Source organism: Oreochromis niloticus, linkage group LG9 (assembly GCF_001858045.2).
Source record: "Oreochromis niloticus isolate F11D_XX linkage group LG9, O_niloticus_UMD_NMBU, whole genome shotgun sequence".
Lineage (NCBI taxonomy): Eukaryota > Metazoa > Chordata > Actinopteri > Cichliformes > Cichlidae > Oreochromis > Oreochromis niloticus.
The window spans coordinates 5504170-5639650 of NC_031974.2; the positions used below are offsets into that span (position 1 = coordinate 5504170).

At 41.0% G+C, this 135481-nt stretch overlaps 6 protein-coding genes and 3 long non-coding RNA genes across 16 annotated transcripts; 3 read left to right on the top strand and 6 right to left on the bottom strand.

The window, feature by feature from the left end:
- Positions 1 to 23443: 23443 nt before the first annotated feature.
- On the bottom strand, positions 23444 to 26022 carry LOC100711962 (zinc finger protein OZF-like). 2 transcript variants are annotated; one of them, XM_025910294.1, is made up of 2 exons: positions 24746 to 26022; positions 23444 to 24382 (listed from the first exon to the last, which is right to left on the bottom strand). In XM_025910294.1, the coding sequence occupies exons 1-2, from the start codon at positions 25667 to 25669 to the stop codon at positions 23720 to 23722; spliced, it is 1587 nt and encodes a 528-aa protein (XP_025766079.1). In that variant the 5' UTR covers positions 25670 to 26022; the 3' UTR covers positions 23444 to 23719. The 2 variants fall into 2 exon arrangements, with proteins under 2 accessions (XP_025766079.1, XP_025766078.1); XM_025910293.1 differs by having other exon boundaries at positions 23444 to 24385; positions 24746 to 26021.
- A 10037-nt stretch (positions 26023 to 36059) lies between these two features.
- LOC112847824 (uncharacterized) lies at positions 36060 to 37686 on the bottom strand. The gene is made up of 2 exons (XR_003221624.1): positions 37373 to 37686; positions 36060 to 37019 (listed from the first exon to the last, which is right to left on the bottom strand). It is a non-coding gene; the product is annotated as an uncharacterized LOC112847824 (long non-coding RNA).
- Positions 37687 to 37902: 216 nt separating this feature from the next.
- Positions 37903 to 39457, bottom strand: LOC112847828 (uncharacterized). Its single transcript, XR_003221629.1, has 2 exons — positions 39415 to 39457; positions 37903 to 38055 (listed from the first exon to the last, which is right to left on the bottom strand). It is a non-coding gene; the product is annotated as an uncharacterized LOC112847828 (long non-coding RNA).
- Positions 39458 to 57362: 17905 nt separating this feature from the next.
- LOC106096615 (HERV-H LTR-associating protein 2) lies at positions 57363 to 67199 on the top strand. The gene is made up of 6 exons (XM_013264735.3): positions 57363 to 57451; positions 62140 to 62454; positions 62551 to 62817; positions 64891 to 65187; positions 66085 to 66178; positions 66586 to 67199. Exons 1-6 carry the CDS (start codon positions 57391 to 57393, stop codon positions 66608 to 66610), a joined length of 1059 nt encoding a protein of 352 aa, XP_013120189.1. The 5' UTR covers positions 57363 to 57390; the 3' UTR covers positions 66611 to 67199.
- Positions 67200 to 70515: 3316 nt separating this feature from the next.
- On the bottom strand, positions 70516 to 81136 carry chrnd (cholinergic receptor, nicotinic, delta (muscle)). Of its 2 annotated transcripts, none has more exons than XM_005460949.4 (12): positions 80778 to 81136; positions 78975 to 79120; positions 78805 to 78849; positions 78530 to 78639; positions 77597 to 77752; positions 77316 to 77428; positions 76772 to 76972; positions 76248 to 76359; positions 75148 to 75187; positions 74339 to 74549; positions 73968 to 74086; positions 70516 to 72476 (listed from the first exon to the last, which is right to left on the bottom strand). In XM_005460949.4, the coding sequence occupies exons 1-12, from the start codon at positions 80833 to 80835 to the stop codon at positions 72294 to 72296; spliced, it is 1494 nt and encodes a 497-aa protein (XP_005461006.1). In that variant the 5' UTR covers positions 80836 to 81136; the 3' UTR covers positions 70516 to 72293. The 2 variants fall into 2 exon arrangements, with proteins under 2 accessions (XP_005461006.1, XP_003456298.1); XM_003456250.5 differs by having other exon boundaries at positions 75148 to 75262; positions 80778 to 81131.
- A 185-nt stretch (positions 81137 to 81321) lies between these two features.
- On the bottom strand, positions 81322 to 103888 carry cip2a (cellular inhibitor of PP2A). Of its 2 annotated transcripts, none has more exons than XM_005460950.3 (22): positions 103774 to 103888; positions 103406 to 103527; positions 103040 to 103187; positions 99177 to 99289; positions 98345 to 98439; positions 98138 to 98234; positions 97781 to 97903; positions 97158 to 97303; positions 97006 to 97081; positions 88452 to 88673; positions 88138 to 88300; positions 87908 to 88055; positions 86178 to 86277; positions 85959 to 86077; positions 85684 to 85864; positions 84639 to 84713; positions 84311 to 84421; positions 83649 to 83845; positions 83069 to 83182; positions 82897 to 82979; positions 82435 to 82574; positions 81322 to 81798 (listed from the first exon to the last, which is right to left on the bottom strand). In XM_005460950.3, exons 2-22 carry the CDS (start codon positions 103505 to 103507, stop codon positions 81652 to 81654), a joined length of 2700 nt encoding a protein of 899 aa, XP_005461007.1. In that variant the 5' UTR covers positions 103508 to 103527; positions 103774 to 103888; the 3' UTR covers positions 81322 to 81651. The 2 variants fall into 2 exon arrangements, with proteins under 2 accessions (XP_005461007.1, XP_013120166.1); XM_013264712.1 differs by having other exon boundaries at positions 103406 to 103538; positions 103774 to 103878.
- A 7361-nt stretch (positions 103889 to 111249) lies between these two features.
- On the bottom strand, positions 111250 to 122472 carry si:ch73-264p11.1 (SH2 domain-containing protein 1B). 3 transcript variants are annotated; one of them, XM_003456251.5, is made up of 5 exons: positions 122337 to 122472; positions 120395 to 120703; positions 119187 to 119250; positions 112331 to 112580; positions 111250 to 112227 (listed from the first exon to the last, which is right to left on the bottom strand). In XM_003456251.5, exons 2-5 carry the CDS (start codon positions 120535 to 120537, stop codon positions 112187 to 112189), a joined length of 498 nt encoding a protein of 165 aa, XP_003456299.1. In that variant the 5' UTR covers positions 120538 to 120703; positions 122337 to 122472; the 3' UTR covers positions 111250 to 112186. The 3 variants fall into 3 exon arrangements, with proteins under 3 accessions (XP_003456299.1, XP_025766106.1, XP_019208487.1); XM_025910321.1 differs by having other exon boundaries at positions 120395 to 120768; XM_019352942.2 differs by lacking the exon at positions 122337 to 122472 and having other exon boundaries at positions 120395 to 120775.
- On the top strand, positions 120770 to 121631 carry LOC109197595 (uncharacterized). Its single transcript, XR_002058658.2, has 3 exons — positions 120770 to 120904; positions 121107 to 121161; positions 121502 to 121631. It is a non-coding gene; the product is annotated as an uncharacterized LOC109197595 (long non-coding RNA).
- On the top strand, positions 121943 to 134302 carry LOC100690142 (erythrocyte band 7 integral membrane protein). 3 transcript variants are annotated; one of them, XM_003456252.3, is made up of 8 exons: positions 121943 to 122385; positions 122475 to 122580; positions 122683 to 122798; positions 127244 to 127316; positions 127770 to 127852; positions 128043 to 128246; positions 128956 to 129090; positions 133748 to 134302. In XM_003456252.3, the coding sequence occupies exons 2-8, from the start codon at positions 122490 to 122492 to the stop codon at positions 133940 to 133942; spliced, it is 897 nt and encodes a 298-aa protein (XP_003456300.2). In that variant the 5' UTR covers positions 121943 to 122385; positions 122475 to 122489; the 3' UTR covers positions 133943 to 134302. The 3 variants fall into 3 exon arrangements, with proteins under 3 accessions (XP_003456300.2, XP_025766101.1, XP_025766100.1); XM_025910316.1 differs by lacking the exon at positions 121943 to 122385 and having other exon boundaries at positions 122439 to 122580; positions 133758 to 133930; XM_025910315.1 differs by lacking the exons at positions 121943 to 122385; positions 128956 to 129090 and having other exon boundaries at positions 122439 to 122580.
- The last annotated feature ends 1179 nt before the right edge of the window (positions 134303 to 135481 follow it).

A 135481-nucleotide genomic window follows, 5' to 3' on the forward strand; every position in this document is an offset into this window, starting at 1 on the left:
CTGCTGTCAGACCTGCAGGTATCAGGCTGTGATGTTCTCCTTTGTAGTGGACAGAAATTATGTTTTGGAGTGGCACAAATAATTTGTGTGGCATCTTATTGAAGAACAGCTGATTTTTCTGTAAATAGTTTGAAATGGTTATTTAAAAAAAGGGTAAAAGGTAAATGGATGCAAATAACTTTGTTTGCAAAACTTGTGCATATGATTTTAAAATTGACAATTAATATTTGCATTTGAAGTTATGAAATATGATTCATTAAGCATGTTTGTGGTTGTTACAGTTAAAAATATAACTTTTTCTACTCTGATTTTATGTTTTTTGTTTGATTTTAGATCAATTCTGGTTATACAGTATGACAAAATGAGAACATAACTGTAAATTCAGGCACGTGAGGTTGCGCTAAAAAGAATGATACCAAACAAGGCAAAGTAAATAGTTTTTAAAGGTAAAATGTGGAGGGAAAATCAAGAGTAGTAAAAAAATGGCCAATTATACTCTGGACGCCAGAGGGTTAAACGTTCTTTGTTTTTTTTTAAAGTAACGCAATAGTTACTTTTCCAAGTAATTAATTACTTTTAGAATATTGTAACTGAGTTACTAACTCAGTTACTTTTTGAATAAGTAACTAGTAACTATAATTGAATTACTATTTCAAAGTAACTTGCCCAACACTGACTCTGATTGGCCAACATTTCTACAGGTTAGGAATATATGGCCACCTGTTGCTTTGGCATGTTCCTAGCAGCGTTTTCCTTTAATTTTGCGTTTAAGTGTGGACAGGATTTTATTTTTTTTAACGAAAACGGAAAATCTCCGTTTTCAAAATACCCGTGTACGTGTGGACGTAGCCACAGCTTTATCGCGTAGTTTCTCTCGGTTTGTGGGCTCATCTAAAGGTAAGCACCGAGCTAACTTTACTGTGAGTTCAGTTCATGTTGAGTTTAGTTCCTGAATGAGGTCTTCTGCTGCTCTCCTCGGTGTCTGTTCACAGTTTATTGTCAACACGTTGAGAGAAGAGTGAGAGAGTGTTTGGAGAAAAACACCAACTAATCATTAGCTCAGCATGCTGGGAGAAGTTGGAGCAGAAAAGTCTTTTCATTGTCCCTGCAGCTGTTTTTCTACACGCACCTTATCTCTACACTGTAGAGGTGTCAAACTCAAATACACAGTGGGGCAAAATTCCAAAATGGAACAAAGCCGCGGCCTAACTTTAATATTTATTGAAAAAAAAAACGTCCTCAATTATATACAGTGGGATGCAAAAGTTTGGGCAACCTTGTTAATAGTCATAATTTTCCTGTATAAATCGTTGGTTGTTACAATAACAAATGTCAGTTAAATATATCATATAGGAGACACACACAGTGATATTTGAGAAGTGAAATGAAGTTTATTGGATTTACAGAAAGTGTGCAATAATTGTTTAACTCTCAAATGACCTGGGGTCCGTTCTTCGTACCTCGCTTACTACATCCAAGATCAAATGACACATCCAAGATCAAATCATCGCGCTAACTTTGAGCTCGCTAATCCGGTTCTCCGAACACACCTGTTGTTGACGATTAGTATAGCTGGATGAAGTAATCTGAGATCACTGGGTGGCTTAAAAGGGGCTACGCATCGATAGTAGAAACATTGATCGGCAACCCTGTGATTGGTCGGCGAAGATGTCGAAGGAGCGCGCTCAGTATTTTTCGGCAGCAGAGCAAGAACTCTTGATTGAGGGATATCAGGAGTTTCAGAGTTTAAGTAAAACGCAGGGGAACACTGCAAAGGCTGCAAAAGCAAGGAGAGAGGGCTGGCAGAAAGTTGCTGACAAATTAAACTCGTAAGTAATTTATTATATTATATTACATTATATCCTCTTTCACATTAGAGCCACAACAGGACCCACTAGAACATGGGAACAAGTAAAAGTGAAATATAAGAATATTCTACAGAATAGTAATATTTATCACTTATATTGCTTTTAGTCTCCTGAAAAGAGACCCTGAAATAATCTGTTTGTTTGTTTATAACAGCAACCAAGAAAAGGGCAGAGCAAATAAAGACAGGTGGTGGTCCTGCACCCCCTCGTCACACCCCTTTTTGTACTGTGACATTTATTGACATTGTGGGTTTTTTTGTGTGTAGTTTTACATAACACTCCATCACTTTTACCTGTTCCCATGCAAGGGGTGACTGAAGCATGCACAGTAAGTTGGGATATATATATATATATATATATATATATATATATATATATAGTGAGAGAGAGTGTGTTAAGTAAATAATACCCTCACGGGAGAATCGATATCTCTCTATGAGCACACTGTCGCGCTGAGCTAAAGGATCCTGTCTATCCCGCAATATCCGCTAAATTCTGTAAACTCTCCTTATCAATCTTGCACCTTCCTTGCTCGCGTACAAACGGACAGGACATGGCTGCGACAGACTTCCCAAATCCACCTTCGCTTTTATAGCCGTGGTCTCTCATCTTGATTACACGAAGTGTTTTACTATTACTACTCTAAAATATGAATTACATCTGAAATAATCAAATACATGAAATAGAATGATTAATAGTACATTTCCCTTTTTTTAGGAAATGACCTGTATGTATCTGTATGAAATCAATAAAAGAATCAAATACTGCATTATCTTTAGTTACATTGATAATATTTATTTATGGAGAAACAGTGGAGAAATATCGCTGTTGCTTTCGTATAAATGAAGCGGACATACCTGAGTGGCCGCGATCTAATCCTCTTTACATAAAGTAAGCCTGCTCCCAAGCAGGTTTACGCTTACGGATCTGTTGCTATGACAGCAAGTCCCGGATGAGCTTCGGAGAACCGAACGATCCAAGATCACGCGAAATCGTCAACAATCAAATCCGGCTAACTTACTTAGCGAGGTACGAAGAACGGACCCCTGAAGACAAAGATTGTTAACCATCATGGTTTATGGGAAGGATACAGAAAGCTGTCTCAGAGATTTAAGCTGTCTGTTTCCACAGTTAGGAACATATTGAGAAAATGGAAGACCACAGGCTCAGTTCAAGTTAAGGCTCGAAGTGGCAGACCAAGAAAAATCTCGGCTAGACAGAAGCGAGCAAGAAGCGACCAAATTTATGCACCTGCCTGATTTTGTTTAAACACAGTATGGCACACTTTCTGGAAATCCAGTAAACTTCATTTCACTTCTCAAATATACCCTAACCCTATTGCAGCAACCAACGATTATACAGGAAAATAATGACTATTAACAAGGTCGCCCAAACTTTTGCATCCCACTGTAAGAATCAATCTTTTCTTATGGGCTTAAACAAGTTTAGCTGAAAAACTGAATATAGAACAAGCAAAGCTTAATACTAAATGATATACAACTTAGTTAAACATACATATGAAACTTAATATTGCACAGATGCAAAACTGAAATTCCAATTAAATAACACATCATTGGAATTCATTTCTTAAATAAAAATTGTAAAATGTAAAAAATAGTAGTAAGAAAGTAGTAAAGTAGTAAGAAAGAGTGCACAAACAAAAAACGTTAATTATAGCTCAGTTTGCTACACACTGATACCGTCTATGTTGATACGCCCCCGTCCCTGAAGCTGCAGGTTCAGCACATCGAGAAGGCTCGTGATGTCACACATAAAGGCCAGCTCACACAGAAACTCTTGCTTCCTGAGCTCAGCCTTGTCTTGCCCTTTGCTTTCCAGAAACTGAAATATTTCCTCACGTAGCTCAAAACACCTGTTCAGTATTTTTTCTCGGCGTAACCATCTCACCTCTGTGTGATACGGCAAGTCTGCGTATTCCGAACCACACTCCTCAAGAAAAGATTTGAACTGGCAGTGATTCAGACCTTTGGCTCTTATAAAGTTAACCACACAGTGATTCTTGATGTATGATGCAGTGATAAACAGTCAGCTCACCTGCACAGTTCTCCGCTCACATCTTCTCCCATACCTGCCCACCAGTCCACTCCTTTGACTGCACATCGCTGGTGCATCATCTGTCCTTAACCCCACAAGTTTTTCCCATGGCAACTTCATTTCAGTAGGACATTTGGAAACCTCTTCAAATATTTCCTTCCCTGTGGTTGTGCCATGCATTGATTTAATCCTAGAAGTTCCTCCGTAACACAGAGATTTGAGTCCGCCACACAGATGAAGACTGAAAGCTGGGCAGTATCAGAGGCGTCGCTGCTCTCATCCACAGCGAGGGAAAATGCAACGAAATTATTTCCCTTCTCCAGCAGCTGGTTATATAGATTGGTTCACGTGTGCAATCAGCTACTGTGTTTCTACTCAGGCTCACATTTGAAAATGCTTGCTTTTTCTCTGGTCATACAACGTTGCAAACTTTCATCATACGCCTTCTCACAAACTCTCCCTCACTGAAGGGCCGGGCTGATTTTACGATCTCTACTGCCACAACAAAACTAGCCTTTACAGCAGCCTCACTTTGGCTACGTTCACACTGCAGGTCTTAATGCTCAATTCCGATTTTTTTGATCAAATCCGATTTTTTTGTCTGCTTGTTCACACTACACATAAAATGCGACAGCAAACGCGCTCTAGTGTGAACGCTCAAAGCGGGCCCGCATGCGCAAAAGAAGATGTCACACACAACTCGCTCTGTTTAGACCCAGAGCAAACAATATTGTTTGACTGATGGCCCTTAATATAAAGACTTCGGACTTTATGTTTCCAGATTTTTGCTTTAAGTTATTTTGTTATTTACATAATAATGTAGATAACCTAATAATTATCCTTATTGCTGTTTTAGAGGAGCAGTGCTTCAAGGGATAGTTGCAGATTTCTGTCAGAATCTGCAGAAAATACAGTAAAAATAAAATGTTCACATTTCTCCAACGTTGTCTTCCCAACAGTTTCACCGGATGGTAGGAAATCGTTCGCGATGTCCTATCGGGCGCTTCTCTGACGCTGATAATTGGCGTCTGTCTTGTGTCAGTGACGTAAAAGACGGATTTAATGCGACATGACCGTTCAAACAGCAGTCGCTTTCTAAAACATCGGATATGTATCGGATTCAGGACCACATACGAAAGTGACCCAGATCGGATTTGAAAATATCGGATTTGTGCCGTTCACACTGTCATACCAAGATCGGATATGGGTCGCATAGGGGCGAAAAAATCGGATTTGATGCGCTTTCGCCTGCAGTGTGAACGTAGCCTTTGTGATATGGCTTTTTAGAACATAGTCTGTTGTGAAACAAAACTTCTTCTTTTCATCTCTTCTGCTTTCCGACACCTTTGAATCATGTCCTTGTACTTGTCTTGGTGTTTCGTTTCATAGTATCGTCTAATATTGTACTTCTTGGTTATAGCCACATTAGCTCCACATACAAGACAAATACGTCTGTCTTTTACATAAGTAAACAGATATTCTGTCTCCCATGCATGATTTAAAAAAAAAGGGGGGGGGGGGACAGTACATAAAATCAGTAGTTAAAATGTAGGTTTTTAAATTTAAGCTTAAAAGTAAAACAGTGCAGATTTGGTGCGTTATTCAAATACAGCTGAGAACAGGTGAGTCTGCAACCTGGATTTAAATAAACTGAGTGTTTCAGCTGGTCTGAGGCTTTCTGGGAGTTTGTTCCAGATATATGGAGCATAAAAGCTGAATGCAGCTTCTCCATGTCTAGTTCTGACACTGGGAATTGATAAAAGACCAAATCCAGATGACCTGAGAGATCTGGAAGGTTCATACTGGGTCAGGAGGTCACTGATGTATTTTGGTCCTAAACCATTCAGAGCTTTATAGACCAGCAAAAGGACTTTAAAGTCTCTCCTCTGACAGTCTTAAAATGAGCTGTAGTTGTCTGATTATTTATTATTATTATTATTATTATTATTATAATATTTTTTTTCTTTTTCTTTTAGGTAGACCTGTAAAAATGCTGTTATAGTAATCAAGCCTACTGAAGATGAATGCATGGACAGATTTCTACAACCAATCAGAGTGAAATTTGTACTTTGTGTTGTCAGATGAACATATGAGACACTTTGACTCTTCAGTGCAGTGTGGAGCCTAACAAAGATCTGTTTTGTGTCCCAGCTGATCAGCAGGAGGAGAAGAGTCTGACGGAGCAGCAGAGGAACATTTTCAGCCATCTGGACTCAGCTGAGTCACTACAGAGGAAACAATGAGCTCAACACAGAAGGTGAGGAAAATATCACAGTTTCACCAAATAATCAGTCACGTCTAAAACTCTCATACTCCCAACCTGTTATATGACTGTGTTGTATTTTATTATATACTATGTTTTTATTTTATTTTATATCTATGATGTTTACAAACATCAGGAAGTCACAAGCAAAGAGAAACCACACCACAGCACATGTTTAAATAAGGATATTCATCAAAATTATTTATTAATGAAATTTCAAAACCTTTTTAATCACACAAAAAATACATGTGCAAAGCAACACAACAGTAACCTGATATCAGACAGAACTGTCACATGATACTAAACATAATGAAGCGCTTCATAATAATTTGTAGATTCAAGCTGCTCTTCATATTTTGACCAGCAGATGTCACCAAAGAGGACTGTGTTGAAAAGCTTCAAGTAATGAAAGTTTGTTCCACGACTGCATTTCACTGGGGGACGGTTTCGATTATCAATTAAAATTGATTCTAACTTGGATAACAGGATATCAATTCATTAAAAACCTGAATTGATTTTTAAATATAAATTTATTTTGCCCAAAACGCCAGAATCTCAGGTTAAACCTCAGAAAATTTCAACAACCACCAAACAGCTACAACAGTAAATGAGAGCAGGTGCACAGATTCTGCACAAAGACGTAAACAAAGACGTCCGTGCCATCGGGACTGAAAGCCGGCAGCTCACTGATTCTGATACGTTCGCTGGTCCGCTCTTTGTGTTTACGTCTTTTTTGGCGCTAGATTCTGAAGCTGCAGGTTTTGTCTCTCTCCAAAATAAAATTAATTAAATCAGCAGAATTCTCTCTCTCCATTGTTTACAGCTCTGTCGGGTAGGGCTGTGCGATATGACCAAAATCTCATATCCCGATATAAGAATTCTATCATCCCGATAACGATATAAATCACAAAAATTTTACATTTTCTGTAAATTCTGTGAATCTCGGGCAGCTCGACTTGCGTGAAGTGTTTCCAGCTGCGCATCCTTTACCCGGAGTCGAGTGTTTTAACCGATGCATGAAACTATACATTTTTAGACATAAGTTGTAACGGCCGCCGTTTTCTTTGTGTTTATTACACGGCATGCTGCTGGTTGCCTGTTCTAACGTTTGAGTCTAAGGTTTATTTTTTAGCACCTGACGGCTCTTTTTTACTTCTCATCCGTAAATAATCTGCTCTTTCACGTGATTCAGTTTATTTTGAAAAGTCTCAACAGGATCTTGAGCTTTATTGTGAAAGGTGTGTGTGGAACATAAACAAGCGGACACGCGAAGGTGTTACCATTGCTGTTGCTAACGACAACGCATAAAAACAAGTGCTTGTCCGTCTGTAGTGTGGTTATATTAAATATAAGAGAAAGAGAGAACTTTAAGAAATTAATATAGCCGCTACAGTGACCATCAGAACGATGAAAAAATATTGCTGTAAACAGTTTATTTTGTGACACCATGAAACAAACGATAGCGTAAAATGAAACATTAGATGTTTTTATATCGTCATCCGATATATATCTTTATATCGAACAGCCCTACTGTCGGGTGCTGTTTTTTGTTTTTTCACTCCCAGCAACAAAGCCTAATTTCTGCTGTTCAATACAGAACAAATGTAAACTTTTTAAAATTATGCAAAACGTTTAGCTGTGTCTCTAATAAAACCTCTGTAACTTTGCTCTGCTTCACTTCAGCAGCATCAGTTAATGTTCATATGTTGATTAATGGTTTTGTTTCCTGTTTGATCCAATGCAGAATATTTTTAAACCCAGGCCAGAAAATTCTCCTTCATGTTTTTCTGTTTTATCCTCAGTTACTTTGACACAAAGGCATCTGCTGTGATGCTTACACCTCTGAAGTCTCACACATGTCAGCTTTCATTTTAGAAATATAAAATATGGATATGTACTGATAAGTAATGATCAGAATTCTAATATTTCTGACTGTCTGAGGCAAAATTTCCCTGAATCGAAATCAGTGATGATGCCCAGCCCTACATTTCACTCACTGCCTCTGTTTGTATCTCTGTCACTGCAGGACCAACATGGAGCGAGAAGTCAGCGCTCTCAGGAGGCCGACAAACCTCACAGAAGAAAGAGAGAGAAAAAATACAGCTGTGACGAGTGTGGGAAGGATTTTACTAGGAAGAATTCACTAAAAACCCACCAACTCATCCACACTGGAGAGAGGCCGTTCAGCTGTGATGACTGTGGAAAGTCTTTTACCCAGTCTGGAAGCTTAAAAGCACACCAGCTCATCCATAGTGGAGTTAAAGCGTACAGCTGTGATCAATGTGGGAAGTGTTTTTCCTGTAAGGGTTCCCTAAAAAAGCACAAATTCATCCATAGTGGAGTCAAAGCGTACAGCTGTGATCAATGTGGGAAGTGTTTTTCCTGGAAGGGTTCCCTAAAAAAGCACAAATTCATCCATAGTGGAGTTAAAGCGTACAGCTGTGACGAGTGTGGGAGGGATTTTCTTAGAAAGGCTTCACTACAAATCCATCAGGTCATCCACACTGGAGAGAGACCATTCAGCTGTGACGAGTGTGGACAGTCTTTTTCTCGGAAGGGTAATCTAAAAATACACCAACTCATCCACGGTGGAGTTAAAGCTTACAGCTGTGATCAGTGTGGCAGAGCTTTTACTCAGCGTAGCAACTTACAGAGTCATCTAGTTACCCACTCTGGAATTAAAGCATACAGCTGTGACATTTGTGGAAAATCTTTCAGCCAGATAGAGAGCCGAAATACACACCTACGCATTCACACCAGACATGATGTGTACAGCTGTGGTCAGTGTGGCAAAGAGTTTGCTAGAGACGCAGATCTACAACGTCACATGTTTACCCACACTGAGGAACGACCTTATAAATGTGACCTGTGTGAGAAGACTTTTAAATCTCCACATGACCTGAGACGACACCAACAGATCCACTCCAGAAAGAGACTCTACAAGTGCAGTTACTGTGAGGTATGTATTTATATTTTTATCTTGTCATTTTAGCCTGACTGTTTGGAACAACTCTGCTCGTTAAACCGTGTTAGCATGTTGCTAACACAATTTAATAAGTAGAATTCTACAGAATGGAGAGACGGTGTTGTGTGATTATTCAGATTTTCATTTCAGTTATCATTTTTGTTTAAATGATCCTAAAAAACTAAACTGAAAGTGCTGAAAACTGATATGATGGTGTTATTTAAAATTCACGTAGTTTCGTGGTATTCAATTCAGTTTTATTTATATAGCGCCAAATCACAACAGTAGTTGCCTGAAGGTGCTTTATATTGTAAGGTAGACCCTACAACAGGGGTAGGCAACCTTTCTGATGGCGAGTGCCATTTAAAATTTCTTCAGAAGTCAGTGTGCCTTATCATTGCATTATCAATAAATTTAATAACGCTCTATATTAACAGTTACACACTATATAAAACCACTTTATAGAATTATATTTGTTCGCAGATGTTGGCAGCTATCAGCGAATAGTTATCCATAACAAGAACTCCATAACAGCAAATACAGAAAATACAAATGCTATTTATGGCCTCTCACAACAATGATAAGAAAAATAAACTGGGCCAATATGGCATGTTTGTTAATATAGAGATACCAATGTTAATGTGATCTCTGGTCTCCCACTCAGAGACACAGGTCTCCCAGTGTCCAGCATTCAGACGGCTACCTGAGGACACTCATGTCATAGAAAATCTGCTCACACAGATATGTCGAGCCAAATACTGTCAACAAGGCCTCTGCTATGTTCTGAAGACAGTTAAACTTGTCAGGTAGTGATGTCCAGCAGGTGACAATGCAAGCTCCCTGAACACGCGCATCTATGGATTCCAGCTGCTTCGATGTTATATGTATGATTTCTATACATTTCATGTCAGATAAAAACTTTGGTTGTAAGCTTCAGATAATTATTTAATAACAGTCAGACATTTTAAATGAGAATAAGAAAGTATTTCTTTGTGTCCCCCTTTCCCTGTTAATGCCCTAACTCGCCCCCTGGCAACACTTTGCTAGACCCGCCCCTGCACAGTTACCAGCTGTCAGCTACTTAGAAAAGGATCCTGGTGTTATTTGTCTCTCAGAAACAGCTCATAACTTCCCTTCAACTCATTCATGTCACCTAAAAGGTAAACCTGTTTCTCCATCACCTGTTCAGCTCTGATGATTCAGTAAGAACATCTCCTGGTTTCATCTTCATGTTTCCCTCTCACCAGATATACAAACCATCATGACCAGCAGCTTTACAGCTGTGGCTCCAGCAAACATCAGCTGATACTAGAAAGTAATATTAAATAAATTCTAACAACAGCTGATCAAGCTTAAACGTGCTGCTGTTGTTTAGCGCGACATCCGCTGGTTTCTTCTTTCTGGCCCAAAGTGGAGATAAACAAACAAGAGAGAAAAGCCGATCAGCTGATCATTGATCAGTTTCATGATTGAAGTAGCAACAGGAGAGGGAGGGAGAGAGAATGAGAGAAGAGGAATCAGCTGTGCAGCGTAACGACAGAATAACTCCAGCTTTGTCTTTTTTTCATTATAGCTGAAGCCCGGGACAAACTGTGTTCCTTTTCACCTTAATACGAAGCGCGTAATATTTTCTCTGAATGAGGGACCATTCCATTTTTTAAGGAGCCGTTGGCAACTCTACTAACTAACCTTATGAATAAAATAAAGTTCACCATCAGTAACATCACAGCACCCACCCAGCTGAATAGAAACTCCGTCATGCTAGCTACTACGCAGTACGAGTTGTTGTAACTGACTGTAAAAAGTCAGCATAACGAAAATAAACTCCACCTAAACTTGGTTTATATCTGACTGATAGACTGCAGGTCATAACTTCTTACCTGAAGTTCAGTTCACCTGACACTCAGACTGGCGGCTGCCTCGGGTCTCTCCTCCTCCTGCCTCCCCTTTCTCTCATCCACCTGCTGGCCTCCACCACTTGCTAATTTTACTGAATCTGAGGAAGCTCCGCCACAGCCACCACCAAACAACTGAGTTATTTTTACAGCATCTGGCCAATCCACCACCTTTCATTGTTTATACCGTTACAAAGGAAAAAAAAGTCACCGGGCCGCCGAGCAAATGCCCGATGGCCAGTCCAGCATTGGTCATGCCATCAGTTAACCCTTCGCGTGCCAACTGTGGCACACGTGCCTAGGGTTGCCGACCCCTGCCCTACAATAATACATACAGAGAAAAGCCCAACAATCATATGACCCTCTATGTGCAAGCACTTTGGCGACTGTGGGAAGGAAAAACTCCCTTTTAACCAGTGATGGGAATAACGGCGTTACAAGTAACAGAAAGCTACAGCTTTAAGCAGCTGCGCGTGCTCCCGTGGACGGTAATCACAATCGTTTTCCAGCACAACACCTGGAACTAAGGGGGCAAAACAATCGCATGAGTGCTGCTGTTTGACTGAGGAAGAATAAAGTAGTCGTGGTAAGCCAATCACATGACCACTTAAAGACAAAGCAACAAGGTGATATATACCAGTTTTTAAATTGTGTTGATAGGCCAGAGTCACGATAAACAATATATACACGGCTTTTTTACCTCAATAGTTTCGTCACATTTACTGTCTAAGGACAGCGCAGCAAGCACTCTCTGCTTATGTGCAAAAAAAAAAAAACAGGTGAAGTTTTAGGAGTGTGTAGTTAATGTGTTGTCTTGTGTAGTTAGTGTGTAGTGTTGTGGATAGTTTTGTGTTGTCTATCAGAACAATGAGGCGACTGCTGTCTCCAGGTAGAAGCAGGAGTGATACACCTGCTGCTGTCAGACCTGCAGGTATCAGGCTGTGATGTTCTCCTTTATAGTGGACAGAAATTATTTCTTTGGAGTGACACAAATAATTTGTGTGGCATCTTATTGAATGCAGAACAGCTGATTGTTCTGTAAATTGTTTGAAAAGTTATTTAAAAAATCAAGATAAAAGATAAATGGATGCAAATAACTTTGTTGTTTGCAAAACTTGTACATATGATTTTAAAATTGACAATTTATATTTGCATTTAAAGTTATGAAATATGATTCATTAAACATGTTTGTGGTTGTTACAGTAAAATTATAACTTTTTCTACTCTGATCTTATGTTTTTTGTCTCACCTTTAGATCAGTTGTTTAGATAGAAATTTTGGGTTTTCATAAGCTGTATGCCAAAATCATCAATATTAAAAACGATGAAAGGCTTGAACTACTTCAGTTGTGTGTAATGAATCTAAAATATATGACAGTCTAATGTTTATCAGTACATTACAGGAAATAATGAACTTTATCACAATATGCTAATTTTTTGAGAAGGACCTGTATAGGAGAAATCTGCTCTCTCTTTCTAGTCCCTGTCAGGACTCTTGCTGCAGCATTTCGGATTATCTGAAGGCTTTTCAGCGAGTTTTTAGAACTTCCTGATAATGAGTTGTTTAATGTGCATTGAAGGACATATCCTGGTCAAAATGACTCCAAGGTTCCTCACAGCGTTACTGGAGGTTACTGAAGTGTTTCCTTATAATTGCCCACTCTATAAAACTCAGTCGACGGGACTGAGCTCTGTAGCGTGGGTAATTACAAGGAAGCACTTCATAATTTGTAGATTCAAGCTGCTCTACATATTTTGAAAAGCAGATGTCACCAAAGAGGCGACAGAATTTGTCCTGGTCCAAAATGAGTCCAAAGTTCCCCACAGTGTTACTGGAGGCCAAGGTAATGCCACCGAGAGTAAGAATCTGGTTAGATACTATACGGTTCAACTGATGTTTACAAGGGTGTGGTTACCACAGTGTGTGTTTGTATAGCCCAGTAAACTGTTAACTGAAGGAGTAAAATGTAATGGGACGTCTGCAGAGATACTCTTTATTTCAGGCGACGTTCAGGATAAAAATGTTGAAGGACTGACTTACACTGTGTTTGTGTCTTTGTTTAGAAGCAGAGCGACACAGATGGATCCAGTTCTCAACCCTGTCATCACTGTGGTGGTGGGAAAAACCTTCGTTGTGACCTTTGTGGAAAAACTTTCAGTCATCCAAAGACCCTAAAACTACATCAACGTAGACACACTGGAGACAAAATGAACTACTGCAAAGAATGTGGGAAAGGCTTCCCCACATTAAGTGGATTAAAACGACATGAACTCTTTCACAATGGGGTCAAAAAGCATCTCTGTGATCAGTGTGAGTCATCCTTCACCACTGCAGGTCAGCTTAAAAGACATAAACGTGTCCACACAGGAGAGAAACCATACAAGTGCAGACACTGTGACAAAGGTTTCTCATGTTCAGGTAGTCGTAACAAGCATGAACGTACACACATGGAAGGAAACTACAGCTGTGACCAGTGTGACAAGAGCTTCAGGAATTTCAGTTCATACTCCAAACACAAACGATCCCACGTTACTAATAAACTCTTTCACTGTTACAAATGTGTCAAAATATTCACCTCATTGTCTGCTCTGTGCAAACATCAGCGTGATCACTCCCATCTCTGTGAATCTGCAGAGACAGAAAGATCTTCTTCTGGTTTCAGGGTCAGACTCAAAACCCTTGAGATCAGGCTCCACAGAGTTCAGCTGGAATCTCCTGTAAAGATGTGATGAGGCAGCTATGAATGAAAATGTGCCTCTCGTTACATTTTAAGCTTTCTAAACTGTTCTACTGTAGAGTTCGTGTTGAGTGGTTAGCTTTGTTCCAGCAGTTGAATCAAAAAATCTGTTTCCTCTTATGTTTTTATTGAATGTATTTTGATTCATGTGTTCTGCAGATGTTTTTTTGGGTTTTTTTGTTTTGTTTTGTTTTGTTTGTTTGTTTGTTTTTTGTTCAGGTTGTTTGTGTTATGAAATCCTTCAACAGTTAAACCAAAATTTGAAATGTTAAATAAAGAAATCGTTTAATGACAAAGAGTTTGATCCATGATGTCATTTCCTGTATATTGAACCAAAAACTGACGTGACAAATGTTCTCAGTGACACAGATGGAGGTTTATCAGAGGAGACTTGGCTGTTCTTACACTGAACAGGGTTCCTGCAGCTTACTGAAAATTATGACCTGAAATTTATGAAAAAATAAGATCTTTAAAATCTTTTATATTTTAACAAAGTTGCTGTAGGTACTAAAAATTCTGTTTTTGTTTGAGATATAAAAATATTAATTTTGGAAAATGATCTTTTAAAGTTGTGGTTTGATTTGCTCAGTTTCAGTTTCCTTTGTTGGCACTGCCTCTCTTCAGAAGTTGTTGGTCTATATTGACATGACAGCAGATTTTTCGTCTGGACGTCCATGATGTGAATCTTATTTCACCACATCCCAAAGGTGCTCTATTGCAGCGGTCCCCAACCTTTTTTGCGCCACGGACCGGTTTATGCCCGACAATATTTTCACGGACCGCCCTTTAAGGTGTCGCGGATAAATACAACAAAATAAAACTAGTACCGGTACCGAAAACAAAAAAAAGATTTATTCATAACGCACTTGAAAAGACCCAGGAAAACCGAGTTAATGATAAAAACAATAACAAAATAATGCTGAAAACCATACATTTCACACCTGAGCCTCAACTCTCGCGGCCCGGTACCAAACGACTCACGTACCGGTACCAGTCTGAGGCCCGGGGACCGCTGCTCTATTGGACTGAGACTCCGGTAGGCTGTGGTCTGTAAATGATGTCAGTTGGTACTAAGGGACCCAAATTGTGCCAACCAAATATCTCCACGCTATTACACCAGCAGCAGGATGGATCCATGCTTTATGTTGTTTAAGACAAATTCTGCCCCTAAAATCTGAATGTTGCAGAGATTGAAAAATGTTGTCTGGACTGATGGGTCTCAATCTTTTTTTTTGTCCACTTTTGTTGATCTCGAATGTAAAGTAACCCACCCATCACGTTAATCACACTCTAGAACTTGTTTTAACACATGGCATAGAAACTGAACATTTAACAGTGTTTCCTGTAAACCCTCTCTTGTCTGATCATTTGATAATAACATTTAAATTTACAATAATGGAATGAAGCCAGATAACACACATATAAAGATCTGGGTGACCTCTAACTTTCTGCTGCTGATTATACTTGGCCTACAATACCTAGAAATATGGTATCTAACCAGATACTTGCTCTGGTTGGCATTACCTTAGCCTCCAGTAACACCTTGAAGTAATATTTGACCAGGATAGTAAACAAATATTTAGGGCTGTGTAATGGACCGATTTGAAAAAGAAGGAGGAGTCACAAGAATTATTAGAAAAACAGGGTTTTCATTCATTTAACCCATAAATTATATTTTCAAAAGTAATTAATGTTGAGCTCATAAAAAATGTCAAAGAAACAAAACTGAACTCAGGCAAAGAACTGCAAACTTAACAAACATAACTGACCTAAACATGAAATGGCACAGAAGTAAATATAATGTCTGATCAGACCACTATGACACACAAGGAGTAACTAAACAAAACACAATTGTAAACAACAAACAATGCAATATAGTCTGGTTTGTTAATAAACTAAACACCAAAAAAGGAATTCAAAACTACTAAACCCTAAACTCAAACATTAAGTACAAATAGTTCGTTTTAAATTAAAGAAAACACCCTTCACCAGGAAGTGGTGGTACAGTCCAATTATCGCTCTTTGTATTTAAGGGCTTTAAACCCATATGGGCTCAAAATGTGGTCATAAATATTTTGTACTTGTAAATCAGGATTTGTGTGTGTAAAAAAGATTTGTGTGTGGACTTAGCCCAAAAAAACCCTGCAAGTTACAAGTACAAATTTTGACCCTATTTTTCTTCCTTTCATCTGATTGGTCAATGTCATGTCAATCACAAATGTAACAATCCAATCAGAGAACAGATGGGTTTCATACAGCTTTGTGTGACAGAAATGAAGGAGAAAAAATGTTTTGTTGATTATTCATTTTTGTCATGACATCACTTTGATTAGTTGAGTATCTGAGGCTGAGACCACAGGACTGTAAAACATGATTGTTGGGCTTCATATCTGTACTGAACAGTCATTTCAAAATTAGTTAGTAAATAACAATTAGCTAATGTTGTTCATGAGACTGAAATCATCTCACTGTTGTAATGTAAACTTAATATGGACAATATTATATATATTGTCAGATCATTATGTAATATCTATATATATCAATATCAATCTATATATATATACATATAGATAGATAGATAGATAGATAGATAGATAGATAGATAGATAGATGATGTGCAGCAGTGGGTCCCTCAGTCTGTCCTCACTCTGGACACTTGCAGTTGTCACACATGGAAATCAGATGACTTTAATTATCCACAAAATCATCACATTCTCTGTAAGATTAAGGTCGACTATTAAACGGCGTATATTTTAAAGAAAAGGCTTTAAAACCAAGTAAATACTGAAAGTACAAACAACACTAATTTCACATAACTTTGCCGACATGTGGCCAACAGTAATGTTTTAATGCTGTTCGTTATTAAACATTTGAACATAAATAAGTGACATATTATTCAGTACTTACTTTTATCAGTTTACTCTTCGACCGCTCTGCTTCTGCCGTCTGCGGCAAAATTATCCACACCGACTGCCGTGCTATGAATTGTGGGATATGTTGGGCCACGAAGTCTACACCACCACATCCTTAAATTTCAGGGAAATGAAGGACGCATTTGAGGGCCGCATTTCGAGCAGCCTTTGAATTGGGACAGCCTTCGTCGCGTCGCTGTGATGTAATCGGTCTTAAAATGCGGCCTCTAAGGCTGCAGACCCTGATTTGGGATACAACCTCAGTGAGAGAGAAAGGTGACTGAGGAAGAAATACTCAATACACCTTCCATCTCTCCCCCCATCCCTCCCCACTCAACAACCACCATCACCCTCCCCATTTCAGACTCAACGACCACCATCACCCTCTCCAATCCAGACTCAAGGACCTCCATCACACCTCTCACCCCCTTTCCTCCTCCCTGAAACTCAGAATACACACTGAGGATGTGAGCCGACTGTTTTAGAAACAGAAGCCCAGGAAAGCCCCCGGACCAGACAGCGTCTCACCCTCCTGCCTCAAGACCTGTGCTGAACAGCTGGCTCCCATCTTTACGCGCATCTTCAACAGATCCCTGGAGCTGTGTGAAGTTCCCTCCTGCTTCAAAGGACTGAATGACTACAGACCTGTCGCCTTGACGTCTGTGGTCATGAAATCCTTCGAACGACTGGTGTTAGCCCATCTGAAAGACATTACAGGCCACCAGCTGGACCCTCTGCAGTTTGCCTACCGGGCAAAGAGGTCAGTGGATGATGCAGTGAACATGGGGCTGCATTACATCCTGCAACACCTCGACCGCCCGGGAACTTATGCCAGGGTCCTGTTTGTGGACTTTAGTTCGGCTTTTAACACTATCGTGCCTGAACTTCTCTCTTCCAAACTCTCCCAGCTCAGCGTGTCACCAGCTACCTGTCAGTGGATCACCAGCTTCCTGACAGACAGAAAGCAACAAGTGAGGCTGGGGGAGATCACCTCTGAAACTCGGTCCCTCAGTACTGGTGCCCCTCAAGGATGTGTCCTCTTACCACTACTGTTCTCCCTCTACACCAGGGGTGGGCAATTCCAGGCCCTGAGGGCCGGTGTCCCTGCAGGTTTTAGATCTCACCTTGGGTTAACACACCTGAATCACATGATTAGTTCGTTACCAGGCCTCTGGAAAACATCAGGACATGTTGAGGAGATAATTTAGCCATTTAAATCAGCTGTGTTGGTTCAAGGACACATGTAAAACCTGCAGGGACACCGGCCCTCGGTGCCCACCCCTGCTCTACACTAATGACTGCACCTCCAAGAACTCAGCTGCTAAACTCCTAAAGTTTGCAGATGACACCACCGTCATTGGCCTCATTCAGGATGGTGATGAGTCTGCATACTGGCAGGAAGTTGAGCGGCTGGTACTCTGGTGCAGTCAGCACAATCTGGAGCTGAACACTCTTAAAACTGTAGAGATGATGATGATGCTCTTGACTCTTGACGAAGGTGGTCGCACTTTTTCTTCTCTCCTCCTCTCCTCTCCCTTAGCTTCCCTGCTTAGCCTCTTGTGTCCTTGTCTAGTCTCGTGTTTTTTTGTATTACTTTTCCCTGGAACACTCTCTCACAGTCTGTTCTCTAAAACCTAAAAGAGGAATTATGGATTTGATCAACTGGTCCCTGAATGCAATTGACACCCCTTTCTCAACGAGAAGTTTGGGCTTGGGTGAGCCTGACTGCTGAAGATATCTACCTATTCGGAACCATGATAACAGGGTTCTGGTTGATCGGAGCTGGCTTGGCCCTGGCTTATCGAAGATTAAAGGAAGTGGAACCAGCTGTTCAAACCTCCACAAGGCTGCCCGCTGGGATTGAAACGATGGGAAGAGATGTGAGTTTCTCAAAATGGGCTCATTGAGTGCAGCACGGATAAGATCTTGGAGAAGCTTACGGCTGCCGTGAATACTCAGAATAAGATCTCTGAGTGCAAACTGGATTACATCTCGGAAGGGCTAGCTCGGAATAACATCTCTGAGCGCAAATTGGAAGACATCTCGGGGAGGCACACTGTTGTGAGTTCTCAGAATCGGCTCCTTGAGCACAAGAATGACAACATCACAGAACGCAAGTATGGCGAAGCTCGCGGCTCTCCAACGAGAGACCAGTGTTGGACTGTAGAACAGCTTTGAAAATCATATGAGTTGTTCGCACTAAAGTAAAAAGCACCATTACTTCATGCGGATACCCTCTTGGCGCCAGCTGCAGTCGCAAGACTGGAGCTGAACAAAAATACCCTGATAACGACTGTGTTGTGACTGTTCTTCCCATTCCATGCAAGGCCACCTGGGTTGGCTGGAAGACTGTTTACTTAGCCTAGCAGGGCGAAGGACACTGTCTCAGCTGAACTCTGGACACGCACACACATACATATACACTGATATGCACACAATCATCCCCCCTCCCTTTCCAAACACCTTCGACGCTTATTCCCTTCCGATGCTGACGGTGGATCATGGAGACCAGCGCATAGGCTGCGGGCCCGGATGTACTGTCTAAATCGGCTGTCTCGCACCCTTTACCCGCCCCTGTTGCTTGTCATGTGTTTCTTTGGTGTATTAAGAGTTTTTTCATGTGCCATGTGCAGAGGTGTTTTTTTCTGTTCTCAAACTGATCTCCCTGTTGGAGCTCAGTCTGGGGGGAGTTATTTTTTCTCCTTATCTTTCCTCATGTTGTGCTTTTCAATGTTATACCCCTCTGACCTGTCTTCCCCATGTGATGTTTGTGTAATGTATGTATGGTCGGATGGGTAAGACGGCGCTGGCAAAGGTCGGCAGCCTTAACCCAATTTCCCTAGGGGTCAACCTTCAGGATCAATAAAGTTTTATTGAATTGAATTGAATTGAATTGAATTGAATTGAACTGAACTGAATGACAGTGGACTTCAGGAAACATCCCTCAACTCTCCCACCCCTTACTATATTAGACAGCCCTGTGTCGACTGTGAAGATCTTCAAGTTGCTGGGTACCACCATCTCCCAGGACCTGAAGTGGGAGACCAACATCAACTCCATCCTCAAAAAGACCCAGCAGAGGATGTACTTCCTGAGACAACTGGGGAAGCACAGTCTTCCACGGGAGCTGCTAATCCAGTTCTACAGTGCGGTCATTGAGTCTGTCCTGTGCTCCTCCATCACAGTCTGGTATGGTGCAGCCACTAAACAGGACAGGAGCAGACTGCAGCGGACTGTATGGGCAGCAGAAAGGATAATTGGCGCCCCCGTGCCCTCCATCCAGGATCTGTACCTCTCAAGAACCAGGAAACAGGCAGGGAAAATCATCACAGACCCCTCACACCCTGGACACAGACTTTTTGACCTGCTGCCCTCTGGCAGATGGTACAGAAGCCTGCAGACCAGGACCACCTGACATAGGAACAGTTTCTTTCACCACAAAAGATGGCCTCAGCCATCTTTTATGGTGTGGTCTGCTGGGGCGGCAGCATCTCTGCTGGGGACAGGAAGAGAGTGAACAGGCTGATCCGAAGGGCCAACTCTGTTCTAGGATGCCCTCTGGACCCAGTGGAGGTGGTGAGTGACAGGAGAATGGTGGCTAAGCTGTCATCCCTGTTGGACAACATCTCCCACCCCATGCAGAAGACTGTGACAGCACTGAGCAGCTCCTTCAGTGGGAGACTGCGGCACCCACGGTGTGGGACGGAGAGATTTCGCAGGTCTTTCCTCCCCACTGCTGTCAGACTCCACAACAAAGACTTTAACTGATCAAACACACACATCCACACATGTGCAATAACACTAATGTGCAATAATCTTTTCTGGCATCGTTGTATTTTTACTCAGTTGTATATAGCATTTGTATTCTATTTTTATCTTATTGTATATTTTATTCTATTTTATTCTACTGTATATAGTATTTTATTTTATTCTGTTCTGTACAGTTGTGTACTGTATTTATTCTTATTTTATTTTATTCTAATTTTTGCTCCATAACTTTTGCACTGTCCACTTCCTGCTGTGACAAAACTAATTTCCCACGTGTGGGACTAATAAAGGTTATCTTATCTTTCCCCTCGCCATCTCCCTTCCAAACAGTTGACCTGTCACACTGCTCTCACTGCCAGACTGCAACTGCACCTTATGTACATTCTGTAGTTCCACCTCATTTCACTTCTGTATTTTTATGTATATAAGTTTAGATTAGTTATTTATAGTTGGTTTACACAGCTTTGTGTATGTATGTGTATGCATGTGTAATGTATATATAGACACGTGTGTGTGTGTATGTCTGTGTGTGTGTGTTTTACATTGCTGTGCTTGAGAGCCACCATCTACCGGAACCAAATTCCTTGTATTTGTCTGCATACTTGGCCAATAAAACACAATTCTGATATTTTGAAGTTATTCATTTGTAAAAAATGTTTGGAATCATGTATGAATGTTCCACTTCTCACGTGTACACCACTTTGTGTTGGTCTTTCACCTGGAATTCCAATGAAATTGATTCATGTTTGCGGCTGTAATGTGACAAAATGTGGAAAAGTTCAAGGGGGCCGAATACTTTTGCAAGACACTGTATTAGCAAAAGATCAGACCAGAGAGGGTTTACAGGAAACAGTGTTAAATGTTCAGTTTCTATGCCATGTGTTAAAACAAGTTCTAGAGTGTGATTAACGTGATGGGTGGGCTCTATTACATTCGAGATCAACGAAAGTGGACAAGAAAAGATTGAGACCCATCAGTCAAGGCAACATTTTTCAATCTCTGCAACATTCAGATTTTAGGGGCAGAATTTGTCTTAAACAACATAAAGCATGGATCCATCCTGCTGCTGGTGTAATAGCGTGGAGATATTTGGTTGGCACAATTTGGGTCCCTTAGTACCAACTGACATCATTTACAGACCACAGCCTACCTGAGTCTCAGTCCAATAGAGCAGCGGTCCCCGGGCCTCAGACTGGTACCGGGCCGCGAGAGTTGAGGCTCAGGTGTGAAATGTATGGTTTTCAGCATTATTTTGTTATTGTTTTTATCATTAACTCGGTTTTCCTGCGTCTTTTCAAGTGCGTTATGAATAAATCTTTTTTTTTTTTTCGGTACCGGTACTCGTTTTATTTTGTTGTATTTATCCGCGACACCTTAAAGGGCAGTCCGTGAAAATATTGTCGGGCATAAACCGGTCCGTGGCGCAAAAAAGGTTGGGGACCGCTGCAATAGAGCACCTTTGGGATGTGGTGAAATAAGATTCACATCATGGATGTCCAGCCGAAAAATCTGCTGTCATGTCAACATAGACCAACAACTTCTGAAGAGAGGCAGTGCCAACAAAGGAAACTGAGCAAATCAAACCACAACTTTAAAAGATCATTTTCCAAAATTTATCTTTTTATATCTCAAACAAAAACAGAATTTTTAGTAGGGCTGCACGATTAATCGTTAGAAAATCGCGATCTCGATTCATACTTATGTGCGATCTCATTTCCAAATGAAAACGATTTTTAAAAAAAAGAAAAATAAAAAAGACGACGACGATTGTACCGCATTTTGATCCGGGACGTAATCTGCATGAAAACAAGCGCTCACTCTTCCTGCTCAACAAATGACAAGGGCGGAGCCTTGTACCACGTGATACAGAAGCTGTGCCGTGTGATGCTCAAATTGGCAGGGAAAAAACAACGGAGAACACGTCAGGGATGACGCGAAAGTGACAGGAGAAAATCTGTCCCGGTCAACCACCCAAACATCAATAACGGGAACCTTATACAGTGCTTCCCTATACACGTCGAACTCCCGCAGGCACAAAGAAATTACGGAGGCTATTACTTATCACCTGACCAAAGATAAGGCTCCCATCAACACTGTGCAAAACGAGGGATTTAGGAAAATGATCAACACCCTAGACAAACGCTACACAGTGCCGTCCCGCAACTATTTTTCTATTGTTGCACTACCTGCTCTATACACGCAGTGTCGAGCAACGGTGGAGACGGAATTTCAAGCAGTACAACATTTTGCGGCAACCACAAAATGTGAGGCATTTATTGTTTTTATGTTTATTTATTGTTTTTATGTTCAGTTTCAACTGTTACGAAGTTGATGTGCAGTTAATAAGTGCAATAAATATTTATATTGGAAAAGAAAATCGTGAGAGAATCGTGATCTCAATTCTAAGCAAAAAAATCGTGATTCTCATTTTATGCAAAATCGTGCAGCCCTAATTTTTAGTACCTACAGCAACTTTGTTAAAATATAAAAGATTTTAAAGATCTTATTTTTTCATAAATTTCAGGTCATAATTTTCAGTAAGCTGCAGGAACCCTGTTCAGTGTAAGAATAATAATAATAATAATGCATTGGATTTATATAGCGCTTTTCAAGGCACCAAAAGCGCTTTACAATGACATTATTCTTTCACTCTCACATTCACACACTGGTGGAGGCAGCTACGGTTGTAGCCACAGCTGCCCTGGGGCAGACTGACAGAAGCGAGGCTGCCATATCGCGCCATCGGCCCCTCTGGCCAACACCAGTAGGCGGTAGGGTAAAGTGTCTTGCCCAAGGACACAACGACCAGGACAGAGAGGCCGGGGATCGAACCGGCGACCTTCCGGTTACAGGTGCCCTTCCCAACCCCCTGAGCCACGGTCGCCAAGTCTCCTCTGATAAACCTCCATCTGTGTCACTGAGAACATTTCTCACATCAGTTTTTGGTTTGATATACAGGAAATGATATCATGGATCAAACTCTTTGTCATTAAACGATTTCTTTATTTAACATTTCAAATTTTGGTTTAACTGTCAAGGATTTCATAACACAAACAACCTGAACAAAAAAAACACCCAACAAAAAACATCTGCAGAACACATGGATCAAAATACATTCAATAAAAACATAAGAGGAAACAGATTTTTTGATTCAACTGCTGGAACAAACCTAACCACTCAACACCAACACTACAGTAGAACAGTTTAGAAAGCTTAAAATGTAACGAGAGGCACATTTTCATTCATAGCTGCCTCATCAGATCTTTACAGGAGATTCCACCTGAACTCTGTGGAGCCTGATCTCAAGGGTTTTGAGTCTGACCCTGAAACAAGAAGAAGATCTTTCTGTCTCTGCAGATTCACAGAGATGGGAGTGATCACGCTGATGTTTGCACAGAGCAGACAATGAGGTGAATATTTTGACACATTGGTAACAGTGAAAGAGTTTATTAGTAACGTGGGATCGTTTGTGTTCGGAGTATGAAGTGAATTTCCCGAAGCTCTTGTCACACTGGTCACAGCTGTAGTTTCCTTCCATGTGTGTAAGTTCATGAGAGTTACGATGACCTGATTGTGAGAAGCTTTTGTCACAGTGTCTGCACTTGTATGGTTTCTCTCCTGTGTGGCCTCGTTTATGTGTTTTAAGCTGGCCTGCAGTGGTGAAGGATGACTCACACTGATCACAGAGATGCTTTTTGGTCCCACTGTGAATGAGTTCATGTTGTTTTAACTCACTTGTTGTGGGGAAGCCTTTCCCACATTCTTTGCAGTAGTTCATTTTGTCTCCAGTGTGTCTACGTTGATGTAGTTTTAGGGTCTTTGGATTACTGAAACTTTTCCCACAGAGGTCACAACGAAAGTCTTTCCCACCATCACAGTGATGACAGGGTTGAGAACCGGATCCATCTGTGTCGCTCTGCTTCTAAACAAAGACACAAACACAGTGTAAGTCAGTCCTTCAACATTTTTTATCCTGAACGTCGCCTGAAATAAAGAGCATCTCTGCAGACGTCCAATTACATTTTACTGTTTACATGATAACACTCAGGTCAGTTTAATATGCTACAAAAATGATAATAGTAAAAATCTTAAATTAATACTAATTTAATACTACAATAACAGTAATATAATTCTCAAACACTATCACTAAAAACTGTGATTAGAGTCTGAATAATCACTCAGAGCTGTCTTTGCATACAATAGAACTGCGAACACAACTTGATGAGCAGAGTTGTTCCAAACAGTCAGGCTAAAATGACAAGATAAAAATATAAATACATACCTCACAGTAACTGCACTTGTAGAGTCTCTTTCTGGTGTGGATCTGTTGGTGTCGTCTCAGGTCATGTGGAGCTTTAAAAGTCTTCTCACACAGGTCACATTTATAAGGTCTCTCCTCAGTGTGGGTAAACATGTGACGTTGTAAGTGTGCGTCTGTTAAACATAGTTTACCACACTGATCACAGCAGTACACATCATGTCTGGTGTGAATGCGTAGGTGTTTATTTCGGCTGTCTAGCCGGCTGAAAGTTTTTCCACAAATGTCACAGCTGTATGCTTTAATTCCAGAGTGGGTAACTAGATGATTCTTTAAGCTGCTACTGTGAGTAAAAGCTCTGCCACAGTGATCACAGGTGTATGCTTTAACTCCACTGTGGATGAGTTGGTGTGATTTTAAGCTTGAGGACCGCGTAAAATACATTCCACACTTATCACAGCTGAATGGTCTCTCTCCACTGTGAATGAGTTGGTGTATTTTTAAACTTGAGGACTGCATAAAAGACATTCCACACTTATCACAGCTGAATGGTCTCTCTCCACTGTGAATGAGTTGGTGTGTTTTTAAGCTTGAGGACTGCGTAAAAGACTTTCCACAGTTGTCACAGCTGAATGGTCTCTCTCCACTGTGAATGAGTTGGTGTGATTTTAAGTTTGAGGACTGCGTAAAAGACATTCCACACTTATCACAGCTGAATGGTCTCTCTCCACTGTGAATGAGTTGGTGTGTTTTTAAACTTGAAGACTGCGTAAAAGACTTTCCACACTCGTCACACCTGAATGGTCTCTCTCCACTGTGAATGAGTTGGTGTGTTTTTAAACTTGAAGACAGCGTAAAAGACTTTCCACAGTTGTCACAGCTGAATGGTCTCTCTCCACTGTGGATGAGTTGATGTGTTTTTAATCTTGAAGACAGCGTAAAAGACATTCCACACTTGCCACAGCTGAATGGTCTCTCTCCAGTGTGGATGAGTTGGTGGGTTTTTAAGCCTGCAGAGCTGGTAAAAGACCCGCTTCAACATCTTCAGCCCCCTAAGTCCCACCACTTCCACCACTCAAAATAGCCTGGACCTGATCACCACTTCATAAGTGTCTCCACGACCCATGATGCCTCTCTCCATACTGGAGAGTAGAGATGCAAAAAGACTCTTTAACATACAGATCTCAACAAAGCAGCTGAACCAGACTCAGTGTCTCCATCATAAACCATACAGTGGATCACAATATGAAGCAGTTTAAGACGACTGTTGCTGTGAACTATAGAAAGAAAACTGAACAGAACATATGTCAATGGAAAATTGTACTTAGTAGTGAGTATAAGCTTTTAATGATATAAGTTTACATGAATACTACATGATGACCTTTTTCTGACTTAGACTGTTGTCCACTATAAGATTTGTTTCTGTTTTATAAATTCTTTCCCACAGCGATAATAGCTGAGCAAGCAGTTTATCTCCTACCAGGAAGAGGAGAGCTGGACACTTTTGTCTGCGCTCCCTAACAAGAAGAGGGGCCGCATCCTTCAGAATCACACACACACACACACACACACACACACACACATTCCTCTGTCTATTCACTATTGTATTACTTTTGTATATAAATAAAAACCAGGGCAGTGGCAGAGCGCTGATCGCCCCCACTCTCTGATGTGAGCGCTCTGTGACCGCTCTTGCAAGTAAAAACTGCAGCGTGTGTGTCTCCACTCTCTGCTGAAGAAGTGTCTTTTAGAATAAATCTCTTGACAACATCTGAATTCACTCGATGCTAAACATTCATTTCATAGAAGGAAGAATTGTAATTACAGTCAGATCTACCTGTGCTTTAATGATGGGGCCTTTAAACTTACACATTCAACAGTTTTAACCAGCTTTCCTTCCTCCTTTGACTGCAGCTGTGTTTGACTCAGGAAGACATTATTACATTCTTCACGATTATACTTTATTCTTTATTCAACCCAACAAATCAATCTGAACGATCACAGGTGGGAAAAACTTCTGTAGACAAATCAAAACAAAACCCAACATTCAATCCACAACATGATTAAAAACATAATTCTCCCAAATCACCAAGAGCTGCACATTAACCAGCACAATATATTTTTATTCTCTGTGCTTTCAAATATGAACACTGTTTACTTTCATCTCTGTTTCATTAGTTTTTGTTAACATCTTCCTGTGCATCACTTTACAGCAGACAGACTCATTAAAATGAGACTTTGTAGGAGTTCACTTCCTCTCATGTGTTCATCCACAGCAGCTGGACAATAAAGTTTATTGTGACCCTGATACTGCAGCAGATCGCTCTCATCCATTTCCTGTTATCACTTAAATAGAAATGAGGCTGTAGAGGTTTGGTGCAGGCAGAAAAACAGCTGCAGGGACAATGAAAAGACTTTTCTGCTCCAACTTCTCCCAGCATGCTGAGCTAATGATTAGTTGGTGTTTTTCTCCAAACACTCTCTCACTCTTCTCTCAACGTGTTGACAATAAACTGTGAACAGACACCGAGGAGAGCAGCAGAAGACCTCATTCAGGAGCTAAACTCAACATGAACTGAACTCACAGTAAAGTTAGCTCGGTGCTTACCTTTAGATGAGCCCACAAACCGAGAGAAACTCCGTGATGAAGCTGGAACTCTTTCCAAACACAGGAAACAGATCAGGGAGCAGAGACCCACGTGGTTCACGCTGATCTCAGCTACGATCCAGGAGACAAGGGTGGGCAGATCGATGCAGATATCGATCCAAACGTTGGTAGTGGTTTATGATCGATACTTTACGTTTGTTTCTCTTCTGTAGGTTCACTTCTTTACTGGCTGTGGATAAAAAAGCAGCTCTGTCTGTGCAAACACCTCGTCGTATGCGGCAGACTCACTTTGCTCCGCCCCCTTCTTCCTGCCCCGCTGGGATTTGTTACTGTGAGGTCACGTGACTCAGCTACGCACAGAAAACGCATTTGGGCTGCAGAGAGAGAGAAAGAGCAGCATCATGTGGAGATATTTTATGGCTGTAAATGAAAATGCTGGAGAACAGCTGGAAGGCTTGTCAGCACCTAAAGCCACAGGGGACCACAACAAGCTGTAGAGTTCAGCTTTCAGCTCGTTTGTTTGCAGTGTTGAAAAATAGGCAGCATAGTGGCTCAGGCCTGACAGGAGGACTGGAGGAGCTTGTGCAACCTCAGTCTCTTCCTGTGGGCAGTTTGCATGTTCCCGTATTTCCAGGTTCTCCAAAAGTTGATTCTGTTCGTATGGAACGGTACGTCCAGATAAACAGAATCAACTTTTTGAGTTTTACTCACCTGGATGATTGAGCATGCATCAAGATTTTTCCGGGTTGTTCTCCGGGTATTTTTCCAGCTGTCCAAAAACTTGCGCCATGTAGTGCTTGTATAACGTCCACAGAAATATCAGCTCTTACACTCCTTCTTTAATTAGCATTTCATCCACATGTAGTGACTGTATTACTCATCTTACATGCAGCTGCAATTCACAGATGTTTCCTGAACACCTCATATGGAAGTGAATGAGAGATGTGAGATGAACAAAATACAAGAAAAACTCATCCAAATGACTTCATGCTCAGTTAACGGCCTGTGAAGAACAAACACATACAGTGGTTCCTTTCCTTCTTACTAGGAAATATGCAGAATTATATTGTACAGATGCCACGACCTCAATGTTAAATACTGTTATTTTAGATTTTTTCACATCCCAGTTAAAGGCTTTGGTTGAATTTTCTCTTCACACATTTTAATATCAAACTTAGTGTTTGTGTACACCTTGGACATTATAACCTGACTCTGACGATCACACTCACATCCATGTAATCATTTAACTGGGATGATCTGGGTTTACTGCACAATGCTGAATGTGTCCTTACAGTACAGGGAATAACTCTCTGTGTGTTCCTGTAGAGAAACTCTGGGTTTGTGTGCTGACGAGCATCACTCACGGTAAGATACAAAGGCTCACTCTTAACTTTCCACACATGTGACAAATTCAAAAAGCTGCTGAAACGTTTATAAAATGATAAACTACACAGTGTTGTAATCCTTTAGGATTGAACAGCTTTCAGATTTAATTACTCTTAAAATGTAAAAGTTGTTTTTAAGAGTTTTGCATTTTGGAGAATGTTTAAATAAGTCATACACATGGGAATTACACAGTCTGTGGCACACCATTAGCCTCAAATTTCACTAAACCTAACACTGAAACAATCTTCTGTATGTTGATGTGTGATTGCCAAACTTTGGCTCTGTTTTAAAACTCCTCACGCTGAGTGTTCAGAGGCGAGCCCTCTCGTTGTTCCTCAGTAACACTTTTTTCATCAAACAGCAGAAATGAACAGACACCAGCGTCTTTTTTCTCGGCTCTGTGTGCACAGCGAGCGACTCCTCTCTGCTAAATCTGTGACAAATAAAAGTGTTAGTGTGTTCTTTTTCAATTGGATTTTACTTTAATCATAACAACAGTCTCCTCAAAGTACTTTACATGGTAAGGTAGACCCTACAACAGGGATCCCCAATCCCATGACTCCGGTCCAAATCCAGACCCCAAGAGGGTTTTGTCTGGACAGCCAAACATTTTTTCATTTAGTATGTAGTTGGAGATTTTATTCCTGCCATCTGCTGTGGGCAACTCTTGAACAGGCGTGACGCAGCCTGTAAAATAAATAAATAAATAAATAAACATTTTAAAAAGCAGATTGAAATCTACATGAATGCAGGTGATGATCAGTGCAAAAATGGGACAGATGCAGAGAACACAGGATAGGTCATGTTTTTGTGTTTGGAACAGTCTTATGTTTATTGCTCATGAGTCCAACAGCAGAGGGGTAGAAACTGTTCTTATGGCGAGAGGTTCTGGTCCGAATGGACTGGAGCCTCCTGCCTGAGGGGAGCAGGTCAAACAGACTGTGTCCAGGGTGAGAAGGGTCAGCTGTGATCCGAGCTGCACGCCCCAGTGTCCTGCAGGTGTACAGGTCGTGCAGAAATGGGAGTCTGCAGCCAATCACCTTCTCAGCAGAGCACACAACACATTGCAGTCTCTCTGTGTAAGTGGTGGCGACTCCAGCGTACCACACGGTGATGGAGGTGGTGAGGATGGACTCGATTGCAGTGTAGAATTGCATCATCGTCCATGTTGGCCTTCTTTATAATTATGGCGGGCTCCCACTTTAGGTCCTGGGTGAGGCCAGGAAGCGGAATGAGTCCACAGTGGTGATGAGGATGTCAGTCAGGATGATGGGGGGAGTGGGGCTGTGTGCTTCCTGAAGTCCACAATAATTTCCACTGTCTTCTGGTTGTTCAGGACCAGGTTGTTGCGGCTGCAACAGGACACCAGACATTCAACCTCCATCCTGTAGGCAGACTCATCCCTGTCCGAGATGAGTCGATAACGGTGGTGTCATCTGCAAACTTAATTAACTTGACAGACTGGTGGTTGGAGGTGCAGCAGTTGGTGTACAGCAGGGGTGGGCAACTCCAGGCCTCGAGGGCCGGTGTCCTGCAGATTTTAGATGTGTCCTGGATCCAACACAGCTGATTCAAATGGCTAAATTACCTCCTCAACATGTTTTGTAGCTCTCCAGAGGCCTGGTACTAAACTAATACTTTGATTCAGGTGTGTTGACCCAGGGTGATATGTAAAACCTGGAGGACACCTGCCCTCGAGGCCTGGAGTTGCCCACCCTGGAGTACAGGGAGAAGAGCAGAGGGCATTTGGTGGATGACTAGGGTGGAGGACTTGAAGCAGGCAGGAGGAATTGAAAATGCCAGAAAACACTGGGGCACGCTCATTTGCACAGTTTGGCAGGAGACACACCGTCTGGGCCAGGAGCTTTCTGAGCTTTCAGGCTCTTAAACTGCTTCCTCATATCTGCTTCATGAATATGAAGGGTTGTAGTGGGAGAAGGTGGTGTGAAATCCTCATAGGTGTGGAGTGAGGAGGGAGCTCCTGTGGGTGAAGTCTTTGATGGTGGTGATGGCTCTGTGCTGGTGGGAGTGGGGAGGTGGGGGGATGATGGACCAAAGTGTCTCTAGTGTTGGGGAAGGTGGAGGTGTCAAGGCTGCTTGATGGCTCATCAACCAGCTGTAAAAGTCGTTGTGGGTGTTGGCCAACAGCAAGTCGTCAGTGGAGTGGGGCTGTGTGCTTCCTGAAGTGAAAATCTGCAATTTAAAGATGAATGGGGAAAAAAATCACTCACAGCTGACTAATGAACATTTGCATGCATGCTTAAGAGTTGCACTGACCCCATTTCACCCAAAGTTTAAAATTCTAGCTGCAAATGTCCATGAAACTGTCTCCCACTGAAATGAGAGCCAGCTCTGTCTTGCAGTATGATTTAAGTTACATTGTGTTAAGTTTGTCAAACATGTTTACTGCACAGTTCAAAGAACCTCTCAATTTTCCTGGATATTTAGTCTTTTTGTGGTGAATTGTTTGTACCTAAATGTTCTCCAAAAAAAGTTGATTCTGTTCGTCTGGACGTGGCGTTTTCAGTGTTCCGCGTGACTTCTTCAGTCTCTGACTGCAGGTTCCTCCAACCTTGTAAACAGTACATTTGCACAATGACTGAAACCAGCTCACTGAATGAACAATGGGCTATGAGGTCAGTTTCTTCATCAACAATATGCAAATTGCCATGACAATTGATCAACAACCACTGATGAAAGTCCATGAGTACCATTCACAGAGAGTTGGGGAATGGCTGCAATCACAGCATTGTAAGATGGTGAATGAGGTACCCTTAGGCCCCCTCCCCGATTCAGAGATGGTTCTTCTATTTTCACGTACTTCTTCAGAAGTCACTTGGATGAGTGACGAAATGTTTCTCCCACAAAAAATTATGTCCAGATGAACAGAATCAACATTTTGGGATGTACTTACCTGGATGACTGAGCATGCATCAAGACACCTTAATGTTGCATGTGCAACAGTTGTCGTAAAAAGTATTACATAATTTCATTGTTAAATTGTATTCTGCTTATAATTAGCACTTGAAGTGGATTGTCATTGTCTGTTCAGCAGATGATTTAATGGGCAAATTAATAAGTGATCAATAGTTTCCAGACAAAAATATATATTGCTAAATAAATGTCATATAAAAATGAAAGAAAATATTTCTGTTGATTCATTTAAACTGTTGAGACCCCAGATTTATTGGATCATGGAGGTAGTGGACCCCTGCCCTACAATAATACATACAAAAACCCAACAATTCCTTTGGTGACAACGGGAAGGAAAATCTCTCGTTTAACAGGAAAGCAGAACTCTCGCAGAACCAGGTTCTGGGAGGGGCGGCCATCTGCACAACCAGTAGGGGTGAGAGAAGAAAACAGGATAAAAGACCTGCTGTGGAAGAGCCAGAGATTAATAACAAGTATGATTCAATGCAGAGAGGTCTATAAACCAGTGTTGGTCAAGTTACTTGAAAAAAGTAATCAGTAACTAATTACTGATTACTTCACCAAAAAAGTAATCCCGTTACTTATTTTCTAAAGTAATTAATTACTTAGTTACTTTTTAAAAACACCATTTACAACCTGAATAGGTGATAAAGCAATAGATCTTAGATAGATATAATTAAATTATATGCAATATTCTCTGACTGGAAGAAATTTGTTTAACATTTAAAGCTATTTTCTGCACATTCCAGCACATAAAATACAATAAAATAAAATATTTTTTTGTGTTTACACTCACTCTTTCAAATAGATGAAAGTAAAACACAGCAGAAAATAAATAGAATCAAAGACTAGCAGTCCTGTTGCTCTATTTCCACCTGTAAAGCAGGAGTGGGGTAGGCGGAGGTTTGCCCTGGTGCAGGTGTGCCGCAGCGGTCAGTGGAAGAATCCGCGAGTTTCTCTGTGAATTTCCCATGACGTGGTAGCGCACTCGGTGCTTGCTTGGAAGTTTAGGGGGTTTTTTCGCTGTAAAAAGAAGTTTTCTTCCCATGCACAATGGACGCAAATGTTTTTGTCACTTTTCATGGAATCAAACTCAAAGTAAGGTCAGTACTTCCACGCTTTAAACGCTGCACGCTCATACTCTCTCCCACACTGATATATTATCCATTGTTGATCTGCACACAGCTGTTGGCATGACTGTCGCACTCGCTTACATCATTGTCATGAGACATTCTCGCAAAAAACTCACGGTTTTAGTAACGCAGTAACGCAGTGTGCTTACGGGAAAGTAACAGTAATCTAATTGCCTTTTTTGCAATAGCAATCCCTTACTTTACTGGTTACTTGACAAAAGTAATCGGATTACAGTAACGCGTGCGTTACTGCCCATCTCTGCTATTAACACATAGTGAGAGATAAAGGTGACTGAGGAAGAAATACTCAATGCATCATGGGAAACCCCCAGCAGCCTCCACCTATTGCAGCATACCTAAGGGAAGATTCAGGGTAACCTGTCTAGCCATAACTATATGTTTTAGTAAAAGGGAAAGTTTTAAGCCTAAACTTAAAAGTAGAAACAGTGTCTGCCTCACCAATCCCAACTGGGAGACAGAGGGGCCGAAAAACTGACGTCTCTGCCTCCCATTCTACTTTTAAATACTAAAGGAACAAGAAGTAAGCCCTGTCAGTATTCTTGCTGCAGCAATTTTAGATTAACTGAAGGCGTCTCAGCGAGTTTTTCGGACATCCTGATAATAGCAAATTAGAGTAGTCCAGTCTAGAAATAATAAATGCATGAACTAGATTTTCAGCGTCACTCTGAGACAGGATATTTTGAGATGTTTAGGCAAAGGTAACTATCCAGAGCTGGTTAGATACCATATTTCTAGGAATTTTAGAGCAAACTACAATCAGCGGCAGAAAGTTAGAGATCACCCAGGTCTTTATATCTTTAAGACATTTCAGCAATTTAATTAATTGGCGTGTGTTACCTGGCTTCATTGCATTATTGTAAATTTAAATGTTACAGTGACTTGCAAAAGTATTCGGCCCCCTTGAACTTTCCCACATTTTGTCACATTACAGCCACAAACATGAATCAATTTTACTGGAATTCCACGTGAAAGACCAATACAAAGTGGTGTACACGTGAGAAGTGGAACGAAACTCATACATGATTCCAAACATTTTTTACAAATAAATAACTGCAAAGTGGGGCGTGCGTAATTATTCGGCCCCCTTTGGTCTGAGTGCAGTCAGTTGCCCATAGACATTGCCTGATGAGAGCTAATGACTAAATAGAGTGCACCTGTGTGTAATCTAATCTCAGTACAAATACAGCTGCTCTGTGACGGCCTCAGAGGTTGTCTAAGAGAATACTGGGAGCAACAACACCATGAAGTCCAAAGAACACACCAGACAGGTCAGGGATAAAGTTATTGAGAAATTTAAAACAGGCTTAGGCTACAAAAAGATTTCCCAAGCCTTGAACATCCCACGGAGCACTGTTCAAGCCATCATTCAGAAATGGAAGGAGTATGGCACAACTGTAAACCTATCAAGACAAGGCCATCCACCTAAACTCACAGGCCGAACAAGGAGAGTGCTGATCAGAAATGCAGCCAAGAGGCCCATGGTGACTCTGGACGAGCTGCAGAGATCTACAGCTCAGGTGGGGGAATCTGTCCATAGGACAACTATTAGTCGTGCACTGCACAAAGTTGGCCTTTATGGAAGAATGGCAAGAAGAAAGCCATTGTTAACAGAAAACCATAAGAAGTCCAGTTTGCAGTTTGGCTCAAGCCATGTGGGGGACACAGCAAACATGTGGAAGAAGGTGCTCTGGTCAGATGAGACCAAAATGGAACTTTTTGGCCAAAATGCAAAACGCTATGTGTGGCGGAAAACTAACACTGCACATCACTCTGAACACACCATCCCCACTGTCACATATGGCGGTGGCAGCATCATGCTCTGGGGCTGCTTCTCTTCAGCAGGGACAGGGAAGCTGGTCAGAGCTGATGGGAAGATGGATGGAGCCAAATACAGGGCGATCTTGGAAGAAAACCTCTTGGAGTCTGCAAAAGACTTGAGACTGGGGCGGAGGTTCACCTTCCAGCAGGACAACGACCCTAAACATAAAGCCAGGGCAACAATGGAATGGTTTAAAACAAAACATATCCATGTGTTAGAATGGCCCAGTCAAAGTCCAGATCTAAATCCAATCGAGAATCTGTGGCAAGATCTGAAAACTGCTGTTCACAAACGCTGTCCATCTAATCTGACTGAGCTGAAGCTGTTTTGCAAAGAAGAATGGGCAAGAATTTCAGTCTCTAGATGTGCAAAGCTGGTAGAGACATACCCTAAAAGACTGGCAGCTGTAACTGCAGCAAAAGGTGGTTCTACAAAGTATTGACTCAGGGGGCTGAATAATTATGCACACCCCACTTTGCAGTTATTTATTCATAAAAAATGTTTGGAATCATGTATGATTTTCGTTCCACTTCTCACGTGTACACCACTTTGTGTTGGTCTTTCACGTGGAATTCCAATGAAATTGATTCATGTTTGCGGCTGTAATGTGACAAAATGTGGAAAAATTCAAGGGGGCCGAATACTTTTGCGAGACACTGGATTAGCAAAAGATCAGACCAGAGAGGGTTTACAGGAAACACTGTTAAATGTTCAGTTTCTATGCCATATGTTAAAACAAGTTCTAGAGTGTGATTAACGTGATGGGTGGGCTCTATTACATTCGAGATCAACGAAAGTGGACAAGAAAAGATTGAGACCCATCAGTCAAGGCAACATTTTTCAATCTCTGCAACATTCAGATTTTAGGGGCAGAATTTGTCTTAAACAACATAAAGCATGGATCCATCCTGCTGCTGGTGTAATAGCGTGGAGATATTTGGTTGGCACAATTTGGGTCCCTTAGTACCAACTGACATCATTTACAGACCACAGCCTACCTGAGTCTCAGTCCAATAGAGCACCTTTGGGATGTGGTGAAATAAGATTCACATCATGGATGTCCAGCCGAAAAATCTGCTGTCATGTCAACATAGACCAACAACTTCTGAAGAGAGGCAGTGCCAACAAAGGAAACTCTGATAAACTGAGCAAATCAAACCACAACTTTAAAAGATGATTTTCCAAAATTAATCTTTTTATATCTCAAACACAAATCAGCATTTTTAATACCTACAGCAACTTTGTTAAAATATAAAAGATTTTAAAGATCTTATTTTTTTCATAAATTTCAGGTCATAATTTTCAGTAAGCTGCAGGAACCCTGTTCAGTGTAAGAACAGCCAAGTCTCCTCTGATAAACCTCCATCTGTGTCACTGAGAACATTTCTCACATCAGTTTTTGGTTTGATATACAGGAAATGACATCATGGATCAAACTCTTTGTCATTAAACGATTTCTTTATTTAACATTTCAAATTTTGGTTTAACTGTTGAAGGATTTCATAACACAAACAACCTGAACAAAAAAACAAAACCAAAAAACATCTGCAGAACACATGGATCAAAATACATTCAATAAAAACATAATAAGAGGAAACAGATTTTTTGATTCAACTGCTGGAACAAAGCTAACCACTCAACACCAACACTACAGTACAACAGTTTAGAAAGCTTAAAATGTAACGAGAGGCACATTTTCATTCATAGCTGCCTCATCACATCTTTACAGGAGATTCCAGCTGAACTCTGTGGAGCCTGATCTCAAGGGCGTTGAGTCTGACCCTGAAACCAGAAGAAGATCTTTCTGTCTCTGCAGATTCACAGAGATGGGAGTGATTTCAGTCCTGCATGATCACGCTGATGTTTGCACAGAGCAGATAATGAGGTGAATATTTTGGTACATTGGTAACAGTGAAAGAGTTTATTAGTAACGTGGGATCGTTTGTGTCTGGAGTATGAAGTGAAATTCCTGAAGCTCTTGTCACACTGGTCACAGCTGTAGTTTCCTTCCATGTGTGTACGTTCATGAAGGTTACGACTACCTGAATGTGAGAAGCTTTTGTCACAGTGTCTGCACTTGTATGGTTTCTCTCCTGTGTGGACTCGTTTGTGTGTTTTAAGGTGACTTGCAGTAATGAAAGATGACCCACACTGATCACAGAGGTGGTTTTTAACCCCACTGTGAATGAGTTCATGTTGTTTTAACTCACGTGTTGTGGGGAAGCTTCTCCCACATTCTTTGCAGTAGTTCATTTTGTCTCCAGTGTGTCTACGTTTATGTCTTTTTAGGGTGATTTGATGACTGAAACTTTTCCCACAAAGGTCACAACGAAAGTGTTTCCCACCACCACAGTGATGACAGGGTTGAGAACTGGATCCATCTGTGTCGCTCTGCTTCTAAACAAAGACACAAACACAGTGTAAGTCAGTGCTTCAACATTTTTATCCTGAACGTCGCCTGAAATAAATCTGCAGACGTCCGATTACATTTTACTGTTTACATTATAACACTCAAGTCAGTTTAATATGCTGCAAAAAAGAATAAAAGTAAAAACCTTAAATTAATACTAATTTAATACTACAATAACAGTAATATAATTCTCAAACACTATCACTAAAAACTGTGATTAGAGTCTGAATAATCACTCAGAGCTGTCTTTGCATGCAATAGAATTGCTAGCACAACTTGATGAGCAGAGTTGTTTCACCCAGTCAGGCTACAATCACAAGATAAAAATATAAATACTTACCTCACAGTAACTGCACTTGTAGGGACTCTTTCTGGTGTGGATCTGTTGGTGATCTTTCAGGTAATATGTAGTTTTAAAAGTCTTCTCACACAGGTCACATTTATAAGGTCGTTCCTCAGAGTGGGTAAGCATGTGGCGTTGTAACTGTGCGTCTGTTGAACATAGTTTACCACACTGACAACAGATGAACACATCATGTCTGGTGTGAATGCGTAGGTGTGTATTTCGGTTCCCTATCTGACTGAAAGTTTTTCCACAAATGTCACAGCTGTAGGGTTTAATTCCAGAGTGGGTAACTAGATGCTTCTGTAAGTAACTACTGTGAGTAAAAGCTCTGCCACACTGATCACAGCTGTACGCTTTAACTCCACTGTGGATGAGTTGGTGTTTTTTTAGGGAACGCTTCCAGGAAAAAGACTTTCCACACAAGTCACAGCTGAACGGTTTCTCTCCAGTGTGGATGAGTTGGTGTTTTTTTAGGGAACTCTTCCAGGAAAAAGACTTTCCGCACTCGTCACAGCTGAATGGGCTCTCTCCAGTGTGGATGACCTGATGCATTTTTAGTAAAGCTTTCACAGTAAAATCTTTCCCACACTCGTCACAGCTGTATTTTTTCCTCCCTTTCTATCTTCAACAAATTTGTGGGCCTCCTGAGAGCGCTGACTTCTCGCTCCACGTTAGTCCTGCAGTGACAAAGATACAAACAGAGGCAGGGAGTGAAATGCAGTCGTGGAACAAACTGAACCTTCAAACTCCCTCCATTAACACTAGTTTTAAACCCGAGGCTGGAAGTGATGTGAAGTTCATGAACGAGTTTGCTCTAAGAGTCGATTCTTTGTAGTGAACGAGACAAACTGGCTTCTGTCACAAGGAGATAAATAATCTCCCCGACCCCACCCGCTTCAACATCTTCAGCCTCCTAAGACCCACCACCTCCACCATTCAAAATAGCCTGGACCTGATCACCACTTCATAAGTGTCTCCACGACCCATTATGCCTCTCTCCATACTGGAGAGTAGAGATGCAAAAAGACTCTTTAACATACAGAACCCAACAAAGCAGCTGAACCAGACTCAGTGTCTCCATCATAAACCATACAGTGGATCACAATATGAAGCAGTTTAAGACGACTGTTGCTGAGAACTTTCACTATAGAAAGAAAACTGGACAGAACATCTGAATTCACTCGATGCTGAACATTCATTTCATAGAATGAAAAATTGTAATTATACTCAGATCTACCTGTGCTTTAATGATGGGGCCTTTAAACTCACACACTCAACAGTTTTAACCAGCTTTCCTTCCTGCTTTGACTGCAGCTGTGTTTGACACAGGAAGACATTATTACATTCTTCAATATTATACTTTATTCTTTTGGGGGGGAAGTGCAGCTTTAAACCTTCACATTATTCAAGTCAACCCAACAAATCAATCTGAACAATCACAGGTGGGAAAAACGTCTGTAGACAAAACAAAACCCAACATTCAATCCACAACATGATTAAAAACATGATTCTCCCAAATCACCAAGAGCTGCACTTTAACCACCACAATATATTTTTATTCTCTGTGCTTTCAAATATGAACACTGTTTACTTTCATCTGTTTCATTAGTTTTTGTTAACATCTTCCTGTGCATCACTTTACAGCAGCCAGACTCATTAAAATGAGACTTTGTAGGAGTTCACTTCCTCTCATGTGTTCATCCACAGCAGCTGCACAATAAAGTTTGTGACCCTGATACTGCAGCAGATCGCTCTCATCCATTTCCTGTTATCACTTAAATAGAAATGAGGCTGTAGAGGTTTGGTGCAGGCAGAAAAACAGCTGCAGGGACAATGAAAAGACTTTTCTGCTCCAACTTCTCCCAGCATGCTGAGCTAATGATTAGTTGGTGTTTTTCTCCAAACACTCTCTCACTCTTCTCTCAACGTGTTGACAATAAACTGTGAACAGACACCGAGGAGAGCAGCAGAAGACCTCATTCAGGAGCTAAACTCAACATGAACTGAACTCACAGTAAAGTTAGCTCGGTGCTTACCTTTAGATGAGCCCACAAACCGAGAGAAACTCCGTGATGAAGCCAGTGGCGTGTCTAGAAAATTTTTGTTGGGGGGGCCAGGTAGGGGCACAGATTTGGAGAAGGGTGGCAGATGTAATTGGCAGATAATGTTAAAAAAAATTCTACCAACAGTTAACCATCATTCAATAACCCTGTAAACCTAATAACTGAATTTGCTTTTGACTCTTATTAGAATGAGGTTTTAACCACTACGGTGCAAAGTTTTTAGATACTGCGTTGATGAAGTACAAGAGATACAATCAGTGCTTTGTCAGTGTTTACTCAGCATTCAAGGACAGCAATATTTGCATAGTATTTTTACTGACATATAGTGCACATATGTTTTGGGCAAAAACATTTTTGAATATTAAAATACAAACATTTTTAACATACAATTGCCAAATTAGCCAATGCAAAACTTTATCTGCCAATTAAAAAAAGAAGATAATCTTCTTACAAACTGGTGTTTGATTTTGAAATAGGAAAAAAGTGGGGAAACAAATGAAAAGACTAACATTTGAATGAAACCTGAAAGCAAGTAAATACTTTCTATGCTGCCTTATGGTAAACTTTGGTAATATTGATGTATAAAGAACAACACTGGCTGATGATGAAATACAGTCAGCTGGCATGGTGACACTGCCAGTATTAACCTGCAGGGCTGGACTGGGACAAAAAATTGGGCATTTTGACCAGAGACCGGCCCACCAGGTATTAAAGCCATAAAGCCTTTGAATGAAAACAAACGCTGTTGTGACAGTGATGTACACTGTCTTGTTGGTATATGTATGATTTCTATCAATTTTACGTCAGATAAAAACTTTGTTCGCAAGATTCAGATAATTATTTAATAAAAACTAGATATTTTAAATGAGAATAAGTAAGAAAAGTATTTCTTTGTGCCCCCCTTTCCTTGTTAATGCCCTACCTGGCCCCCTGGCATAACTTTGCTAGATCCGCCCCTGCACAGTTACCAGCTGTCAGCTACATAGAAAAGGATCCTGGTGTTATTTGTCTCTCAGAAACAGTTCATACCTTCCCTTCAACTCATTCATGTCACCTAAAAGGTAAACCTGTTTCTCCATCACCTGTTCAGCTCTGATGATTCAGTAAGGACATCTCCTGGTTTCATCTTCATGTTTCCCTCTCACCACATTTCCAAACTGATATCATGACCAGCAGCTTTTACAGCTGTGTCTCCAGCAAACATCAGCTGATACTAGAAATTAATATTAAATAAATTCTAACAACAGCTGATCAAGCTTAAACGTGCTGCTGCTGTTTAGCGCGACATCTGCTGGTTTCCTCTTTCTGGTGCAAAGTGGGCGATAAATAAACAAGAGAGAAAAGCCGATCAGCTGATCATTGATCAGTTTCATGATTGAAGTAGCAACAGGAGAGAGAGGGGAGAGAATGAGAGAAGAAGAGGCAGCTGTGCAGGGTAAAGACACAGAATAACTCCAGCTTTGTGTCTTTTTCATTCTAGCTTAAGTTCGGGACAAACTGCGTCTCTTCTCAGCTCAATACGAAACGCGTAATATTGTCTCTGAATGAGGGACCATTCCATTTTTTAAGGAGCCGTTGGCAACTCTACAAACTAACCTTATGAATAAAATAAAGTTCAACATCAGTAACATCACAGCACCCACCCAGCTGTATATAAATTCCGTCATGCTAGCTAGTACGCAGTACGAGTTATTGTAACTGACTGTAAAAAGTCAGCACAACGAAAATAAACTCCACCTAAACTTGGTTTATATCTGACCCAGATAGACTGCAGGTCATAACTTCTTACCTGAAGTTCAGTTCACCTGACGCTCGGACCGGCAGCCGCCTCGGGTCTCTCCTCCTCCTGCCTACCCTTCCCTCATCCACCTGCTAGCCGCCGTGGAAGCTCCGCCATGCTCGATGGCCAGTCCAGCTATGTTAAACTGTTAATCTTTCGCCAAAAACCTGTTTTCTGTGATGCTGTCTTTCATGCTTGGCTCTCCTACCTTTGCTAACATGATGCTCATAGCGCAGAAGCCGATGCTGCATTCACTTACACTCAGATATCTGAGCTTCACTGTGAAAACATAATCGTACATTTGATATTTCATTGGATTTTATTGTTTTGGCTTCGGGGTGGCACCTGGGGTGGCCAGTCTGGTTGGGGGGGTGGCCTGTGCCCCCCCAGGCCACCCCGCTGGACACGCCACAGGATGAAGCTGGAACTCTTTCCAAACACAGGAAACAGATCAGGGAGCAGAGACCCACGTGGTTCACGCTGATCTCAGCTACGATCCAGGAGACAAGGGTGGGCAGATCGATGCAGATATCGATCCAAACGTTGGTAGTGGTTTATGATCGATACTTCGGTTTGTTTCTCTCCTGTAGGTTCACTTCCTTACTCGCTGTGGATGAAAAAGCAGCTCTGTCTGTGCAAACACCTCTTCTAATGCAGCGGACTCACTTTGCGCCGCCCCCTTCTTTCTGCCCTGCTGGGATTTGTTACTGTGCTGTCACGTGACTCATCTGCACGCACAGAAAACGCATTTGAGCTGCAGAGAGAGAGAAAGAGGATGTGGCATTGATAGAAAATGCACCTTTTGTAAAACTGAACTTGAAAGTGTTACTCGTTTGTTTTATGGCTGTTCATATAGTGCTACATTTTAGAGAGAGCTTGAAAATTATATACTGTGCAAAACAACATACGAAATCAAAACTGAAGGGAAGAACATTATCACTTATTTTGAAACTAAAGAAAAAAAAATATGTACCACTGTCAATCTTTATATCTTATTAGGGAAATTCCATATACATAAATGTAAATTTCAAAACTCAACCCCATCATTTAATTTGCTTTTGATTGAAATTGAATATTACTTAAACTCTCTTAAATTAACTTCCAATAAAAAAGGTTTATCATTGATTGAAATTCATTCAGAAATGTTTAATGAGCTGTCACAGATACAACTTTCAAGTACAAAGTTGGTATGAAGTCTTTCACATTCACCTTTTTTTCCCCTTTATTTATTTATCCTTCTTATTTCATTGTACTGTATATTGTTACTCTTATTTGCCCTGTATGTCTACTGTACAAATTGAACTGGAATGACTGACTGTTCGCTTTATAATTTCCAATAAAGTTGGGGGGAAAAAAAGATAGAGAGAAAGAGGAGCATCATGTGGAGATATTTTATGGCTGTAAATGAAAATGCTGGAGAACAGCTGGAAGGCATGTCAGCACCTAAAGCCACAGGGGACCACAACAAGCTGCAGAGTTCAGCTTTCAGCTCGTTTGTTTGCAGGGTTGAAAAATAGGCAGCATAGTGGCTCAGGCCTGACAGGAGGACTGGAGGAGTTTGTGCAACCTCAGTCTCTTCCTGTGAGCAGTTTGCATGTTCCCGTATTTCCAGGTTCTCCAAAAGTTGATTCTGTTCATATGGAACGGTACGTCCAGATAAACATAGGGATGGGTATTGATAAGATTTTAACGATTCCATTTTCGATTCTGTTTAACGATTTGATTCTTTATCGATTCTCTTATCGATTCTTATTTTTAAAAAGGAGAACACTAAGGTCGATTAGCTTAGAATTTTGTTTTATATCTTCTCTTTGAACAAGATAGAAATTTAGGAGTAACATGGCCTTATAAACCCAACAGTGAGATCTTAAGAGATCCAGCCTATGGCTCTTCAATGGGGTGTCACAGGGTCCCCAGGGAAAATTGTAAATGTAAAATAATAAAATAAATATTCTTCTGTAGCAATAACCAGAGGGGACAGACGCAGTGCTCCAGGACAGATTTAAAAACACAGACTGGAATATGTTCACCAACACAGACCTGGACCAGTACGCCTCATCTGTACTGGATTACATCTCCAAAACCACAGACAGTGTCACCACCCAGAAACGGATCACCATGTACCCCAACCAGAAGCCTTGGATGAACCGGGATGTTCGTCTCCTCCTGAAGGCCCGCAACACCGCCTTTAGGTCAGGAGATGCACACACCTACAATACAGCCAGGGCTAATCTAAAGAAGGGCATCAAAAAAGCCAAACACCATTACAAAAAGAAGGTAGAAGAACACTTCTCCAACTCCAACCCCCGACGCATGTGGCAAGGACTCCAGACCATCACAGACTACAGGACCACCAAACCCTCCCCCGCATCCTCTGATGTCTCCTTCCTCAACGAGCTCAACAACTTTTACGCTCGTTTTGAGCGAGGGAACCCCACAACCACAACCAAAGCAGATGTGACGCCAGACCACCAACCTCTGACTCTCTCCCCCACCGATGTAGGAGTGGTGCTGAGCAGGATCAATGTCCACAAGGCTGCAGGTCCTGATGGCATCCCCGGGCGTGTTCTCAGAGCGTGTTCTGGGGAGCTTGCAGGAGTGCTGACAGACATATTCAACCTGTCCTTGGCCCACGCTGTGGTACCGGCCTGCTTCAAATCCACCTCCATCGTCCCGATACCCAAAAACTCCAACCCATCTTGCCTCAATGACTACCGCCCAGTAGCACTCACCCCCATCATCACTAAGTGCTTAGAGCAGCTGGTTCTAGCACACTTCAAATCCTGTCTTCCCCCCACCAATTCGCATACCGCCAGAACAAGAGCACAGAGGATGCAGTCTCCATCGCACTGCACTCTGTCCTCTCACACCTGGACAACAACAACACCTACGCCAGAATGCTGTTTATAGACTTCAGTTCAGCGTTCAATACAATCCACCCCTCACAACTCATCAGGAAACTGACAGACCTGGGCATCAGTTCCCTCATCTGCAAATGGTTACTGGACTTCCTGACCAACCGCCCCCAACATGTCCGGCTGGATAACCACTGCTCATCTACCATCACAATGAACACCGGTGTACCACAAGGCTGTGTGATGAGCCCTTTCCTCTACTCCCTCTTCACCCACGACTGCAGACCTGCTGATGGTTCCAACACCATCATTAAGTTTGCAGATGACACCACGGTGATTGGCCTCATCAGTGACAACGATGAGGCCGCCTACAGGGAGGAGGTGCATCGTCTGGCTGAGTGGTGCGACACAAACAACCTGCTGCTTAACACCGAGAAGACTAAGGAGCTCATCGTGGACTACAGGAGGAATGCTGACCCACATCCACCCATCCACATTAAGGGGACGGCTGTGGAGCGTGTGAGCAGCTTCAAGTTCCTGGGAGTCCACATCTCCGAGGATCTCACCTGGACGACCAACTGCTCCAAGCTGGTCAAGAAGGCTCACCAGCGCCTCTTCTTCTTGAGGACTCTGAGGAAGAACCACCTGTCCTCAGACATCCTGGTGAACTTCTATCGCTGCACCATCGAGAGCATCCTGACCAACTGTATAACAGTCTGGTACGGGAACTGCTCTGCCTCGGACCGGAAGGCGTTGCAGAGGGTCGTGAAAACTGCCCAGCGCATCGCCGGAGCACCACTTCCTGCCATAAAAGACATCTACAGGAAGCGGTGTCTGAAAAGGGCTGGGAAAATCATCAAAGACCCCAGTCACCCATCACATGGACTCTTCACCCTCCTGCCCTCTGGGAGGCGCTACAGGAGCCTCCGGACTAAGACCACCAGGTACCGGAACAGCTTCTTCCCCACAGCTGTCAGACTCCTGAACTCTGCCTCCTGACATCTGACCCACGTTAAACACATGGACTGAACATACACACACCCACAATGGACAACCGTACCCTCAAACACACAATAATAACATGGTCTGAACCACCACTCACAACCACTAGCACTTTATACAGCCTCTGTAGAAATTATCCACATATCTCACTTATCTTAACTGCACTACTGTATAGTTCTGTGTAAATAATCATTCTGTACATACGATAATTTTTAACCTTACAACTGTTTACAACTTGCATAGTTCACATTTCTGTATAACTGTATATCTCATATTTCTGTAAAGTTATTTATTTCATATTCTGTATAGTTTTTCATATTTATATCCTGTTCATATCCTGTACATAGCTTGTACTCACTACAGCCTGTACATACCTATAGTTATAGAATATTCACAACATACTTCATACCGTGTACATTATAACATACCACAATAGACCCATTTCTGTAATATACTTGCATATCTATATTATTGCTAATATATATTGTAATATATCTATATCACTAAAGCACTTCTGGATGGATGCAAACTGCATTTCGTTGCCCTGTACCTGTGCATGTGCAATGACAATAAAGTTGAATTCTATTCTATTCTAATTCTATTCAAAGTATGACATAAATTATTCTGTAGCAATTACACAAGAATATCCAGTAATGTCCCTGCCTACAATTAAACACATTCACTTACCATCTGCTGTGGCAAATGGCTGCAAGGCTTTGACCACAAACTTAGTCACTGCTCGGTGACATTCGGGCCTGAAAAGAGACGCTACCGGTGGACTGCAGGGACAACTGCCAGCGAGCGCCAGCCAGACTGTCTGTCTGTCTCATCATGGTCACCTAAATGCACAGTAATGGCAGGTTTTGTAATAAGGCAGATCGCGCTAACATAATATGCACTGTTAGTTGATTATTTACCCGCCGCATTAACGGGAGAGGACGTGCAAACGTTACCGCTGCTGCTGGGTTGAGATTCACGAGTCCGGAGCGGAATTAAAAACACGACATTCATTTAAGGTCATCGCGTGTTTTGTGAGCAAATGCTTTTGCATATTCGTAGTGTTTCCTCCCTTAAATGAAATATCTACTTTGCAAGTATTGCAAGTTGCCCTGTTGTCATCCGTTCTCGTAAAGTATAACCAAACTTTTAAGCGTTTGAGCCGCTTAGGCGCCGTGTTTCCTGCCAGGTACGCTCCGACGCGCCGCAACGTGGTGACGTCATTCGGGGCGACTGGAATCGATAAGGGAATCGTTTGCAAAAATGGCAAACGATTCCAAGGAATTGAAACAGTGGGAACCGGTTCTCAACAAGAACCGGTTTTCGATACCCATCCCTGGATAAACAGAATCAACTTTTTGAGTTTTACTTACCTGGATGATTGAGCATGTGTCAAGATATTTCCGGGTTGTTCTCCGGGTATTTTTCCAGCTGTCCAAAAACTTGCGCCATGTAGTGCTTGTATAACGTCCACAGAAATATCAGCTCTTACACTCCTTCTTTAATTAGCATTTCATCCACATGTAGTGACTGTATTACTCATCTTACATGCAGCTGCAATTCACAGACATTTCCTGAACGAACACCTCATATGGAAGTGAATGAGAGATGTGAGATGAACAAAATACAAGAAAAACTCATCCAAATGACTTCATGCTCAGTTAACGGCCTGTGAAGAACAAACACATACAGTGGTTCATTTCCTTCTTACTAGGAAATATGCAGAATTATATTGTACAGATGCCACGACCTCAATGTTAAATACTGTTATTTTAGATTTTTTTCACACCCAGTTAAAGGCTTTGGCTGAATTTTCTCTTCACACATTTTAATATCAAACTTAGTGTTTGTGTACACCTTGGACATTATAACCTGACCCTGATCAGTGCTGCTCTGACGATCACACTCACATCCATGTAATCATTTAACTGGGATGATCTGGGTTTACTGCACAATGCTGAATGTGTCCTTACAGTACAGGGAATAACTCTCTGTGTGTTCCTGTAGAGAAACTCTGGGTTTGTGTGCTGACGAGCATCACTCACGGTAAGATACAAAGGCTCACTCTTAACTTTCCACACATGTGACAAATTCAAAAAGCTGCTGAAACGTTTATAAAATGATAAACTACACAGTGTTGTAATCCTTTAGGATGGAACAGCTTTCAGATTTAATTAATCTTAAAATGTAAAAGTTGTTTTTAAGAGTTTTGCATTTTGGAGAATGTTTAAATAAGTCATACACATGGGAATTACACAGTCTGTGGCACACCATTAGCCTCAAATTTCACTAAACCTAACACTGAAACAATCTTCTGTATGTTGATGTGTGATTGCCAAACTTTGGCTCTGTTTTAAAACTCCTCATGCTGAGTGTTCAGAGGCGAGCCCTCTCGTTGTTCCTCAGTAACACTTTTTTCATCAAACAGCAGAAATGAACAGACACCAGCGTCTTTTTTCTCGGCTCTGTGTGCACAGCGAGCGACTCCTCTCTGCTAAATCTGTGACAACTAAAAGTGTTAGTGTGTTCTTTTTCAATTGGATTTTACTTTAATCATAACAACAGTCTCCTCAAAGTACTTTACATGGTAAGGTAGACCCTACAACAGGGATCCCCAATCCCATGACTCTGGTCCAAATCCAGACCCCAAGAGGGTTTTGTCTGGACAGCCAAACATTTTTTCATTTAGTATGTAGTTGGAGATTTTATTCCTGCCATCTGCTGTGGGCAACTCTTGAACAGGTGTGATGCAGCCTGTAAAATAAATAAATAAATAAATAAACATTTTAAAAAGCAGATTGAAATCTACATGAATGCAGGTGATGATCAGTGCAAAAATGGGACAGATGCAGAGAACACAGGATAGGTCATGTTTTTGTGTTTGGAACAGTCTTATGTTTATTGCTCATGAGTCCAACAGCAGAGGGGTAGAAACTGTTCTTATGGCGAGAGGTTCTGGTCCGAATGGACTGGAGCCTCCTGCCTGAGGGGAGCAGGTCAAACAGACTGTGTCCAGGGTGAGAAGGGTCAGCTGTGATCCGAGCTGCACACCCCAGTGTCCTGGAGGTGTACAGGTCGTGCAGAAATGGGAGTCTGCAGCCAATCACCTTCTCAGCAGAGCGCACAACACATTGCAGTCTCTGTTTGTAAGAGGTGGCGACTCCAGCGTACCACACGGTGATGGAGGAGGTGAGGATGGACTCGATGATTACAGTGTAGAATTGCATCATCGTCCGTGTTGGCAGGTTGAATTTCTTCAGCTGCCTCAGGAAGAACATCCTCTGCTTGGCCTTCTTTAGAATTATGGTGATGGCGGGCTCCCACTTTAGGTCCTGGGTGAGGTCAGGAAGCGGAGTCCACAGTGGTGATGAGGGTGTCAGTCAGGATGATGGGGGGAGTGGGGCTGTGTGCTTCCTGAAGTCCACAATAATCTTCACTGTCTTCTGGTTGTTTAGTACCAGGTTGTTGTGGCTGCACCAGGACACCAGACATTCAACCTCCATCCTGTAGGCAGACTCATCCCTGTCCGAGATGAGTCGATAACGGTGGTGTCATCTGCAAACTTAATTAACTTGACAGACTGGTGGGTGGAGGTGCAGCAGTTGGTGTACAGCAGGGGTGGGCAACTCCAGGCCTCGAGGGCCGGTGTCCTGCAGATTTTAGATGTGTCCTGGATCCAACACAGCTGATTCAAATGGCTAAGTTACCTCCTCAACATGTTTTGTAGTTCTCTAGAGGCCTGGTAATAAACTAATACTTTGATTCAGGTGTGTTGACCCAGGGTGATATGTAAAACCTGGAGGACACCTGCCCTCGAGGCCTGGAGTTGCCCACCCTGGAGTACGGGGAGAAGAGCAGAGGGCATTTGGTGGATGACTAGGGTGGAGGACTTGAAGCAGGCAGGAGGAATTGAAAATGCCAGAAAACACTGGGGCACGCTCATTTGCACAGTGAGGCAGCAGACACACCGTCTGAGCCAAGAGCTTTCTGAGCATTCAGGCTCTAAAACTGCTTCCTCACATCTGCTTCATGAATATGAAGGGTTGTAGTGGGAGAAGGTGGTGTGAAATCCTCATAGGTGTGGAGTGAGGAGGGAGCTCCTGTGGGTGAAGTCTTTGATGGTGGTGATGGCTCTGTGCTGGTGGGAGTGGGGAGGTGGGGGGATGATGGACCAAAGTGTCTCTAGTGTTGGGGAAGGTGGAGGTGTCAAGGCTGCTTGATGGATCATCAAACCAGCTGTAAAAGTCGTTGAGGGTGTTGGCCAACAGCAAGTCGTCAGTGGAGTGGGGCTGTGTGCTTCCTGAAGTGAAAATCTGCAATTTAAAGATGAATGGAAAAAAAACAAATCACTCACAGCTGACTAATGAACATTTGCATGCATGCTTAAGAGTTGCACTGACCCCTGTTAAGGTTCATTTTGAGGAGAGAGAGATGGTGGAGATCGGAATAACACCCTGAGCCTGTCAGGTGGAGTCAACGAAGATTTTAATGAAACACACGCAGCGTGGGAGATGGATACTTTACGCAGACAGCATCAAAATCTCCAAAACGTCAGAACACAGTTTTATAGAGTCGGGGTAATACAACGCCCCTTCATGCATTAAACAGATACAATACTTGCATACGTCAAATCAAAACCACAATGACTTTTAACACAGTTTAAAAAGAACATTGTCGGCAGGTGCATCCTGCCACCATCCTGCCCACGCTTATCTGTTTGGAACATCAGGCACACGTTCTGCACAAACTGTCACTCATGCAGGCACAATTTTGCAGTTGCAAGCAAAACATGATTAAACTTTCGCCTATAAATGAACCTCTCTAACTGTATGTGGGTGTATGTGCTAACCAAATAGGGTGCTAACCACAGTTGCACCCTATTTCACCTCGCCGACTAGCTCCTGACCTCTCACCAGACAGAGAGACAGAAGCCACTCTCATATATGTAATAACCGAACTGAAACTATGTATATGTAATCTACTGAATAAATGTTTTAATCAAGAACCTCTACTAAAAGCTTAATCAAAAGATATAGATACATAAAAGATACTAAAGAATAACCTGATTGTTCATAACCTGCTCAAAATACTTGCACTCAGACTCTGCTTTTGGTTTCACTTTTGCAGAAACATGTCCTGCAAACATGTAGTTTCCTGTCTTATTTTGGCACACAGTATACTTTCTTTCACAATGCAGTCTGCATATAAACATTTAAGATTATAAATTCAAAAGCATTTCGGGTTATAGATTCAACTCCACAGTTTAAAGTGGTTCTCACTAAACCTGTAATAAAGGCTAATATGACACCAATATGTTTGAACATCTGAATGCAATATCAATACTGTTATTAATGAAATGGTAATGATGATTATAAAAAATAGCAGCAAAATATCTTTCTACTCTTCACACCCCATTTCACCCAAAGTTTAAAATTCTAGCTGCAAATGTCCATGGAACTGTCTCCCACTGAAATGAGAGCCAGCTCTGTCTTGCAGTATGATTTAAGTTACATTGTGTTAAGTTTGTCAAACATGTTTACTGCACAGTTCAAAGAACCTCTCAATTTTCCTGGATATTTAGTCTTTTTGTGGTGAATTGTTTGTACCTAAATGTTGTCACAAAAAGTTGATTCTGTTCGTCTGGACGTGGCGTTTTCAGTGTTCCGCGTGACTTCTTCAGTCTGTGACTGCAGGTTCCTCCAACCTTGTAAACAGTACATTTGCACAATGACTGAAACCAGCCCACTGAATGAACGATGGGCTGTCAGGTCAGTTTCTTCATCAACAATATGCAAATTGCCATGACAATTGATCAACAACCACTGATGAAAGTCCATGAGTACCATTCACAGAGTGTTGGGGAATGGCTGCAATCACAGCATTGTAAGATGGTGAATGAGGTACCCTTAGGCCCCCTCCCCGATTCAGAGATGGTTCTTCTATTTTCACGTACTTCTTCAGAAGTCATTTGGATGAGTGACGAAATTTTTCTCCCACAAAACACTAGTCCTAATGAACAGAATCAACATTTTGGGATTTACTTACGTGGATGACTGAGCATGCATCAAGACACCTTAATGTTGCATGTGCAACAGATGTGGTAAAAAGTGTTGCATAATTTCATTGTTAAATTGTATTCTGCTTATAATTAGTACTTGAAGTAGACTGCGATTGTCTGTTCAGCAGATGATTTAATGGGCAAATTAAGAAGTAATCAATAGTTTCCAGACAAAAATATATGAAGACGGCGGCTGCAGAGAGTGACGGTACGGTGGAGCGACACAAGAGGGCGCCATTACACAAGCTCACTGTTCACAAGCAGCCAAGCACAGCAGCAACTGCGGTATACAACTGGAGTAAGGTGGAAATTAACAAAGGACCAGTGTTGGGCAAGTTACTTTGAAAAAGTAATTAATTATATTTACTCGTTACTTCTTCAAAAAAGTAACTGAGTTAGTAACTGAGTTACAAGATTCTAAAAGTAATTAATTACTTGAAAAGTAACTATTGCGTTACTTAAAAAAAAAAAAAGTTTAACCCTCTGGGGTCCAGGGTGTAATTGGCCATTTTTAACTACTTTTGATTTTCCCTCCACATTTCACCTTTAAAAACTATTTATTTGCCTTGTTTGGTATCATTCTTTTCAGCACAACCTCACGTGTCTGAATTTACAGTTATGTTTTCATTTTGACATACTGTATTAACACAATTGATCTAAAATCAGACAAAAAAACATAAAATCAGAGTAGAAAAAGTTGTATTTTTTACTGTAACAACCACAAACATGTTTAATGAATCATATTTCATAACTTTAAATCCAAATATAAATTATCAATTTTAAAATCATATGCACAAGTTTTGTAAACAACAAAGTTATTTGCAACCATTTACCTTTTACCCTTTATTAAATAACCATTTCAAACTATTTACAGAACAATCAGCTGTTCTGCATTCAATAAGATGCCACACAAATTATTTGTGCCACTCCAAAGATTTCTGTCCACTATAAAGGAGAACATCACAGCCTGATACCTGCAGGTCTGACAGCAGCAGGTGTATCACTCCTGTTTCTACCTGGAGACAGCAGTCGCCTCATTGTTCTGACACATCACACAACACTACACACTAACTACACAAGACAACATGTTAACTACACGCTCCAAACACGCTAAATGTCACAAATCTCTCTCAAAACACGCTCTCTTTCTTTTTCTGCTGTCTTTCCTTTTCTCTCTTTCTCTCTCTCGCCGTCACTCCTAAAACATCCCCCTCTTCCTAAACAACCAGATGTCATGATGCCATATCATTTTTTGATTGGTCGACATGGTGCATTTTTCCACCAACACGAAAGGGCTGTTTTTTGTTTTGTCTTTTGTTTTTTTTGGTCATAAGCAGAGAGTGCTTTCTAGCGCTGTGACGAAACTATTCAGGAAAAAAACACCGTATATATTGTTTATCATGACTCTGGTTTTACGTGGTTTATCAATACAATTTGTTGCTTTGTCATCTTGAAGTGGTCATGTGATTGACTTACCATGACTACTTTATTCTTCCTCAGTCAAACAGCAGCACTCATGCGATTGTTTTGCCCCCTTATCTCCAGGTGTTGTGCCAAAAAGTGATCGTCTGCTAGAAAGTGATTGTCGTCCGCGGGAGCGCGCAGCTGCTTAAAGCTGTAGCGCCCAGATTACTTCCAGCTACTTCTGTGCAACTGATATAAGATGCGGTCAGCTGAACCAGTCTGTTTGTTGAAAAATAGTAACGCGACCGCATTTTCTTGTTAGTAACGGTAATGGCAATAGCAGTAGTAAATAGATTACTCGTTACTGAAAAAAGTAATGCCCTTGGTAACACCATTGCTTGTAACACCGTTATTCCCATCACTGCAAAGGACAGTGTTAAAAGTAGAATGAGAGTTGTTTAAGTCAAGTTTAAAGAGCCACAATAAGTTTCTATAACATGTTTGTCAAAGGTAACTTAATTTCTACTGTACTTCAAAGTGATGCTTTGTAGTTTAGGGAAGAGTTCTGTTTGCTTGTTTAAGGTCAAACTATGAGTGAAGTTTACAAGGTTCTTTAAGTACAAGCGCATCTGCATTAAGAGTGAATGTCATTACAGCTAAAGTATATGTAACAGTAACCCCAAAGTAATACTTAAGAATTTTGAAATTTAAACACCTGTGTTTGATAATCGCAAAAGAGTTCAGTGCACCATCTGCTGAAGTCTGTTTTGTCTACTAGTTGTACAAGGTATTTGCTATAATTGTATTGTAATATTGTGCACATTTGTAATGTATGGTGTTCTAATTACTTTATTTCTTAATTTAAAATGCACAAGACTTTAAGGTTATTCTTCTAGGACCTTCGAAGTGGCAGGCGGCCACGAGGTAATTTTTTGTTAAAGCACGTGTTACTTTTTAGAGAACAGTGCTTAAAGCCTATGTGTTTTATCTTTGTAGTTTTACGGCATTCAATAAATACAGCAAATCACCCGTCTTGAAGACGCCGTGCCTGTGTTGTCATTTCGGGGTTTTACAGTGACTGTGATGTCAGAGTTCCTGAAGGGACAAAATGAAATATGTCCACAGCCAGAGTCAGATTATTACAAAGTATGAAATTATTTTTTAAAGGCCTCCACAGGATTCTATTGAAATCATTTTTCAGAATTTTGTTTTTTGTTTGGTTTTAGTTTTTGCACCATTAGTATCACCTCATTTTCTGTGCAGTCTGGTTCTCACAGTTTAACCTTATTCACATGCTCTGATCAGTAATTAGACTTACTGAAAACAGACGCCTTCAGCTTTCAGGTGAAACTGATGTTATTGTACTCGGCACATTTGAAATATGGTCTCTAACCAGCTGCTTACTCTAGATGGCATTAGCTTGGCAACACTGAGGAATCTCGGAGTCAATTTAATCACCAGCACAAGAAATGTACAATCAGAGATTTCTAACATAAATACAAGCATAAAGCAATTTATAAAAGGGAAATGAAAATTGTGCATCTTTTTTTTCCACTTTATGTATTTATTCACAATGATTTTCTTCATTTTCTTAAAAAAAAAAACACCTTCAGAGTTAATTTCTGATACTGGATCTGTATGATTTCAAAAAAGGAGTCACACCCACCTGCCTTCAAATTTAAGAGAGGAATTAAAAAAGCTTTTTTTTAGTTAGAGGATGTCCATTTGAAAAATGTGGCTCGTTTTGGACTGTGAATCATGCAAAGCTACTACAGGAAAGTCCTGACAGGTGTCACAGTCTGGTAGGTGAGGCAGGCAGCAATGTCACTTTTCTTCCTTGCTAACAAACCCATCTTCTAAATATTTGTTTTTCTGCTGGCTCTCAGATTCTTATTTTTCCAGAAATCTGGGTCATTTCCCGAATGATTTGCTGCACATTTTTACTGTTTTTGTGTTGACAAAGAATTGTGCAGCTGTCGCTAGCACATGACCACGCATGCTCTCTCGTCAGGTGGATTGCTGGATCCTTCGTGTGTGCCAGTTTGGACGGCTGACATACATCCACATTAAGCCTCATATTTAATTTTAAGATCCTGCAGGGAAAAAAGGCAGGAAGCATGACTAATCAGAAGAGGATCAGGAGTGCTCTTGGGAGACATACAACACAAATTTAGGAGCAGTGAAAACTCCTAGCTTAAAGAAAAAATTGAAATGATTAAATCACACCAAAAATGAAGTGATGCTTACAGACTCTGTCGATCCTCTGCTGCTGGGCTCTGACAGTCAGATGTAAGGGATGCTTTCCTGATTATTCCATGCAAACTCAGACTACTACACTTTGATGTGATACACATTTGCATGTTGAGCAAAATCATGTCTATACATGGGTGTACATTTTGCATTTTTTAAGAGAATATTAGTATTTGTTTTGTTGTTTTATTTATTTTCCCCTGAACTAGAATATGACACAGGTAGTGTAATATTTCAGTACAGAATCAGAATCCTTTCCTCAGGGAATCATTTTCCCTGAGGAAAGGATGTGGTCTGCATCTGCATTAAGAGTGAATGTCATTACAGCTAAAGTATATGTAACAGTAACCCCAAAGTAATACTTAAGGATTTTGAAATCTAAACACAGACCATTGAATGACATTTAACTAGACTCACAAGACGGTTGACAAAGATCTCCAAGAGCATTATGCTGTACCACTTACTGCAGTGGAAGAAGATGATGCTGAGCAAATTACAGAACTACAGACTGCTCATAAAAGCGAAAGGGTAAGAACGTAGATTGTAGATGTTGTCTGTAACATGTTTTACATTAAATCCTTCATGATGCATCCAGAGACAGTTTGATTAACTGACTTTATTGGTTTTCAGGAGATTCTGCCAACATCAAAAGACTCAGAGGGGGTGCTTGCAGCCATTTTGGTCATTGCATTATCAGCGACAGCAGCTGGTGTGGTTCTGCAATGGACGAAGAAAAGAGGTAAAATGATATTATGCCGTCTTTTGAATTTACATGCTGCTTGCATCGATGATGCTTTACAGGTCAGGGGACTATGACTGAATACGGTCATGTTCGGTTTCGTGTAGTGATGGGTAGATGAGGCCTCGTGAAGCGTTTCAGCACATTCCCCAAACTGTATCCATGCTGTGTCGACAGTGTTGCTGTTTTGCTCTGTACTGACACCTGCTGGACCTTAAATATCATTGCAGGCAACTTACTTGAGACTCCCAACAGACACCGATTCAATGACCTAGTTATACTTGTACACTGTAAGGTATTGTACTTTCCATGGAATCATTTTATATCTTTTACATTGCAAATATTTTAGACAGCTTTATTTTATACTTTACAAATATATTGTGAATGACATTAAGTCAAAATTAAAATGAAAGCATTGTGAATGTAATATTACCCATTTGACTCAGAGTTTATTATAAACTTCTATTCAGAAAAATAAGTTTATCCAATGTTTTTGCATTCAGTCCATTGCATTTTTTGACACCATTTCCCCACCTTTGGAAAACTCACAGGCACAGATGAAGCTGGGGTACACAAAAACTGTAAAGCCAGGTGGAAAAGGTTCAGATAAGATGTCTTCCTTTCCCCAAAGGATCCTCTGATCTTGGAACGTTTCTCTCCGACACTCTCCACAATACTAAGGGGTTGGCAGTCCTTTATAATAAAATTCAGGACTGCCTGGTCCAGAACAGTCTTCCTAGATGCTTGATTTGTAAAATTATAAAACACATATTAATTTTAAAAAATGATGATAAAGCTGTTCAGTGTCAATACAGGCCTACCAGTGTTCATTCTCGGTGTGTTTGTCTCATTTTCATGTTTGGCTCTGTAATGCCTAAACATTGAGGAGGTGCTTTTGTTTGTGTAAGAAATGCAGAACAGATGCGACATTTAACCTGCATAAAATGAAATAAATAATTTACACTGTAAGTCACATTGCTGTTTTTCCTATTCTGATAGATTACACTGAAACAAAGACAGACAAACAGTGACCTTATTTGCAGTTAAAAGATCAAAATGATCCCACACAGCAGAAACATTTCTCTTTCTTTTGGGCTCCATTTTCTTATGGAGAGATTTGTTGTTTTTAATCTTTGCGAGATTAATTTTGTGTTTTTTTGGTGGCGACTCATTCCGTTGGCAGATGCAGATGCGGTACCTTTTAAACACAGTTTGGCGCGTTGGCAATGAGCGATACAGCAGCTGTGTCGATCACGTGACTTTTTCTTAAAGCGACGCGCGCACCGATACAGGCATCGCTCTGTGAGCTTGATACATGCGCCGGTGCGTCAGTGTTGCAGGACCCATCACATTAAATCATTTTTCTTGTTTCCGTTGCAGATTTGTCCACAGCTTTGAAAACCAGTTACATGTTTAATCCGATGATCCTGCAACATTTTCAGGTTTGTTTGGGAGAGTTTTTAGTGACAAAATATGCAAATTGGTGTTCAACAGAAAATAACAATATACACGACAAGTTACAAAAAACCCCACAGATTTAATAAGTTTGTTTTTGAGTTGTATTATTCATATTATTCATTTTGACCTGTAACACAGGCTGAAAAAACTGTTACAGTTGTGAAGTGTATTTCATGCCAGTAACTTCACTTTCACGTGTAAACAGGCCCCTTTTTAACCTTTGCAGTAGGAATTATGGTTCTGAATTTAAAAAAGAAACATAAAAAAACGCACTGCACCATAACTTTTATGATTTTAATGAAAACGTTAATGAAAAAAACTTTGACTACAGGGAGCTTTGTGTTTGACTTTATCCACCTCATGTAAATGCGTTTGGAGGCGGGACACAGCGGAGAATGTAACAGTAATGGTGGACCAACGGAGCTTGTATTTGTTGACCTGGATCTTTCTGACGATTGTAGATGGAGGTGAGTGAGATGTTTGCTGTCAGTTGATCAGAGCGTTTGTAAAAAACATTTTAGGGAACTTGGTCGAAACTTTTCACTGTATTCAGTTTTTACGCTTTGGCTCTGCGGCTGGACTTCTTTAGACTTCTTTCGACGTTTTGTGAAGGCATTTACTGCTCCCTCGTGACAAGGCGGAGTTTGTTAATTTATTTATTTATTTATTGTCCCTGCCTGGAACTGAACCAACAAACTTTTGCTTAGAGGTAACGAAAATAAAGATTTACAATAACCATCTTAACAGAATACAGGCTGTAATAATAAGCTCACACTCAGGCCTATCCAACAAATGTCGATGACGTCTGTGTTCTTCAAAAGATCCATAAACTTTATAATAAAAAAAAATTAAAAATCAGACTGGAAACAAACTCAGTCCCACTACACGGGATTTCCTGCGACGGGGGGAAAGCCCAGAAAATCTCAGCAGGCTGAACAAAAATCTAAACGTAGACATGATGTCGCAGTCAGGATTTGGGAAATGCGTCGTATTTATCAGTGGGACTGGAAATGCTTTTAAAATGGAGAAGTTAACGGTCGTGCTGGGTGGGAGACGTCCTCTTCCTGAGCGACTACAATGGGACAGCAGCAAAAGCACATCTCGGCTTTTATTCGTAGCCAAAGCTAGTTACACAAGTCTGGACGGCACATTTCTTTATTTATTTCACACATGGTTCAACAGTGTTTCGTTTCCTACATACATCAGTGAATGGGCTCCATAGGCTTAGTTAACTTTGATTATTAGAGGAAACTGTAGTTTGGTTATTGGGGCTTAGAGCAGAGGAGACATGCATCACTGTGCCTGTTAATCATGTACATATAACCAGTAACTGAAATCTCCGAACACTGAAGTCCTTATGTCTTTAGTTGGTCTGAATATTTGCGAAGATCAAGTATCAATGTTACTTCCTTTTTCCCCTCCTCTTCTGAAAACCTTATTCTAAGTAGTTTAAACATTTCAGTTTACTTTCCAATCAGTCCGCCCTGTTTTACTTACAAAATATTAAATTCTAAACACAAGTCTAAATTCTTTCATTTAGGTTGTAAAAATACAGCATATCGAAACACAACATAGCTGAAGATCTACAATAATCATCTTAAAAGAGTAGAGGCTGTAATAATAAGCTCACACTCAGGGTTAGACACAATGTTAATAACGTCTGAGTCCGACAGTCAAAAAGTTTGATTACAAAGACCGAAACTAAGAATCCCATCACTCAAAATCTGTTTCACTCAGTGAACTGAACCAAAAGTAAGAGCAGATTTCAAACAAGAGAAGTCCGATAAATCACAGCCGACTGTCCAACATGAACACAAATGTAATAGCCTGCACACACTCATCACCAGCAGGTACATTTTGTTACGTCCTCTTGCCTTCAGGGCTGCCTTCATCCTTCATTACAAAGACTCAGCTATTTTCAGGAAATCCTCCTCTGAGGTTCTGGTCCATGTTGACTTCACACAGCTGCTGGAGATTTGTCAGATCTGTGATGTGAATCTGCCATTCCACCACATCCCATAGTTGCTTTATTGGCTGTCGTTTTATAGCAGTGAACTTACAGCCATTTTCAAGAAGTCAGGCCTTTTTCTTGACCTCCTGCGTTTTAAGGATTGACCATAGATTCCCGATCCAGTTAGGATCTGGGGAGGTTTCTGGTCATGGATCCAAAATATTAATTTAATCTCAGTCAGTTATCAACTTTGCCTTTTAATGCTTTCTGTGTTTCTTCATCAAGTTGGAAAAGGCAGATCATGCATTCTCAGGCCCCTAATTTACAACCTGTGCATCTATGACTGCACACCAACCCACACAATTAACATCATAATCCAGCATGTCGATGCCGCCGCCGTGGTTGGCCTCATCTCTGATGGAGATAAGACAGCGTACATGGTGGAGGTAGAGAACCTTTTCCAAATAACCTTGAGCTGAACATCCTTAAAACCAAATGACTCATAATGGACTCCAGGAAAAACAGACAGGTCCACTCCCCTCTCGTTATAAATGGACAATGGGCGGAATCTGTCTCCACCTTCAGGTTTTTGGGCACCCACATCTCCACTAATCTCAACTGGAACCCCAACACCAACATCGTGGTTAAGAACTTCTTCTGTGTGATGGGGAAGCACAACCTGGACCAGAAGCTGCTGCTGGTCTTCTACTGCTCCTCAGTGGAGAGTGTGCTCTCCTCCTGCCTGGGTGTTTGGAGCTAGATGTGCAACAGGCTGCTCAGAGGGTAATTAACACTGCCCAAAAATCACTGGCTGCCCTCTGCGACCTCTCGCACCCAGTCCACCACCTGTTTGACTGCTGCCCTCTGGTCAGTGCCTCAGGTAAATCTCCCACTATTTAAACCCTAGTGGGAGTTGTCCATTAAGACAGAAATAATGGCTGTCCAACCCAATTTTTAAGCTCTCCTCTAGTAACAGTACGAAGTTACAACATGCAAACTTTGCAGGAAGAAATGCTGCAGCTGTTACGTATACAGGGCTGTGCAAAAGTTTTGAGCCACCACTCATGTTCTTATAATTCACTAGAAAAATTGAGGAATTTGCAAACACTCATGGAAATACAGCATATAAGGCAAAAATGGCATTTACACAACTGTAACATGCTTGAAAGTCAATACTTGGTTTGACCATATTTATTCTTCAACACAGCCTGAACTCTTAGGCAAGCTTATTTCTAATATTTTAAAGTAGTCTTCAGGAATATTTCACCAGGCTTCTTGAAGGAGAATTAAAGCTCTTGTTTGGATGTTGGCTGCCTTTTGTTCTGTTTTCTGTTAAGTTTTCTGCTTTAATAACGTTGAGGTTCAAGCTCTGGTGTAGTTTGGCCTCCCCAGAGTGTGTTTTTCTCACTGCATTGGCAGTGAGTTTAGATCCATTGTCATACTGAGAAATGGCACATGGCGGATGAACATGGTGTTCATTCTTCTCCACCTTCACAATAGAACTGTAAGATTTCTACTCTGACTTCACTTCTGGAGGCTTTTAATAGTGGCAAAAGTATTCGGCCCCCTTGAACTTTTCCACATTTTGTCACATTACAGCCACAAATATGAATCCATTTTATTGGAATTCCACGTGAAAGACCAATACAAAGTGGTGTACACGTGAGAAGTGGAACGAAAATCATACATGATTCCAAACATTTTTTACAAATAAATAACTGAAAAGTGGGGTGTGTGTAATTATTCAGCCCCCTGAGTCAATACTTTGTAGAACCACCTTTTGCTGCAATTACAGCTGCCAGTCTTTTAGGGTATGTCTCTACCAGCTTTGCACATCTACAGACTGAAATTCTTGCCCATTCTTCTTTGCAAAACAGCTCCAGCTCAGTCAGATTAGATGGACAGCGTTTGTGAACAGCAGTTTTCAGATCTTGCCACAGATTCTCGATTGGATTTAGATCTGGACTCTGACTGGGCCATTCTAACACATGGATATGTTTTGTTTTAAACCATTCCATTGTTGCCCTGGCTTTATGTTTAGGGTCGTTGTCCTGCTGGAAGGTGAACCTCCGCCCCAGTCTCAAGTCTTTTGCAGACTCCAAGAGGTTTTCTTCCAAGATCGCCCTGTATTTGGCTCCATCCATCTTCCCATCAACTCTGACCAGCTTCCCTGTCCCTGCTGAAGAGAAGCACCCCCAGAGCATGATGCTGCCACCACCATATGTGACAGTGGGGATGGTGTGTTCAGAGTGATGTGCAGTGTTAGTTTTCCGCCACACATAGCGTTTTGCATTTTGGCCAAAAAGTTCCATTTTGGTCTCATCTGACCAGAGCACCTTCTTCCACATGTTTGCTGTGTCCCCACATGGCTTGTGGCAAACTGCAAACGGGACTTCTTATGGTTTTCTGTTAACAATGGCTTTCTTCTTGCCACTCTTCCATAAAGGCCAACTTTGTGCAGTGCACGACTAATAGTTGTCCTATGGACAGATTCCCCCACCTGAGCTGTAGATCTCTGCAGCTCGTCCAGAGTCACCATGGGCCTCTTGGCTGCATTTCTGATCAGCGCTCTCCTTGTTCGGCCTGTGAGTTTAGGTGGACGGCCTTGTCTTGGTAGGTTTACAGTTGTGCCATACTCCTTCCATTTCTGAATGATCGCTTGAACAGTGCTCCGTGGGATGTTCAAGGCTTGGGAAATCTTTTTGTAGCCTAAGCCTGCTTTAAATTTCTCAATAACTTTATCCCTGACCTGTCTGGTGTGTTCTTTGGACTTCATGGTGTTGTTGCTCCCAATATTCTCTTAGACAACCTCTGAGGCCATCACAGAGCAGCTGTATTTGTACTGAAATTAGATTACACACAGGTGCACTCTATTTAGTCATTAGCACTCATCAGGCAATGTCTATGGGCAAGTGACTGCACTCAAACCAAAGGGGGCTGAATAATTACGCACACCCCACTTTGCAGTTATTTATTTGTAAAAAATGTTTGGAATCATGTATGATTTTCGTTCCACTTCTCACGTGTACACCACTTTGTATTGGTCTTTCACGTGGAATTCCAATAAAATGGATTCATGTTTGTGGCTGTAATGTGACAAAATGTGGGAAAGTTCAAGGGGGCCGAATATTTTTGCAAGCCACTGTATGTTTCTCAGAGAGGAATAAAGAGTTAACTTAGTGTTTGTCTGTTCTGATGTTTCAGATGCTGAGGTGTCCTGTGTTTTCATGGAGAGATGCGTCTTACCGTGCAGTTTCAAGATTGGGAATGAAATCGTCATCCACTGGTTTAACACAAAAAGAGACCTTCATGTCCACTCATTCTACTACAGCAGAGACCAGCTTGGAAACCAGGACCAGTACTACAGAAACAGGACTTCACTGTTCAAGGACCAGATCCGCAGAGGAAATGCCTCACTCCAGCTGACAAGTGTGGAGGTTCAGGATGAGGGCAGATATAAGTGCCACACCAGCACCATCAAGGGAAACCAGGAGTCATTTGTCAACCTAAAAGTGGACGGTAGGAGAAACTTGCAGCAAACATCAGCTCAGTTCTCCGTGCTCTGTCAGATAAATTGATGATGAGTTTGTGATCCGTGATTTTCTTTTATTGCAGCTCCAGTTAATAAGGTCACAATTGATCAGGTTGAAAACAGGATCAGCTGCAGGTCAGAGGGGATCTACCCTGAACCTCAGCTCTCCTGGTCCACCAGCCCTCCATCCAACATCACCTTCACTAACACCACCACAGTTGAGCGGACTGAGCAGCTGCTTTACAACATCAGCAGCTCTCTGATGCTTTCAGCCGGTGTTTATGATCTGCTCTTTATCTGCACCATCAGCACTCGCAGGAACAGGAGGAGAACCACTCTGCAAAGACTATGTGAGTATTTCAACCAAACTAGGAGAACTGCAGATGGAACGTAGATAACTAGGAAAAAATATGAAGGAAAATTGCATTAAATATGTTTTCTGAAAAATTAAAACAAACAAACAAAAAACACAAAACCTGTTTATCTATCCTGATGAAACAATGCAAGGAAATCTCTATCCGTGATGTATCTTCGTCACCTTGCACTTTCAGATAAAATGCAGCATCCACACAAAGACTGTGGAGCTTTTAAAATGTGTCAAGATGAATAAGGCGCACCAGAATTATCAAAAAGCAGAAAAGTTAAAGACGGACTTTGGATGTGGTTTATGCAGAAAATAAGAAAAAACAGTTGAGCTCTCTCTCATCAAAACACTGTAAGAAAATACGTGAATTTCTTTAAATATCAGTAATAACATACATATATCAGTATGTGGAGGGGTGCGGTTTGGGGCTCAGCTGCAGGGGTACATATGAGCTCAGTGAGAACATGGGCGGTGCGAGGAAGATTTGCTTCATAGAGGAAGCAGAGTCTGGAGTACCAGGAGGCAGAGGTCAGTGAGGTATTTATAAAGCTGTTTGGTGGTTGGTGCACAGGGTGGATGAGATTCAACCCAAGTTCTTTTAGGCTTTGGGTTTTGTAGGCTTCTCCTGGGTGACATCAGTGGGGGTTTGGGGACAGCTCCTCTGGATTGGTGCTCTGGATCCACAGAGGAACCAGAGGGTTCACATTTCTTAGCCATCCTGAGAAGGTCCATGCTACGATACGGTCTTCAGAGGAATGGTGCAGCATGGATCAGTCTGATACCCTGTTCAGTTCAATTCAATTTTATTTATACAGCGTCAAATCACAACAACAGTCGCCTCAAGGCGCTTTATATTGTAAGGCAGACCCTAAAATAATACGTGCAGAGAAAAACCCAACAATCATATGACCGCCTATGAGCAAGCACTTTGGCGACAGTGGGAAGGAAAAACTCCCTTTTAACAGGAAGAAACCTCCGGCAGAACCAGGCTCAGGGAGGGGCGGGGCCATCTGCTGCGACCGGTTGGGGTGAAAGAAGGAAAACAGGATAAAGACATGCTGTGGAAGAGAGACAGAGATTAATAACAGATATGATTCGATGCAGAGAGGTCTATTAACACATAGTGAGTGAGAAAGGTGACTGAAAAGGAAAAACTCAATGCATCATGGGAATCCCCGGCAGCCTACGTCTATTGCAGCATAACTAAGGGAGGATTCAGGGTCACCTGGTCCAGCCCTAACTATATGCTTTAGCAAAAAGGAAAGTTTGAAGCCTAATCTTGAAAGTAGAGATAGTGTCTGTCTCCCGAATCCAAACTGGAAGCTGGTTCCACAGAAGAGGGGCCTGAAAACTGAAGGCTCTGCCTCCCATTCTACTTTTAAATACTCTAGGAACAACAAGTAGGCCTGCAGAGCGAGAGCGAAGTGCTCTAATAGGGTGATATGGTACTACAAGGTCATTAAGATAAGATGGGGCCTGATTATTTAAGACCTTGTATGTGAGGAGCAGGATTTTGAATTCAATTCTGGATTTAACAGGAAGCCAATGAAGGGAAGCCAATACAGGATAAATTTGCTCTCTCTTTCTAATCCCTGTCAGTTCTTACTGACAGGGATTAGACAGGGATATTCCAAATTGATGGCTGTCTGAGAGTTCCTCAGGACTCCTCTTCTTTACTATTTTTTTCCTGCTTTTTGTTACAGAATTAAAATCACCAAACACAAACTTTGTATCCTTAACTTTTGCCGGTGAGTTTAAGTTTCGCTTCTCGTCCAATTGCATTCTTTCTTCTCTGCATTGCCGCATCCAGTAAGATGCTGTGGCAACACAACCTGAAAACTCAAACAAATATCACGTCACTGATGAGTACTGGACAACGCTCTTTGCTGGTCTTTTGGCTGGTGAAGGTTCACTATGTGGTTACCATGGATACATGACGCTCTGTGTGGGAGTGCTTGCCTCGGCTCGGTGTTGCTTGGGGCTGCGTGGACCTCTTAGTAATTTCCCAAGACTATGGTTTTTAATATTGTTGTTAATCATTTACATTGTATGCCTTCAGCTGATATCAGTGGTCCCAGCACTGGTGTGACAATACCCTGCACCCCCTCAAACACTTCACTCACCAACTTCACCCTCCTCTGGAGATTCAACCACACTCACACCATCCTGAGCCAGTCCTGGACCGACGTCACCTACTCGGTGTCAGACCGGTGGAGGCAGAAGGTGGAGAATGTGTCCAAGTCAGGCAGCCTCATGCTAAAGGACTTATCCACAAAGCAGGAGGGGATGTACACCTGTAAGCTCAGTAATGCTGAGGAGACGCACACCACCCACATCCACCTGAGAATAACTGAAGGTGAGATTGAGCTGATATAAAACACTGCAGGGAGAAACTTGCCCGGCTGATGACCAGATAAAGCCAGATTTCTAAAGAAATTCATTAATCATTGATATAATTAATCAGTTTTCAATTGCAAAGCGTGAATGAATTTGCATAATTGAACAAAAGCATAAAATAAACTACTAAATGTGTATTTTGGACATTTTCTTTGCATTGGTTTAAAAAGTGAAACAACATGACCCAAAATCTCAACTTCTCATAACAAATAACTTCTTACCTGTAGAGTCCTGACTAACTGTGTAGCTGTGCACCTGCCAGAGCTTTTATTATTGTATTTGTAAAGTGGGGACATTCAGCCAGACAAAGATTTATTCTACTCAGAAATGTTTGCTGTTGAAACATAACTACACAGACCAATAATGTAAAAGTAAAGATTCAGTGTAACTGTATCAAAAGTGAACCTATCAGTGTTTCTGCAGCTATGACCTCGTGTTATCACTGCACGTGAGCTTTACTCATAATTTCATAAAATAAAACATGTGAGCGACTGTGAGGAGAATAATTGGAGGGGAAACGAACCTTTTCTTTTTACAGGTTTCTCTCTTCATGGTTCAGTTAACGAGTTAAAGCTTATTGAGGAAGTGAATCTGTCAGTTGAACCAAAATAGAAAACATAACTAATCCTGATGCAGCAGCAAGTTTTACTGTCACTTAGTCATCATACACTTCAGTTTTTGAATAATTCAGCAGTAAAACAAGCTCGTCAGGATTACAGTAATATTCACGTGCGCAAACTAGCAAATATGAAGTATTAAATCAGCTGTGTTTGTACTTATAAAGATCATGTACAGTCTTTGATAATCACCAACATTATGATTAGTAACTGTACTTTCATTACACATTTTTCCACAGGGGCTCGCTCTAACACTGCAGTCATTACTACAGCTGTTATGTGTGGACTGGTATTGATCGGCCTGTCGTTCGCTGCCCTAATCTACATCAGGAGGTCTGCGCTACACTTTAATTACTTTGTTTGACTTTGCACAGCGTTGTTTATAGTCCAGGGTTGAATCACTGTAAACACCATAGTGTGTGATGGCGTTTGTTTGTGCTGGTCTGTCTGCATCGTTCTGCCATCATGAGGTAAACTAATCTGTTCATGTCAGACTTTGAGCTGATAAATATTGAACAGCTGGTACTTTTGTTCAAGTAAAAGAGAGAAAAGATCTCAGAGAAATGAAACTATCGGGGGTTTTTACATTAGGGTGAAAAGAAAGCATCAAAAACATCAGTGAAGCTGCTGTAGATTAGACATGAATGACTTTCTGACTCACTGGAAAAAAGTTATAACCTTCTTATTGTGAGGACGAAACAATGATTGAATCGGTGTCTTACTGACTTTTTGTTTTGCAGGCGACTGTGTAATCTGAAGGATTGAAATTATGGACGCTGAAGACGTTTTTTGAAATCATCCATCAGGTTTTGAAGCCGAGCCTCACTCTAACCTTTGTTCATAGCATCAGCTGAGTTTACCTCATCATTGCCAACGTCTCTAATACATAGTTAACCTTTGTTTTCTGATTTTAAATAATCTAATTCCCTATCAGCTAGTAACACATTACTATAATCACATTACTTTTATGTGGGACGCTGTAATGTAATATTACATTGATTCATTAATTGTACTAAATTTACTAATCAGACAGTTAAGAAAAGATTCATCAATCATCTGCAGGACAGTTGGATAGAACAGCAATAATCACATGTCTTCTTTTTCTGTGTATTACAATATACAGCTACCCACTGCTGCTAACGCACCACAGGCACGCAGCCTTTGTATCGTCGTCACAAACCAGGATGGACTCTGTTTTGTTCAGAGTCACAACAAAGAGAAATCTTATTTTACTAACTCAGTGGTTCCCAAACTTTTTTTGCTGGGCCCCCCTTGTTTAACAAGAAAAATGTTCGCGCCCCCCCACCCCCGCGCGTGCACGCGCGCACGCACACGCACAAACACATCCTTCAACCACACACACCCATATTTTGCTCCATTGCGGTTTATTTCACACCTCAAACATTTATTAAACAATTAAGCAAATACAAATAATCTGCAATAAATTACAGGTAGTAAGAAAATAAACTACCAACTCTTTTACGCTCCGTCCGCACCTACACGGGTATTTTTGAACACGCAGCTGTTTCGGCCACATGTAAACGGCGTATCGAATCACCGAGAACGGAGATTTTTTTAAAACTCCTTTTTTTTGCGTTTACGTGTGGACAAGGAATACAGAGTTTGTCACGCAATGTCAAAGGTATGTGCCTTTTTCACGTCACACTGTGCGCCACGTTATTGTTTACATGAGATGAATGGCAGATAGAGACAAAATACTGTTAATCTGACTCTGCAGGTTTTACACGCTTACATATACAGGCCATTACTGTCCCTGCATTTAGAAAGGCAGAGGCATCACGGTGTAATTATTTTACGTGTAGTTGTTTTTTTTCCTGTGTAATAATGTTCAACATTGCTATCAATACATTTTTCAAAAAAACCCTCTGCAAAATGGGTTCAAACAAACTGTGGGATACTGTTTGTCCGTGATTTGAACAGCCCAGCGCTGCTCCCGATGCAGGGAAAACTAATTCTGCAGGGAGACCTACCTCAGCACTTGTGCAGGTGAAACCAAAGGGAAGATATGCTTCACCATATTTTCTAGTCTTTGGCTTAGAATGAAGTTGGTTTGGAAACATATTCAGCGATGCTTCATCTCCTGCTTTGCGTTTGTGTGGGCGCCCCGTGCTAGCAGTGTCCAAGCGTTGTTTTTGTTTTTGTTTTTTTTCCCTTTTCATGCCGCGCCCCCCCTGCAATAGCTCTGCGCCCCCCCTAGGGGGCGGGCCCCACACTTTGGGAACCACTGTACTAACTGATGAAGAACGAAGTAAAAACATAGTGAAGTAGAGTTAACCATTAGGCTGTTTTCAAACCATTAGGTGTCCAAACTTTTTTCACTGAGAGCCACATACATACAAATATAGGAGGGGCTGGGCCACTTACTAGAAATTAGGTATATAACCTTAACTGTAGTGTATTAAAGTTAGAAAAATAATTTAAAAGTGGTCAAATGTGTTATATTATTGAATATAATTAAAGACAAAACTGCCTTCATCACAGTTTTCCATAAATGGATCTTTGTTGATTTATTCAGAAAAAGCTTTGGTAGCTCATTCTCAGAACAGCAGCAGATTTCCTCTTAGACAGAAGATTTACAGCACAGAGAAAAAATAATAAAGGGGAAAATGGGACGGGTACATTTCAAGCTTGTTATTTAAGTTCTTAGGCTTAGCAACACACCTATTAACGTTCGTTTGAAATGATTATCAACATTAACAGACTGAACTGGACTTAATAACATGAGTCCATATAATTTTAGTAAATTATTCTGGTGAGTATCAGCTGCGCTGGGTATGTAAATCGGGCCATCCAGCCGCGGTGCTGATCCGACGCCACTCATGCCAAAAATCCGGACAAATGTCACTTGATCAAGGAGCAGATCTGCATCAGATGAGATCAGCTGACTTTGCGTGTGCGTGCGCTGTGCACAGCAGTGTGTACTCTGTGTGTTAACAAGAAAAACGCATATAAGAAAGTGGTGCGCAAAAGCAGGGTAGTGGCAGAATTGATGCGCATTATTGATATTTGAAGCATGTGTACCTGCACATTAACACACGGGTACTGTGGAATATATTTTTTACTCACCTAAAGCGCTCGTGCTCTCGTCCACTCCCCGCAAAAAACATTAGCAGCTGTGCGGCGTCTGTGGCATCGGTGCTCATGCGATGGAGTAAAAATCAAAAGCACAGCTTTATCAGACAGTTGCAGTTTAATGTTGGCTGACAGTCTTCAGTGCGTGGCACAACTGTATTTCTGGACACGCTGACGTTGTTGAAGTCCTGCACTTTTTTCGGGCACATTATTTCAGTGACTTTAACGAGGCAGCGTTTTATGAGGTCTCCATCTGAAAAAGGCTTGCCATGTCTTGCGATGAGTTGGGCGACCTCATAGCTGCTATTGGAGCCTTTTACTGGACAATTTGAGCACAAAAAAAAAATACTGTTGCTGACCCCGCAGGAGAGCTACCCTTTGCTTTAATTCCTGCTCTCGCTCAGCACCAGTGTAGGATGCATAGGCCTGATGTTTGGTTTCATAATGACGTCGTACATTATACTCTTTTATAACTGCCACAGTTTCAGTGCAGATCAAACAGACACACGTCCCCTTTAATTCTTTGAAGAAATATTCACTCGCCCACGGTACCGTGTCTGAAATTTTCTGCACTCACTTTCGACCTTTGGCTTCTTTGGTTCTGCCATGTTTGGTAACTTGGGGTAAATTTCTTCTGTGATTGTCCTTTTTGGTGGAGCAACTGCCTTGATCAACAGCAGCTCCCCCTGGTGTTAAAACTAAGAAGTGCAATACACTCAAGCAAAAGTTGAAGTGCGGGCCATTTTCTATTCTATTTATAAAATTACTTGAGGGCCAATTGGGGCCCGCGGGCCGCACTTTGGACACTCCTGCTGTATGCAGTCAGCTCAGATCAGACGCTGCTGTGATTTGAAAAATGCTGACCCCTGGTGGATAAGGTCTTAATTACAAGAACTAGTTCAACTTGATTCGCTTGTACTTGTTTAGTCTACTAAACAAGCGATAGACTAAACATGCTGTATCAGTATTATTAGAGGTGGGGAAATGGACCATAAGCATCTTTGTCTGTTCAAAGATGTTTGATGAAGGACCATCACTGAGAACTCTTAAAAACACCGTTTGTAAATCAGCAGTCTTGCCTTTGACAATCTGTTGTGTTTAAAGGATGTGCTGAATGTGCTGAATGTCCAGTTTTATTCTTACTTGATGTGAAAACATCCCAGTGAAAATGTGACCAATGAGAATCACTGTCAGTTTAGACAAAGGTTTCAAAACAACCACAGCTGTTAGTTTGTGTGTGTAAGCTAACAGCTAAAATAATGTTAATTATTTGTTTTTAGCAATTAGTTTTTTATGTTGTTCAGTCTAGAAAACATTTTTGGCCAATAGTCTGACAGTATTATTATCACTATGATCACAACACGTGAGAGAAAAGCTAAACACAGATCGGGTTCAGCATCTAAACTGCTGATGCAGACCTCTATAGAGCGGGGGACGTCACGCTATCACGAGGGGCTGACGTTTTTCTGGCATAATGTTTAACACTGAAATGTTTCCCATTTAAAAAATTTCAAAAACACCTTTTGGATTGATATAATATATTTTTGTAATTTGCTGATATTTGCACAATTGATTTGTTTTTCATTTGAAATTTTGTTAAAGTTTTTGAATGAAAATGTGAATTTCTGAAAATGTCTTAATTATAAAACAGTGGTCGCAAGGCAATAAGATTTCTGCCATAATGTATATGTAAGTGAAGAACTGAGACTTTATTTTTTCAACCCTGTAATACTTAGTGTATCATATTTGATACATCACATTACATCATCACTGCCATAAATTGCAGAAAAGTGCCTTTAATATCTGTCTGGTGGTTTAATAAACACTCCACTTTCAAAACCTTTGAATTTTCTGCCAATTATTTCCAGGTTCAGGCTTTACAGGGCTGACACAGTCCAGTCCAGAGACATCATCTCTTCTTGTGTTTTAGTTCCAGCAAGTTTTCCACATACATCAAAAAAGTTTGTGGTATAGCTGGTAAAAAATGAAGTGTGTAGGGAAAAAAATAAAGTTTTGCTTTAAAAAATATGGAGGGGGGCAGGTTCTCCAAGTCCACAGCGGGTTCAGCTCCAGGTGGTTCTTACAGCACCAGCTGGTCCACCTCCTGTCTGCAGGCAGCCTCGTCATCATCCTAGAGCAGAACCGTGATGGTTTCACAGATGATTCTGCTGAGGTGCTGTAACATTAGTGTAGAGGGAGAAGAGCAGGGAGAGAGTGCACCCCTGTGGGAGGCCGGTGCTAATGGTCTATGTGTGGGATGTGATGCGCTTCAGCCTCACCTGCTGCTGCCAGTCTGTCAGGAAGATAGTGATCCACTGACAGGTGGAGGCAGGCACAGTAAGCTGGGTGAGCTTCTGGTGGAGGATGTCTGAGATTATGATGCTGAAGTCCACGAACACCATCCTGTCCTACGTCCTGGCTTGATCGAGGTGATGCAGGATGTAATGCAGCCCTGTGTTTTCAGACAGCAGTGCATGTGACAGTTTGCACCATGTTCCAGAGAGTCAGTGCATCTGTCTTCACTGTTCAGTGATTAACCCTCAATCCTAAAGTCAAGAGTGCTTAAAACTCAGGAAACCCCATGGGATCCACTCGATCTTAAATCTTCACTCTAATCAAAATACAAGAGAATGCAACGTTTTTACTTGAACATTTTATGGACCTACCTGCCAGCTCATGTTTAACCGTTTCCTGAGCAGAGCTGGTTATAAACTAACATTATGCCAGGTAATGTAGGACTGAAGTGTCCTAAAAATCACACTTAAACAGTTTTTTTAAAGGTAAAGTATCTCACATGATATGAGAGTTTATTATCCAAGTCTCAGAATCCAACAAAGTTACATCCACTTTACAGACTGTTGTACTAATGCTGACTAACAGCAGCACTTACTGACAGAAAGGTGCAGGATATCCTCACCAGCTCACCTCGATATCTGTGTCACTGGTCATGCATTCGAATTGGGAGAGTTAAAAACATAGAATTTAACTGACTGCAATATGCAATCTAATGACATCTAGTGGTGACGTTTTACACACCGAACCTTGGAGTGTTTAAAAAAAAAACACTCTTTGGTTTATGCAAAGAAAAAAAGGTTAAAGAGTGAAAGTGAATATTCTCAGCCTGGCTGTGCTTAAAAAACTGCTGGTTCAATCATTGTGAACAGAACAAATCATGTCAAAGATTTCTGATTATAAATCTTTATTCAAACCACAAACACTGGATTAAATCAAATAGTTATTCATTCAACACAAGAAAACACACACAGCTACAGTATTTTGTCATACAGAGTAACAAACCTCAGGATATGAACACAGTAACAGCGCTCTCTGCTGTGTTGGGTGTTTTTGTTCATGTTTACAGCAGACGTGCATGGTTCTCCATGTAGTCATGCGGGTCTCCTTCAAAGGGCAGACGTGGAGGACTGTTGCAGGCTCCCATCAGGAAGATGATGATGGTGCCAAGGATCATCACAGGAGTGATCAGGAAGAGGCAGAGACGGTCCACAGTGCGAGCGATGCCGCTCCAGTTATCTTTCTCCTGTGACGACACCAGCGAGGGCAGAGTTTTATGTTTCACCTCATTTTTTATTCAATAAAAACAATAAAGCCATAACCAAAGGAACTAATGAGCCGCTGAAACAGCTTCTAGTCCTCTCATCAGATGTTGTTACAGTCTGGCCCCAGAGCCAAGAAGAATGAAGTCAACACAGCAGTGAAAAATCTGCTGGTTTGGGGACTCCAGTGAACCACAGTGGAAGATTCGGAAGAGACGTGAATCTTCCCAGCAGTGGCCAGACTACCGAAATTACTCCAAGAGCACATCAACGACTCATCTAGGATGTCACAAAAGAACATCTAAAGAACTGCAGGCATCACTTAAGGTCAGAGTTCACGATTCAACAATAAGAAAGTGACTGAGCAAAAATGTCATCCATGGGAGACATCCAAGACGAAAACCACTGCTGACCAACAAAACATCTGGATGATCCCCAAGACCAGATGTAACGGGTTTGACTCCTGTTACATCAGGTTTTAAACGAATACAACTTTTCAGTCAAACATGGAGGTAGTGTGATGGGTTGGGGCTGCATTGCTGCTTCAGGATGTGGACGACTTGCTGTAAATGATGGAACCGTGAATTCTGATCTCTACCAGAAAATCCTGAAGGAGAATGTCCGACCAACAGTTCATACACTGAAGCTCAAGAGCACTTGGGTTATACAGCTGGACGATGAGCCCACCTGAGAATTTCTCAAATAACAGAATGAAAGTTTTGGACTGGCTTTGGAGTCCAGACTGAAATCCAGTGGAGACGCTGTTTATGCTGAAAAACTCTCCAATGTGGCTGAATTCACACAATTCTGCAAAAAAGAGTGACCCAAAATTCCTCCACAGTGATGTGTAACATTTGTTTTTATTTATTACTAATGCATGAACCTTCCTCCTAAGGGTGGCACAACCAGTTATGAGGCTTAAGGGGCGATGACTTTCACACAGGGCCAGGTCGGTTAGGGTAGCTTTTTCTCTTTATCAATTAAACCATCATTTAAAAACTGTGTGTTAGATTTGTGTTCTCATGAGTAAATATATTAATTTATCTTATGTTGTAAAAGACGTTTTCTGATTGTCATTTTATTTTGGAAATGATTTTATTTTGGTGATTATAGATGACTTCACTTCCTGTTCCTTATGTTGTGAAGCGCGAACTGCTAAAATGAATGTATGGTTTTCCCTCCTGTGCTGCTGACAATAAAAGAAACGGGAAAAGTAATCAACCAACCAAGTGTGTGCATTATTAAGAGAACATGACCGAAGAAGAAGAAAACTCTTCGAGCTCAACACTGTGTTTTGTATTTTCTAGGATTAACTTTGACAAATATTAGAATTTGTTTGTTGACGTGTGGGAAATACTGAAAAGAATGCTAAACTTTTTCAAATTTTGATGAAAACGTGCTAACATTTTTTTTACACAATTCAAAGCATCTGGACTCGTGCAGAGCATCGTCACGTTCTGGTTGTTCGCGCTCACCTCGTTGTATTCGTTTTTGTTGCGCATGTGTTTGATGATGTAGTTCGCTCCGTCCACAGCTGGCTTCATTTCAGAGTACAGCTGATCCGTCACACCTCCATCATCCTGGGGTTTCACCACTACACACACACACACACACACACCTCAATTTAAACATCCTCTCTGCAGGTTTTTACTGCAGAGTCCACTGATCACTTACACGACCAAACAACTGGCCCCAGCAGCATCAGACTCCAACACAAAGATGCAAAACTACATGTAACACTGATGTGCTGAAGCCTGGCGAGGAAGGCCACATCACTACATCTGATTCTGATTTCCTGTCTCAATAACGCAGCATCTTATAAACACACTCAGGTGACGGTGCGTACATGCTGCGTGGGTGACTCGAGTGGTGAAGCCGTGTCTCTCCGATTGTTTCTCAAACATCAGCTCGCTGCGAGACTTGACGGTGTAGTACTCGTCCGCTTTGGCGATGTAACCCACTGAACTCGATCGTCGCGGCAACGCTCCCTCCCACGCTGGCTCTGCCTCCGCAGGGTGGGACATGAGCAAGAGCCGAGGCAACCGTTCGAGGAAAAACTGGACGTGGACAGAAACGTGTTTATTTAAATAAAACTCAGAAACCTTTCAGTTTTATATTTAATACAGTACTATTACTGTATGGCCCTATTACAGTACTATACTGCAGTGTGTCTGAAAGCTGATGCATATATTGGACAAACAAAAGTAAACCAAATATAAACAAATGAATTTTAATGCCATAAATATTCTTTAAAAAATGTAGTCATTGAATTAATGCTAAAATGAGCCATAAATAGATATTTGTAGTATTTAATTCTGTAGTTATGTACCTTTATATTGATTCTCCTATTTTTGCTTTTGAATTAATTTTACTTTATTATGTTATTTTCAGCTGTGCTGCCTCAGCACTGTCAGCTTGCTGGAAATCTCCTGAGTGAATCAGTGAATACACATCAATAAGCAGCAATGCATTAAAATAAGCTGGGAAAATATTGTGAGAGAAAGACGCAAAGCAAATAAGTTCTGAATAAATAAATCAGTGAGTAAATAAATACGTTTTAAAAACATGCAACAGATATTTAAAATAAATGCACAGAAATATTCTTTAAGCTGCTGCTTAAAATGTGTAATATGTTTGCGTGCGTGCGTGCGTTACCCTCTTGGTCCACTCAGTCATGACGTGCGTGCTCGGCGTCCTGAAGTGCAGGTTGAGGACGACCACACAGTTTAAAACGACCACAGTAACCAGCACCATGATGAACATCAAATACCTGAGACACAGTTTAACTGGTTTAAGTACGACTTTATTTATTTTTTCCCTCTTTGGTCTATTGTTTCTTTCTTTTTTAAATTAAATACACATTATTTTCTAGTTTTTCTTTTCTTGTTATTTGTCAGCGAGTGTTTACAGACTGGGAATTTAAAAAAAACAGCAGTCCATATTTGGAGAGTCTTCACCCCAAACAGGAAAACTGTAACTCCGGGCATCAAACTGGCTCCAAAGCAAACAACTGTCCTACACCTTACTGAACAAATGATGCACTTCCAGGATGCAGACTCTTTCTCTAAGTTGTCATTATTACTTCAGTCTCGTTTGAAGGCTTCTGTCCTGCAGTCCTTTCCTGTGGAGGCCTCTCATGACTCTCTCCTTTGAGACTACAATTCCCAACTCGGCTGCTGGACGTCACATATCTCAGTAGTTTTTCGTTTGCTTCCTACCTCTGCCAGGCTCGTTCTGTCCTGCGTGTCTCTGAATTTCTTGACGACACTTCTCACTCCAGTTCATGACACACGCTGTGATACTAACTTTGAATATTCATCTCCTGCGTTGTGAGCGTCAACGATTCTTTTTCTCAAATCTAAACAAATGTATTTGGTTTTGGCCTGACGCTTTCTCAGGTGACATGTTAAAGCCTTGTTGAAGTTTTTATACTGCATGTAAACTATTTAACTCTATTCTACAAACTTTGAGCATTGCAAAGTTTAAGCACCTCCCTGCACAGCAGTGGTTTGTGCTCTGGCTCAATAAAAAGCGCTTCAGAAGGCTAATAACACTGACCCTGGTAACTCTGACTGTTCTCGGAAATAATCGTGTTGCTGCGTGCAAACAGAAATCATTCATGTTTACTGAAGAAAACTAGCATGTTTAGAAATACTGTGTTGAAAATCTGTTAAAGAAGCACTTGGAAAAGCTTAAATTTGAATCTAAAGCTGATGTTTCCAGCTGTTGTTGGGAGTATGTTTTGTACTTCTTACTTAACAATAAGCGGAACAGACATGGAAGTTTCTGGCAGCCTTTGAGAGATCAGCAGCAGGAAGACAGACTGAGCGAGCAGCACAGAGATGGACAAGGTCATCTTCTCACCACCTGCACACAAAACGCACAAACAGTTTCAGCAAGTGAAGGAAACCAGTTCAGACTGGAATCATTTTAAACCTCTAACAAAGTATTTCTGAGCAGTTTAAGAGCAAAGAGTTTGCACATCGGCTCTGTTTACACTAAGACCAGAGGAATCGACAGAAGATTCCCAATTAAGGTGATTTCTGACTTTTTCCCAGATTAATGTTTAAAAATATAAATGATTTAATTATAGTTTACAAATACATTTAATCTGCCTTGCTGCAGTTTCCTGTAAGCTTTCAGAGTTGGCACATTTCTCTGTCTTATAAAAAAATAAAACTGAGTGTGTCTCTGTGCATGTCAAGGAATATTTGCACAGCCCAGTAACACCACAGGTTAGAGAGAAATGGTTGAAATTGCTCTTTAAATGTGCACTGACTGTCAGCGGGCAGGTAGTAGACGAGGCAGGCCAGGAAGGAGATGAGCACACAGGGAATGATGATGTTGACAATGTAGAATAGAGGTTTGCGTTTGATGACCAGGTAGAAGGTGATGTCCTGGTGCTTGTTGCTGTCCATGGGGATGTGCTTGTAGATGTTTCTCTTGGCCGGCCGGTGGACGATCTCCCACTCGCCGTTTTCTGCCAACAGAGGGTTTACAACAAGATGCAAAACTCAAGACAGGAAGACCAGCTACATGATCTTTATGTGCAAGTTAAATCCTGACCAATACTGTGGGAGGAGGTGTGATTCTTTGTGGACAGATGGATGGACGGACACTTTGCCAGATGAGCTAAAAATATATATTTGGACAGGATCGAGGTGAAGCTTTACTGGAATGATGGGAAGAGAAACGTCTTCAGAAGGAAACATTCATGAAGTCTATCACATCATCGGTCAGACAGTTACAGTATGGCATGGGCATTTCTGACAGTGAAAAGTAAAGTGTGAAAATAACACTGGAGAGCAGAAAAGAGCAGCTACCTGTCCAGCTAGCAGGGTCAATAATGACCCACTCTACTGTATAGTTGGCGACTTCTCCGGCGTATTCTTCTTTCAGGAGCATCCGGATCTCTTTGGCATTGTAGGTCAGAGAGCTGCAAAGCACCGTGAGAAACATGGATTAAATTAATCTGAGATGTTTTCAGGAGAAAAACACCATAAAAACTTTGTAGATTTGCTTCACAGCAGACTATAAATTCTGATTTACGTGTAAATTTGGATGCATAACTGTCAACAGAGAGCTTTAAATAATTCTTTCTTACGTGAACTTGAGCGTGCAGTTCTGCCAGTCGAAGGGGAAATATCTGACGTTGATGGAGCAGGAGGAGCGGAAGATGGCCGGTGGCAACCAGTAGCAGAAACCATTACTATACACCAGTACATTACTGTAGTAGGCCACTTCAAACTGGGCATCATTACTGAAGCATGGAGGAAGGAGGGAGGGACATACAGTTAGGAAAATCAGTTATTGAATAATGATTGATTGATTTTATTTTGCCTCTACTTCACCACAGTGGGTTTTAAATCAGTGCAGACTTTCAGCTATAATTTAAGGAGTTCAACACAAAGTGCAGCCTTAAAACGCCAACCAATTTCATACATAATTACCTATTGTTGGTGGATTAATGATCTCACACTGATTTGGTTTTGCAGTACTGTGAAAAAGTTTTTGCCACACTTGAATGTTTGAGATCTTTAAACAAATTTTAATGACAGACAAAGACAACCTGAGTAAATAGAAAAATGCAGTTTTTAAATGATGATTTTAATTATTAAGGGAAAAAAACTGTTGTATAATACAAGAGCTCCTGAGGTTCAAGACAGCAAATTAACGGTCAAACAGATGAGAATTAATGGTTCCATCAATTACAGCAAGTCGTCCAGAAGCAGCAAAGCAGCCCCAAACCTTTACACCACCAGCCCCATGCTTTTGCTGTTGGCTTGGTTTAACGGCAGATGTAACGGGACTCAAACCTCCCAAAAAGTTCAGCTTTTGTCTCATAAATCCACAGAATACCAGCAGTGGTTTTCACTCAGGGGGGCAAAAACAGGGAAAACCTTTTTCCCTTAATAACTGGGATTATCATGACAACATTTTTTTCATTTACTTTGGTTATCTCATAGATGCTGACAAATACATCTAAACTTTTTAAATTTTCATTGGCATAAAAATGAGTTTTTGTGTGTGACCTCACTTGTTTTCCAGAACGATCTCCGGCAGCCACACCATGCTGGGCGGCAATCGGAGTATCTCAATGCCACCAAACTCTGTGGAATTCCACGTCAGCCGGTAGTCAGTCCACGTCTGCCATAACACACACACACACACACACGCACACACACACACACGCACACACACACACACACACACACACACACACACACGCACACACACACACACACACACAGAAGTAAATGAAGAGCTGCAAGTACTGAGTATGAAGATGTAAAAGAATGAATTGTTACCCACAATTTCCAGCCACACGTTCGTCAGCAGCGTCTCATCTACTTCTTTCTACAAAGGAGAACAAAGACAAACATCGAATGAACTCTCCTCTGAATCTGTTTAATTTAAAATTTGATCCTAACAGACACATTTAAAGTCTTAATGACAGGATAAACTACACAGAAGCTGCGAACCAGAGAGATGAGGTTGGAGAGCGTGAGGGCGAGGTAAACATCGACAACATCCTGCTGCTTCTCGACGGGACGCAGCTCCTTGTTGTATCCCATCTCTTTAAATACGTATTCAATGACACGCTCCTCTTCGTTCCTGCCATTGCACTCTAACACACACAGATTAAAACACACACATTTTACAGCTGTTCATATTCTCTAAGCTGCTTCTACTAAAACTGCAAGAGATTATACAAAAGTCCAGCAGGCCAACAAAGAACACATTTCAGTATTTAAGAAGAGCAATCCAAACCTGCTGAGGAGCCAGTGGGCAAAAAAAAAAAAAATCTATAGTTGGAAACCTGGAAACCTAGAAACCAACCACTACTGTAAAGGAAGTATGAGAAAAGCAACAGTAAATCTGTTTTTATAAGTTAAAAGAAAAAAGCAACTTTACTTTTTTCTACCATTTTTCAAGTTATCTTTTATCTTTGCACAAAGATGTCAGCTTTCATTGTTTTCTCATATTCCACACACATAATAATCTATTATTAAAAACAACAGCTTTCTGATTTTTTGCTGTTGTTAATAATTTCTGGTTGCAGTCCAATGCTTTTCAGGATATTTATGATTAGACGGGCCACTGTTTTCCTTGACTCGCTGCTCACTCTGACACTTCTGACCCTGTTCAGAGTGATTTTAATTCCAGCTCCTCTCCTCACCTCTCAGCCACGCCCCTTAAAGTCATTTATTGCTGAATATGGAGGGAACACACACATAAAAAAAAACACATGCCTTTCATATTATACTGCTAATTAATTCAAGTCAATTTTTCAGTTCAATTCAGTGTTACTTACACAGAGATAAATCTCAACAGCAGTCACGTCAAGGTGTTTTATATTGTAAGCTAAACTCTTTGGACTGACCAGTGCTCAGAAATTAAAATCTGAGTCTTAAGATCAAAATAAATCAAACGGTATCACCAGTGACAGTTTGGTTTACAGTATGGGGTCTGATCCCAGTATTAGTCCCAAGCTGAACATCAGAGTGACTCCACCTGCTCAGGAGATGATACTCTTGAAAGCTTCAGCGTTGCTTCCTAATGGACTTTCAGCTCCTGTTTCCAAGGTCAAACATAAACTCATCTCTAAACTCAAAGAATGTGCTGCTCAATTTAGAAATCCACAAACCCACAAAGTCCAGTTGACATCTTCTTTGTTTTTAGTTTGTTTTTGATTAACAGCCAGCCCTAGTGACACAAATACACTGTAAACAAGCATGACATTCACAGAGGAAAACAGACCGGATCCAAGCGTGTGAATGCTTCATGCTGCTCGGATTTCACAGTTGCTCTGCAGATCCATCGAACACGCGGCTGCTGTGATAACCGGCTTCCCATCCTACAGCTCACCACACAGCAGCGCTTTGATTTTCACCAGTCTGATTCACCAGTCTGCTGCACATCGCTGATACATACGCAGTTTACATTTTTCTATTTGAGATGATCTAGCTGATTTTTCAGTAACGAGGTTTTAATTTAGATTAAAAAAAAACTCTGTGCTGACTCAATACCCAAAACAAAAAAACACTTCCATTTAAGAAAAGCTTGAAATAAGTCCAACACAAAAGTTTTAGTCGGTCACATAATCAATTAACAGACCAACTGCTTTAGGTGTAGATTACATATTACAATAAGAAAAAACTTTGACTTATTCAAAACTTTTGACATCCTGCTTTAAGATTAAAGATATTTTCAACCTTTAAAATAAAAGATTTGCTCTGAAAACATTTTGTCAGGTTATCATCTTAACTTTTCCAATAACTTACCCGATGAGAGCAGTGTGAGCAGGAACAACGTGGCCAGTGCTGCACGCTGAAGCTCCATGGCTGAGTGGAAGTGAGAGGTCAGCGTGCTTTTACCCACCGACCTCCTGCCAGAACCCGAGAGGCAGAGTGACAAACAACAGCTGCAGACACACTGAGCAGAAAATAGAAAGCACAGAGCAGGCCTGAGCCGCCGGCTGCTGTCACCTCCACCCTGTACGGGAAACAGAAAGAGCCACGAGGAAGGTCGGATACACTCATCGCCACACAAGAGCTGAACTTTCAGATTCACATGAGAAAAAGCTCAAACTGTGGACACGACGGTCATAGTAAAGTTACAGTGAACCTCTCATATGTAAACTGTTACCAGTCTGCACACTGATAATAAACATGGAGTTTTAAACTATGAGATCTGAATATTTGAAAAACAAAATAAAAAAAACACTCAGTTTGAGACTTTTTTCACTCTTGGGTCTGAAAACATCCGTCAGCTCTATAAAAATGCAAATGATAATTCAGAATTTATTTCAAAAAGCAGGCCGAGGCCTTTAAGTGTATTTCCTTTATTGTTTTGCTGATGGCTTCAGTTCATTTTAGTTATGTTTTAAAATATTTTTTAAAGAGGAATTTACAAAAACGATCTAGTCAGCAGAGACGTTCAGGTTTTACACACATATCTATCATTTATTTACCAAATAAAAACAGACACAGAGACAGAAACACGCCGACATATTTTAAAATATAAGTTGTGTTTAATACAGTCCATTAAGTGTTTTCTATAAAAAGTTTCCTAAAGGTTCAAAGCTCAAGCTTCGTCTTTAAAGTTGATGGGGATGTGTTTAAAATCTGATGCTCCTCGTTGTGGCTCGGTCGCTGCTCAGAGCGACAGGTTGACGTCGCTCTTCATCTTGCCGCTGCTGAGGCTGTGGATCATGGCGATCATCGCAGAGTGTTTGTTCAACTCGTCCTCCTTCTGCTTCAGCTTCGTCTCCAGCTGACTCTTCTGCAGCTCCAGAGACGACGCCTGGAAAACAGAAAATGTTCTACATCAAGAAACCGGCCTGGTTTCATCTCCTGTATGCTGCCTGATCATCGACTTAAACCGTGACAAGCTTGGATTCGTCTGTGGACAGAAGCTTTGGGACAGGCTGCAGGAGTCTGTCTTTGACTCCGTCTCACGCCTCGATGGTTACAAGTTCAATTTTGGGATTTTTTTTTTTTTTAAAGATCTGGATCTAAAAGGCTGTTTTATTATTTTATTTTATTTTATTTTATCAAGAGTTGTTATTGTTTCTTTTTTAAGTTGTCAAAAAGGCGTTTCACCTAATGTGAATTTGGACATTTTGTTTTCCCTTTTTGGAGGATTTCAGTTTCTTTTTTTGTGTTTCTTTGTTACTTTTGCATTGTTTGTTTCTTATCAGCATCTCTTCACACAAGTGAAAACCGTGTACGACTTTTCTGTCAGTTGTCTATCAAATCACAGGTGCATACGTGAGCTGTGCATTTACCAAAAATTAAGGCATCAATTAAAAAACAAAGCCCAACACAAAATATTTTCCATGTTAAGATATATATGACAGATACGGGAAACAAAGGTAAAGAAGCTGCAGGTGCAGCTTGGAGCAAATGTGTCGTGTTTGATCAGCACTCTTTTTGTTACCTTGATGCTGGCGTCTTTCCGGGCCTGCTCTGTTTTGTTGAGTTCTTTCCTTAAAACATCCACCGTCTCCTCCAGGTCTCTCCTCTCCTGCTCCTTTTCCTTCACCTTCTCCTCCTCAGCCCGGAGTTCAGCACGCAGACCTGACAGGAACAAAGCAAAGTGCTGATTGAGGCTCATGGATAGGTTACGTATCCTTTAAGTAGTCTTTAATCTCCGCGCTGATAAAAACATATCGTATAATCTTGACTTCATCAGTCAGCTGTAGTTTTAGACAAACATTTGCCTCTGCTGGCGACAATAAAAACGTTCCTCTAATAAACAAATAGAAGTTACACAGATTTTCTCACATCTCTGATGAATGAAGAGTCTTGGGATCAGATTTCAGGGGGAAACGTCCTTTCCCATATTTAGGATACACACATTTGTATGAGTCTGTTACTGTGAAATTAACTGAAGACCAACCTGAGATGTCACCGTTTTTCTTCTGTAGATCTGAATTAAGCGATCTGATCTCCTCTTCTCTCTCCTCCAACAATGATGCCGTCCTAACAAAAAGCAACGAGCGTCAGAAACCTCGTCTTCAGGTCAAAGGAAACAAGTCTCGCACGTGTGTGTGTGTGTGTGTGGGGCATACTTGTTTTGCTGCAGCTGGAGTGCTTCGTGGTTCTTCCTCAGGGTGTCGGTCTGTTTGGTGAGAGAAACATGAGCCGCCTGCACCTCCTTCAGCAGCCGCTCCGTCTCATTGAACCTGCACAGCAGAACCAAACTGTCACACATCTGCACGTCCCAATAAACCAGCCCAAAGTTTCATTTCTACAGCCTGAACTTTGAAATAAAGTTTTATTATACACATGTTATAAGATCATTTCTCTCAGGTGGAAACAAAACAGGACAGTACTGGTTAAATCTGCAGCACAGATCACAGACTGAAAACAAGCCTGTGGATTTTAAAAGTGAGAACAAAAAGAAGGAACAGAAAAAAAGAGACTCTGGTGGTTAAAAAGTCAAAACACATTTGACCCCAGTGTCTGTAACTTCATCAAAACACAAAAAAGTGTTTTTCTCTTCTTACTGGCCTTAAAAGGAAATAGTGCAGATTGAACTGTGTTGGCTCAGAGAGCGAAGTGTGAGGAGAAAAACCTTCACTGTTTAACTACAGCTGTTAATAAATACCTAAATAAATCCCACTGTGGTTTCACCATAGTGCCTCTGACCTGTTGAGCAGGGTGTTGTAGGCTCCTTTCAGGGCCTGGTGCTCCTCAGAGTCCCGCTGTAGCCTGGAGTTGTGCTGCAGCAGCTCCTCCATGTCAGCTTTGGAGCGCTCCACCTCCAGCACCTGACCGCTCAGCTCCACCTTCAGCTCCTCGCGACGTCGCTCGGCGTCCTTCAGCAGACCGGCCAGCTTACGAGCCTGCGGGCAGAACACGGGGCAAAATTAACACACAGGAAAAGTGGATTTTACTAAAAACAGCGAGCATCAATGATTCCATTTCTGAGCAAAGATGAACTTTTTCATGGCTTGATTTAATGATTTTATGAGCTGCTCAAACTGACACTGCTTCACATTTAACATCATAAAATCAGAAAAGCATTTGGCACAGACAGCGTGACGCAGTGCATCTGCAAACTACAACCTGAGACTGCGTTAAACGGCGTAATTAAACGTATTTATTCACTATTAATCTTATAGCACAAAATGTAAGAAAAAACAGGAAAAACAAAGGTCAAATAGCTCGTTATGATGTTCTTTTTAATGTTTTAACATCACAAAAAAGATAAAGCACATGATCCTCACATTTAAGAGGCTGGCACTGCAAACACTGAATTATCACAATCTAAAGGAAAGAATACTTTAAAAACAATAACAACATGTTACCTCAGCCTCGGCCTGAGCTCTCTGAAAGCGATACTGAGCGAGGAGACGATCGGCCTGAGAAAGAGCCAGAGCCTTCGCCTCCATCAAGTCCTGCAGACGGCTCTCCTTAGACTGAGGAGGAGACACAGAAAGCTTCATCAGATACAGAAAAGCTAAAATCCAGATAAAGTCTGAATGCTTCTGCAGATGCTTTAGTGTTGCATCAACAAAAACTCTCAAGTAGTAAAAATCAGACTGTTAAAAAAAACAAACTGCAAACATATGACAGGTTACTTGTCTGCAACATTACAGCAGTGTTTATCACTTTTCTTAGGCCTGATGTACTCACCGCGTACGCGACCAGCTTCTGTTCATACACGTCGATGATCTCGGACACGTGAGAGTCTTTGACCTGCTCCTGCAGCTGCAAGCATCACACAGACTTCAGTGGAAAGTTCGACGGGAAGATCGAAAACGTTTATAACACAGTTTTGTTTGTCTGGAAATGTTGCCGACACTGTTTTCAGGGGTTACACCAAATCTTCCCAAACTTTACGACCTTTAAAAACTCTTAAAATAATTAAATATTTCTTTGTGAAACTGAGTTTTCGAGAACCCGACGACATTAAATTATCCAGGGAGTAAAGAAAAGTGGAAAATAATATCAGAATCTAATAATTTAGTGTTTTTACTTCTGTACATTATCTTATCAAACTGCACTGTGTGCACAGCCTGTAGCTACAATATAAAGTTTGATAAATCACGTTTGTTTATGTAATTTAAGACGTTTCATTTGTTAGCAGCAGCCCAAGCAACATTTTATTGTTTTGACCCACAAAATCAAGCAAAAACATTTCGGTCCTGAAAATATTTCAAAGTAAAAGTTAAACATGGATGCAGGACACGCATGTGGTTGGGTGCCACAACATTTTAGAGAACCCATAATCTGTAGTACCTTCAAAAGGTGATTTTATTTAAATTATTTTTATTTGTATCAATTGATTTTAATTTTGGACATTTAAACGACTTATCTAACAACTTATGGTTTCTGAAAAATCTGCATATTAAAATTAAAATAAATAAAATAAAAAGCCTAAACAGGTCACTGCTAGCCTGGTGGTGTTCTTGAATAATTTACATTACCTAATAGTTAATTTGAGGATGTAATTTAATTTGTATTTGTTAAAGTGCACCACAAGATGGCGTCTTCCCCCTTTGGTTGAGTTGATCTGACTGATCCTCATCGTGTATCAAAGTGAATGTGCTTGAATGAAAGAAGAAAATGCTTCATCTTGGTCTTATGTTCTGATCACAGTTGTTTTTCAAAGTTTGGCTCCCCCATGGAAAATGTTCACATTTCAAAAGTCGCAGAGAAACATTCTTGCACACTCTACCTCCAGCCCGGTCTGAATCTTCTCCACCAGACTGTGGACACTTTTGTTGGAAACACTGGAAGAGTTCAGCATGCTGGTGTTTGTCCTGAGAGGCGGGACTTCCTGCACTGCCACACGCTTCACAGACAGCTCGGCCTCTCGCTGCCGATAAGCGTTGTTGGCGGCGATGCTTTCTCCCAGACTTGAGAAAAAACAAAGACATTTTGTCCACAATTCAAAGAACTATTAAATATTTCTGGATTAAAAAAAAGTGTAGTTTCGATCATGAGACTCACACGAACGAGGGGAAGTCTGGGAGGGGCGTGGCTTCAAACAGCAGAGAGAGTCCAGTCTGCACACGGTCTCTGTGGTGGGACGTGAGGGCCAGAGAGAGCGGCGTCACTATCCTCTGGTCCTGAGGGATAAAACCGAGAGAATGATGGCCCGTTTCAACTGAACACAAAATCCTGCGTGTACTAAAAACAAGGTATATAATATCAGCCTGTATGTAATACCTGCAGCATCCTGTAGAAGCTGGTCTCCATGTCCTTCACATGCTGTCTCAGTTTGCTCATCAACTCCAGAGTCTTCAGCAGAGCTTCTGCACACACCTGACTGACACCACACACACATTTTAATATCTTAAAATACCTCAAAAGTAGTGAGAAAAGTTTCATCAGCTAAATTAAGTCAAAATAATAACATAACATTACCTCTGAGTTCTTTAATTCATCATGAAAAGCTGATTTAAAGTTGTTTCAGGTTCAGGGTGGCAGCTGACTTTTCAAACTTGATACATTTTTGCCTGAATGTTATTTGCAGCTCTGTAGGCTGAAAGCATTTTAAGGCCTTTCTATGAGTATGAAGTATGAAAGTGGGTAAACGCCTTCACTTAAATCCCGTTATCAATAGTAACAAAACTAAGTATAGAGTGATGCATTTCAGATGTGAAGTGTCAGTTCTTCTTTTGATGCACAGACTGTGGGTCTCTGAAGGTCATCTGTGCCGTTTAGACAGCGCGCCAGCTGCAGTGGTCTGCAAGTGTGTTATCCCTTTAAAAGGGCCTCATTCCATTAGTTTCAGTGTTAAGTTTAATATGTTATTGTATGGAGGACAGTCTTGAGTCTGTAGACATCCAGTGACTCAATAAACATGTCCACCAAAGCCTCATCAGCTAAGTTATGATACCACATTGTACCAGATTAACAAGCAGTAAAACTGAGGATAGCTTAAACCTTTCTCAAAAGTCTCGTTTGTTATATTTTTATTTGAATTAACTCAAATGTTTTTTTTCATATGTATTTTCAGTTTTTAGTCTAGTTTCAGTTAATTACATAGTGGATTACTTAGCGGATGTCTCTGTAGAGGTGAAGTGAATGACTGTAATAAGTCTGCACAGCTCTTTAAAAATAAAAATAAAAGTTGATACCACATTTAGTGGATTGTTTTCCTTATCTGTTATGTAGATCAGCGCTGTGTCTCTCAGATTTCAACTTGCTTGTGGCTCTTTGTGTAATTGAGAATGACCTTTTAAATAAACAACAACAACAAAAAAACAGACCTTCTCCCAAAGCTTGTTGGGCATCATGTTAGCATTAGCCACAGGATTCACCTGGGCTGCTGACATCTTTGGTCCGGCAGCTAGTTTTCACTACTGTTCGTGGGCTGTGTGTTGATGGTTGGTTGGTGTTTTTCTCTACATATCAGAGCGAGTCTGTCAAGTTTCATAACAACCACCAACTGCAACCAGTAAATGGAGCATGGCTGATTTGGCTCAGCACGGCTGTTTTAGGGGGATTTTTTGAAATCTTTTCCCTCCATAATGACATTTAATGATCTCCACTGCACCTTTACTGACGAGGTTTGACACGTCAGTATATATCAAAAAGATGCAGTTTGACAACACGAAGAATCATTTTCGGGTAGCTGCATGGGCAGAGACCACCCTCACCCTCGCTAACTTCTGATGCAAACACCTGAAATATGGCAGAAACCACTCAGTTCAGAAAATTGCTTCAAGTATTACTCATGGTAGACTTTCAAGGGATAAAGAGTTAAAGATTTTTAGGGACAATGTGAGTACAAAGTACTGATCACATAAAGCAGTGCAGCTGTATTTTGCATTAATAATGCGCTGTTTGGAAATCCCACTGCTTCTCTTGCATCTCTAAAAATTACATGAACCCTCAGAAAAACCTGAGCTTGATGTGTTGTATAACGAAACGTCATCAGATGTTTCACTCACCTGAGATCATCGTCAGAGCTGGGAGGCAGACAGCTGAGTGGATTGCTGCTATGACAACATGAGAGGATAGCTTCAACCTGTGAGAGGCACAGCTGAGCGCTTATCTGGCAGGACACCAAGGATCTGGTGGCATCCTCGGAGCACAGGAGTGGAAGAGTTAAGGCTTCAAAGGAATCAGACATGTGCAGACAGAGACAGACTGCAGGGCTGCAGGGTCACGTGAAGGATATTTAGCAGCAGGCTGGTGACGTAGCTGATGCGGAGACAGTGTTTTCCCAGGTGAGCGTCTCCCTGTGAGAGATTGAGGCCCTTCAGCAGCCCTAACAGTACCGGAAGCAACATTTCCACAAAGCTCAGCGTAGAATCAGGCATACTCTCTGCTCCCAGCGTCTCCTGCATGGAGAGGATAGGAACAGAAGTGGGTGGACAGCTAACAAATTTTATTATAATCAGGATTACGGCTTCCAGGTAATCAGAAGAAAAGCTGCAGACCGGTTCTGCCACTGTCAGACCACTCCCCTGTATCCCAGTGGGTCAACCGTACCTCCAGTAGCTCGCTCAACAGCTGCAGGACCTGCAGAGAGCAAGATTCGCCACCCTCCACGGGCGAGCTCAGCCACTGCACCAGTGCCAGCCCACACTGCGCCTTGCGTCCACCGTCCCGTCCTGCGGCTCTGAGTTTAAGTCCCGCTGGTTTGAAAACCACCTCGCACAGGAGCGAGCGCAGACCTGAGACACTGCACATGGCAAGGAGAAGCTCCAACACCTGCACACGACACACACATCAAGATGGTTTGTAGCAGCTGAGCATGGCCTTCTAAAGGCTTTCCTTCCCTTTATCCAAAAATAGGCTGCAGAAAGAGGCAAGTGTGCAATTATACAGTAAAATATAAGGTGGGCCGATAATGCTTTTCCTTATTTACTGTCTTATATGTTAGAATGGTTGATGCTGATTAAGAGTAGGAACAGTCTGATCATATGCATAGTAAACAGCAGAAGCATCTTCATGCCTCGATGCTTAAAATGAGGTGGCTGTAGCTCAGGTGGCAGAGCAGGTCAGCCACTAACCAGAAGGTCGGTGGTTCGAGCCCAGGCCGTTCCATGCTACATGCCAAATATCCTTGGGCAAGACACTTCACCTGTTGCCTACTGGTGGTGGTCAGAGGGCCCGGTGGCGCCAGTGTCCGGCAGCCTCGCCTCTGTCAGTGTGCTACAATGTAGCTGCCATCACCAGATTGTGTGTGTGAATGACTGAATGTAGTGTAAAGCACTATACAAATACAGGCCATTTACCATTTATAAACTTCAGAGAAAAAAAACACCCAAATTTCAACATAACCTGTGAGTAATACAAGCAGCAGCTTCAAGCTTACAATAATCACCAAACTGACTAAATCTAATAAAACTGCAACAAACATCTGATACTTTTCTGTTTTGTACCACTGAAACTTGAATATCTATTTATTTATATCTATTTATTTTAACCGACAAATACATATATAACAACATTTTTGCAACATCATTATCATTATTAATAATATTATTATGCCATATTTGTATATTTATGTTAGTAAGTATATATTAAAGAAAATCTGTTGGCGTTGCTTTTGTGACACATGTCATGTTACACAGTGATCGGTTTCACTCCTGATATTTTAACCCAAACCATGATGCGTTCCTAAACCTCTCGTGCATTATTAGTATGGAAAAGGTAGCGAAAGCAAAACATGAAAGATGAAAGCAAAACTGAACAAGTTCGGTCTTGTGATATAAAACCATCGACCAAATAATAACCAACAAATGTCCAACAGCTTTTCAGCTGATGTCAAAAAAGAGGTTTGCAAACCAGCTTTGAACCAGTTAAACATTATAATTGCCTGTTAATATTAAAACTATTAACTACAGTTTTTACAGCGTTTCATTTTTCACTTTAAACATCAAAGGTAAAGAGCAACCAAAATGCTGTGAAGCCCCTGCCTTGCTTCCTCTTGTGCTCGTGGTTTTGGTCATTTTACAGCATCATGTTTTCATTTCAAGGAAACACACTGAGTGACTTTAAAATCAACAGTTTCCTAAATTTAAAAATCAATTTTAGTTTCTGTTTAAACTCCTGAGCAAATGTAAGAAAACCTCTAGATCTGACATTTAAAATCCAAATTTAGGTTGAATCCTTTCAGGTTTCGGGGCCTTTTTGTTGTTTCTTTTAGTTCAATTTAGTTCCAGTTTTTGATAGAAGATTTTTATCATTTCAGTTTAGTTTTTCAGTTTAAGAAAGTATGAGGCCATTTCTGCTGCTGTTCTTCCAGATTAACTAAAAATGAACTCATCATGAGATTTTATATTTTGCAGTTTCTTTATAAGGCAGCAGTTGCTAAAAACGCTGACAGCTGCAGATGTTGTGTCCGAATCGTTCAACTGAAACTTCAGAATAATCCAGGTGTCACAGCTTAAACCTGCACGCACAAATAATGTGAGACCAGGCTGTTACAAAAAAACAACATTAACATTTTTAAAGACTAAATATTCCCTGCATTTATTTCCTGGTTTGTCGGCAGCAGCTCCTGAAGGAGCTGTTTCACTGCCATCAGTTAATGTGAGACACCAGTTTATCAGAAAAGCTGCTGTTCAGTTATAACAGGAAGAAAAAGCATGTGACTCTGTGTGAGAACAGTTTCCTTTAATTGCTGCACAACAAAACAAAACAGCAACAGCAAAATGCTGTTATCGTACACACACAGAAACACGTTTGGACCATCTGTATGCATGTTCAGTAAACCAGAGTGAAAGACTAACACTTGTGCTTGTGAAGGACATTTCTGTCCCTTTGACTTTTCTTTGGTTAATCGTTTTGGGTTAACACAGATATTTATGTTAGACTTTCAACACCAGGTCCCAAAATAAGCTGTGTAACCACACCACTAAACAGCCCCACTGAAACACATTACAGCCTTTCTGTAGTGCTGAAACACCAGCTCTCCCTCTGTGAACCTCAGCGTTTATTGGATCGATCGTTCTTCTGGTCAAACCTCAAAGGTCTTGATCGTCGGCCAAGTTTATAACTCTAAAACTATGATTTATACAAGTGTGGTGTGTATTGTCATATTGATAATAATCGATTAAGTAATGGAATATGAAATACTTCTGTCTTATTAACGAGCAGTAATAAATATTTAAAAGAAAAAACCACAGGTGGTTTTGTGCCACCCGTCTTATTTGTCTAAAAACAAACAAAAAAAACAAAGCATTTGTATTTGCGTCAGAAATTAATTTGATTGTTTTATATATTTTTAAATATATTAACACACTAAAATTAAGTGAGTTTGTGTCTGTAAGCCTTGAAAGGAGAATGTGGTGGCTGCACTGAACAGATGTGAGCACAGCAGCATCCTGAAGTTTGCTCCGTGATTTGATGCAAAGCTTTTGTGCTGCTTAAAACAAGATGTTGTGATGGTGCAGACGTTAACAATACAGGGAGTGCAGAATTATTAGGCAAATGAGTATTTTGTCCACACATTTTAACATCCATGTAGATGCTAAAAATGACAGCCTCAACATCGCATTTAATCTGTTACTAGACTCAATTGGCTTCTCTCAAAATGTAAAAGAACCCACCCACCACTTTAATCACACTCTAGATCTTGTTTTAACGTATGGCATAGAAACTGAATATTTAACAGTGTTTCCTGAAAACCCTCTGCTGTCTGATCATTTCCTGATAACATTTACATTTACAATAATTGATTACACAGCAGTGGAGAGTAGACTTTATCAAAGTAGATGTCTTTCTGAAAGTGCTGTAACTAAGTTTAAGAATATAATCCACCCACTGTTATCATCTTCAATGCCCTGTACCAACATAGAGCAGAGCAGCTATCTGAACGCTACTCCAACAGAGGTCGATTATCTTGTTAATAATTTTACCTCCTCACTACGTACGACTCTGGATACTGTAGCTCCTGTGAAAACTAAGGCCTCAAATCCAAAGTCCCTGACTCCGTGGTATAATTCTCAAACACGTAGCCTAAAGCAGATAACTCGTAAGCTGGAGAGGAAATGGCGTGTCACAAATTTAGAGGATCATCATTTAGCCTGGAGAAATAGTTTGCTGCTTTATAAGAAAGCCCTCCGCAAAGCCAGAACATCTTACTATTCGTCACTGATTGAAGAAAATAAGAACAACCCCAGGTTTCTCTTCAGCACTGTAGCCAGGCTGACAAAAAGTCAGAGCTCTACTGAGCCAACCATCCCTTTAACGTTAACTAGTAATGACTTCATGAACTTCTTCACAAATAAAATTTTTATCATTAGAGAAAAAATTACCAATAATCATCCCACAGATGTAATATTATCTACAGCTACTCTTAGTACCATCGATGTTAAGTTAGACTCTTTTTCTCCAATTGATCTTTCTGAGTTAACTTCAATAATTAATTCCTCCAAACCATCAACGTGTCTTTTAGACCCCATTCCTACAAAACTGCTCAAAGAAGTCCTGCCATTAATTAATTCTTCGATCTTAAATATGATCAACCTATCTCTAATAATCGGCTATGTACCACAGGCCTTCAAGCTGGCTGTAGTTAAACCTTTACTTAAAAAGCCATCTCTAGACCCAGCTGTCTTAGCTAATTATAGGCCAATCTCCAACCTTCCTTTCATATCAAAAATCCTTGAAAGAGTAGTTGTCAAACAGCTAACAGATCATCTGCAGAGGAATGGCTTATTTGAAGAGTTTCAGTCAGGTTTCAGAGCTCATCACAGCACAGAAACAGCTTTAGTGAAGGTTACAAATGATCTTCTTATGGCCTCTGACAGTGGACTCATCTCTGTGCTTGTCCTGCTAGACCTCAGTGCTGCGTTCGATACTGTTGACCATAATATCCTATTAGAGCGATTAGAACATGCTGTAGGTATTACAGGTACTGCACTGCAGTGGTTTGTATCATATCTATCTAATAGACTCCAGTTTGTACATGTAAATGGAGAGTCCTCTTCAGACACTAAGGTCAATTATGGTGTTCCACAGGGTTCAGTGCTAGGACCAATTCTATTTACATTATACATGCTTCCCCTAGGCAACATCATTAGAAGACATAGCATAAATTTTCACTGCTATGCAGATGACACGCAGCTCTATCTATCCATGAAGCCAGGTAACACACACCAATTAGTTAAACTGCAGGAATGTCTTAAAGACATAAAGACCTGGATGGCCGCTAACTTTCTGCTTCTTAATTCAGATAAAACTGAGGTTATTGTACTCGGCCCTGAAAATCTTAGAAATATGGTATCTAAGCAGATTCTTACTCTGGATGGCATTACCTTGGCCTCCAGTAACACTGTGAGAAACCTTGGAGTCATTTTTGACCAGGACATGTCCTTCAATGCACATATTAAACAAATATGTAAGACTGCTTTCTTCCATTTGCGCAACATCTCTAAAATTAGAAATATCCTGTCTCAGAGTGATGCTGAAAAACTAGTTCATGCATTTATTACTTCCAGGCTGGACTACTGTAATTCACTATTATCAGGAAGTCCTAAAAACTCGCTGAGAAGCCTTCAGCTAATCCAAAATGCTGCAGCAAGAGTACTGACAGGGACTAGAAAGAGAGAGCATATTTCTCCTGTTTTGGCTTCCCTTCATTGGCTTCCTGTTAAATCCAGAATTGATTTCAAAATCCTGCTCCTCACATACAAGGTCTTAAATAATCAGGCCCCATCTTATCTTAATGACCTTGTAGTACCATATCACCCTATTAGAGCACTTCGCTCTTGGACTGCAGGCCTACTTGTTGTTCCTAGAGTATTTAAAAGTAGAATGGGAGGCAGAGCCTTCAGTTTTCAGGCCCCTCTTCTGTGGAACCAACTTCCAGTTTGGATTCGGGAGACAGACACTATCTCTACTTTCAAGATTAGGCTTAAAACTTTCCTTTTTGCTAAAGCATATAGTTAGGGCTGGACCAGGTGACCCTGAATCCTCCCTTAGTTATGCTGCAATAGACGTAGGCTGCCGGGGATTCCCATGATGCATTGAGTTTTTCCCTTCCAGTCACCTTTCTCACTCACTATGTGCTAATAGACCTCTCTGCATCGAATCATATCTGTTATTAATCTCTGTCTCTCTTCCACAGCATGTCTTTCATCCTGTTTTCCTTCTTTCACCCCAACCGGTCGCAGCAGATGGCCGCCCCTCCCTGAGCCTGGTTCTGCCGGAGGTTTCTTCCTGTTAAAAGGGAGTTTTTCCTTCCCACTGTCGCCAAAGTGCTTGCTCATAGGGGGTCATATGATTGTTGGGTTTTTCTCTGTATTTATTATTGTGCTATCTACTGTACAATATAAAGCGCCTTGAGGCGACTTTTGTTGTGATTTGGCGCTATATAAATAAAATTGAATTGAATTGAATTGAATCATCCTCTTCATGCATGTTGTCTTACTCCAAGCTGTATAGGCTCGAAAGCCTACTACCAATTAAGCATATTAGGTGATGTGCATCTCTGTAATGAGAAGGGGTGTGGTCTAATGACATCAACACCCTATATCAGGTGTGCATAATTATTAGGCAACTTCCTTTCCTTTGGCAAAATGGGTCAAAAGAAGGACTTGACAGGCTCAGAAAAGTCAAAAATAGTGAGATATCTTGCAGAGGGATGCAGCAGTCTTAAAATTGCAAAGCTTCTGAAGCGTGATCATCGAACAATCAAGCGTTTCATTCAAAATAGTCAACAGGGTTGCAAGAAGCGTGTGGAAAAACCAAGGCGCAAAATAACTGCCCATGAACTGAGAAAAGTCAAGCGTGCAGCTGCCAAGATGCCACTTGCCACCAGTTTGGCCATATTTCAGAGCTGCAACATCACTGGAGTGCCCAAAAGCACAAGGTGTGCAATACTCAGAGACATGGCCAAGGTAAGAAAGGCTGAAAGACGACCACCACTGAACAAGACACACAAGCTGAAACGTCAAGACTGGGCCAAGAAATATCTCAAGACTGATTTTTCTAAGGTTTTATGGACTGATGAAATGAGAGTGAGTCTTGATGGGCCAGATGGATGGGCCCGTGGCTGGATTGGTAAAGGGCAGAGAGCTCCAGTCCGACTCAGACGCCAGCAAGGTGGAGGTGGAGTACTGGTTTGGGCTGGTATCATCAAAGATGAGCTTGTGGGGCCTTTTCGGGTTGAGGATGATGTCAAGCTCAACTCCCAGTCCTACTGCCAGTTTCTGGAAGACGCCTTCTTCAAGCAGTGGTACAGGAAGAAGTCTGCATCCTTCAAGAAAAACATGATTTTCATGCAGGACAATGCTCCATCACACGCATCCAAGTACTCCACAGCGTGGCTGGCAAGAAAGGGTATAAAAGAAGAAAAACTAATGACATGGCCTCCTTGTTCACCTGATCTGAACCCCATTGAGAACCTGTGGTCCATCATCAAATGTGAGATTTACGAGGAGGGAAAACAGTACACCTCTCTGAACAGTGTCTGGGAGGCTGTGGTTGCTGCTGCACCCAATGTTGATGGTGAACAGATCAAAACACTGACAGAATCCATGGATGGCAGGCTTTTGAGTGTCCTTGCAAAGAAAGGTGGCTATATTGGTCGCTGATTTGTTTTTGTTTTGTTTTTGAATGTCAGAAATGTATATTTGTGAATGTGGAGATGTTATATTGGTTTCACTGGTAAAAATAAATCATTGAAATGGGTATATATTTGTTTTTTGTTAAGTTGCCTAATAATTATGCACAGTAATAGTCACCTGCACACACAGATATCCCCCTAAAATAGCTAAAACTAAAAACAAACTAAAAACTACTTCCAAAAACATTCAGCTTTGATATTAATGAGTTTTTTGGGTTCATTGAGAACATGGTTGTTGTTCAATAATAAAATTATTCCTCAAAAATACAACTTGCCTAATAATTCTGCACTCCCTGTAATTCACTGATGTTCAGACAGACGTCTCAGAGCCATAAAGACAAAAACTAAGACTAAGGTACAGCTTTCTATCCCTCAGCCATCACCATGCTGAATGCGCTCCTCTTGTTATGATTTGCATCAAAGTAGGACAAACGGATCCACCCGGGCTTCTGCTTCTTACCTGGACAGGCTCATATCCCTGAAGTTTAACTGAAAGCTACCTTTTGTTTGAGCAATATTTGCTTGTTTTCCTTCATGTGCATATGAACTTGAGTGACAGCCCAGTCTTAACTCATAGGGTCGGCCTGGCTGCTTTAAAGGTCGTCTATCGGGTTGAGGTCAGGACTCTGTGCAGGCCAGTCAAATTCTTCCACATCAAACTCACTCATCTATGTCTTTATGGGCCTTGCTTTGTGCACTGGTGCACAGCCATGTTGGAACATAGAGGGATCATCTCCAAAATGTTCCCACAAAGTTGTGATCATGAAATTGTCCAAAATGTTTTGGTATGTTGAAGCATTGAGCTGCTTTCAGTGGAACTACGAGCCTGAGCTCAACTCCTGAAAAACAACCCCACACCATAATCCCCCCTCCACCAAAGTCTCTCCAGAGAACACATCTCCCCACTCTAGAGTCCAGTGATGCCGTGCTTTACATCACTGCATTTAATGCTTTGCGTTGCGCTTGGTGATGTAAGGCTTGGATGCAGCTGCTCAGCCATGAAAACCCAATCCATGAAGCTGTCTATGCGCTGCCTCCGAGTTAATCTGAAGACCATGTGAAGTTTGGAGGTCTGTAGTGATCTCTGTGCTCCTCAGCATACGCTGACCCCGCCCTGTGATTTTACGTGGCCTACCACTTCGTGGCTGAGTTGCTGTCATTCCCAATCCACTGTGATAATACCACTAACAGCTGACTGTGGAATATTTAGTAGGGAGGAAGTCACATGGCTGGACTTGTTGCAGTTTGCACCTCATCACGGACCACATTGGAATTTACTGTCTAAGAGCGACCCATTTTTGCCTTTTTTTGTTTTTTCTCCGTTACCACAAAAAGGTCAGTGCTAACGTCAGCTGCAGAGCATCACGTCTGATGCAAACTGTGTCACACGTGATGGTTTCAGGGAATATTGGGAACTTGCAGAGTGAAGAACAGCTGGTGTGTTTTATCACATTTGTTTCTCACCTTGGCTGCAGGGTCTGGGTCTTTCGAATGCAGCAGTCCTAACACTTGAGACACACATGCCGAGAAGTGGGGATACCTGGAAATGGACAAAAGGTTTTCAGCACAGTTGTAAAGCAGCTATTCAGGAAAAGAGCTCTGAATTATCTGCATACCTTGTTAGGTAATCAGCTATTTTGGGGTTCTTTAACAAATCAACCAAAAGGTCGACTGAGTATTTTCTTGTCAGAGTACCATCACCGTTCACGATGATGTTGAACACAAGCTGGAACGTTTGATGGATGTTCTTTGCGTCAAAGAGCTACGAGGAAATCCCAGAGATCAGAGACAAGATATTATGTGAATCAGCATGAATCTTGTTTATTGTTCAACATATAAAAACGAGAAGAGAAAAAAGGAACAAACTAAAAAAGGAACAATTGTTTCCACTGTTAAGAAAAAAAAATAGAATCATGACAGAAACCTGCAGAAGTCTTGAGTCTCATTTGATGACATTTTGTCAGATTACCTTGTAATTTTTTTAAAAGTGTTTTTTTGAGCAAAAGTTCTCCATGTTTTTTGGCGGTCTTTCAATTTTTTATTTTTTTGGACGTTAGCTGCTTTTTCAGTCTTTTTCAGTCCAGTCTGTGCACCTGAACATTTTCAGAGGAAAGATTTCTCTGTTTCTTAAGTCACTAAACTCTGACTTATGAATCATTCAAGCATAAAAAAGCCAGCTAATTTTAAATTGTATCTTTAGACACTTTGTTTAATGCAGATCCCAGCAGAGTTCACCTACCTTCTCTCCAACCTTCTCATTCAGGCTGAGGCTGGCCAGTATAGACAACGTGAAGACCACCACAGTCAGGCTGTTGTGAGCCAGAAAGTTGATCAGTGTGCGATAAAACTGCTTCACGTTGTCCTACAAAATAACATAACCAGTTTCACTCATACTGGTCACCAACAACAAATGCATGTGGCCCAAAAAAATTTAATAGTGCAAAAACAGAGTATCCTATATTGATTATATGTATTGCGAAATATTTAAAGGCCTTTTTTGGTTAAATTTTGACGATTGTGGTTTGCAGCTCATGAATTTCTTGGATCTCTAATTCTTAGAATTCTTCCTCTTGTATGTGAATCAGCAGAAACTCACCAGAGACTTGATGTAGATCTGCACGGAGATGTTGTCGCGACAAAGATTGGCCAAGAGGCCGAGACATGACATGACAACGTCTTCATTTTGAGATTGGCTGTGATGAAAGACCGTTGGTAATCTCGTTAATTGAAACGTAATTGAATCAAAACATAAAGAGCAGTAATTCAGTATAACATAAAGGCAGAGATGAGATGTGTTTCTCACATGTTGGTCATGAGAAAAGTGATGAGCTCGTGGATGTAGCTGGCGGACTGGAAGATGCGAGTGTTGTAGGTCAGCTTCTGCAGCACCTGGAGGCACTGAAATACAGAGCAACACAACACAGACGACAAAGACAGTGTTAGAGAAAGACTCATGATGAAGAGGTAAAAGTCTATCGAGCAGCTACAGTCATAAATCTGCTTCAGTTATTTACTACATCTATATTAATGAAGATGTGGTTTGACAACTATTAGAATAGTTTCTGGTTTTTCTGCACAGGCAGAAACTATCCTCACAAACTTCTGATGCACACCCAGTTTGTTCTGCTCAGTACAGGAAATGGCCTTAACACTTACTCCTACTATGCCTTCAAGGGGTAAAGAGTTTATTGTAAACCACAATTCTCAATTTTACATTTTGCTCATTAAATATGCATCAGCTTATACAAATTTCAAAGACACCTTGGTGTCTTTGAAATTGCCTGCTCTTGAGCAGAAGCACTATGGCACTTTCTTTCTGCTAGCTCTGAAACGCTGCAGTGATTTTGACACAACACCAAAGCATAAATTTATCTGGACAGATTAGTTTTATTACAATTAATGAAAATTACGTCTTTGAATTTGACTTTTCATTTACAATTTGACCTCCTTTAGCCGACACACGACACCTGTGCTGTCACTGTGAACTGGCAGAGACATTTGTGCTCGCACAAGCTGACGGTAATGTTTAGAAGGCTTCAGGGCTTCAGTTTGGGTGAAAACAGCTACAGCGTTTCCTGTAATTGCTTGAGTCTCACCCCTTGCTAGCAGCACACCGACTGTAATAATAGGCTTACCTGCAGCACCAGAGGCTCCCCGGGTGTGTTGCTGTGACAGTGTATGACAGCAGCCAGGGTGCTGGTGAGGTTGTAGCTGCTGTGCAAAATCTCCCGGCTCTGATCGTCACAGGCTGTGAGGAATGAGTGTGTATGAAATCGTTAGTGTGTGAATTTTCTGTCTCAGAAATCATGAACATCCTTTTTTTAATTATTATTCTTACTACACTATACGTCCTGTTTACTATTCTCTACTTATTGATGCAGCAGTGTCCTGACCCAATATGATATGATTCTTTGGGAGACAATAATAACCCTAACTGACCAACTGGCCTCTGATCATTTATGCATTCAAAGATTAGCTTCCAGCACATTGTGAAAAGTTTGGCACACAAACAAATAGTTTGCTCTTGTTATTGAAATTTTGTAAAAACAGTGGAAATCCACATACTGCACATATATTTGAGGCAGACAGGATTTTACTCAGAACTGTAGAAGGGCAGCCATACTACATGAGGTGAAACAGGGCCTGACACTGAGAAAAGAAGGTGAAACCTCAGAGGAGGACATACCAGGGTCTGAGAAGCCTGTGCAAAAAAAGTATTGTATAAGCTACATATGGAACACTAGCCTGTTAACCATCCTTCTATGGTCTCAGCGGATTAAGGAAGCCTTGTTGAATTATCTTTAAGAGAGGTCTCATTTTTCAGAGGGATTTATTCTTTCCCCCTTACCAGAGACCATTTCTTACTTTGGACTCCCTTATCTTGAAGAATCTGTCTGAACTGACTGAATTGGATAAAACCAGGGATGAGAACATCTGGATCCTAGATTACTGATGACCTGAAAAGGTTCTTATTTCCCTTCTAGACATCATAATACCTAAAAAGCAACAACTTCAAAGCCCCAGATTACACATTGTCCATGCTCAGGTTTCTCAAAACATGCTCTCTCATCCTTCCTGTTGTAATGTCTGGTCTTCCTCCACCTCATCTCCTGACAGCACTAGGTCTGACTCCCCTCCCCTCTGCCTCCTGCAGTATGGACATGAGTTAAACATGTGAGGCAATAAGAACACTGCGGTAAAGGACACTGAATAAAAGTTTTGGTTTTGAATAGGAAAAAATTACTGTACATTTCTGAAATCCTGAAATCAAAGTTAAGACTTTGAAATTGAATAAATTTTTTAATTTTATGAAAAGAATCATAGTATCTTCAAAAACAAAACAAAACAAAAAAACCCACTTAATGTCGCTTATGGCCATAACATGTGAAAGTTGCAGTTCCCATCAATATAATGGGACTCACATAGATGGTTAGACGCAGAGGTCTCAGACTCAGGTCCCCACCAAAAGTTTTAGGATGATACATTTTCAAGCCAGTGGCACCATGTATTTCTATATATTATACCTGTATAATCAACAAGTGTCAAGAATTGTTCTGCTCCATAAAATAACACTGCATCACAGAAATACTTTGAAAGCATGGAACGACAATATTTTATATAAAGCCGGAGATTTGATGTGTGAGCTTGAACCTGTAACATGTTTTTGTGGAAGTGAAAACCTCAATTTATATGATGTCCACACAGCTGTAAACAAAGTTACTGATGCTTTGATTTTCTCATGACTTCTTCCACATTAGTTCTCTTTGAATTTGATTTCCGCTCAGTTTAATTTCAGTTCCAGATTTGCTCGTTTGAGTTTAGTTTTCAGTTTTAGTGTTTGGACTAAGGAGCTTGGAAAGAAAAGCGTCTGGACTTCTTTATGTGGCTTGAAGACATTTCACCTCTCATCCGAGAAGCTTGAGATCCCTTCCCAGACGCCTTAACGCCCACTCACACCCTTTGGCATCTGACCTCAGGAAATCACATGATAGGGTGGGGCTAGGTTTCACAATGAGCTCACCTGAAACCTTGGCTGATTGTGACCTACAGCCGTTTTCACACCTTGGTTCATGTGATTAGGTAGAGGATCATTAGGGGGTCCTTTTGTCCCTCTCGGGGGGGATACTCCCACAGGGCTTAAATCTGGGACTCTCCACCATTTGACCCCAGAACTGAAGAAGCTTCTCGGATGAGAGGTGAAACGTCTTCAAGCAACTTACAGAAGTCCAGACGCTTTTCTTTCCAAGCTCCTTAGACTGCGATGACCTGGATGACTGAGAACCTTCACAGACTTGGTGTTTGGACCAGTTATACTATGAAAGGTTCTTGTCAGCAGCTCAGGGAGGCATTGCAATCGGATGTGAAGTGCGGCTTTTTAAGCAGAAGCATATTGGTCACAGATGTGCACATTTGAGTTGTTTTTAAGGTTATTTCAACACAACAGTAAGTTTACATTGCTCTGCTAAAACACAGGAAAAGTAATAAAACTTCAGACTGAATTAAAGAACATAAAGTCATCTGTGTGACCATCTTTATTAGTTCCTACATGGTGCTTACATTTTCTCCTCTCTTTTTTATTCTTCCCTGTATGATCGTTCACCCCTCTGACTACAATGCCATCCCTCTGCCTCACTTATTATCTGGTGAATTTTGAATTGTCCCTCTATTCTAGCATTAACCTCAAGAGTTACACATATATCTGACAAATCAGGTGGAGGTAGGATTCATCCAGAGTACAGCTGTTTTATTCCAAACTATTCAACCACATAGGAATCTTTGACAGTGTCGACCTGCATGATGTGCAAAGAAGAACACAAGATGTTATTTACACTCTGATCCTAACCCGTCCCTGCGTTGAAGTTACACAGTACTGTGTCACATGCATAAATCGACACATTGATCTTTTTTCTGTATGTCATGTAATGATCGGTATTTCAAGGTTAAAAAAAAAATGCACTGCATGCACACACACCAGCCATATGTCTTCAGAGAAGTTTAGATCTGATGGCAAGTACTTTGTTTTCTTCTGCACATTGTACAGATCAGCTGTTACACACAGATGTCAGGTTTATACGGTGGGACAGTTTGTGGTAATACAGCTGTCTTCAGGATGAATCCTCCGCTCCACCCGAGTCTCAGACCTCAGGACCTCACAACAGTCCCAAACGAATTCTATCAGATAAGTTCATCCTTATAGAAAAATATATTGATTCTTCTTCAGCCTCCTCTCATTTGTCACACCGTTTTCAGAGAGGGACATGTGTAAAACCTTTCACTATATTATTTTTGTTACAGCATCACTGGCTTCAACAGACTCCCTCATCGGGTGTGCTCATTTCTGATCCACTAATCTGTGATGCTCTTGGCAGATAATTATTGAAATGAACTGAATGCATGAAATTACACCGTACAAGTACACCGTTAGTAGATCACCCAAAGAATTTTCCACTCCCATGGGATTGTTTTGTAAAAGCATTGTCACATTAATTTGCCCGGCAGCTTTCAGTCACAAAACTGACACGGTGCCTCTTTGGTGAACCCGCCAGCAGCTTTTTGATGCCTAAAGAAGGCTTTGCACTGGCACACACTGTTAGGAAATTTGGCCCTACAGCTTTGACCATTCATTTAGTGTTTATTGACTTTAATGCAACACTTTGATAATGACAACCAAATTTCAACAGATTAAGTTGTATGTGAATGTTTTAAATACTTTTGCTCCAGCAGCACTACTCCTCTGCTTACAATATAAACACAATAGTTTATGCCATTTAGATAAAACTACATCTCTATGACATGACATCGCAAAAGCCCCAAAAGCTTGTTGGCTTGACAGAAGTAATCAAATAAAGACTAAAATCTGGGACTTTTCTGGAATTTCACATTTCTGTGAAAAAAAAGTTTTAGTTAACTATAATAAACTTGAATTCAAACTGCCACTCAGGTGATGGTCCGTTACTGGTGCTGAAGTGTGTATAAAGTGTGAAGAGGTGTTCTGTACCTAGTTGTGACAGCAGGGAGATGATGGAGCTCGTCAGGGTGGGGCTGGTGCTTGGGTTTCCAGCCAGCTCTACCAGCCCACTCACACACTCGCTGGGCAGAGCCTGAGCTGAGGACAGCAGCTGCTCGCACTTCAGCCCTGAAAGCTTCTGCAAACACACAACATGTAGGTAAACTGCACAGGGATAGTATACACATATCCCTAACAGCATTCTGAGTTGTAATCACAGGCCAAATTATTACACAGCAAACCCCTACTTTGTATATTCTACTCCAAAACCACTGCTTGCCTCACGCGGAGCCCCATGAAGCCACTCAGGTGTGATTCTCCAGTTTGACGGATGTATAAACTGAACAGTTAGCTCACCTCCACCTGTTTTTGTAGCTGTGCTGCGTGCTGCGCTGTCCTGCTGTCTCTGTACTGCTGTATAGCCAGCAGCAGAGACTTCAGACAGGTCGTCACGTCCATCTTGTACAACAAAAACTGCACTGTAAGGAGACTTTGTTAAAGAGAGCGACAAGAGAGAAACTAACTATTTAGTTTACATGCTTTCAACCAATGTCCGTTTTAAGTATGCAGGCTAACACTAGCTAGCCAGCTTATCTTTCATTGTAATGACAACAGAAAATAAACTAATCATAAAAGCCTGAAACAGTGAACAGTGACTCGTGCATTCAAAACATAAGATTACATTACGATAAATATGATAAATGTAAATTCGATAAATAATATACCTGCGGTGCCTTTTCTTTTTTAGAGAAACATCAACAACAACCGGCAAGACATCGACAACTTCCTCCCGCTTCAACTTCGAACGCGAAGGGATCGTACCATGTACGAGAAAGGGGGAGGCAATAAATTAAATCAATATTAACGACATTATAATTGATTATTTGGTGCCATATATACACAATTTTTAAAACTAAAGAAGGGTTTTAGGAGCCATATTGAAACAATGTTTAGTAATTTGACGGTAATGGCTTAAAACAGATTAAGCTGTTGAAAATACACACCCTTATTACAGGGACGAGACCATGTGAGAATACACGTAACAAGAGGGGGCGGAGCAACAATTACCCGTAGTAGTTCAACAGTGAAAGATAAATTAAAATAAATTAAATTAAATTACGGCTATGTAAGAATATTTAAATTTATTTAAACTTAATAAATTTACATTGAAACGTGACTTTCAGAAAAAGAAAGCCATATCTAAATAGATCTTATTATTTCTAAAAGTTGTCTTTCTGAATGTTATTTTATTGAATTATTTGTAAACAAATGTAATTTATTTTTACACATAAACCCCTGTAAGGGTTACTCTAAAAGTAAAGCAAACAGTTTCTTCCACATTATACTTTTCACCAAAAAATAGAAACCAAAACAGTGGGGCAAAAATTCATCAATTTATTGAATCATTAGCAAGCATACAGGAAAATACAGCATATTTTCCTGTCCTGATGTATACCCTTGTTAGATGAGCAACAAGAGTACACGTCAGGTTTTTTATATCACCACCTGTTTTCTTCAACGCGGTCTGAACTCTCTAAGGCAAGCTTTCTCATTATTTCTTTCAGTAGTCTTCAGTAGGATTGGGGTCTGGAGAGGTCAATCCACTACTGATAGTGCTCCAATGTGTTTTCTATCCAGGTATGCTTTAACTGCATTGGGTGCAGTGTGTATGGGTTCATCATTGTGCTGAAAATGCCTCAAAACCAGTCTGTATTTTTCATTTTGAAAAGACCAACATCCCTGGTTGAAATGCATCCCCAAACCACAACGGAGCCTCCACTGTGTTTTACAGAAAGCTGTTGAAATTAATTATTGTAACTCTCCTCCTGAATCCTCCTCCTCCTAAATTTGGATTCAGCACTCCAGGAGACCTGCTGCCGCTGATTTTTCAGTCCAGTTCTTGTAGTATTTGTTATATCTCATCATTTGCTTCCTGTTTCCCTTCACCATACTCCTGGGTCTTCCAGTTTGATCATCATACACCAATGTGGCTTAATAAACAAACAAACAAAAACAAACATGAATCTGAAAATGATAAAGTATGAGTGACTGAAGATAAGTGGTAAAGTAGCCACTGAAATAAAAACAAAAGAAAAACTGAAAGACCTTCAGAGACCCCAAAAACTACTGCTCAGACCGCTTAAAAAAATACATTTGCATTTGCCTGGCTTCTTAGAAGTGTTATCATAATATGAGTCATTTAGTTAAACATGCCAATTACAACACATCACTTTAATCTGGAATGTGGTTCAAGAACTGTGACCAAATTCCACAGAAAGAAAGAAAGAAATAGAAAAATAAATGACATGAAGTTAAGTAGGTAAACATAAGGAAACATAAATAATGTCTCAAGAGTGACGTGACTAGCCGAAAGAGGATATCGTACACTGAGGTTTTTGTTGCCATATTTAGGTTGCATGTTGTTTTTAGGACACATGCAGACAAAAAAGAAGACTGTAAAACGCAGCAGAAGCTCCTCAGTACTTTGCATCCATCCCCATGATGATGCATTTGACTTCAGCAGCCCATGCAAACACTATGAAGTATAACAAATTACAGAACACAAGACAAGCTGCAGGGAGTTTGATCAAATTAAATAGTCTCTGCAGACTGCTGACTGCAGACAATGGTGGGTGGATGTGTGTGGTGTGCACATCTTTTTGATTCAGTGTCTGAGTGTGGAAACTGTGGTTAGACCGTGCTGATGGTCTTAGGGCCCATCACTGCTTTCTGCCGCGCTCTGTTCTTCTAATGTGTCTTTGGCGTTTTCCTGTCTGCCGGTTTTATTCAAAAAATGAAAAAAAGACTGCATGTATTTAAAGGGATGATGATGTTCAATAAAATAAATTTGTGCCTAGTGATTAAACCCCAGCTGATCTCAGGCACAGTGGGCATTATGTTTAACAAAGGTCAGTGAGGAACAGAAGCAGTTCGTGCTGTAAGGGTGTGAAAACAAACACAGGATGTGCAACTGTGTTTTGCCCGTACCGACAATGAGGGTTAAGTACTTCACTTTTCAGAGTTCAGAGTTTGAAGAAAGAAGTGCTTTTTGTACAAATGATAGACAATCACCAAATTGCAGGCTCATGAAATTTAATGGCATGTAACAGTTTGTGAGCAAACACAAAGGGTGAGGAATTAAAATAGACAGATATACAGATTAGGCAATTGCCTCCTCATTATAATCACATTGTTTAAAACTCATTTAATTTTAAAAAGGTTCCATAGCTTAAAAAAGAACTCCCACGTACAAAGATCAGCACAGTCTTCCTCTGTGCTAAAAATAACTAAAATCATAGAAGCCATAACTCTGCTTGCATGAGGGGAAAAAACTGCCTGTAAATGTAAATCTTGTTTTAGACACGTAGCTGCAGAGATATGAATTGTCATATTTCAGATTTTCACACAAAAGCACCCAAAATGTAACCAGCAAGTGCTGTGAAGTGAAAGGAGGGTTCACACCAATATTTTCTTCTGCTTTGAAGCGTTTGCTCAAAAGGTTTCAGAAACAGCGGAAAGTAAAGATCGAGATTAACCCTTTGTGTGCTGTTCCTGAGATTCTCACTCACCCATCTCAATCCCAAACAATACACACTATGTAGATGGTTAATATTTGGAATTTACCCTTGTTAGAGCACGTTCATGAACAGAAGTGTGATCAATTGCAATTTAATAAAAGAAAAAATAACCATAACCAAGATATGAGGTGAAATCTTGGACAAATAGAAGCTGAAGTAGAGGAGTTTCTGATCACTCCTGAGGTTTACTTCTTCAAACTGAGTTAAAAGTGAAACAAATGCTTTATAACATGTCTCATTCACACAAACATTCACTCTGGGGTTCTGTATCTTGTAACCAAAGGAAGCTTCAGCAGGCTGGAGTAGCCAGAGAGCAAAACGCCAACCTTCAACGTAATAGAAGGTTCCCGAGCCTCATCCACCCAGCTGGTTTTTGTGTTTCTTGTGTATTTGTGTATACTGTGACTTCATGGCTGTTTTGGGCTCCAGCTCTTGTTTTGGTGTCTCATGAATTTGATTTAATGTCCTGCTTAGTGACAACATAGTAACTTGTGTTGTTGGGTTGCTCTGTCTTCAGACTCACTGTCAGACTGATAAAACAGTGCCACTGAAGGCGAGAGTCCTCACTGCCCAGGCCTGTCTTTGGGTCGAACCCACACCGTTTCCTGTGTGTCATTCCCCCCTCGCCTTCCCCCCACCTTCCTATCTTCACTGACCTCTCCAATAAAGACAAAAGGCCTCATGTTCTGAAAACTCTTCCTATCCCATCACCTTCTGAAGAATCACCATCTTGATTAAGGATAGTGGGAATGGTTTGAAGTCTCGTCACAGAAAATGTGCCAAGCTTGAACTAATAGAAACTTTTACAAAGGGTCCCACAGATCAGCCCCACACAAGGGTTAAATTCAGATGGAAACTCATATCACACAAAGAGAACAAGCGAATAAATATATCCGAGTGTGGTCCCTCGACCGTCACAGTGTAGCTGACATTTGATCTTATCATGTGTAAAAGCTATTTTAATTACTGAAAGTGAACCAGTGGCAAATGCAGCCTAAGTATGGCTGTACGTTAATCCTTGAAGCAACAACATTTTTAAAGTTGCAGCGTCTTGTGCATTTTTACACCACACCTAAAATCCCACTAATCGTCCGGGCTCTTCACCCTCTGACCACACGCTGGGGTATTTAACACCATAAGACCCAAGTGAAAACTATCAGCGGAAACCCATCAAAATGTGTGACACTTAATATGTGTGACGCTAATTTGAATATGGCTTCAAATACAGCCCTGAAAACAGACAGACGGTCGTTGGCATTTCACCCTCGTTCCTGAGAGACTACATCGATGTATCAGTCAACAAATGAACTAAACTGGCGTCACAGCTGGGGCCTTCTCCGTGTAGTTTATTACCCAGCCACACATGCTTGTCTTTGGACCACAGGATTGGACCCTAACCTTAAATTAGCCGTAGGTGTGAATAACAGTGAATGCTTGTCTGTCTCTCTGTGTCAGCTCTGCGACAGACTGGTGATATTCAGAGTGTACCATATGTCTAGCATTATTTCCCCTCCTAATTAGTGCTTCCTACTTTAGTCATTCATGTTTCTAGTTCTTAGTTGCTTGTCTAAATTTGTTACCTTTCATGTTCAGGCTGTGTTAGTGTTGTCTCTGTGTGTCCTCCCTGTATGTAGTCAGTTTTGTCTCCATGTTTGTTTCCCTGCCTGTCTGTCTGTCTCTGTATTCTGTACTTCTGATAGACATCTAATTTTGCCAGGCCCTCTTTTTGTGTGCCTTGTCCCTCTCTGTCTCCTTTGCACTGTGCCAGTTCCCATGTATTTAGTCCGTTAATGGTGGTCTGAGTAACCCTCACCACTTTGTTCTCCAGTGTCCTTCTTTCTCTTTGTTCCTCTTCATCCTACATATTTCCACCATTTGTTATTTATTTCTGCTGTCTACTATTTATATTTTATTCCTACACAGTTTGCGTAGAGCACCCATATTTTGGCTATTGTATTGTATTGTATTGTATTGTATGCTATTCATGTGTATCTTATCTTTCTGTTTCCTTTGCCTCTTCCCCGTGTTTCGTCCTTTTGCGGTGTCTGTTTTTTTTACCTTTTGTCTCTTTTAAGTTTGTGTGTCTTTGTCTCTGTCTGTGTTTATGCTTCCTGCTTTATTTTGATGGTTATGTTGAGTTTTGCTTTAACTGTCTCGTTACTCCTGATGTGTCCCTGCTGTCTCCTCTTCCCTAATAACCTTCCTGTGTATATTGTTTCATGCTCTCCTCTCGTCACCCAGCTTCACTGGTCCTGTTTCCTAGTTTTATCCCCCAGTATAGGTTTCTGAGTTTCTCAGTTCCCTGTTATATTCTTTATATTTCACATCATTCTCTCCAGCCAAAATAAACAGGTTGCCTTTTGTTTAACCTTGCCAGCCTGTGAGTCTGCATTTGGGTCCTCCTTTTTCATAACACATGATCGTAGTCCCCGCAGATTATGATGGTAACAGCTTCAGGCCGAATGCTACTCTTTAAGTGGAAGAAGATGGGTGGTATTGAATGCTGCAACTCCCTGACAACAAGGTGGCTGTTTGACTGAAGCATTTTGAAGGGAATCGCCTAAAATCCTAAAATAAGCATTCTCAAGGACCAGAGCTGAACACAGCTTTAGCACAGTGGTGCAGTGGTTAGCACTGCTGCCTCACAGCAAGGAGGCCCTGAGTTTGACTCCACCATCTGCCTGAGATAGACTTCCCGGTGTAGTCCTCTGCATGTTGACCATTAATACATCCATGCACCTCCTCTGTGGTCTCCATCTTTTCCTCCGGCCTGGCAGCTCCATATTCAACATACTTTGTCCAATATTTCTACTATCCCTCCTCAGCACACGGCTATTTAATTGTTTCGGCCCTGCCTGTCTTCAAACCGCCGAGCTGTCCGTCTGATCTAATCCTTTCTAATCTTGTCCATTCTGGTCACTCACAATGAAACTCTTGAAGTCTTTAACTCTACTACTTGTCTTTTTGTCAGTTGCACCACCTCAAAACCACACATCATAGCAGGTCCCAGCACCACATTGTAAACCTCCCCTTTCACTCTTGCTGCTGGCCTTCTGCAACAAATCACCCCTGACTCTGAACTATTCACAGCAAACGGGTCAAACTTTTCTTCATGACCCAAAAAAACAAGCAAAAAGATGATGATATTTAAATTTTTATTTATTTTTATGAGCTAATAAGTCACATGGCAGGAAAAGCTGGGTATTTTATTTGATAACACTGGATTTATTAATGACATCAATGCAGTTTTGACACTGTGCAAAGACTGAACCCTTCAACAGAGCTTTCATTTAATTTCTCTCCAGTTTGTCTGCACCGCCTGTCACGACTATGCAATCAGCTTCCACTTCCCTTTGCTATATCATTTTGGTTGTTCCAGGCATTTCCTTGACACTTCCTGTTGCAGTCTTCCCTTTTTTTACTTTTTTCGGTGTGTAGTTATTCCTTCATGCATGACCTTTTTCCTCATCTCTCACTAAATTTCATTAGTGCAACACTTTTCTTCCTGCATACACTCTTATACACACATATAATAAGAACCAAAGGCCCCACATTATGGGAAAGGTTTAAAGAAAAGCTCACCTATAGACTTTTAAACCAAACCACAGATTCAGCCGATTTGAAGGTTTAGGAGCTACAACCAGATGGGCTGAACTGCTGATCTACTGGAACTGTACTGTCACAACAGTCTCTCGGGTTTTTACAGAGACTGGTTTCAAAAAGAGGAAATATCCAGTGAGCAGCAGTTCTCGACTGCATCACACTAACAGGAAGGCAAAGATAATTCAAATAATCCATCACTACGATGAATTTATGCAAAAGCACTTCTCTGAACGTATTAACAAGTGTCAGCTAAGAACAGGAAACTGAAGCAATTCGCACAGGCTCACCAAAAACAGACAAGACAAAATGAAAACAAACGTGGCTAGACTCGATTTCTGCTGTGAGATTCACACGGTAGGGTCAGAACGTAGCTAAAACAACATGACAGCATGGATCCATCCTGCCTCGTATGTTCAAGTCACAGGTTTAATGATGTGGGGGATGTTTTCTTGGCACACGTTGAGCTTCTTAGTACCAACTGAGGATCATATAACAACCACAGCCTACGTGAGTATTGTTACTGCCCGTGTCCATCTCTTTATGAACACAGTATCTTCCAGAATAACACGCCATGTCACAAAGTTCAAACCATCTCAAAATGTTTTTTGAACATGAAAGTGAGCTGGCTGCACCCTCCACAGTCACCAGATCTCAATCCAATAGAGCACCTTTGAGATGTGGTGGAACGGGAGAGTCACCTCGTGGATGTGACTCTATGATGTCAACATGGAACAAAATCTCAGAGGAATGTCTTCAACAACTTGTTGAATAAAATTATTCTGACATTAAAAATGTACATATATACATCCCTACATATATGTATATATATATATATATACACATATATATGTATACATATTATATATATATGTGTGTATACATATATATGTGTGTATACATATATATACACACATATATATATATATATATATATATATATATATATATATATATATATATATATGTATATTATATGTATACATATATATATATGTACTGACGTCACTAATATAGAAATACTAAACACATTTGCTGAATTACTAAAGAAAATAAGGAAAAAGGAAGTCACTTTGTGAATGTCCAGGCTTTCCACCATGTTGTGCTGAAGCCGCAGTGACTCATCATATTTTGCAGTGCTTTCAGTTTTAGAGATTCAGGTCTTCTCTCACAAATGTACAATGTGAGACATTTTATTTCATTTTGCTGCCATGGACAGTTTCTTTTTGTCTTCAATAATTAGACGTATACACAAAGTCTAAACCACTTCGGAGAGCTCTGTAGCTCACGGGAAAATGAAGAGTAAACCTCACAGTACAACATTAGCCTTAAAGATGTTATATGGAAAATAAACCGCCAGAGTGTGTTTATCGTGTTTTTCATAAGGATGAGTTTCTTCCTGCCCACTTTCTGCTCCTCATTTCATAAACCAGGTGACAGCATTTCAGCAAATACATAATTCTGTTACAATAAAAAATATACATAAATCTATATTTACATATGCTTTTGATAATAAAAACAACAAAACCTAAAAGTTTATCACTTGGGTGGATCCACGAGCAGCCTGGCTCCTTCAGCCCAGGAACCAGCGGAATAACTTAATAAGAAAAAGCTGTTGCGTCTCAGGTTTGTATTGCAGTTAGTTCATATTTTGACCAGATGACGGCAGTGGAGGAAAAAAGGGCGGTGGAGTTACTGCAGTTCATCCTGATGGGAGCACTGAGTCGAAGGGTGGATTTCTTCAAATCCAGTGCATCTCCTGGAATCCTGATCCAAGAGCATTTTGAATAATTCAGCTGCAGTAAAAGTTTTGATACTCTTGCACACGTGGCGATGATGATGATGTATGTAGGTACAATGTGTCCACGTCCACATGTCATCATCCTGAATGAGAGCCAGCCTGTGAGCTTCTTGTCACTGATTTCCCCCAAAAGTCTCATTTGGTGTTTGATGGCCGACGTTAATCAGGAAGGACTTCGACGTACTCAGATTCAGGAGCATCTGGATGAAAACAGAGAGAAGGTCAAACACACAAACCAAAGGAGATGCTGCGAGACAGAAATAAGACAGAAAAGAACAGAAACTGAGAAAATGTAAGACGTACTCTCGTAATCATGTTCTTCCTCAGGTACGGTGTCAGGCTGCCTCCATTGCTCACATTCAGTCCTGCGCGGCCTCTGTTCAGGTGACTTTGAAGGCTGTGCTTGCACCTCTCTGTGTGGCTGGATCAGCAAGGCCGTCTTCCTTTTGACTGAGTGGCGCAGATGCATGGCCAGACCCTGGTTCTTCCTCTTGTAGTGACGAATCAGATCGTCAATAGTCTTAAAAAATGTCTCATCCAAACCCCCGGCTGTCTGATGAAACAAGAACAGCATAAAGTAAATATAACAAAGGTCCATCATCACCCAAAAATCAGTTGAGTAATCACAGTTATAAGATGAGCTGTTTTAAAAATATAGGGTAAAATATATTATCATTTATTTAAGCAGCTAGTGATCTCACATGGTGAGATCTTTGTCCAAAACGCATCGAGAGTTTCAATACTTGTTTCTTTGGCTTTTATTTTGAAATTTGGCTGGAGATTGTGACACTGGAGTCTACGGCAGCTGTGACAGGGCGAGAGGTGGGGTACACTCTGGACTGCAGCCAGTGTATTCAACATATTTCCTTGAAACATCTTTTAAAGAATTGCAAGACTGTAAAAAACGTTCGCTCAAGAAATTGTCAGAAGCAGAATGATGGTGCGATAAATGATGTTGAACTTTATGCGTGTCATGTTCCCAGCACTGCTTCAGTTTAACAGTTTTTTTCAAGGTTTCTAATTACTTCATGGATGCCTGTAAACAGCTTGTTATTGTGGCCAAAGCTGACATATACTGAAACTCATGGTTGGCTGATTGGACGATAGACATCACAAGTAGGTTTTGCTGCATCAGGAACTCCTTTAAGACTTTCAGCACCTAACAGGTAGGAGCTGCTCTGGGAGCACAAGGGAAACCCACACAACTTTGTGGTTGTTCACTGTTGTGCAACACGTGTGAACAAAATGGGGGGGGGAAAGTCAGTGTCGCTTTTCCATAGCAAACTATGACATCATTAAATGTTTTGCTTTTGAAGAGCGTGAAAAGAGTTCAATTAACAAAACCTAAGAACAATGCTCAGTCTTTGGCAGAGGCTACAGTCATCATGTAGGGACCCCTCAGTTCTAATATGACTGTCATTTGTGACTTTTAAAGGGGTTTTTCCACTGCACATTTGAATATTTACTACTTCATTTGGAACCAACTGAATTTGAAGTTGGACTTTCCCAAACCTCAAGTGTTTTTTTGTTTGTTTTTCATGAGGTTTTCATCGAAACTTGAAAATACAGTTGATGTAAAAATAAAGGAAATCCTCTTTTAGTACTACGGTTTTACAAGAATAAAAAATAATAAATCTAGTGCTTATCTGTTCTTAAAGTTATGTCGATGTAACCTCAGAAGAAGTCCTGTATGATGTCTTGTGACATATTGTTATGGCGTGGTGTAATATTGGCAAAGACTAATACAGAATGCAGAAGTTGTGTTTTAAAAACTAAGTGCATGGCTTCATTCGTAGCTTGTTGAACCTTTAGCAGCAATACTTTGTAATGGTTTTCTGTGTGACTGTGTGCATGAGTCTCTCAGATGGTGGTGGAGGAATTTTAGCCCGCTCGTCTTTACAGAGTTGCTTCAGTTCTTTGAGGTTTGTGGTTATTCGTTTATGCACAGCTCTCTCAAGTTCCTCCCACACCATCTCAGTCGGGTTGTGGTGTGGACTTTAACTGGCCCTCTGCAGCCTGTTTATTCATTTCTTTTGTACATTTGCTGCTGTGCTTGAGAACCTTTTATTGCAGTATGACCCATTTTTAGCCAAGCTTTAGCCATCAGAAGGATGGCCCCATATTTGACCATAGAATACTTTGGTATATAGAGGCGTTCATGGACAACTCAGTGACTGTAAGGTGGCAACAAAACAAGCTCAAATCATTAGCTTTCCAGTGCTGTTAAAGTTAGTGTTAATGTTCTTATTAGAGAGAAGAGGCCTTCTCCTGGCAACCCTTCCAAACAAGCCATATTCCTTCTGTCTTTTTCTAATTGTACTTTCATGGACTTTAATATTTAACAGGTTAACTGAGCACACACACCTGCAAACATCCAGAACGTCTGCTTTCATAGAAAACAAATTAATCAAGTACATTTATAGATTTACTGATTTTGAGACCAGACTATCTCAAGTCCTGTTAAGACTGTTGACTGAAAATTCAGCTGGTAACAATTAATTTTTATCAGTTGCATTCAGAGACATGGCTGTCTCGTAAATTATGCAAATGCACTGAAGCACAAGATTCATTCATACGGACAAGTTACATCATTTCAAAATAACATTTTTCCTTTACTTATTAGCAAAGGAAGTATGGTAGAATAGTGAAATAGATAGTAAAATTACAATAAATATATCTTTAAATATTTAAATCACCCCCAAATGATAGATAATAGTAGGGGAAAAAAGTGAAACCTCCAGAAGCCACATCCTGAGACTGAGCCCACGGGTTTACTTTTAAAGTCTCGGTAGAACAGCTCACGCGCGCAGGCAGCATTTGAATAAATCTGTGGCTTCTATATTTTTATACACTTATTTTTTTTGCGTGTTGTGGAAAAAACTGACTCTGATAAAATTATGCCCTTCAGTGTGGGGTCTAACTAACGTCAGAGGAGTTTCCTGTGGAGAGACTTCATGACAACTGACTTTCCATGATAGAGGTGAAATATTCATGTATAGTCAGCTCTTTAGCGTTTGTTTTCTATTTTTAAAAGCATTGGAAAGACTCTGTGATAAACAGAAAATTAGCACCAAAAGCATGAGTTGAACTTCAACCATGATTAACAGACAAATGGAAACATTTAAAGGAAACATTGCTGGTGACGTTTAAAGCTCCAAACTGATTTTGTGCAGACACGGTGATGAGACTAAAGACTAGAAACTTTAAAGTATTTTCCTCTTTTGAATGGAATTCAAAACACAGGGAAAATATGTACAAAACGTAAACATATATAGCATATTAAACTATCTTTAACCGGTTTTGCCATTAACTTTGTGTTTTCCTTTTCTCAGCAAACAATTATTGTTTAGAATCCTGTAAAATAAAGTGCACAGTAAATGACTGATTTGAGCAGTCAAACTGTTTTCTACTAAATCTATAATGATAATGGATTGTATTTATATAGTGCTTTTCGAGACCCTCAAAGCACTTTACAGTTCCACTATTCATTCACACACTGGTGGAGGCAGCTACAGTTGTAGCCACAGGTGCCCTGGGGCAGACTGACAGAAGCGAGGCTGCCATGTCGCGCCATCGGCCCCTCTGGCCATCACCAGTAGGTGAAGTATCTTGCCAAAGGACACAACGACCAAGACGGGGCTCGAACCGGCAACCTTCTGATTACAAGCTAAACTGCCAACTCGTGAGCCACGATTGCCCCATGAGTCTGAGTGAATGAGACTCAGACTGAGTCTGAGTTGCACTTTTTATATGTGACTGAGCGCTTTTATTTGACTTCACTCATGCTGGTCACACATTGGCCCAGAAGCTTGCACCACGATACTTTGACATATAGACTGGAGGTGCCCGGGGACTGAACCACTGACCTTCCAAGTGGTAGACACCCCGCTCTTCCACCTGAGCCCCAGCCGCCAATATGGGTCCTCGGGGATTGCTAATAGGGCCTCTGTTTTTTTAACATGACGTATTTTCTTTCTTGCTACAATTTGTGATGAGATTTTTGATAAGCAAAGCACGATCTATTCAAGACTGTGTTAGCAGGTGGCTAGCAGCAATGCGCTGTTTACCACTATCGTCTCACCCCGTGTTTCGTGGTGGACGGCTGGTATAGGTTTCAGCCGCCTGGCAATTTGATAAAATGCTAAGAAATGAATGCATGGACTTTTTAATGATGTTTTTCAGTTTGAGGAGTAAAACTAGAAGATGATTTCACATAGAGTTAAAATATTTTTAAATGTAATAATTATTTATACCCTCTTTTATAAGAAATAAGATTCAGATTGTAGGAATGTTTGGCTGATCCAGCTCCACAGTTTTAATCGGAATGCACAACGTAAGAAACACGTGTTGCCATCGTCGTTTTATACATGAAAAGTAAAACATACATTCACACGATGTATAACTGGATTTAGAACAGATTCTGCTCAAATACACTGACAGAATGTTCTCCCTTATTTTTTTGTGAAATAAATTTTGGAGTTCATCAGGGACTGATAATAGGGCCTCTATTTTTTAATCTTTCTTTCTTTCTTGCACTATTAATATCTTTCTTTTTCATATTATCTTGTTTTATGTGGCGTCGTGAGTTTTTTCCTCTGACTTGTCACACGTGTTTTTATGAACCAAATAAAAGTTATTTGAAGACAACATCTTGATAACATCGTATCACTTTCTCAACATTCTCAATGCTAACTGAGCAAATAATCAGAACGCTACTGATTGTGAAAATGATTTTTGCTGGCTCTGGGAGGTTGGCAGGTAGTTTGGACTTGTCCTGCTTGTAGTATGTTCGATTGAATAGGAAATATGAAAGCTTAGGTCCAGGATAACACTTTGAGCTCTTTATAATGTTTGTAAATTTGTTTCTTTGCATCTTCTGGTGTAGCATGGCATACTGTCCTGATGGGGTGAGTTGTTGGGTTGTTTACCAGCTGGTGATCTGTGGTTTTATCTGTTGCAGTCTAAAACTGAAACATGCTGCTTTAGATTTAAAAGTTCAGTGACAAAAACGTCCGACAAAATTGAACTCAGGACAAATTATGATGCAATAAGCAAAAAATCGCAGAGTCATTTTTAACTCATTAAATAATTTTAGTTTAAAATGAAGCTGGTGAATGTTTTTCTTTGGATATGTATCCAGAGGCTGATTTAACAAATTTAGATTTTAAATGCTTAGATTTGTTAAATCAGGCCAACCAAAGATATACTGATGAAGCATTAAGGCAGGTATGCACTTATATAAACTTATATAACTATATAAAGTTATAACCTTTCTTTCATTACTGCTTAATGCATTAAAATATTTTGCGTGAACAACTCAGAAGCTTCCTGATAAGAACAAGGAAATACTCAAATTCAAAAAGTCTTTTGTTGGTCTTGAAGCTTTCTGTAATTTTGTGTAACTCTGCGATTGTTCTTTATGTAAACTTCGTACGGTTCTGCTCACAGAGTCGCTCACTGCCTCCCTTCACTCGTCTTTCGAGTGCGATTCATTTACCACGAAACAGACAAAACAAAGGTTAAAGACAGTTTTCACCAACAGTTAAACTATTTCTTTTTAACAGAATGAGCTGCAATAATGTTGTCAAGCTCAATAATTTTAACCTTAACAATCACATAGTCAAACTGATATCTTCACAGCTCTGTACATCTACCATTTAAGACATCTAGGCTCTCAGAACTACTCGGCTTGCTCAGAGAGGGTCATTTGATTGTTGGGGTTTTTTTCTCTATTATTGCAGCCTCTTTACCAAACAGTACAAAAGACCCTGCTGTTGTTGTGATTTGGCGCTATATAAATGAAAATGAATTGAATTAGGAGAGTCTGAGGTAACTCTGCGATTATTCAAGGAATGCTTTAACATCTCGGTTTCAACAAATGCTTACTGGAGAAAAAATAAGCGTTTCTTATTAAAATTGTTCCCAAAAGATGCCACTGAACATCTGCATTTATGTTCTGCTTCATCTTTTAATAATTTCTTTCATGTTAGCTATTTGTGATACAATATAAATGAATTTATGTTATATTATATCCACACTCCATGGTATTGAAGTCAGAGCGTGGAAGAGTTAGGAGAGCTTTCTCAGATGTTGTCAGACGTTAGCTGTAGTGATAAGGTCTCAGTAGCTCTGCTAAATGAGCAGGGACCTGTGCCTGTAACTGGCTTTACTGGATAGAAACAGCAAAGATCGACAGGAAAGAGGAGGGGAAGACTCGGGTCGGACTCAAACCCAGGCTTAATCTCCTAGGTGCTTCCTAAGAGATTAAGGAAGCACCTAGTAGATCAGTCTGTCTTTAGAAACGTCACTGAATTCGAGTGTGGTGCTGTAATAGGATGTGACTGTTGCAATAAATCAGTCTGTGATATTTCTACCATTCCACAATTAGCTTTAGGTGTTCTTATTGCAAAGCCAAAGCATTTGGAAACCACAGAAACGAAGTAGCACATCATGTAGAGTTACAGCACAGGCTCGCTGAGTGCTGCGACGCATCACGCAGAAGAGTCACCAGCGCTTTGCTGTCTCAATAACTACAGCGCTGCAAACCACATCTGGCATTAACATCGGCACAAAACTCAGAACTCATGACATGGGTTTCCATGGCCGAGCTGCTCCTGTAGGTGTAACGTGTCTTGTGTTAGGGCCGATGTTCTTGGGTACAGAAAACAGGGCATCGCAATCGCTCATTTGGTTGAGCTAGTGACTCACATGATCTACTGCAGGTGCCTGGGTTTGAGCCTGCCCCAGATCATTTCCTGCACATCATCAACCCTTCAAAAGTACACACACACACACTCGCTCCCTGCCTTCCAATCTACTCTTTGTGCTTTCCTATCAAAAAAGGCTAAAATGCATAAAAATCAAACAATAATAAGAAATAATGAGGATGAGGCATTTAAAATAAACTCTTACACCGCACAAAGTGATTCCTTAAAGAATGTTTGCAGGAGGGGGCGGCCCCTTGAAGAACATTTTTGAATAGAAAAGACTCTTCTGCTTCTAAGAGTGAATTTTTACCACTTTAAAATCCTGCAGCGTAATTGCTTGGAAAGAGCATTTAGCCTCTCAGTTTACTGCAAACACAGAAAAGTCCATTAAAGGACCTGGCTACAGCTGCAAATGTTTCTGCATGTCATCATTTGTGTGTGTGTTCTTTTACCAGGAGGGTGTAGTATCCATTGTGTGACTGCAGCAGTCTGTAGGTGTACACCACCTTCTGTTTACTGAAAGAAAAGGAGATTTATGCTGCTGTTAGATGACCGTAGAAGAATTAGGTTTAAGGAGGAATTGTTTTTTTAGCCGTGTGTAAAGATCTTTCATGCAACAAAATTCTGACTTTGCTTGTTCACACAAAATAAAAGAGGAAGAAGAACATGAAATGGTCACATGACTCAACTTTCTCATAGTTTGAATCTTCTTATCAGTAATCAGCATCACTATCAGCTTCCTTAACAACTAATGGACAAACAGAAAACGTTGGCAGTGCACAAAAAAACAAGTTATGCAAATTTTAAAGTAATTTTTACTTGTATGTAAACACTACGTGCATGTCATGGGAAAAAGATGCAGAAGCAGCAACAAGCTAGAGTGGAACCTTACTTGACCACAGCTGATATTGTGGTATTTGTGTAGGTGTACACTTCCTAGAGTAATAATACCCACGCAAAAACGTTCTTATCATGATTTTTATAGAATATAATCTGCTTAGATCAACGGAACATCTTTTGCCTCTAATATAATTAATATTATTACTAAATACTTCCTGCTGTCTACACAGCAAAGGTTAGGAAAAACCTGCATGCACACTGCTGCATCAGCAAAAAAGATCTGGTTACGTTTTTCCATTATTGCTTTTATTCAACAGCCTTCTTAACAAACCTCATTAAAACTAAATTCCCTGGTTTATTATATTAACATACTCTCCTTCCCCTTTCATGCTCGCTACAGAGGATTTTAGGTCACTATATTCAGCTCATTCCAAAAGCTTCACATCCTTATGAGGTTTTTAGAGACAGAAAGAGAGCGAGGTTTGAATTTGATTTGAGGGAGCACTTTTTTTTGTTTAGTCGTCCTAAACGAAAGTTACATTACAGTCCTCTTTTCCTCATCGCGCTCTTCTCAGAATTAAAGCGATTTAACTTAAATAGTCTCCTATCGCTCATAAATCTGCAGACAGAACCACCAGAAGGAGCGTTACAAGATTAGCCTATCTGACAACTTGCTATCAATGATACAATATTCTGTATTATGTATCATATTCTAATGATACCATAGAGTGTCTTTACCTACGAAGCTGTTAAAAGAAAGAACTTTTGATAAAGGGAAGTCTGGTGTATGGAGCCTGACTCCGTGCTGCAGAGTACTCACTAGACACAAAGACACATGGCTCCCTGGATGGTCTCGCTGTCTCGAATCAGGTAAGCTCCATCCTTGTTCTTCCTTCCCAGCAAATCCTCACACTCCTTCTTAGTCATGGCGCCATGGTAGCACGCAGGCAGAGCTGCTGCCATGGTGAAGAGAAGCCAGCAGACAACCGACTGACATGAACAAGCCAAAACACCTCTCAGTAACTTCTGCTTTCTCAAAACAGGCTCATTTCCAAGAACGGCTTCTCTCACTCTCTGAGTTCCCTTGGAGAGCGCACACAGGGGCCATATAAGGGCTCAGTCCAGGTTCCTGGTGGAAAACGGCAGGATGAAGGAGGTGAGCAGAGAGAGGTCAGTGCACAGCGCTTGGAGGCACTGAGCAGAATGAGAAGAGAGAAGAAAGCCGCTCATACTAAGGCAGTTTCACAGGAAGTGTGTAACGTGTGTGCGAACACAAGCAAGAGAGGAGAGAGAAAGTAACATGAGTGATATCACCAACACATATGTACAGGTATGTGCAGGGTATAACTGACTAAATGTTTTAGTTTTATATTTTTTTTACATTATTTACATTTGATCTTTTATATTGTGTACATTGTCTATTGATTTTATTGTTTATTTTAATATTTGTGTACAGCGCTTTGTGATTGTCTGTCTGTGAAAAGCGCTTAATAAATAAAGTTTACTTACTTTACTTACTTACTTACTTAAAGCAGAAGAACCCGAGAGAGGTGAGAAGAGGAAGTTAAAGGAAGATTTTACTGATCGGTAAGCAGACAATATGTAAAGTTTAGAATCACAGAGCAGGAGACTGCTGGTTACAAGGTTAGAAGATCTGAGGACCGGCTATGAATTACAAACTAATTTATATAATAGATTACATTCTAATGATGTCATAGAGCGCCATTACTGTAAAACTATTTTTAAAAAAATTTGATAAAGGGAGGTCTGCCTCAGGATTCAGAGCAGAATCTGTTAAAGGCATTTTACTGTCAAAACGGATTTGCAGGCTTCCTGGTTTTTATTTATTTTATTTTTTTAACTGACTGCTTGTCAGTTATCACAAAAATTTAATTGCCCTTGTATGATGTCACAATTTGCTTAACAGTCACAGACCAGGGGTCACGGACCAATCTGCAGGCCTGTGTGACCGGGGCTGTTTTCCTCACAACTAGTGGATGCCAGACGGCTGCAGACCAGTCTTCCCTGTGTGGCTGAGGCCTCATTGTTACAAACAAGGCAAGTCAAAGTCATGTGGTAGATCAGGTCTTCCTTAAGGTCAGCACAAAGCAAGTGTCTTTTTGTTTGTTCTCTTTATCTCATCTTGTACTGTTACAACTTAAGTAGCTTTGCCATACCAACTCTAGGGCTGTTTTTTGTTGTGTAGGATAAAGAAGGATTATTTTTTAACTATAAATGTTTAACAAATCAACAATAAAACAACAATAAAAATAATAAAAATAAACAATTAAAATATGATATAAAATATAAAAATGTGAAGCTGGAAAAAAACACAATAGCTCCACTTTAGTTAGATTTATGTTTTACATTGAGCTCTATTTTATATGCAATTTTCCTTTTTGCTGAAGGCCCACTCGTTGCTTGGCGACGCGTCGCGAACTTTAGAGGGCAGCCGGTGTTCTGACAAACCATCCTACTTTGGCAAAACGTCCTACCATAAGTAGTTTATGCACATTTCTGCTGTTACAGAGTAATTCCAGCACAAATTTAAGTTGGTATGACAGTTTGCCACTTAACGTTGCCCATCAGACTATGTTTGTAGCTTATATTCTTAAAGCCAGAACGGTTTGCCACTTCATTTTACCCATTTAAGTATGCTTATAGGTAACATTCACAAAGGTAGCATGGTTTGGCACTTAATTTTAGCCATCAGAGTATTTTTCTAGCTAATATTAACAAAGGTAGGATGGTTCGCCACTTACTTTCGTGTTGTGCGCATGCGCAGAAACAACGGGTAGGCTGGTTTGTCAGGTAGGATGGATTCCCAGAACACCGGGCATCAGTAAGCTAACGGGCTTTCAAACTAAGAAAACACACTCTGTTCGTCTATAATCTGCTAGACAGCCGGTGAAGCCATGCTGCGAAATATGATGTTGGGCTTGACCAGAGTGGTGCCTGTCGTTTCGGAGGAACTCAGCGCTCAGAGGGCTAACAACAGCAGGGCAGGTCGGTTAACTAAGCTAAGGAGCGTCGGCGTGATTTAGCTGAAGTTTGTCGCTGACGTCTCGCGTGGTTTCATCCACCCTGCTGCTTCTCCGTCTTCTGCAGGTGGAGGCCAGAGTAGCGGCGGGGTGGTGGTAGAGGCAGTCGGTAAGGTGCTGACCCTACTGTCGGTCGTCTTCATCATCATCACCTTCCCCATTTCAGCCTGGATGTGTGTGAAGGTAACAGGGAAACCGCTCAGACTCAGGCTCTCGTTTCTGTAAATGAACTGTACTGAGAGGAAATCATGAGTCATCAGAGAGTAGAGCTAAATTATTAGCTGATTAGTCAGCTGATAGAGAATTTGTTTTATTTATTAAACAAACATATGAAATGCTGAAGTGCTTTTCATTGTGCAATAAATATCTTTGTTCTGGGTGGGGAGGGTTGGGGTTAGCATATTAACCCTCTACTGCATAGCGTTGCCCTGAGGCAACAAACCACATTTTCATGCCTTACACTGGCCCTTCAAAAAAAAAACTTTTTTTTTTTCAAATAATGCTACCAGGCACATCTCTTTCCAATAAAATGATGAGCTGAAGGTGGTGTGACTTATATTTGGGGGGGGCAGGACCCCTTTCTCCAAGCTGCAGTACATGAGAGACATCTCCATTCGGAGACAAGATAAAGATCACTATTTTACATGTTTATAGTGAAATAAATGTATATTAAAAAATACTTGTATGTGCATGGATATGTTAAGAAGCATATTTGATTGTTTTTTCTACTTTTTTAAATTTATTTATATAGTAAAACTGTTAATTTTCATTCGTTGCCTCAAGGCAACACTGCGCAGTTAGCCCAATTTTTTTCAGGCAATATAGTGTATTTGCATATGTGTGTAGAGATGTGTTTGTGTGCATTTATATGATCATAGTCAATGCTTTTTACTTTACAATCTACCCATAATTACAGGACATGGATGTAAATACCTTTTATGCAAGGAAACCAAGGGAATGTGCACTTTCTGTCCTCAGAAAGTGAGGACAGAGAGCTATCAGGGAGTGACAGTGAAGTAGAGGAGTATGAGGTTTGAGGGACACTTAGGAGCTCAGGGGTCAGTTGGTAAAGTAACTGTGTCTGTGTGTGTGTTAGTGCCCACATAGCAAGCAGGTCTGGCCAGGATCTGGTATCAAGTCGGCACTTTGAGTAATCTGGGAGAGTAGAAAAGCGCTATATAAAAATCAGTCCATTCACTGTCTGAACAGTTTCGGCATGTTACTTTTGCACTGTTTTGCATGTTCCGGCACATGTTGTTATTGCATGGCTTGATTAAGGTACACATTATGCTGACATCTGGGGCCAGAGCTGAAACTGTTCAGGCCAGCACAGGGCCAGCAGTGTGTCTACAACTGGCCCGTGGCTGCACACCACCTACAGATGGCCTACATACCGCAATGAATAACGGCCCTTTGGTGGCCCAGATCAGGTTTGCCAGAGGTAATCCACACATGGGCCAGCACAGGACGACTAGGGTGTCTGAAACTGGCCTTGTGCTGGCCCATGTGTGGGCCACCTCTGGCAAACCAGAGTATGTGGGCTATGTGTAAGCACATTGTGTGGGCCTGATCCCTGCCATACCAATATTGCTGTCCGGGTGTCAGTGTGTGTGGTTGTGTATTACTTATTGTTGTGTGGACACAAATTTGTTTACACACTCACATTGTGAGGTCTCGCCTACTTTATGGGGACAAATTGCAAGGTAAATCATTCAATTTTAGGGTGAAGGCTTGAGTCAGGGTTAGGATAAGGTTCATGCTGGGACTTGTGATGGGTAGAGTCAGGATAAGTCTCCAGGAAATTAATGTAAGTTAATGTAATGTCCACAAAAGTGATGGAAACACAACGTGTGTGTGTGTGTGTGTGTGTGTGTGTGTGCGCGCGCGTACATGGGGTTAGGGTCAAATGTTGGATGCATTTTGGTGTTTTATTGTTTTGTGAAATGTTTGCATTGTTTATTTGTTGTTTATTTATTTGTTCATCCTTGTTGTACTAATAAAACTTATTATAGAATAACTTGGCATTTTACTACCCTTGTCGCACAGTGTTGCCTTGAAGCAACAAATCAATATCTAAAGCTCCCCCAAAATAGGGAGAAATATTTTTTTCCCCAAAAATTAAAAAGTCATGCAGTAGAGGGTTAAGTTCTGGTAACAATGAGTAAAAAAGTGAATAAAAAACAAGTTTTGTATTGCAGCTGTTGGGCGTGTTTCATACAAACAGTGGGGGGAAACTATTTCTAGTCTTAAAAATTAAGTGCTATTGTAGTTCTCTAAAATAAAACCTAAGAACAACCAGGCATAAAAGCTTTTAGTTCAAAGCCATATTTAGTCTGCTTAAAATACTAGGTGGTCGCAGTGTCAGAGAGCAGCAAACCAACTCGGGGGTTGCTGGCTTGAGCTTCTGTTTGTGTAGATGCTGCTAAACCATCTCTGAGAGAAACCAGCAGAATAAAGCGCTAACCTTTTAACACACAAATTTAATCCAGTCTGTACAAGGAAGCGGTGTGATGGTTTCTACAGGCAGAAGAACCGCAGACTTCTTCTCTGTAAGAGCAGCACGCTTTCCAAAACCTGAGAAAAAACTGCAGCTTTGTGGTGTCTGTTAAAATGCTTGTCATAAATGCAAAACTGCGCAAACGTCATGAGCCACTTCACTTTCAGGAAAATAGGTGCATTCATTGAAACATGTGCAAACATGTAAACAAAACTTTGTACAATTCTAATGACCTTGAAAGTCAATATATGGTATGAGCACACTCATTCTTCAACACAGCCTGAACTCTATGAGGCAACTTTCTGGTAATTTCTTTGAGAGGTCTTCAGGAATAGTTCCCCAGATAAGCAGATACACTTTTACTGCATTGGAAGTGTGTTTGGGATCATTGTAATGCTGAAGTGGACTTCCCTGTGTCCATAATTGCATCAGTTCTGACTAGATAACAAACTCCGCTGCCTTAAAATGCAGCCTTAGAGCATGAAAGAGCAGACACAAACCTGAACAACAGTTGGCAGAAGAACAACAGTCGCACACGGGAGCTCTGCCAGACAGGAGATTACAGAGGAGGTTACAGAAGTCTAAGAGAAGAATATAGTTTGCATAGAAAACTGTATCGGTCTTGTTTGTGTAGGAGGATGGAACCGCGAGGGGGTCTGTGGGTGGTTGGTGGCAAACCGAGACTTAGTGAGAGCAGCAGGCAGACAGTAGGCTGCCTGTTGATCAGGTGATAGAATCTGTTGATTAGTTACTGAGATCGTGTGATGAAGTGGACAAGCTTGGTTTGAGGTTTCCACAGACAGAGGACAAAAATGTTTCCAAGGCGGCAAAGTTACCAAGAGCGCTGCTGCAGGTAACTCGGAGAGATGGCGTTACTACGAACAGGAGATAGCAAACAACAATCACCACAGGTGGCCCAATGTTCACCATCACGCCAACAATGATCTGGCAAAGAACTGCTGTAACCTCCATCTGTGTTGAAACCAGGGCAGAAGGAAGAAAGTATGGGGAAACTATTCCAAGAGCAGCAAGCCAGAAGTATAGAGAATTATTGCTCAAGAGCACTTTAAAAAGTTACATCAGTCTGGCTTCTTCTACGCAAAATATAAAGACATCAGGGGAGATTTAAATGTAATGCTGTTACAGCTAAAGAGAAGAAAGATGAAAATAATTATCAAAATATAAACTCTGTCCAAAGCATTGATTAGATATGGAGTTTATTTTCATGCTACTCATTCAGCCTTGTTCTTCCATAAAATTACACGAGCATTATGAAGAACATCATAAAAGAATAACAGACTATATACAGTAGCAGGCTCTCTGCAGCCCTGCAGAACATGTGAGTAAGCATCAGTTACATCTAATATATTAACCACAGTTTAAAGTTGGTGTGTTTCCTCCACCCTCTGTTTGTGCAGAGTTTATACACGTCATCACGGTGAGCGGTGGCAGACTGTAGGCTGTAGACCCACCTCATCCAATGTTAGAAACTGTCCTCCTGTTTTCTGTGCTGCTTTTTCCACTAGTGCAACACAAGCAATAATTCTTCTCATCTAATTACTGACGATTACTCAGGAGACAGAGTCTGCTCCTAACTTCTCAAATGTGAAGATTTGTTTGGTTTTCTGTCATTGTTAATTCAATAGCTTTGAGATGAGAAACCAAAATTTCTTTAATTCTGGAAATAAGTTTAAAAGAAAAACCAACTAAAATGACATGCAAAGCGAATAAATAAATAAAACTGTTTAGTTAGCTGACCATTAAAATTAAAATGAAAGACTTGTATGGGCTCCTTCTTTTGCCTCAATGAACATCATTTGCTTTGCCATGTTGTATTTTATTATACTGAGCTAAATTATTTGCTCAGCTTAGTGAAGATTTTACGTTTATAGCATGTGTTTAGTGTTTTTAGCTGCCGAATCCCAATCTTCTGGATAAATAGAGTAAATTATCTGTAATTTAGAAGCCAGTCCTGCTTCATTAGGTGACTTTCACAGATGTGAAATGGAAACTTTCAGTCATCACTGCACAAAAACACTGTGAATACACCCTCAGCTCTTTAGGATTGATCTTTGAATGTGTAAGTGTTTTGTGTTATTTTGATGAGCAGGTTGTGGTTGCTGTCCTGCAGGTCATTCAGGAGCACGAGAGAGCCATCGTCTTCAGACTGGGCCGGGCTATTGAAGGACGAGCCAAAGGACCCGGTACCAGACATTCCTCTCTCTCTTCTGACCTGTAGCAACAAGACTTTAGCTTCTGTTTCATAGTTTTGGGTGTAAATGTGCAGCCTTAGCTATGACAGAGTGGAAAGAAAAGCCACGGTTTACTCTGAAATTACAGCTGAAATTCAGAACTATTAGAATAAATACAGGATTGCACATCAAACAGAGTAATGTTAAGGTGGTTCTGTCATGACTGATGCTGAAGTAATGATTATAAATACCTTATTACACACATTATTATGTTAGGTATAAAGCGCAAATACTCATACTACACGAGACTTTAAATATCACCATTAAGTTACCTTAAACCATTTTATTTGTACTGCATGCTGCCTCAGTGTTTTTCTTTTGGTCTTTCCAAGTTTTCACATTTGTGTGTGACTCCCTGCAAACAAGCAAAAATAGTAAAAATAGGATCTTCTCGCCTTCCGGCAGGTCTGGTCTGGTTCATCCCCTGGTTGGACGCCATCCAGACAGTAGACCTGCGCACCATGTTCTTTAATATCTGGCCACAAGAGGTCAGCAGCATCCTGAGATCACTGAAAGCTTGGACACACTGACCGTTATTCCCATATAAGGATAAAGTCTGTAAAGTGTCCACCTGGCCTGCTCAGAATCAGCTGCTTTTCTTTCACAATAACCGTCTGAAGTTATTTGTTTCTGCACATTGATGTTTCGTCACTTCTCCCTGCCTTCTGCTGTCACCAGGTCTTGACTGCGGATGCAGTGCCGTTAAAGGTGGACGCTGTTGTGTTTTTCTGGGTGGTAGACCTCTTCATGTGGGTGATGCGTGTTGTAAATGGCCCCCAGGCCATGTCCTTGCTGGCCCAGACGACTCTGAAGACCATGATAGGTGCTCACACTCTGGAGGACGTGTTAACGCAGAAGCTGGCCGTGGCAAAGAGGATGGAAGTGAGTGAGACACAGTAGCAGTCGGTATTGTTGCAGTGTTTAAAAGTGGACGGGTACTTCAGGCCAATACAGTAGACGGATGTTTGATGGGTGTTTAATTTTGTGGCCGGTGCCCTTCCTGGTGCAGCTTTCACATTTATCCAGGACCAGATGGATCGATGCTGGGTTTGTATTTCCTCCTGGTTCCAAACTGAGGATCTTTTATTGCACACCAGTGTTTCGAGGTACTTGTTGTAAGTGTCTGTTTTTAAAACTATTTTAAAGCTTCAAAATGAATAAGAAGCTGGTTCAGTGAAACTGAATGTGACCTGATCCACATGTTACACCTCAAAGTGCCTCCTTGGTTTCAGCAAAGCAGATTGACAACTTGTTTTTATTAAGTGCAGACAGAATATTTGCTCAGAGAGATGACGATTAACGACAGTGTGCTGCTACTTTACAACCATTTGTAAAACATTTCCACAGAGTTTTAACTTTTCTCACAGTTGTTGTGTTTTTTTCTTTTGTTGGGGTTTTTTTTTGGTCATAGGTTTAGGTTTGTTGTTGCACTTTGCACCTCATAGCATCACAAAGGTGTGCAGCTGAGTTTGGGGTGCTTTCAGTAAGAGTTCACCTGCGACTGCCATCTTTATTTTTCTTAAGTCTGCTGTCAGGTATGAGAAACATATGTTTTGTAAATACAACCTGCTGTGCCTGATTTGTCCTGCAGATGGCGCTGTGCCTCGAATTCAAATCGTGGGGAGTTCAGATGGAGCGGGTGGAGCTCAAAGCCCTGACACTCCCTGTTGATCTGCAGCGCTGCATGGCTTCAGAAGCCGTGGCCTTCAGGAGGGCCGGGGCAAACGTATCCGATCACAAACACACACACAGTCATGTTTTCATCACTCCAGAGGACATTAAACTTTATGGCAGTCCTGGCGTTCCATACATGGAGACATCTATCCTTATATACATATACAGCCTTACTGAGACTAATTTAAAGAAATACACAAAGTATACATTCAGATACACACCTGTGTGACGAATTAAAGGAAAAGCTATTATCACGTTCAGTGTTCCCTGAACCTTAAAATTGAAAAAAAAAAGAAGTTAAAATTTGTTCTTTATATTAACTGGTTTGTTTTTATGTTTTTAAAGTAAAACAAAAACATTTTAATGATAATTTTTAATTTATTTTTTTTTCTAGATTTTCTTTTATGTTCACATGTTTGTGCGTATTTAAAAAGAAAAATCCCCTCTCGCCCCTGCGGGGTTGTCTTTATGCTTCAAGCTCGGGTCCTCTACCAGAGTCCTTGGTACTTTTCCACCTTCTCGTGTTCCTTCTTGCTGATGTTGCTGTCATTCAGTATCACTACATCGATCACTACGGCCGTCTTCTTCTGTTTGTCCACCACCACTATGTCCGGTTGGTTAGCCACCACCATTTTGTCCGTCTGTATCTGGAAGTCCCACAGGATCTTAGCTCGGTCATTCTCCACCATTCGTCTCCCATTTTGACCTCGGGACTTCCAGGCAGCATGGTGGCACGGTGGTTAGCACTGTTGCCGCACAGCAAGAAGGTCCTGAGTTCAATTCCACCATCAGGCCGGGGTCTTTCTGTGTGGAGTTTGCATGTTCTCCCCGTGTTTGCGTGGGTTCCCTCCGGGTACTCCGGCTTCCTCCCACCATCCAAAGACATGCAGCTTGTGGGGATAGGTTAATTGGATAATCGAAATTGTCACTAGGTGTGAATGTGCGAGTGAATGTGAGTGTGAATGGTTGTCTGTCCCTGTGTGTTGGCCCTGCGACAGACTGGCGACCTGTCCAGGGTGTACCCCGCCTCTCGCCCTATGACAGCTGGGATAGGCTCCAGCGCCCCCCGCAACCTGAAAAGGATAAGCGGAAGCGAATGGATGGATGGATGGATGGACTTCCAGGCCATATTCTGCACAGATGTTCCTGTACACTATGCCGGCCACGTGGTTATGGCGTTCCATGTATGCCCTGCCTGCTAGCATCTTGCACCCTGCTGTTATGTGCTGGATTGTCTCAGGGGCATCTTTACACAGCCTGCACCTGGGGTCTTGCCTGGTGTGATAGACCCCAGCCTCTATGGATCTTATACTCAGTGCTTGTTCCTGTGCTGCCATGATTAGTGCCTCTGTGCTGTCTTTCAGTCCAGCTTTGTCCAGCCACTGGTAGGATTTCTGGATGTCAGCCACCTCCACTATTGGTGGTACATACCGTGCAGGGGCCTGTCCTTCCATGATGGTGCCTCCTCTATCTTGGGTTTCTGCTCCCTGAGGACACTGAGCACGTGGTTAGTTGGGGCCATCCTTCTGATGTACTCATGGATGTTCATTGCCTCGTCCTGGACTGTGGTGCTGACATTCACCAGTCCCCAGCCTGCTTCCTTCCGCTTAGCGTACAGCCTCAGAGTGCTGGACCTGGAGTGAAACCCTCCATGGACGGTCAGGAGCTTTCTGGTCTTGATGACAGTGGCTTCTATCTCCTCCTTTGGCCAGCTTATTATCCCAGTCGGGTGATCACGGGCAGGGCGTAGGTGTTGATAGCCCAGATGTTCTTGTTCTTCCCATTCAGCTGACTCCTCAGGACTTGCCTGACCCTCTGCAGGTACTTGGCGGTTGCAGCTTTCCTAGTAGCCTCTTCCGATGTGCCTGTGGGATTCCCAGGTACTTGTAGCTGTCCTCAATGTCTGTAGAGCTGCATTCACATCATCTAGCACAGGGGTGGGCAATTAATTTTTACAAGGGGCCACATGACAAAACCCGAGTTGCGTCAGAGGGCCACATTAATGACATCTTGAACCCAAGTCTGCTTAATTTTCTTAAATTGTAAAATTCACTAAATTATATATCACAAATAGCTGGTACAGGTAATCAGAAGAATAAAACTAAAATAAAATAATGTAAATATTTATATTGGGCTATGCTATGTGAAATTGTGGCGCATATTCCAAATAAAACAAAAACAACCACCGAATCAATGCAATTTTATTTTAACATGTTTAACTCAACAAACAAGAAGTTTATAGAAATGCAACAATACAATGACTTGTGTCATGTTTTCTTCCTTTTCAGTGAGAATAATCCAGCCTGTTTTGGTTTTGAACAAGGGCATTGAAATCTGGCTGAATGTCTGAGGTGGCTATGCGAAGTACAGCTGAGAGGTGGTCATCAGTGACAGAGGACCTGTGTTTGGATTTGTTGAACTTCATCACCGAGAATGTCTGTTCACATACATAAGTAGATCCAAAGAGGACTAGAATCCTCTGAGCATGATTCCTCAGGTGTGGAAAGTTCTCTTCTTTGAGGGAGGAATAAAAGTCCAGCAGTGAGACTGACCTGAAGTGCTCTGCCAGAAGTGTGTCAGACTGCAGGTCAATGAGTTCCATCTGAACATCACTTGAAGCATTATCCACACTGCATGTGAAGGGAGAAGAAACCATGTCCATTTCATTTTCAAGAGCTTTGAAATCTTGAAATCGCCTTGAAAACTCTGCATGCAGTACTTCTAACATGGCTGAGTACTTGTGGAGGTGATTGGCATTTGGAATAGCCTCCTTTAGTGTTGGCAAGTGGGTCAGAAAGTTGTCCTTCACTTGGCTTGAGATAAGCTGCAACTTCCTCATGAAAGCCTTTGCTGCAGTGTACATCTCATGCACAAAAAGTCCCCTGCACTGCAGTTTGACATTTAGTTGGTTCATTAGTGCAGTCACATCCACAGCAAATCCGAGGTCTGCCACCCAATCTTCATCTGAAAGCTCCGGGACGCCATGTCCTTTCTTCACACAGAAATCCTGAATCTGTTCTCTCAGATCCCAGACACTTTTTAGTACCTTGCTTAGGCTGAGCCACCTGACAGAGCAGTGGTAGCTGATGTCACCATGTTCCATCTCATTTTCCTCCAAAAGAGCAATAAATTGTCTGTGATTTAATGCTCTTGCTCTGATGAAGTTAACTGTTTTAGTTACAACATCAACAACGTGGTCCATCTTTAACACTATCTTACACAACACTTCCTGATGTATAATACAATGCAAAAATGTCAATTTCTGCACAGGATTAATTTCTGTCACTTTATCCTGCATTCTCTTTAAAAGTCCTACATTTTTCCCAGTCAGATTTGGACAACCATCTGTTGTTACACCTGCCAGATTGTCCCATTTCAGTCCTAATTTTTCCAAACATGCATTTACCTCTGTGAATAAGTCATTGCCGGTTGTTGTTCCTTTCATTGACTGCATGGCAGCCAGCTCCTCCGTGACTTGAAAGCCTGCAGTTATTCCACGTAAGAAGATGAGAAGCTGGGCGGTATCACGCACATCACAGCTCTCATCCAAAGCCAGAGAAAAAAATTCAAAGTCTGCAGCTCTGTTCTTCAGCTGAAGCTCCAAGTTCTCAGCGATGTCCTCAACCCGCCTCGTCACAGTACGTCGGGAGAGTGAGACGTTCTCAAATGCGTCCTTTTTCTCTGGGCATATCAGTGTAACTGAGTCCAATAAGCACTCCTTAATAAACTCTCCATCAGAAAAGGCCTTACTTTTCCTGGCGATTTTGTGAGATATTACATAACTTGTCCGAACGGCAGCCTCTCTGGTGGTGTGAAGTTTGGTGAAAAGTCCTTGTTGGGTTTGTAGTTTTGCTAGCAATGCATCAGACACCCTTGCCCGCTCTTTTTCAGACAGATTTTTGTATTTATCCTCATGTTTGGTCGTGTAGTGGCGATTCAAATTGTAATCTTTTAACACAGCGACCTGTGTACCACAGACCAAGCACACAGCTTTACCTTTAATTTCTGTGAACAAGTACTTGGCAGTCCATGTCCTCTTAAAAACGCGACATTCGTTATCAATTTTTCGCTTCTTAGCGCGTGCTGCCATCTTGAGGCTAACATCATTTATGGCCGTTCACCTTCACTGAAAGCTCGCGACACGCAGATACGTCAATGTGGAAGTAGCGCAGCGGTTTTCAGAATAAAAGCAGCACCATCGTATTGCACTCACTACATATATTTACATAATCTATCTAGTGGTAATTTATTATTGACCTCACGCGGGCCTGAAAAAGATACACAAAGGGCCGTATGTGGCCCGCGGGCCGTAATATGCCCAGGTCTGATCTAGCAGATCCTCAGAGGATATTTCACTTAGTCTTGTACAACCAGCTACAAGCTTTGCCATGATTCTATCAGGTCAGTTCCTCTTGCACTCAATGATCCTTCTTCATTCTTTTTCTTTACAAGCATGTTTTATTTAGTTTTACTTTATTATTTAGATTTTTTATTTATTGGTGTTATAAAGTCTTACATATATTAGGTTCTAATAGTTTTACTGTTTCCATTTAAAATGACATTCACCTTTTCAGGCTTCTTTAAAGCACACATGTAAAGTTTAATGGTTTTATTGTGATCTGTTATTTTAAAAAGTTGTACTAATAAAGTTAAAATAATATATCCTGTGATCTTAATATGTCTGTACCTGCCCGTTCTTTCTGTTTGAGGTGATTGCAGCCAATGGGGAAGTGTCAGTATCCCACGCTTTGGTGAAGGCGGCGTCGACATTTGAAGGAAACACGGTGGCATTACAGCTGAGGTTCCTGCAGTCACTGTTGTCCATGAAGAGCAGCGCGCGGTCCGTCGTGGTCTTCCCCGTCCCTACCGAAGTCTCGGATGTCACCGTTTCCTCGCTGCCTTAGCTCCTCACAAACATCAAAACTCTGCAGCTACTTTCTGGAAAAATAAAAAGTTTACGTTTAAACCAGAATGTGAAAGAGAAAGAACGCAAAGGAACAAACCCGTCTGAGCATTCAGCGCTCTCACTGTTACACTAACTGTAAATGTGTAAATATGTCACACCCAGTGTTTGTATTTGTGGTATGTCTGAATTTTGTTTCCAAGCACCGCGTCACTTTGGACAGATGTGTTATTGTACTGTATGAAGCATAAAACTTTTCCTCTGTTTTATTCAGAGCTTCAACTTCAGACTTTGTCAGAACAGGTCATCTAGGATAAAGCCCTATAAGCATGTTACTGTTTATTAAACTCATTTCAATTTATTTGTTGCCACTAAGATGTTTGAGTGTTTTTCTTTTTCTGCTTGACCCAAGATGACAATGAGAGACCCTGGAGACAGAATGAAATATCCAGAGGAAGTAAAGCTCTGGTCTCTGGATCACTCACAGTCTCAATCAGTCTGCTTTGATGGCGTGTGGCAAAACATCCTGGAGTGGGGGCAGGCTAGCAGTCTGTGTCCTCCACCACCACCACCATTTTTCATATATTTACCCGTTTCTGCCCAAGTACCCGCTGGATGAAGCAGCCCAATCCGTGTGGATCCCACCCTGACATCAGCCACCCCAGGGGTCCAAAGTCTGTGCTTCAGTAAATCAGAGCTGATTTGGCAGCACTAAGGCAATTTAACAATATTATGCAAGTTGGTTTTAATGAAGCTGATCTTTGGTTTTAAAAACAGGTTCAGGTTCTTCCTCACTTCATTGCTGCAGTTCAAGCCGTCAAGATGTTATGACACCGCCTGGCTGAAGCGCAAATCTTTTGGCTCAGATTTGGCGAGGGAATCTCCCGCACTGCAGCTCACGGTGCCAGAGAACGGATCCATGATGACACATCCCATTACCATTACATAATACTCTAACAGAGACATGAATATGCCCCAGTTCAATGGTTACGATGTGATAATCTGAGCAGAAGACACAGATTAGCTGAAGATTCCAATAATAGAACATCCAGCTCCTTCGAGTAGGCTGACCGTACCTTCAGATTGTAAAGCCAGTGTTATTATTCTGAACATGCTACCTAAGTATAAACCCGGGGTACTTTGAATTTACTTCACAAATTCCATTATACGATCTTTTATACAGAGTAACACTGCACATTTTATAGAGGTTTAATTAGTACTTACCTGCAGGGGACATTAAAAATTGAAACTTTAAAGGACTTTAAAATCTAGAAAATAAGATTTGTTTTAATTTAAAAATTTATATTTTTAATTGATTATATTAAGTAATAATTATTAGAATTTAAATTTTAAAACCTTTTAAATGACCTTAGTCATTTAATATTTTGTGATATTGTATTTTCTTTGTCTGTGCAAGCAGAGTTAAAGGCATGTTTCAAAGCCTCAGTCACACAGGCCTAGAGACCAGTTGGCAACCAGCAGATGCTGGGGGAAACTGGGTAATCCCTGAGCAGTTGGTGAGAGGTTTCTGGAGGTTGCA

Excerpts from the sequence above, each read along its gene's own strand:
- LOC100690142 (XM_003456252.3), top strand. The coding sequence starts at position 122,490 with ATGCTGCGAAATATGATGTTGGGCTTGACCAGAGTGGTGCCTGTCGTT. Across the intron at positions 122,799-127,243 it reads CAGCCTGGATGTGTGTGAAG|GTCATTCAGGAGCACGAGAG; the intron begins GTAACAGGGAAA and ends GCTGTCCTGCAG. Across the intron at positions 127,317-127,769 it reads AGGACGAGCCAAAGGACCCG|GTCTGGTCTGGTTCATCCCC; the intron begins GTACCAGACATT and ends GCCTTCCGGCAG.
- LOC106096615 (XM_013264735.3), top strand. The coding sequence starts at position 57,391 with ATGGTGGACCAACGGAGCTTGTATTTGTTGACCTGGATCTTTCTGACG. Across the intron at positions 62,455-62,550 it reads TGTCAACCTAAAAGTGGACG|CTCCAGTTAATAAGGTCACA; the intron begins GTAGGAGAAACT and ends CTTTTATTGCAG. Across the intron at positions 66,179-66,585 it reads GCCCTAATCTACATCAGGAG|GCGACTGTGTAATCTGAAGG; the intron begins GTCTGCGCTACA and ends TTTGTTTTGCAG.
- LOC100711962 (XM_025910293.1), bottom strand. The coding sequence starts at position 25,669 with ATGTCTTTTACGCTGTCTTCAAGATTAAAAACACATCAACTCATCCAC. Across the intron at positions 24,386-24,745 it reads ACAAGTGCAGTTACTGTGAG|AAGCAGAGCGACACAGATGG; the intron begins GTATGTATTTAT and ends GTCTTTGTTTAG.
- chrnd (XM_003456250.5), bottom strand. The coding sequence starts at position 80,835 with ATGGAGCTTCAGCGTGCAGCACTGGCCACGTTGTTCCTGCTCACACTG. Across the intron at positions 77,753-78,529 it reads GAGATCGTTCTGGAAAACAA|TAATGATGCCCAGTTTGAAG; the intron begins GTGAGGTCACAC and ends TCCATGCTTCAG. Across the intron at positions 76,360-76,771 it reads CTACTACCTGCCCGCTGACA|GTGGTGAGAAGATGACCTTG; the intron begins GTCAGTGCACAT and ends TTTTGTGTGCAG.
- si:ch73-264p11.1 (XM_003456251.5), bottom strand. The coding sequence starts at position 120,537 with ATGGCAGCAGCTCTGCCTGCGTGCTACCATGGCGCCATGACTAAGAAG. Across the intron at positions 119,251-120,394 it reads GCCATGTGTCTTTGTGTCTA|TAAACAGAAGGTGGTGTACA; the intron begins GTGAGTACTCTG and ends CTTTTCTTTCAG. Across the intron at positions 112,581-119,186 it reads ATGGATACTACACCCTCCTG|ACAGCCGGGGGTTTGGATGA; the intron begins GTAAAAGAACAC and ends TTGTTTCATCAG.
- cip2a (XM_005460950.3), bottom strand. The coding sequence starts at position 103,507 with ATGGACGTGACGACCTGTCTGAAGTCTCTGCTGCTGGCTATACAGCAG. Across the intron at positions 88,301-88,451 it reads TGTTGAGCGAGCTACTGGAG|GAGACGCTGGGAGCAGAGAG; the intron begins GTACGGTTGACC and ends CTCTCCATGCAG. Across the intron at positions 84,422-84,638 it reads AGAAGCTGGTCGCGTACGCG|TCTAAGGAGAGCCGTCTGCA; the intron begins GTGAGTACATCA and ends TCTCCTCCTCAG.